Source organism: Hemicordylus capensis, chromosome 12 (assembly GCF_027244095.1).
Source record: "Hemicordylus capensis ecotype Gifberg chromosome 12, rHemCap1.1.pri, whole genome shotgun sequence".
Classification (NCBI taxonomy): domain Eukaryota; kingdom Metazoa; phylum Chordata; class Lepidosauria; order Squamata; family Cordylidae; genus Hemicordylus; species Hemicordylus capensis.
In genome coordinates this window covers 1,196,315-1,302,500 of record NC_069668.1, presented here as the reverse complement: position 1 = coordinate 1,302,500, position 106,186 = coordinate 1,196,315, and the positions used below count along the sequence as shown (strand labels likewise).

At 53.0% G+C, this 106,186-nt stretch overlaps 3 protein-coding genes, 1 non-coding gene and 2 pseudogenes across 5 annotated transcripts; 3 read left to right on the top strand and 3 right to left on the bottom strand.

Moving 5' to 3' along the window:
• Positions 1-34,981: 34,981 nt before the first annotated feature.
• On the bottom strand, positions 34,982-35,052 carry TRNAG-GCC (transfer RNA glycine (anticodon GCC)). The gene has a single exon. It is a non-coding gene; the product is annotated as a tRNA-Gly (tRNA).
• A 4,493-nt stretch (positions 35,053-39,545) lies between these two features.
• Positions 39,546-53,245, top strand: LOC128336048 (argininosuccinate lyase-like). Of its 2 annotated transcripts, none has more exons than XM_053275178.1 (17): positions 39,546-39,630; positions 39,748-39,811; positions 42,520-42,714; positions 43,566-43,649; positions 44,192-44,248; positions 46,568-46,665; positions 47,363-47,440; positions 47,753-47,830; positions 48,510-48,562; positions 49,019-49,081; positions 49,467-49,581; positions 49,989-50,073; positions 50,834-50,893; positions 51,000-51,083; positions 51,556-51,636; positions 51,883-51,989; positions 52,993-53,245. In XM_053275178.1, the coding sequence occupies exons 2-17, from the start codon at positions 39,800-39,802 to the stop codon at positions 53,135-53,137; spliced, it is 1,395 nt and encodes a 464-aa protein (XP_053131153.1). In that variant the 5' UTR covers positions 39,546-39,630; positions 39,748-39,799; the 3' UTR covers positions 53,138-53,245. The 2 variants fall into 2 exon arrangements, with proteins under 2 accessions (XP_053131153.1, XP_053131152.1); XM_053275177.1 differs by having other exon boundaries at positions 42,517-42,714.
• A 4,550-nt stretch (positions 53,246-57,795) lies between these two features.
• Positions 57,796-72,769, top strand: LOC128336104 (beta-glucuronidase-like; annotated as a pseudogene).
• Positions 72,770-74,138: 1,369 nt separating this feature from the next.
• On the bottom strand, positions 74,139-87,626 carry LOC128336209 (vitamin K epoxide reductase complex subunit 1-like protein 1). The gene is made up of 3 exons (XM_053275518.1): positions 87,414-87,626; positions 81,693-81,802; positions 74,139-80,534 (listed from the first exon to the last, which is right to left on the bottom strand). Exons 1-3 carry the CDS (start codon positions 87,605-87,607, stop codon positions 80,308-80,310), a joined length of 531 nt encoding a protein of 176 aa, XP_053131493.1. The 5' UTR covers positions 87,608-87,626; the 3' UTR covers positions 74,139-80,307.
• Positions 87,627-88,521: 895 nt separating this feature from the next.
• NUPR2 (nuclear protein 2, transcriptional regulator) lies at positions 88,522-89,436 on the top strand. The gene has a single exon (XM_053275271.1). It carries the CDS (start codon positions 88,522-88,524, stop codon positions 89,041-89,043), a length of 522 nt encoding a protein of 173 aa, XP_053131246.1. The 3' UTR covers positions 89,044-89,436.
• Positions 89,437-90,488: 1,052 nt separating this feature from the next.
• LOC128336102 (schlafen family member 13-like) lies at positions 90,489-101,905 on the bottom strand (annotated as a pseudogene).
• Between the last annotated feature and the right edge of the window lie 4,281 nt (positions 101,906-106,186).

Sequence of the window (106,186 nt, the reverse complement as noted above, 5' to 3'; positions counted from 1 at the left end):
GCTACTCCATTCTCTCTCCCTCCCACACACCAAGACTGCTCCATTCTCTCTCCCTCCCTCACACCAAGGCTGCTCCATTCTCTCTCCTCCCTCCCACCAGGACTGCTCCATTCTCTCTCTCTCTCTCTCTCTCTCTCTCTCTCCCCTTCCCTCCCACCAAGACTGCTCCATTCGCTCTACCTCCCTCCCACCAAGGGCTGCTACATTGTCTCTCCCTCCCTACCACCAAGACTGCACCATTCTCTCTCCCTCCCTCCCACCATGGCTGCTCCATTCTCTCTCTCTCTCTCCCTATCACCGACTGCTCCATTCTCTTTCTCTCTCTCTCTCCCTACCACCAACTGCTCCATTCTCTATCTCTCTCTCTCTCCCTCCCTCCCTCCCTCCCACCAAGGCTGCTCCTTTCTCTCTCCCTCCCTCCCACCAAGGCTGCTCCATTCTCTCTCTCACACTCTCTCCCTCCCTAAGACTAAGGCTGCTCCATTCTTTCTCCCTCCCTCCCACCAAGACTGCTCCATTCTCTCTCCCTCCCTACCACCAAGGCTGCTCCATTCCCTCTCCCTCCCTCCCACCAATGCTGCTCCATTCTCTCTCTCCTCTCTCTCTCTCTCTCTCTCTCTCTCCCTCCCTCCCTCCCTCCCTACCACCCAAGACTGCTCCATTCTCTCTCCCTCCCACCCACCTTGGCTGTTCCATTCTCTCTCTCTCTCTCTCTCTCTCTCCCTATCACCAACTGCTCCATTCTCTCTCTCTCTCTCTCTCTCTCTCTCTCTCTCTCTCCCTACCACCGACTGCTCCATTCTCTCTCTCTCTCTCTCCCCCTCCCCTCCCACCAAGACTGCTCCATTCTCTCTCTCTCTCTCTCTCTCTCTCTCTCTCTCTCTCTCTCTCCCCATCCCACCAAGACTGCTCCATTCTCTCTCCCTCCCTCCCTCCGACAAAGGCTCCTCCATTCTCTCTCCCTTCCTCCTACCAGGACTGTTCCATTCTCCCTCTCTCCCTCTCCCTCCCTCCCTCCCTCCCTCCCTCGCACCAAGACTGCTCCATTCTCTCTTTCTCTCTCTCCCTACTCCCTCCCACCAAGAGTGCTCCATTCTCTCTCTCTCTCTCTCTCTCTCTCTCTCTCTCTCTCTCTCTCTCCGTTCCCTCCCACCAAGGCTGCTCCATTCGCTCTCCCTCCCTCCCACCAAGACTGCTCCATTCGCTCTCCCTCCCTCCCACCAAGGCTGCTACATTGTCTCTCCCTCGCTCCCACCAAGGCTGCTCCATTCTCTCTCCCTCCCTCGCACCAAGGCTGCTCCATTCGCTCTCCCTCCCTCCCACCAAGACTGCTCCATTCGCTCTCCCTCCCTCCCACCAAGGCTGCTCCATTCTCTCTCCCTCCCTCCCACCAAGGCTGCTCCATTCTCTCTCCCTCCCTCCAACCAAGGCTGCTCCATTCGCTCTCCCTCCCTCCCACACACCAAGACTGCTCCATTCTCTCTCCTCCCTCCCACCAAGGCTGCTCCATTCTCTCTCCCTCCCTCCCAAGACTGCTCCATTCTTTCTCTCTCTCTCTCCTTCCCTCCCACCAAGACTGCTCCATTCTCTCTCCCTCCCTCCCACCAAGACTGCTCCATTCTATCTCACTCACTCCCTCCAAGGCTTCTCCATTCGCTCTCCTCCCTCCCACAACGACTGCTCCATTCCCTCTCCCTCCCTCCCACCAAGGCTGCTCCATTCGCTCTCCCTCCCTCCCACCAAGACTGCTCCATTCTCTCTCCCTCCCTCCCACCAAGGCTGCTACATTGTCTCTCCTCCCTCCCACCCAAGGCTGCTCCATTCGCTCTCCCTCCCTCCCACCAAGACTGCTCCATTCGCTCTCCCTCCCTCCCACCAAGGCTGCTACATTGTCTCTCCCTCCCTCCCACCAATGCTGCTCCATTGTCTCTCCTCCCTCCCACCAAGGCTGCTCCATTCGCTCTCCCTCCCTCCCAACAAGGCTGCTCCATTCTCTCTCTCTCCCTCCCTCCCACCAAAACTGCTCCATTCTCTCTCCCTCCCTCCCACCAAGGCTGCTCCATTCTCTCTCCCTCCCTCCCACCAAGACTGCTCCATTCTCTTTCTCTCTCTCTCTTTCTCTCCTTCCCTCCCACCAAGGCTGCTCCATTCTCTCTCCCTCCCTCCCACCAAGACTGCTCCATTCTCTCTCCCTCCTCCCTCCAAGGCTGCTCCATTCGCTCTCCATCCCTCCCACCAAGACTACTCCATTCTCTCTCCTCCCTCCCACCCACCAGGCTGCTCCATTCACTCTCTCTCCCTCCCACCAAGGCTGCTACATTGTCTCTCCCTCCCTCCCACCAAGGCTGCTCCATTCTCTCTCCCTCCCTCCCACCAAGGCTGCTCCATTCGCTCTCCCTCCCTCCCACCAAGACTGCTCAATTCGCTCTCGCTCCCTCCCAACAAGGCTGCTACATTCTCTCTCCCTCCCTCCCACCAAGTCTGCGCCATTCTCTCTCCCTCCCTCCCACCAAGGCTGCTCCATTCTCTCTCCCTCCCTCCCACCAAGGCTGCTCCATTTTCTCTCCCTCCCTCCCACCAAGACTGCTCCATTCTCTCTCTCTCTCTCTCTCCTTCCCTCCCACCAAGACTGCTCCATTCTCTCTCCCTCCCTCCCACCAAGACTGCTCCATTCTCTCTCCCTCCCTCCCTCCCTCCAAGGCTTCTCCATTCGCTCTCCCTCCCTCCCACAACGACTGCTCCATTCCCTCTCCCTCCCTCCCATCTCCCTCCCTCCCACAATGACTGCTCCATTCCCTCTCCCTCCCTCCCACCAAGGCTGCTCCATTCGCTCTCCCTCCCTCCCACCAAGGCTGCTCCATTCGCTCTCCCTCCCTCCCACCAAGACTGCTCCATTCTCTCTCCCTCCCTCCCACCAAGGCTGCTCCATTGTCTCGCTGCTCCATTCTCTCTCCCTCCCTCCCACCAAGGCTGCTCCATTCGCTCTCCCTCCCTCCCCACCAAGACTGCTCCATTCGATCTCACTCCCTACCACCAAGGCTGCTACATTGTCTCTCCCTCCCTCCCACCAATGCTGCTCCATTCTCTCTCCCTCCCTCCCACCAAGGCTGCTCCATTCGCTATCCCTCCCTCCCAACAAGGCTGCTCCATTCTCTCTCTCTCCCTCCCTCCCCTCCCACCAAGACTGCTCCATTCTCTCTCCCTCCCTCCCACCAAGGCTGCTCCATTCTCTCTCCCTCCCTCCCACCAAGACTGCTCCATTCTCTTTCTCTCTCTCTCTTTCTCTCCTTCCCTCCCACCAAGGCTGCTCCATTCTCTCTCCCTCCCCTCCCACCAAGACTGCTCCATTCTCTCTCCCTCCCTCCCTCCAAGGCTGCTCCATTCGCTCTCCATCCCTCCCACCAAGACTGCTCCATTCTCTCTCCCTACCTCCCACCACGGCTGCTCCATTCGCTCTCCCTCCCTCCCACCAAGACTGCTCCATTCTCTCTCTCTCTCTCCCTCCCACCAAGACTGCTCCATTCTCTCTTCCTCCCTCCCACCAAGGCTGCTCCATTCTCTCTCTCCCTCCCTCCCACCAAGGCTGCTCAATTCTCTCTCCCTCCCTCCCACCAAGACTGCTCCATTCTCTCTCCCTCCCTCCCACCAAGACTGCTCCATTCTCTCTCCCTCCCTCCCACCAAGGCTGCTTCATTCTCTCTCTCTCTCTCTCTCTCTCTCTCTCCCTACCACCGACTGCTCCATTCTCTCTCTCTCTCTCCCTCCATCCCTCCCTCCCACCAAGGCTGCTCCATTCTCTCTCCCCTCACTCCCACCAAGGCTGCTCCATTCTCTCTCTCTCTCTCTCTCTCTCTCTCTCGCTCTCCCTCCCTCCCTAAGACCAAGGCTGCTCCATTCTTTCTCCCTCCCTCCCACCAAGACTGCTCCATTCGCTCTCCCTCCCTCCCACCAAGGCTGCTACATTGTCTCTCCCTCCCTCCCACCAATGCTGCTCCATTGTCTCTCCCTCCCTCCCACCAAGGCTGCTCCATTCGCTCTCCCTCCCTCCCAACAAGGCTGCTCCATTCTCTCTCTCTCCCTCCCTCCCACCAAAACTGCTCCATTCTCTCTCCCTCCCTCCCACCAAGGCTGCTCCATTCTCTCTCCCTCCCTCCCACCAAGACTGCTCCATTCTCTTTCTCTCTCTCTCTTTCTCTCCTTCCCTCCCACCAAGGCTGCTCCATTCTCTCTCCCTCCCTCCCACCAAGACTGCTCCATTCTCTCTCCCTCCCTCCCTCCAAGGCTGCTCCATTCGCTCTCCATCCCTCCCACCAAGACTACTCCATTCTCTCTCCCTCCCTCCCACCAAGGCTGCTCCATTCACTCTCTCTCCCTCCCACCAAGGCTGCTACATTGTCTCTCCCTCCCTCCCACCAAGGCTGCTCCATTCTCTCTCCCTCCCTCCCACCAAGGCTGCTCCATTCGCTCTCCCCTCCCTCCCACCAAGACTGCTCAATTCGCTCTCGCTCCCTCCCAACAAGGCTGCTACATTCTCTCTCCCTCCCTCCCACCAAGTCTGCGCCATTCTCTCTCCCTCCCTCCCACCAAGGCTGCTCCATTCTCTCTCCCCTCCCTCCCACCAAGGCTGCTCCATTTTCTCTCCCTCCCTCCCACCAAGACTGCTCCATTCTCTCTCTCTCTCTCTCTCCTTCCCTCCCACCAAGACTGCTCCATTCTCTCTCCCTCCCTCCCACCAAGACTGCTCCATTCTCTCTCCCTCCCTCCCTCCCTCCAAGGCTTCTCCATTCGCTCTCCCTCCCTCCCACAACGACTGCTCCATTCCCTCTCCCTCCCTCCCATCTCCCTCCCTCCCACAATGACTGCTCCATTCCCTCTCCCTCCCTCCCACCAAGGCTGCTCCATTCGCTCTCCCTCCCTCCCACCAAGGCTGCTCCATTCGCTCTCCCTCCCTCCCACCAAGACTGCTCCATTCTCTCTCCCTCCCTCCCACCAAGGCTGCTCCATTGTCTCTCCCTCCCTCCCACCAAGGCTGCTCCATTCTCTCTCCCTCCCTCCCACCAAGGCTGCTCCATTCGCTCTCCCTCCCTCCCACCAAGACTGCTCCATTCGATCTCACTCCCTACCACCAAAGCTGCTACATTGTCTCTCCCTCCCTCCCACCAATGCTGCTCCATTCTCTCTCCCTCCCTCCCACCAAGGCTGCTCCATTCGCTATCCCTCCCTCCCAACAAGGCTGCTCCATTCTCTCTCTCTCCCTCCCTCCCTCCCACCAAGACTGCTCCATTCTCTCTCCCCTCCCCTCCCACCAAGGCTGCTCCATTCTCTCTCCCTCCCCTCCCACCAAGACTGCTCCATTCTCTTTCTCTCTCTCTCTTTCTCTCCTTCCCTCCCACCAAGGCTGCTCCATTCTCTCTCCCTCCCTCCCACCAAGACTGCTCCATTCTCTCTCCCCTCCCTCCCTCCAAGGCTGCTCCATTCGCTCTCCATCCCTCCCACCAAGACTGCTCCATTCTCTCTCCCTACCTCCCACCACGGCTGCTCCATTCGCTCTCCCCTCCCTCCCCACCAAGACTGCTCCATTCTCTCTCTCTCTCTCCCTCCCACCAAGACTGCTCCATTCTCTCTTCCTCCCTCCCACCAAGGCTGCTCCATTCTCTCTCTCCCTCCCTCCCACCAAGGCTGCTCAATTCTCTCTCCCTCCCTCCCACCAAGACTGCTCCATTCTCTCTCCCTCCCTCCCACCAAGACTGCTCCATTCTCTCTCCCTCCCTCCCACCAAGGCTGCTTCATTCTCTCTCTCTCTCTCTCTCTCTCTCTCTCCTCCCTACCACCGACTGCTCCATTCTCTCTCTCTCTCTCCCTCCATCCCTCCCTCCCACCAAGGCTGCTCCATTCTCTCTCCCCTCACTCCCACCAAGGCTGCTCCATTCTCTCTCTCTCTCTCTCTCTCTCGCTCTCCCTCCCTCCCTAAGACCAAGGCTGCTCCATTCTTTCTCCCTCCCTCCCACCAAGACTGCTCCATTCTCTCTCCCTCCCTACCACCAAGGCTGCTCCATTCTCTCTCCCTCCCTCACACCAAGACTGCTCCCATTCTCTCTCCCTCCCTCCCACCAAGGCTGCTCCATTCTCTCTCCCTCCCTCCCACCAGGACTGCTCCATTCTCTCTCTCTCTCTCTCTCTCTCTCTCTCTCTCTCTCTCTCTCTCTCTCTCCCCTTCCCTCCCACCAGGACTGCTCCATTCTCTCTCTCTCTCTATCTCTCTCTCTCTCTCCCCCTTCCCTCCCACCTAGGCTGCTACATTGTCTCTCCCTCGCTCCCACCAAGGCTGCTCCATTCTCTCTCCCTCCCTCCCACCAGGGCTGCTCCATTCGCTCTCCCTCCCTCCCACCAAGACTGCTCCATTCGCTCTCCCTCCCTCCCACCAAGGCTGCTACATTCTCTCTCCCTCCCTCCCACCAAGGCTGCTCCATTCTCTCTCCCTCCCTCCCACCAAGGCTGCTCCATTCGCTCTCCCTCCCTCCCACCAAGACTGCTCCTCTCTCTCTCTCCCTCCCTCCCTCACACCAAGACTGCTCCATTCTCTCTCCCTCCCTCCCACCAAGGCTGCTCCATTCTCTCTCCCTCCCTCCCAAGACTGCTCCATTCTCTCTCTCTCTCTCTATCTCTCTCTCTCTCTCTCTCCCCTTCCCTCCCACCAAGGCTGCTACATTGTCTCTCCCTCGCTCCCACCAAGGCTGCTCCATTCTCTCTCCCTCCCTCCCACCAAGGCTGCTCCATTCGCTCTCCCTCCCTCCCACCAAGACTGCTCCATTCACTCTCCCTCCCCTCCCACCAAGGCTGCTACATTCTCTCTCCCTCCCTCCCACCAAGGCTGCTCCATTCTCTCTCCCTCCCTCCCACCAAGGCTGCTCCATTCGCTCTCCCTCCCTCCCACCAAGACTGCTCCTCTCTCTCTCTCCCTCCCTCCCTCCCACCAAGACTGCTCCATTCTCTCTCCCTCCCTCCCACCAAGACTGCTCCATTCTATCTCCCTCCCTCCCTCCAAGGCTTCTCCATTCGCTCTCCCTCCCTCCCAAAACGACTGCTCCATTCCCTCTCCCGCCCACCCACTAAGGCTGCTCCATTCGCTCTCCCTCCCTCCCACCAAGACTGCTCCATTCTCTCTACCTCCCTCCCACCAAGGCTGCTACATTGTCTCTCCCTCCCTCCCACCAAGGCTGCTCCATTCTCTCTCCCTCCCTCCCACCAAGGCTGCTCCATTCGCTCTCCCTCCCTCCCACCAAGACCCACCAATGCTGCTCCATTCTCTCTCTCTCCCTCCCACCAAGGCTGCTCCATTCGCTCTCCCTCTCTCCCAACAAGGCTGCTCCATTCTCTCTCTCTCTCCCTCCCCTCCCTCCCTCCCACCAAGACTGCTCCATTCTCTCTCCCTCCCTCCCACCAAGGCTGCTCCATTCTCTCTCCCCTCCCTCCCCACCAAGACTGCTCCATTCTCTTTCTCTCTTCTCTCTCTTTCTCTCCTTCCCTCCCACCAAGGCTGCTCCATTCGCTCTCCCTCCCTCCCACCAAGACTGCTCCTCTCTCTCTCTCCCTCCCTCCCTCACACCAAGACTGCTCCATTCTCTCTCCCTCCCTCCCACCAAGGCTGCTCCATTCTCTCTCCCCTCCCTCCCAAGACTGCTCCATTCTCTCTCTCTCTCTATCTCTCTCTCTCTCTCTCTCCCCCTTCCCTCCCACCAAGGCTGCTACATTGTCTCTCCCCTCGCTCCCACCAAGGCTGCTCCATTCTCTCTCCCTCCCTCCCACCAAGGCTGCTCCATTCGCTCTCCCCTCCCTCCCACCAAGACTGCTCCATTCACTCTCCCTCCCTCCCACCAAGGCTGCTACATTCTCTCTCCCTCCCTCCCACCAAGGCTGCTCCATTCTCTCCTCCCTCCCTCCCACCAAGGCTGCTCCATTCGCTCTCCCTCCCTCCCACCAAGACTGCTCCTCTCTCTCTCTCCCTCCCTCCCTCCCACCAAGACTGCTCCATTCTCTCTCCCTCCCTCCCACCAAGACTGCTCCATTCTATCTCCCTCCCTCCCCTCAAGGCTTCTCCATTCGCTCTCCCTCCCTCCCAAAACGACTGCTCCATTCCCTCTCCCCTCCCACCCACTAAGGCTGCTCCATTCGCTCTCCCTCCCCTCCCACCAAGACTGCTCCATTCTCTCTACCTCCCTCCCACCAAGGCTGCTACATTGTCTCTCCCTCCCTCCCACCAAGGCTGCTCCATTCTCTCTCCCTCCCTCCCACCAAGGCTGCTCCATTCGCTCTCCCTCCCTCCCACCAAGACTGCTCCATTCGCTCTCCCTCCCTCCCACCAAGGCTGCTCCATTGTCTCTCCCTCCCTCCCACCAATGCTGCTCCATTCTCTCTCTCCTCCCTCCCACCAAGGCTGCTCCATTCGCTCTCCCCTCTCTCCCAACAAGGGCTGCTCCATTCTCTCTCTCTCCCTCCCTCCCTCCCCACCAAGACTGCTCCATTCTCTCTCCCTCCCTCCCACCAAGGCTGCTCCATTCTCTCTCCCTCCTCCCCCACCAAGACTGCTCCATTCTCTTTCTCTCTCTCTCTTTCTCTCCTTCCCTCCCACCAAGGCTGCTCCATTCTCTCTCCCTCCCTCCCACCAAGACTGCTCCATTCTCTCTCCCTCCCTCCCTCCGAGGCTGCTCCATTCGCTCTCCCTCCCTCCAACCAAGACTGCTCCATTCGCTCTCCCTCCCTCCCACCAAGGCTGCTACATTGTCCCTCCCTCTCGCTCCCCACCAAGGCTGCTCCATTCGCTCTCCCTCCCTCCCCACCAAGACTGCTCAATTCGCTCTCCTCCCTCCCCCACCAAGGCTGCTACATTCTCTCTCCCTCCCTCCCACCAAGGCTGCGCCATTATCTCTCCCTCCCTCCCACCAAGGCTGCTCCATTCGCTCTCCCCTCCCTCCCACCAAGACTGCTCCTCTCTCTCTCTCTCCCTCCCTCCCTCACACCAAGACTGCTCCATTCTCTCTCCCTCCCTCCCACCAAAGCTGCTCCATTTTCTCTCCCTCCCTCCCACCAAGACTGCTCCATTCTCTCTCTCTCTCTCTCTCCTTCCCTCCCCACCGAGACTGCTCCATTCTCTCTCCCTCCCTCCCACCAAAACTGCTCCATTCTCTCTCCCTCCCTCCCCTCCAAGGCTTCTCCATTCGCTCTCCCTCCCCTCCCACAACGACTGCTCCATTCCCTCTCCCTCCCTCCCATCTCCCTCCCTCCCACAATGACTGCTCCATTCCCTCTCCCTCCCTCCCACCAAGGCTTCTCCATTCGCTCTCCCTCCCTCCCAACAAGGCTGCTCCATTCTCTCTCTCTCCCTCCCTCCCTCCCACCAAGACTGCTCCATTCTCTCTCCCCTCCCTCCCACCAAGGCTGCTCCATTCTTTCTCCCTCCCTCCCACCAAGACTGCTCCATTCTCTTTCTCTCTCTCTCTTTCTCTCCTTCCCTCCCACCAAGGCTGCTCCATTCTCCCTCCCTCCCACCAAGACTGCTCCATTCTCTCTCCCTCCCTCCCTCCAAGGCTGCTCCATTCGCTCTTCATCCCTCCCACCAATACTACTCAATTCTCTCTCCCTCCTTCCCCACCAAGGCTGCTCCATTCGCTCTTCCTCCCTCCAACAAAGACTGCTCCATTCTCTCTCCCTCCCTCCCACCCACGGCTGCTCCATTCGCTCTCCTCCCTCCCACCCAAGACTGCTCCATTCTCTCTCTCTCTCTCCCCTCCCACCAAGACTGCTCCATTCTCTCTTCCTCCCTCCCACCAAGGCTGCTCCATTCTCTCCCTCCCTCCCACCAAGGCTGCTCCATTCTCTCTCCCTCCCTCCCACCAAGACTGCTCCATTCTCTCTCCCTCCCTCCCACCAAGGCTGCTCCATTCTCTCTCTCTCTCTCTCTCTCTCTCTCTCTCTCCATACCACCGACTGATCCATTCCTCTCTCTCTCTCTCTCTCTCTCTCTCTCCCTCCCTCCCTCCCACCAAGGCTGCTCCATTCTCTCTCCCTCACTCCCACCAAGGCTGCTCCATTCTCTCTCTCCCTCCCTCCCACCAAGGCTGCTCCATTCTCTCTCCCCTCCCTCCCACCAAGACTGCTCCATTCTCTCTCCCTCCCTCCCACCAAGACGGCTCCATTCTCTCTCCCTCCCTCCCTCCAAGGCTGCTCCATTGGCTCTCCATCCCTCCCCACCAAGACTGCTCCATTCGCTCTCCCTCCCTCCCACCAAGGCTGCTCCATTCGCTCTTCCTCCCTCCCACAAAGACTGCTCCATTCTCTCTCCCTCCTCTCCACCACGGCTGCTCCATTCGCTCTCCCTCCCTCTCACCAAGACTGCTCCATTCTCTCTCTCTCTTTCTCTCCCCTCCCACCAAGACTGCTCCATTCTCTCTTCCTCCCTCCCACCAAGGCTGCTCCATTCTCTCTCTCCCCTCCCTCCCACCAAGGCTGCTCCATTCTCTCTCCCTCCCTCCCACCAAGACTGCTCCATTCTCTCTCCCTCCCTCCCACCAAGACGGCTTCATTCTCTCTCCCTCCCTACCACCAAGGCTGCTCCATTCTCTCTCCCTCCCTCACATAAAGACTGCTCCATTCCTCTCTGCCTCCATCCCACCAAGGCTGCTACATTCTCTCTCCCTCCCTCCCACCAGCACTGCTCCATTCTCTTTCCCTCTCTCTCTCTCTCTCTCTCTCCCCTCCCTCCCTACCACCAAGACTGCTCCATTCTCTGTCCGTCCCTCCCACCAAGGCTGCTCCATTCTCTCTCCCTCCCTCCCACCAAAGCTGCTCCATTCTCTCTCCCCTCCCCTCCCACCATGGCTGCTCCATTCTCTCTCTCTCTCTTTCTCCCTATCACCGACTGCTCCATTCTCTCTCTCTCTCTCTCTCTCTCTCTCTCTCTCCCTACCACCGACTGCTCCATTCTCTCTCTCTCTCCCTCTCTCTCTCTCTCCCTCCCACCAAGGCTGCTCCATTCTCTCTCCCTCACTCCCACCAAGGCTGCTCCATTCTCTCTCTCTCTCTCTCTCTCTCTCTCTCTCTCTCTCTCTCTCTCTCTCTCTCTCCCTCCCTCCCTAAGACCAAGGCTGCTCCATTCTTTCTCCCTCCCTCCCCACCAAGACTGCTCCATTCTCTCTCCCTCCCTACCACCAAGGCTGCTCCATTCTCTCTCCCTCCCTCACACCAAGGCTGCTCAATTCTCTCTCCCTCCCTCCCACCAAGTCTGCTCCATTCTCTCTCCCTCCCTCCCACCAGGACTGCTCCATTCTCTCTCTCTCTCTCTCTCTCTCTCTCTCTCTCTCTCTCTCTCTCTCTCTCTCTCTTTCCCCCTTCCCTCCCACCAAGGCTGCTCCATTCTCTCTCCCTCCCTCCCACCAAGACGGCTCCATTCGCTCTCCCTCCCTCCCACCAAGATTGCTCCATTCGCTCTCCCTCCCTCCCACCAAGGCTGCTACATTGTCTCTCCCTCGCTCCCATCAAGGCTTCTCCATTCTCTCTCCCTACCTCCCACCAAGGCTGCTCCATTCTCTCTCCCCTCCCTCCCACCAAGATTGCTCCATTTGCTCTCCCTCCCTCCCACCAAGGCTGCTATATTCTCTCTCCCTCCCTCCCACCAAGGCTGCTCCATTCTCGTCTCCCTCCCTCCCACCAAGACTGCTACATTCTCTCTCTCTCTCTCTCCTTCCCTCCCACCAAGACTGCTCCATTTTCTCTCCCTCCCTCCCACCAAGACTGCTCCATTCTATCTCACTCCCTCCTTCCAAGGCTTCTCCATTCGCTCTCCCCTCCCTCCCACAACGACTGCTCCATTCCCTCTCCCTCCCTCCCACCAAGGCTGCTCCATTCGCTCTCCCTCCCTCCCAACAAGGCTGCTCCATTCTCTCTCCTCTCCCTCCCTCCCTCCCACCAAGACTGCTCCATTCTCTCCTCCCCTCCCTCCCACCAAGGCTGCTCCATTCTCTCTCCCTCCCTCCCACCAAGACTGCTCCATTCTCATTCTCTCTCTCTCTTTCTCTCCTTCCCTCCCACCAAGGCTGCTCCATTCTCTCTCCCTCCCCTCCCTCCAAGGCTGCTCCATTCTCTCTCCCTCCCTCACACCAAGGCTGCTCCATTCTCTCTCCCCTCCCTCCCACCAAGGCTGCTCCATTCTCTCTCCCCTCCCTCCCCACCAGGACTGCTCCATTCTCTCTCTCTCTCTCTCTCTCTCTCTCTCTCTCCCTCCCTCCCTAAGACCAAGGCTGCTCCATTCTTTCTCCCTCCCTCCCACCAAGACTGCTCCATTCTCTCTCCCTCCCTACCACCAAGGCTGCTCCATTCTCTCTCCCTCCCTCACACCAAGGCTGCTCCATTCTCTCTCCCTCCCTCACACCAAGGCTGCTCCATTCTCTCTCCCTCCCTCCCACCAGGACTGCTCCATTCTCTCTCTCTCTCTCTCTCTCTCTCTCTCTCTCTCCTTCCCTCGCACCAAGGCTGCTCCATTCTCTCTCCCTCCGCTCCCACCAAGACAGCTCCATTCGCTCTCCCTCCCTCCCACCAAGACTGCTCCATTCGCTCTCCCCTCACTCCAACCAAGGCTGCTACATTGTCTCTCCCCTCGCTCCCATCAAGGCTGCTCCATTCTCTCTCCCTCCCTCCCCACCAAGGCTGCTCCATTCGCTCTCCCTCACTCCCACCAAGATTGCTCCATTCGCTCTCCCTCCCTCCCACAAAGGCTGCTCCATTCTCTCTCCCTCCCTCCCACCAAGGCTGCTCCATTCGCTCTCCCTCCCTCCCACCAAGACTGCTCCTCTCTCTCTCTCCCTCCCTCCCTCACACCAAGACTGCTCCATCTCTCTCCCTCCCTCCCACCAAGGCTGCTCCATTCTCTCTCCTCCCACCCACCAAGACTGCTCCATTCTCTCTCTCTCTCTCTCTCTCCTTCCCTCCCACCAAGACTGCTCCATTCTCTCTCCCTCCCTCCCACCAAGACTGCTCCATTCTCTCTCACTCACTCCCTCCAAGGCTTCTCCATTCGCTCTCCCTCCCTCCCACAACGACTGCTCCATTCCCTCTCACTCCCCTCCCCACCAAGGCTGCTCCATTCGCTCTCCCCTCCCTCCCACCAAGACTGCTCCATTCTCTCTCCCTCCATCCCACCAAGGCTGCTACATTGTCTCTCCCTCCCTCCCACCAAGGCTGCTCCATTCTCTCTCCTTCCCTCCCACCAAAGCTGCTCCATTCGCTCTCCCTCCCTCCCACCAAGACTACTCCATTCGCTCTCCCTCCCTCCCACCAAGGCTGCTACATTGTCTCTCCCTCCCTCCCCACCAATGCTGCTCCATTCTCTCTCCCTCCCCGCCCACCAAGGCTGCTCCATTCGCTCTCCCTCCCTCCCAACAAGGCTGCTCCATTCTCTCTCTCTCCCTCCCTCCCACCAAGACTGCTCCATTCTCTCTCCCTCCCCGCCCACCCAAGGCTGCTCCATTCTCTCCTCCCCTCCCTCCCACCAAGACAGCTCCATTCTCTTTCTCGCTCTCTCTTTCTCTCCTTCCCTCCCACCAAGGCTGCTCCATTCTCTCTACCTCCCTCCCACCAAGACTGCTCCATTCTCTCTCCTCCCTCCCTCCAAGGCTGCTCCATTCTCTCTCCCTTCCTCACACCAAGGCTGCTCCATTCTCTCTCCCTCCCTCCCACCCAAGGCTGCTCCATTCTCTCTCCCTCCCCTCCCCACCAGGACTGCTACATTGTCTCTCCCTCCCTCCCACCAAGGCTGCTCCATTCTCTCTCCCTCCCCTCCCACCAAGACTGCTCCATTCTCTCTCCCTCCCAACCACCAAGGCTGCTCCATTCTCTCTCCCTCCCTACCACCAAGGCTGCTCCATTCTCTCTCCCTCCCTCCCTCCCACCAGGACTGCTCCATTCTCTCTCTCTCTCTCTCTCTCTCTCTCTCTCTCTCTCTCTCTCTCTCTCTCTCCCCTTCCCTCCACCAAGGCTGCTCCATTCGCTCTCCCTCCCTCCCACCAAGACTGCTCCATTCGCTCTCCCTCCCTCCCACCAAGGCTGCTACATTGTCTCTCCCCTCGCTCCCACCAAGGCTGCTCCATTCTCTCTCCCTCCCTCGCACCAAGGCTGCTCCATTCGCTCTCCCTCCCTCCCACCAAGGCTGCTCCATTCGCTCTCTCCCTCCCTCCCACCAAGGCTGCTCCATTCTCTCTCCCTCCCTCCCACCAAGGCTGCTCCATTCTCTCTCCCTCCCTCCCACCAAGGCTGCTCCATTCGCTCTCCATCCCTCCCACCAACACTGCTCCTCTCTCTCTCTCCCTCCCTCCCTCACACCAAGACTGCTCCATTCTCTCTCCCTCCCTCCCACCAAGGCTGCTCCATTCTCTCTCCCTCCCTCCCAAGACTGCTCCATTCTCTCTCTCTCTCTCTCCTTCCCTCCCACCAAGACTGCTCCATTCTCTCTCCCTCCCTCCCACCAAGACTGCTCCATTCTATCTCACTCACTCCCTCCAAGGCTTCTCCATTCGCTCTCCCTCCCTCCCACAACGACTGCTCCATTCCCTCTCCCTCCCTCCCACCAAGGCTGCTCCATTCGCTCTCCCTCCCTCCCACCAAGACTGCTCCATTCTCTCTCCCTCCCTCCCACCAAGGCTGCTACATTGTCTCTCCCTCCCTCCCACCAAGGCTGCTCCATTCGCTCTCCCTCCCTCCCACCAAGACTGCTCCATTCGCTCTCCCTCCCTCCCACCAAGGCTGCTACATTGTCTCTCCCTCCCTCCCACCAATGCTGCTCCATTGTCTCTCCCTCCCTCCCACCAATGCTGCTCCATTCGCTCTCCCTCCCTCCCAACAAGGCTGCTCCATTCTCTCTCTCTCCCTCCCTCCCACCAAAACTGCTCCATTCTCTCTCCCTCCCTCCCACCAAGGCTGCTCCATTCTCTCTCCCTCCCTCCCACCAAGACTGCTCCATTCTCTTTCTCTCTCTCTCTTTCTCTCCTTCCCTCCCACCAAGGCTGCTCCATTCTCTCTCCCTCCCTCCCACCAAGACTGCTCCACTCTCTCTCCCTCCCTCCCTCCAAGGCTGCTCCATTCGCTCTCCATCCCTCCCACCAAGACTACTCCATTCTCTCTCCCTCCCTCCCACCAAGGCTGCTCCATTCACTCTCTCTCCCTCCCACCAAGGCTGCTCCATTGTCTCTCCCTCCCTCCCACCAAGGCTGCTCCATTCTCTCTCCCTCCCTCCCACCAAGGCTGCTCCATTCGCTCTCCCTCCCTCCCACCAAGACTGCTCAATTCGCTCTCGCTCCCTCCCAACAAGGCTGCTACATTCTCTCTCCCTCCCTCCCACCAAGTCTGCGCCATTCTCTCTCCCTCCCTCCCACCAAGGCTGCTCCATTCTCTCTCCCTCCCTCCCACCAAGGCTGCTCCATTTTCTCTCCCTCCCTCCCACCAAGACTGCTCCATTCTCTCTCTCTCTCTCTCTCCTTCCCTCCCACCAAGACTGCTCCATTCTCTCTCCCTCCCTCCCACCAAGACTGCTCCATTCTCTCTCCCTCCCTCCCTCCCTCCAAGGCTTCTCCATTCGCTCTCCCTCCCTCCCACAACGACTGCTCCATTCCCTCTCCCTCCCTCCCATCTCCCTCCCTCCCACAATGACTGCTCCATTCCCTCTCCCTCCCTCCCACCAAGGCTGCTCCATTCGCTCTCCCTCCCTCCCACCAAGGCTGCTCCATTCGCTCTCCCTCCCTCCCACCAAGACTGCTCCATTCTCTCTCCCTCCCTCCCACCAAGGCTGCTCCATTGTCTCTCCCTCCCTCCCACCAAGGCTGCTCCATTCTCTCTCCCTCCCTCCCACCAAGGCTGCTCCATTCGCTCTCCCTCCCTCCCACCAAGACTGCTCCATTCGATCTCACTCCCTCCCACCAAGGCTGCTACATTGTCTCTCCCTCCCTCCCACCAAGGCTGCTCCATTCTCTCTCCCTCCCTCCCACCAAGGCTGCTCCATTCGCTATCCCTCCCTCCCAACAAGGCTGCTCCATTCTCTCTCTCTCCCTCCCTCCCTCCCTCCCACCAAGACTGCTCCATTCTCTCTCCCTCCCTCCCACCAAGGCTGCTCCATTCTCTCTCCCTCCCTCCCACCAAGACTGCTCCATTCTCTTTCTCTCTCTCTCTTTCTCTCCTTCCCTCCCACCAAGGCTGCTCCATTCTCTCTCCCTCCCTCCCACCAAGACTGCTCCATTCTCTCTCCCTCCCTCCCTCCAAGGCTGCTCCATTCGCCTCTCCATCCCTCCCACCAAGACTGCTCCATCTCTCTTCTCTTCCCTCCCTCCACCACGGCTGCTCCATTCGCTCTCCCTCCCTCCCACCAAGACTGCTCCATTCTCTCTCTCTCTCTCCCTCCCACCAAGACTGCTCCATTCTCTCTCCTCCCTCCCACCAAGGCTGCTCCATTCTCTCTCTCCCTCCCTCCCACCAAGGCTGCTCAATTCTCTCTCCCTCCCTCCCACCAAGACTGCTCCATTCTCTCTCCTCCCTCCCACCAAGACTGCTCCATTCTCTCTCCTCCCTCCCACCAAGGCTGCTTCATTCTCTCTCTCTCTCTCTCTTCTCTCTCTCTCTCTCTCTCTCCCTACCACCGACTGCTCCATTCTCTCTCTCTCTCTCCCTCCATCCCTCCCTCCCACCAAGGCTGCTCCATTCTCTCTCCCTCACTCCCACCAAGGCTGCTCCATTCTCTCTCTCTCTCTCTCTCTCTCTCGCTCTCCCTCCATCCCTAAGACAAGGAGCCTCCATTCTTTCTCCCTCCCTCCACCAAGACTGCTCCATTCTCTCTCCCTCCCTACCACCAAGGCTGCTCCATTCTCTCTCCCTCCCTCACACCAAGACTGCTCCATTCTCTCTCCCTCCCTCCCACCAAGGCTGCTCCATTCTCTCTCCCTCCCTCCCACCAGACTGCTCCATTCTCTCTCTCTCTCTCTCCTCTCTCTCTCTCCTCTCTCTCTCTCTCTCTCTCTCTCTCTCTCCCCTTCCCTCCCACCAGGACTGCTCCATTCTCTCTCTCTCTCTATCTCTCTCTCTCTCTCTCTCCCCTTCCCTCCCACCAAGGCTGCTACATTGTCTCTCCCTCGCTCCCACCAAGGCTGCTCCATTCTCTCTCCCTCCCTCCCACCAGGGCTGCTCCATTCGCTCTCCCTCCCTCCCACCAAGACTGCTCCATTCGCTCTCCCTCCCTCCCACCAAGGCTGCTACATTCTCTCTCCCTCCCTCCCACCAAGGCTGCTCCATTCTCTCTCCCTCCCTCCCACCAAGGCTGCTCCATTCGCTGCTCTCCCTCCCTCCCCACCAAGACTGCTCCTCTCTCTCTCTCCCTCCCTCCCTCACACCAAGACTGCTCCATTCTCTCTCCCTCCCTCCCCACCAAGGCTGCTCCATTCTCTCTCCCTCCCTCCCAGACTGCTCCATTCTCTCTCTCTCTCTATCTCTCTCTCTCTCTCTCTCCCCCTTCCCTCCCACCAAGGCTGCTACATTGTCTCTCCCTCGCTCCCACCAAGGCTGCTCCATTCTCTCTCCCTCCCTCCCACCAAGGCTGCTCCATTCGCTCTCCCTCCCTCCCACCAAGACTGCTCCATTCACTCTCCCTCCCTCCCACCAAGGCTGCTACATTCTCTCTCCCTCCCTCCCACCAAGGCTGCTCCATTCTCTCTCCCTCCCTCCCACCAAGGCTGCTCCATTCGCTCTCCCTCCCTCCCAAGACTGCTCCTCTCTCTCTCTCCCTCCCTCCCTCCCACCAAGACTGCTCCATTCTCTCTCCCTCCCTCCCACCAAGACTGCTCCATTCTATCTCCCTCCCTCCCTCCAAGGCTTCTCCATTCGCTCTCCCTCCCTCCCAAAACGACTGCTCCATTCCCTCTCCCTCCCACCCACGAAGGCTGCTCCATTCGCTCTCCCTCCCTCCCACCAAGACTGCTCCATTCTCTCTACCTCCCTCCCACCAAGGCTGCTACATTGTCTCTCCCTCCCTCCCACCAAGGCTGCTCCATTCTCTCTCCCTCCCTCCCACCAAGGCTGCTCCATTCGCTCTCCCTCCCTCCCACCAAGACTGCTCCATTCGCTCTCCCTCCCTCCCACCAAGGCTGCTCCATTGTCTCTCCCTCCCTCCCACCAATGCTGCTCCATTCTCTCTCCCTCCCTCCCACCAAGGCTGCTCCATTCGCTCTCCCTCTCTCCCAACAAGGCTGCTCCATTCTCTCTCTCTCCCTCCCTCCCTCCCACCAAGACTGCTCCATTCTCTCTCCCTCCCTCCCACCAAGGCTGCTCCATTCTCTCTCCCTCCCTCCCACCAAGACTGCTCCATTCTCTTTCTCTCTCTCTCTTTCTCTCCTTCCCTCCCACCAAGGCTGCTCCATTCTCTCTCCCTCCCTCCCACCAAGACTGCTCCATTCTCTCTCCCTCCATCCCTCCGAGGCTGCTCCATTCGCTCTCCATCCCTCCAACCAAGACTGCTCCATTCTCTCTCCCTCCCTCCCACCAAGGCTGCTCCATTCGCTCTCCCTCCCTCCCACCAAGGCTGCTACATTGTCCCTCCCTCGCTCCCACCAAGGCTGCTCCATTCTCTCTCCCTCCCTCCCACCAAGGCTGCTCCATTCGCTCTCCCTCCCTCCCACCAAGACTGCTCAATTCGCTCTCCCTCCCTCCCACCAAGGCTGCTACATTCTCTCTCCCTCCCTCCCACCAAGGCTGCGCCATTATCTCTCCCTCCCTCCCACCAAGGCTGCTCCATTCACTCTCCCTCCCTCCCACCAAGACTGCTCCTCTCTCTCTCTCTCCCTCCCTCCCTCACACCAAGACTGCTCCATTCTCTCTCCCTCCCTCCCACCAAAGCTGCTCCATTTTCTCTCCCTCCCTCCCACCAAGACTGCTCCATTCTCTCTCTCTCTCTCTCTCCTTCCCTCCCACCAAGACTGCTCCATTCTCTCTCCCTCCCTCCCACCAAAACTGCTCCATTCTCTCTCCCTCCCTCCCTCCAAGGCTTCTCCATTCGCTCTCCCTCCCTCCCACAACGACTGCTCCATTCCCTCTCCCTCCCTCCCATCTCCCTCCCTCCCACAATGACTGCTCCATTCCCTCTCCCTCCCTCCCACCAAGGCTGCTCCATTCGCTCTCCCTCCCTCCCACCAAGGCTGCTCCATTCGCTCTCCCTCCCTCCCACCAAGACTGCTCCATTCTCTCTCCCTCCCTCCCACCAAGGCTGCTACATTGTCTCTCCCTCCCTCCCACCAAGGCTGCTCCATTCTCTCTCCCTACCTCCGACCAAGGCTGCTCCATTCGCTTTCCATCCATCCCACCAAGACTGCTCCATTCGCTCTCACTCCCTCCCACCAAGGCTGCTACATTGTCTATCCCTCCCTCCCACCAATGCTGCTCCATTCTCTCTCCCTCCCTCCCACCAAGGCTGCTCCATTCGCTCTCCCTCCCTCCCAACAAGGCTGCTCCATTCTCTCTCTCTCCCTCCCTCCCTCCCACCAAGACTACTCCATTCTCTCTCCCTCCCTCCCACCAAGGCTGCTCCATTCTTTCTCCCTCCCTCCCACCAAGACTGCTCCATTCTCTTTCTCTCTCTCTCTTTCTCTCCTTCCCTCCCACCAAGGCTGCTCCATTCTCTCTCCCTCCCTCCCACCAAGACTGCTCCATTCTCTCTCCCTCCCTCCCTCCAAGGCTGCTCCATTCGCTCTCCATCCCTCCCACCAAGACTGCTCCATTCGCTCTCCCTCCCTCCCACCAAGGCTGCTCCATTCGCTCTTCCTCCCTCCCACCAAGACTGCTCCATTCTCTCTCCCTCCCTCCCACCACGGCTGCTCCATTCGCTCTCCCTCCCTCCCACCAAGACTGCTCCATTCTCTCTCTCTCTCTCCCACCAAGACTGCTCCATTCTCTCTTCCTCCCTCCCACCAAGGCTGCTCCATTCTCTCTCTCCCTCCCTCCCACCAAGGCTGCTCAATTCTCTCTCCCTCCCTCCCACCAAGACCTCTCCATTCTCTCTCCCTCCCTCCCAAGACTACTCCATTCTCTCTCCCTCCCTCCCACCAAGGCTGCTTCATTCTCTCTCTCTCTCTCTCTCTCTCTCTCTCTCTCTCTCTCTCTCTCTCTCCCTCCCTCCCTAAGACCAAGGCTGCTCCATTCTTTCTCCCTCCCTCCCACCAAGACTGCTCCATTCTCTCTCCCTCCCAACCACCAAGGCTGCTCCATTCTCTCTCCCTCCCTTACACCAAGACTGCTCCATTCTCTCTCCCTCCCTCCCACCAAGGCTGCTCCATTCTCTCTCCCTCCCTCCCACCAGGACTGCTCCATTCTCTCTCTCTCTCTCTCTCTCTCTCTCTTTCTCCCCTTCCCTCCCACCAAGGCTGCTCCATTCTCTCTCCCTCCCTCCCACCAAGACTGCTCCATTCGCTCTCCCTCGCTCCCACCAAGACTGCTCCATTCGCTCTCCCTCCCTCCCACCAAGGCTGCTACATTGTCTCTCCCTCCCTCCCACCAAGGCTCCTCCATTCTCTTTCCCTCCCTCCCACCAAGGCTGCTCCATTCGCTCTCCCTCCCTCCCACCAAGGCTGCTACATTCCCTCTCCCTCCCTCCCACCAAGGCTGCTCCATTCTCTCTCCCTCCCTCCCACCAAGGCTGCTCCATTCGCTCTCCCTCCCTCCCACCAAGACTGCTCCTCTCTCTCTCTCTCCCTCCCTCCCTCACACCAAGACTGCTCCATTCTCTCTCCCTCCCTCCCACCAAGACTGCTCCATTCTCTCTCCCTCCCTCCCACCAAGACTGCTCCATTCTCTCTCTCTCTCTCTCTCCTTCCCTCCCACCAAGACTGCTCCATTCTCTCTCCCTCTTTCCCACCAAGACTGCTCCATTCTCTCTCCCTCCCTCCCTCCAAGGCTTCTCCATTCACTCTCCCTCCCTCGCACAACGACTGCTCCATTATCTCTCCCTCCCTCCCACCAAGCCTGCTCCATTCGCTCTTCCTCCCTCCCACCAAGGCTGCTCCATTCGCTCTCCCTCCCTCCCACCAAGACTGCTCCATTCTCTCTCCCTCCCTCCCACCAAGGCTGCTCCATTCTCTCTCCCTCCCTCCCACCAAGGCTGCTCCATTCTCTCTCCCTCCCTCCCACCAAGACTGCTCCATTCGCTCTCCCTCCCTCCCACCAAGGCTGCTACATTGTCTCTCCCTCCCTCCCACCAATGCTGCTCGATTCTCTCTCCCTCCCTCCCACCAAGGATGCTCCATTCGCTCTCCCTCCCTCCCAACAAGGCTGCTCCATTCTCTCTCTCTCCCTCCCTCCCTCCCACCAAGACTGCTCCATTCTCTCTCCCTCCCTCCCACCAAGGCTGCTCCATTCTCTCTCCCTCCCTCCCACCAAGACTGCTCCATTCTCTCTCTCTCTCTCTCTTTCTCTCCTTCCCTCCCACCAAGACTGCTCCATTCTCTCTCCCTCCCTCCCTCCAAGGCTGCTCCATTCGCTCTCCATCCCTCCCACCAAGACTGCTCCATTCTCTCTCCCGCCCTCCCACCAAGGCTGCTCCATTCGCTCTTCCTCCCTCCCACCAAGACTGCTCCATTCTCTCTCCCTCCCTCCCACCACGGCTGCTCCATTCGCTCTCCCTCCCTCCCACCAATACTGCTCCTTTCTCTCTCTCTCTCTCTCTCTTTCTCTCCTTCCCTCCCAGCAAGGCTGCTCCATTCTCTCTCCCTCCCTCCCACCAAGACTGCTCCATTCTCTCTCCCTCCCTCCCTCCAAGGCTGCTCCATTCGCTCTCCATCCCTCCCACCAAGACTGCTCCATTCTCTCTCCCTCCCTCCCACCAAGTCTGCGCCATTCTCTCTCCCTCCCTCCCACCAAGGCTGCTCCATTCTCTCTCCCTCCCTCCCACCAAGGCTGCTCCATTTTCTCTCCCTCCCTCCCACCAAGACTGCTCCATTCTCTCTCTCTCTCTCTCTCCTTCCCTCCCACCAAGACTGCTCCATTCTCTCTCCCTCCCTCCCACCAAGACTGCTCCATTCTCTCTCCCTCCCTCCCTCCCTCCAAGGCTTCTCCATTCGCTCTCCCTCCCTCCCACAACGACTGCTCCATTCCCTCTCCCTCCCTCCCATCTCCCTCCCTCCCACAATGACTGCTCCATTCCCTCTCCCTCCCTCCCACCAAGGCTGCTCCATTCGCTCTCCCTCCCTCCCACCAAGGCTGCTCCATTCGCTCTCCCTCCCTCCCACCAAGACTGCTCCATTCTCTCTCCCTCCCTCCCACCAAGGCTGCTCCATTGTCTCTCCCTCCCTCCCACCAAGGCTGCTCCATTCTCTCTCCCTCCCTCCCACCAAGGCTGCTCCATTCGCTCTCCCTCCCTCCCACCAAGACTGCTCCATTCGATCTCACTCCCTCCCACCAAGGCTGCTACATTGTCTCTCCCTCCCTCCCACCAATGCTGCTCCATTCTCTCTCCCTCCCTCCCACCAAGGCTGCTCCATTCGCTATCCCTCCCTCCCAACAAGGCTGCTCCATTCTCTCTCTCTCCCTCCCTCCCTCCCACCAAGACTGCTCCATTCTCTCTCCCTCCCTCCCACCAAGGCTGCTCCATTCTCTCTCCCTCCCTCCCACCAAGACTGCTCCATTCTCTTTCTCTCTCTCTCTTTCTCTCCTTCCCTCCCACCAAGGCTGCTCCATTCTCTCTCCCTCCCTCCCACCAAGACTGCTCCATTCTCTCTCCCTCCCTCCCTCCAAGGCTGCTCCATTCGCTCTCCATCCCTCCCACCAAGACTGCTCCATTCTCTCTCCCTCCCTCCCACCACGGCTGCTCCATTCGCTCTCCCTCCCTCCCACCAAGAGTGCTCCATTCTCTCTCTCTCTCTCCCTCCCACCAAGACTGCTCCATTCTCTCTTCCTCCCTCCCACCAAGGCTGCTCCATTCTCTCTCTCCCTCCCTCCCACCAAGGCTGCTCAATTCTCTCTCCCTCCCTCCCACCAAGACTGCTCCATTCTCTCTCCCTCCCTCCCACCAAGACTGCTCCATTCTCTCTCCCTCCCTCCGACCAAGGCTGCTTCATTCTCTCTCTCTCTCTCTCTCTCTCTCTCTCTCTCTCTCTCTCTCTCTCTCCCTACCACTGACTGCTCCATTCTCTCTCTCTCTCTCCCTCCATCCCTCCCTCCCACCAAGGCTGCTCCATTCTCTCTCCCTCACTCCCACCAAAGCTGCTCCATTCTCTCTCTCTCTCTCTCTCTCTCGCTCCTCGCTCTCCCTCCATCCCTAAGACCAAGGCTGCTCCATTCTTTCTCCCTCCCTCCCACCAAGACTGCTCCATTCTCTCTCCCTCCCTACCACCAAGGCTGCTCCATTCTCTCTCCCTCCTTCACACCAAGACTGCTCCATTCTCTCTCCCTCCCTCCCACCAAGGCTGCTCCATTCTCTCTCCCTCCCTCCCACCAGGACTGCTCCATTCTCTCTCTCTCTCTCTCTCTCTCTCTCTCTCTCTCTCTCTCTCTCTCTCTCTCTCTCTCCTTCCCTCCCACCAGGACTGCTCCATTCTCTCTCTCTCTCTATCTCTCTCTCTCTCTCTCTCCCCTTCCCTCCCACCAAGGCTGCTACATTGTCTCTCCCTCGCTCCCACCAAGGCTGCTCCATTCTCTCTCCCTCCCTCCCACCAGGGCTGCTCCATTCGCTCTCCCTCCCTCCCACCAAGACTGCTCCATTCGCTCTCCCTCCCTCCCACCAAGGCTGCTACATTCTCTCTCCCTCCCTCCCACCAAGGCTGCTCCATTCTCTCTCCCTCCCTCCCACCAAGGCTGCTCCATTCGCTCTCCCTCCCTCCCACCAAGACTGCTCCTCTCTCTCTCTCCCTCCCTCCCTCACACCAAGACTGCTCCATTCTCTCTCCCTCCCTCCCACCAAGGCTGCTCCATTCTCTCTCCCTCCCTCCCAAGACTGCTCCATTCTCTCTCTCTCTCTATCTCTCTCTCTCTCTCTCTCCCATTCCCTCCCACCAAGGCTGCTACATTGTCTCTCCCTCGCTCCCACCAAGGCTGCTCCATTCTCTCTCCCTCCCTCCCACCAAGGCTGCTCCATTCGCTCTCCCTCCCTCCCACCAAGACTGCTCCATTCACTCTCCCTCCCTCCCACCAAGGCTGCTACATTCTCTCTCCCTCCCTCCCACCAAGGCTGCTCCATTCTCTCTCCCTCCCTCCCACCAAGGCTGCTCCATTCGCTCTCCCTCCCTCCCACCAAGACTGCTCCTCTCTCTCTCTCCCTCCCTCCCTCCCACCAAGACTGCTCCATTCTCTCTCCCTCCCTCCCACCAAGACTGCTCCATTCTATCTCCCTCCCTCCCTCCAAGGCTTCTCCATTCGCTCTCCCTCCCTCCCAAAACGACTGCTCCATTCCCTCTCCCTCCCACCCACCAAGGCTGCTCCATTCGCTCTCCCTCCCTCCCACCAAGACTGCTCCATTCGCTCTCCCTCCCTCCCACCAAGGCTGCTACATTGTCTCTCCCTCCCTCCCACCAAGGCTGCTACATTGTCTCTCCCTCCCTCCCACCAAGGCTGCTCCATTCTCTCTCCCTCCCTCCCACCAAGGCTGCTCCATTCGCTCTCCCTCCCTCCCACCAAGACTGCTCCATTCGCTCTCCCTCCCTCCCACCAAGGCTGCTCCATTGTCTCTCCCTCCCTCCCACCAAGGCTGCTCCATTGTCTCTCCCCTCCCTCCCACCAATGCTGCTCCATTCTCTCTCCCTCCCTCCCACCAAGGCTGCTCCATTCGCTCTCCCTCTCTCTCCCAACAAGGCTGCTCCATTCTCTCTCTCTCCCTCCCTCCCTCCCACCAAGACTGCTCCATTCTCTCTCCCTCCCTCCCCCAAGGCTGCTCCATTCTCTCTCCCCTCCCTCCCACCAAGACTGCTCCATTCTCTTTCTCTCTCTCTCTTTCTCTCCTTCCCTCCCACCAAGGGCTGCTCCATTCTCTCTCCCTCCCTCCCACCAAGACTGCTCCATTCTCTCTCCCTCCCTCCCTCCGAGGCTGCTCCATTCGCTCTCCATCCCTCCAACCAAGACTGCTCCATTCTCTCTCCCTCCCTCCCACCAAGGCTGCTCCATTCGCTCTCCCTCCCTCCCACCAAGGCTGCTACATTGTCCCTCCCTCGCTCCCACCAAGGCTGCTCCATTCTCTCTCCCTCCCTCCCACCAAGGCTGCTCCATTCGCTCTCCCTCCCTCCCACCAAGACTGCTCAATTCGCTCTCCCTCCCTCCCACCAAGGCTGCTACATTCTCTCTCCCTCCCTCCCCACCAAGGCTGCGCCATTATCTCTCCCTCCTCCCACCAAGGCTGCTCCATTCGCTCTCCCTCCCTCCCACCAAGACTGCTCCTCTCTCTCTCTCTCCCTCCCTCCCCTCACACCAAGACTGCTCCATTCTCTCTCCCTCCCTCCCACCAAAGCTGCTCCATTTTCTCTCCCCTCCCTCCCACCAAGACTGCTCCATTCTCTCTCTCTCTCTCTCTCCTTCCCTCCCACCAAGACTGCTCCATTCTCTCTCCCTCCCTCCCACCAAAACTGCTCCATTCTCTCTCCCTCCCTCCCTCCAAGGCTTCTCCATTCGCTCTCCCTCCCTCCCACAACGACTGCTCCATTCCCTCTCCCTCCCTCCCATCTCCCTCCCTCCCACAATGACTGCTCCATTCCCTCTCCCTCCCTCCCACCAAGGCTGCTCCATTCGCTCTCCCTCCCCTCCCACCAAGGCTGCTCCATTCGCTCTCCCTCCCTCCCACCAAGACTGCTCCATTCTCTCTCCCTCCCTCCCACCAAGGCTGCTACATTGTCTCTCCCTCCCTCCCCACCAAGGCTGCTCCATTCTCTCTCCCTACCTCCGACCAAGGCTGCTCCATTCGCTTTCCCTCCATCCCACCAAGACTGCTCCATTCGCTCTCACTCCCTCCCACCAAGGCTGCTACATTGTCTATCCCTCCCTCCCACCAATGCTGCTCCATTCTCTCTCCCTCCCTCCCACCAAGGCTGCTCCATTCGCTCTCCCTCCCTCCCAACAAGGCTGCTCCATTCTCTCTCTCTCCCTCCCTCCCTCCCACCAAGACTACTCCATTCTCTCTCCCTCCCTCCCACCAAGGCTGCTCCATTCTTTCTCCCTCCCTCCCACCAAGACTGCTCCATTCTCTTTCTCTCTCTCTCTTTCTCTCCCTCCCTCCCACCAGGGCTGCTCCATTCTCTCTCCCTCCCTCCCACCAAGACTGCTCCATTCTCTCTCCCTCCCTCCCTCCAAGGCTGCTCCATTCGCTCTCCATCCCTCCCACCAAGACTGCTCCATTCGCTCTCCCTCCCTCCCACCAAGGCTGCTCCATTCGCTCTTCCTCCCTCCCACCAAGACTGCTCCATTCTCTCTCCCTCCCTCCCACCACGGCTGCTCCATTCGCTCTCCCTCCCTCCCACCAAGACTGCTCCATTCTCTCTCTCTCTCTCCCTCCCACCAAGACTGCTCCATTCTCTCTTCCTCCCTCCCACCAAGGCTGCTCCATTCTCTCTCTCCCTCCCTCCCACCAAGGCTGCTCAATTCTCTCTCCCTCCCTCCCACCAAGACCGCTCCATTCTCTCTCCCTCCCTCCCAAGACTACTCCATTCTCTCTCCCTCCCTCCCACCAAGGCTGCTTCATTCTCTCTCTCTCTCTCTCTCTCTCTCTCTCTCTCTCTCTCTCCCTCCCTCCCTAAGACCAAGGCTGCTCCATTCTTTCTCCCCTCCCTCACACCAAGACTGCTCCATTCTCTCTCCCTCCCAACCACCAAGGCTGCTCCATTCTCTCTCCCTCCCTTACACCAAGACTGCTCCATTCTCTCTCCCTCCCTCCCACCAAGGCTGCTCCATTCTCTCTCCCTCCCTCCCACCAGGACTGCTCCATTCTCTCTCTCTCTCTCTCTCTCTCTCTCTCTCTCTCTCTCTCCCCTTCCCTCCCACCAAGGCTGCTCCATTCTCTCTCCCTCCCTCCCACCAAGACTGCTCCATTCGCTCTCCCTCGCTCCCACCAAGACTGCTCCATTCGCTCTCCCTCCCTCCCACCAAGGCTGCTACATTGTCTCTCCCTCCCTCCCACCAAGGCTCCTCCATTCTCTTTCCCTCCCTCCCACCAAGGCTGCTCCATTCGCTCACCCTCCCTCCCACCAAGGCTGCTACATTCCCTCTCCCTCCCTCCCACCAAGGCTGCTCCATTCTCTCTCCCTCCCTCCCACCAAGGCTGCTCCATTCGCTCTCCCTCCCTCCCACCAAGACTGCTCCTCTCTCTCTCTCTCCCTCCCTCCCTCACACCAAGACTGCTCCATTCTCTCTCCCTCCCTCCCACCAAGACTGCTCCATTCTCTCTCCCTCCCTCCCACCAAGACTGCTCCATTCTCTCTCTCTCTCTCTCTCCTTCCCTCCCACCAAGACTGCTCCATTCTCTCTCCCTCTTTCCCACCAAGACTGCTCCATTCTCTCTCCCTCCCTCCCTCCAAGGCTTCTCCATTCACTCTCCCTCCCTCGCACAACGACTGCTCCATTATCTCTCCCTCCCTCCCACCAAGCCTGCTCCATTCGCTCTTCCTCCCTCCCACCAAGGCTGCTCCATTCGCTCTCCCTCCCTCCCACCAAGACTGCTCCATTCTCTCTCCCTCCCTCCCACCAAGGCTGCTCCATTCTCCCTCCCTCCCACCAAGGCTGCTCCATTCGCTCTCCCTCCCTCCCACCAAGACTGCTCCATTCGCTCTCCCTCCCTCCCACCAAGGCTGCTACATTGTCTCTCCCTCCCTCCCACCAATGCTGCTCGATTCTCTCTCCCTCCCTCACACCAAGGATGCTCCATTCGCTCTCCCTCCCTCCCAACAAGGCTGCTCCATTCTCTCTCTCTCCCTCCCTCCCTCCCACCAAGACTGCTCCATTCTCTCTCCCTCCCTCCCACCAAGGCTGCTCCATTCTCTCTCCCTCCCTCCCACCAAGACTGCTCCATTCTCTCTCTCTCTCTCTTTCTCTCCTTCCCTCCCACCAAGACTGCTCCATTCTCTCTCCCTCCCTCCCTCCAAGGCTGCTCCATTCGCTCTCCATCCCTCCCACCAAGACTGCTCCATTCTCTCTCCCGCCCTCCCACCAAGGCTGCTCCATTCGCTCTTCCTCCCCCCCACCAAGACTGCTCCATTCTCTCTCCCTCCCTCCCACCACGGCTGCTCCATTCGCTCTCCCTCCCTCCCACCAATACTGCTCCTTTCTCTCTCTCTCTCTCTCTCTTTCTCTCCTTCCCTCCCACCAAGGCTGCTCCATTCTCTCTCCCTCCCTCCCACCAAGACTGCTCCATTCTCTCTCCCTCCCTCCCTCCAAGGCTGCTCCATTCGCTCTCCATCCCTCCCACCAAGACTGCTCCATTCTCTCTCCCTCCCTCCCACCAAGGCTGCTCCATTCGCTCTTCCTCCCTCCCACCAAGACTGCTCCATTCTCTCTCCCTCCCTCCCACCAAGGCTGCTCCATTCACTCTCCCTCCCTCGCACAACGACTGCTCCATTCTCTCTCCCTCCCTCCCACCAAGCCTGCTCCATTCGCTCTTCCTCCCTCCCACCAAGGCTGCTCCATTCGCTCTCCCTCCCTCCCACCAAGACTGCTCCATTCTCTCTCCCTCCCTCCCACCAAGGCTGCTACATTGTCTCTCCCTCCCTCCCACCAAGGCTGCTCCATTCTCTCTCCCTCCCTCCGACCAAGGCTGCTCCATTCGCTCTCCCTCCCTCCCACCAAGGCTGCTCCATTCGCTCTCACTCCCTCCCACCAAGGCTGCTACATTGTCTCTCCCTACCTCCCACCAATGCTGCTCCATTCTCTCTCCCTCCCTCCCACCAAGGCTGCTCCATTCGCTCTCCCTCCCTCCCAACAAGGCTGCTCCATTCTCTCTCTCTCCCTCCCTCCCTCCCACCAAGACTACTCCATTCTATCTCCCTCCCTCCCACCAAGGCTGCTCCATTCTCTCTCCCTCCCTCCCACCAAGACTGCTCCATTCTCTTTCTCTCTCTCTCTTTCTCTCCTTCCCTCCCACCAAGGCTGCTCCATTCTCTCTCCCTCCCTCCCACCAAGACTGCTCCATTCTCTCTCCCTCCCTCCCTCCAAGGCTGCTCCATTCGCTCTCCATCCCTACCACCAAGACTGCTCCATTCTCTCTCCCTCCCTCCCACCAAGGCTGCTCCATTCGCTCTTCCTCCCTCCCACCAAGGCTGCTCCATTCTCTCTCCCTCCCTCCCACCACGGCTGCTCCATTCGCTCTCCCTCACTCCCACCAAGACTGCTCCATTCTCTCTCTCTCTCTCCCTCCCACCAAGACTGATCCATTCTCTCTTCCTCCCTCCCACCAAGACTGCTCCATTCTCTCTCTCCCTCCCTCCCACCAAGGCTGCTCAATTCTCTCTCCCTCCCTCCCACCAAGACTGCTCCATTCTCTCTCCCTCCCTCCCACCAAGACTGCTCCATTCTCTCTCCCTCCCTCCCACCAAGGCTGCTTCATTCTCTCTCTCTCTCTCTCTCTCTCTCTCTCTCTCTCCCTCCCTCCCTAAGACCAAGGCTGCTCCATTCTTTCTCCCTCCCTCCCACCAAGACTGCTCCATTCTCTCTCCCTCCCTACCACCAAGGCTGCTCCATTCTCTCTCCCTCCCTCACACCAAGACTGCTCCATTCTCTCTCCCTCCCTCCCACCAAGGCTGCTCCATTCTCTCTCCCTCCCTCCCACCAGGACTGCTCCTCTCTCTCTCTCTCTCTCTCTCTCTCTCTCTCTCTCTCTCTCTCTCTCTCCTTCCCTCCCACCAAGGCTGCTCCATTCGCTCTCCCTCCCTCCCACCAAGGCTGCTACATTCTCTCTCCCTCCCTCCCACCAAGGCTGCTCCATTCTCTCTCCCTCCCTCCCACCAAGGCTGCTCCATTCGCTCTCCCTCCCTCCCACCAAGACTGCTCCTCTCTCTCTCTCTCCCTCCCTCCCTCACACCAAGACTGCTCCATTCTCTCTCCCTCCCTCCCACGAAGGCTGCTCCATTCTCTCTCCCTCCCTCCCACCAAGACTGCTCCATTCTCTCTCTCTCTCTCTCTCCTTCCCTCCCACCAAGACTGCTCCATTCTCTCTCCCTCTTTCCCACCAAGACTGCTCCATTCTCTCTCCCTCCCTCCCTCCAAGGCTTCTCCATTCACTCTCCCTCCCTCGCACAACGACTGCTCCATTCTCTCTCCCTCCCTCCCACCAAGCCTGCTCCATTCGCTCTTCCTCCCTCCCACCAAGGCTGCTCCATTCGCTCTCCCTCCCTCCCACCAAGACTGCTCCATTCTCTCTCCCTCCCTCCCACCAAGGCTGCTCCATTCTCTCTCCCTCCCTCCCACCAAGGCTGCTCCATTCGCTCTCCCTCCCTCCCACCAAGACTGCTCCATTCGCTCTCCCTCCCTCCCACCAAGGCTGCTACATTGTCTCTCCCTCCCTCCCACCAATGCTGCTCGATTCTCTCTCCCTCCCTCCCACCAAGGATGCTCCATTCGCTCTCCCTCCCTCCCAACAAGGCTGCTCCATTCTCTCTCTCTCCCTCCCTCCCTCCCACCAAGACTGCTCCATTCTCTCTCCCTCCCTCCCACCAAGGCTGCTCCATTCTCTCTCCCTCCCTCCCACCAAGACTGCTCCATTCTCTCTCTCTCTCTCTCTTTCTCTCCTTCCCTCCCACCAAGGCTGCTCCATTCTCTCTCCCTCCCTCCCACCAAGACTGCTCCATTCTCTCTCCCTCCCTCCCTCCAAGGCTGCTCCATTCGCTCTCCATCCCTCCCACCAAGACTGCTCCATTCTCTCTCCCTCCCTCCCACCAAGGCTGCTCCATTCGCTCTTCCTCCCTCCCACCAAGACTGCTCCATTCTCTCTCCCTCCCTCCCACCACGGCTGCTCCATTCGCTCTCCCTCCCTCCCACCAATACTGCTCCTTTCTCTCTCTCTCTCTCTCTTTCTCTCCTTCCCTCCCACCAAGGCTGCTCCATTCTCTCTCCCTCCCTCCCACCAAGACTGCTCCATTCTCTCTCCCTCCCTCCCTCCAAGGCTGCTCCATTCGCTCTCCATCCCTCCCACCAAGACTGCTCCATTCTCTCTCCCTCCCTCCCACCAAGGCTGCTCCATTCGCTCTTCCTCCCTCCCACCAAGACTGCTCCATTCTCTCTCCCTCCCTCCCACCAAGGCTGCTCCATTCACTCTCCCTCCCTCGCACAACTACTGCTCCATTCTCTCTCCCTCCCTCCCACCAAGCCTGCTCCATTCGCTCTTCCTCCCTCCCACCAAGGCTGCTCCATTCGCTCTCCCTCCCTCCCACCAAGACTGCTCCATTCTCTCTCCCTCCCTCCCACCAAGGCTGCTACATTGTCTCTCCCTCCCTCCCACCAAGGCTGCTCCATTCTCTCTCCCTCCCTCCCACCAAGGCTGCTCCATTCGCTCTCCCTCCCTCCCACCAAGACTGCTCCATTCGCTCTCCCTCCCTCCCACCAAGGCTGCTACATTGTCTTTCCCTCCCTCCCACCATTGCTGCTCCATTCTCTCTCCCTCCCTCCCACCAAGGCTGCTCCATTCGCTCTCCCTCCCTCCCAACAAGGCTGCTCCATTCTCTCTCTCTCCCTCCCTCCCTCCCACCAAGACTGCTCCATTCTCTCTCCCTCCCTCCCACCAAGGCTGCTCCATTCTCTCTCCCTCCCTCCCACCAAGACTGCTCCATTCTCTCTCTCTCTCTCTCTTTCTCTCCTTCCCTCCCACCAAGGCTGCTCCATTCTCTCTCCCTCCCTCCCACCAAGACTGCTCCATTCTCTCTCCCTCCCTCCCTCCAAGGCTGCTCCATTCGCTCTCCATCCCTCCCACCAAGACTGCTCCATTCTCTCTCCCTCCCTCCCACCAAGGCTGCTCCATTCGCTCTTCCTCCCTCCCACCAAGACTGCTCCATTCTCTCTCCCTCCCTCCCACCACGGCTGCTCCATTCGCTCTCCCTCCCTCCCACCAATACTGCTCCATTCTCTCTCTCTCTCTCCCTCCCACCAAGACTGCTCCATTCTCTCTTCCTCCCTCCCACCAAGGCTGCTCCATTCTCTCTCCCTCCCTCCCACCAAGGCTGCTCCATTCTCTCTCCCTCCCTCCCACCAAGACTGCTCCATTCTCTCTCCCTCCCTCCCACCAAGACTGCTCCATTCTCTCTCCCTCCCTCCCACCAAGGCTGCTCCATTCGCTCTCCCTCCCTCCCACCAAGACTGCTCCATTCTCTCTCCCTCCCTCCCACCAAGGCTGCTCCATTCTCTCTCCCTCCCTCCCACCAAGACTGCTCCATTCTCTCTCCCTCCCTCCCACCAAGACTGCTCCATGCTCTCTCCCTCCCTCCCACCAAGGCTGCTCCATTCGCTCTCCCTCCCTCCCACCAAGACTGCTCCATTCTCTCTCCCTCCCTCCCACCAAGGCTGCTCCATTCGCTCTCCCTCCCTCCCACCAAGACTGCTCCATTCTCTCTCTCTCTCTCTCTCTCTCTCTCTCTCTCAGGCCAAGCCTCCTGCTGCATCCTTTCCATCTTTCTTTCCCCTTCTCCCTTCTTTTCCAAAATTATGAGAACAGGTTCTCATTTTTTTTTCCCCTTAATAGTGTTCCATGTTTTGTGTGATGATTTGGCAGAGGTGGAAAGGAAGAACAATGCATTTTATTATGTATTTTGTACAGATTGTATAATATTTATATTATTAGAATGAATTTTAATTCAACTTATTTCATATTAATTTAAATCAATCTTGGCCTGCCAGAACATCAAAAGTTAAATATTGATTAAATTCATTTTTAATTCATTTTTAATTCATTTCACTTTAATTCAGTTTATTGGTTGATTGATTGATTGATATTAAGTGTTACTCTAATAATCAGCACCCTAGGAATTGACCTCGGCCCCCATGAACCAAGTCATGGTTGGTTTCGGCCCGCCAGGTCATTTGAGTTGTGCAGGCCTGGTGTAAAGTGATGGACACTGGGGCAAAAAAAACCCAACTTCACAATATATGCTGATGGGATCTGAGCTGTCGGGGACTGACCAGGAGAGGGATCTTGGGGTCGTGGCGGACAGCTCCTTGAAACAGCTCCTTGAAAGTGTCGACTCAATGTGCGGCAGCTGTGAAAAAGGCCAATTCCATGCTAGAGATCATTAGGAAGGGGATTGAAAGTAAAACGGCTAACATTATAATGCCCTCATACAAAACGATGGTGCGACCACGCTTGGAGTACTGCGTACAATTCTGGTCACCACATCTTAAAAAGGACATTGTTAAACTGGAGAAGGTACAGAAGAGGGCAACCAAGATGATCAGGGGCCTAGCGCACCTTTCTTATGAGGCAAGACTACAACACCTGTGGCTTTTTAGTTTAGAAAAATGACGACTGCGGGGAGACAGGATAGAGGTCTATAAAATCATGCATGGTGTGGAGAAAGTGGAGAGAGAAAAATTCTTCTCCCTCTCACATCACACTAGAACCAGGGGTCACTCCATGAAATTGATTGCCAGGAGGTCTAGGGGACCAACAAACGGAAGTACTTTTTCACACAACGTGTGATCCAATTGTGGAATTCTCTGCCACGAGATGTGGTGACAGCCAACAACCTGGATAGCTTGAAGAGGGGTTTGGATCACTTCATGGAGGAGAGGTCTATCAACGGCTACTAGTCGGAGAGCTATAGGCCACCTCCAGCCTCTGAGGCAGGATGCCTCTGATTCCCAGTTGCAGGGGAGTCACAGCAGGAGGGAGGGCACGCCCCTTTCAACTCCTGCCTGTGGCTCCCCCAAAGAATCTGGTGGTCCACTGTGTGAGGCAGGATGCTGGACTAGATGGGGCTCCTTGGGTCCGATCCAGCAGGGCTGTTCTTATGCCTCTACGTATATACAACATAATGTCTGAATGGCTCTAGAATAACAGAAGTTAGAGCTGGAAGGGACCTTGGAAATGTTCTAGTTCCAGCCACCATGCAGGGCATGGATTCCTATGACTTCACATCGCCTAGAGATTTCTACACGAGGCAGTACAGATATGCAATCAAACAAACAAACAAACAGAGTGCAAACTGGCATCGTTTCTGCACAGAAGGCAAACCAGGAAATTGACAACCTGCAAACTTAGGGAGCTGCATCAGACACCACCGTGCAGTCCTCGTTCCATTTAACCTGCTTTTAAAAAGATAAAATGCCGATGGGAAAAGCCGATCTAGATCTATTAAAAAATCCAGATTTAAGACATCCTCCAGGCGCAAATCCTTCCAGCACGCCCCTGCCCCCCACAACATGCCTTCAACACACACACCCGTAACTGCAAGGGGGGCATCAAAAGGAGTCTCCTCCCTATGCACAGCCCCCAGACCCATTTCCCAGCCAGCAACCCCTCCCCCAGCCCCAATTGGCAAATGAGACCAACTAGCAATGCCTTCCATGCTCTGAGTGAGTGGGGGGGCGCAAGAGGGGGCTCCCTCCCTATGCACAGCCCCCAGCCCCATTTCCAGCGACCCACGCTGCAAAAGGGGCAGAAATACCCATGCAAATCCCAGCCCCGCTCCCCGCGCGCCCCAGAAGCTCCCCCCACCCCCTGCAAGGGGGGGGTCCCTCGTAGCCCCCAGTGGGGGGGGTTTCCCTCTAGGCCCGGCCAGGGCTGCGGAGGTGCCCTCTGCTTACACCTCCATGATGCCTCTCCTCCTCCTGCTTGCTGCTGTTGCTGGGGTGGAGCTCCGCGGCGCGCTGAGGCTTCCTGGTGGGGGGGCGCCCGCCGCTCCCCGCTGCAGCTGCTCCGGACTCTGGGCGCTAATGGAGGCAGCCCTCGGCTTGGCTCATAATTGCATGATTAATGTTGCAAAAAATAAAAAAATTAAAAAAAAAATTAAAAAGGGACTGTTGCATTGGCCGGAAATCGAAACCGGGCCTCCCACGTGGCAGGCAAGAATTCTACCACTGAACCACCAATGCAGCTGCAAGGAAGGAAGGGGCTGGGCTGTCCCTGGCTTAGAAACAGAGGAGGTGGCTTTCTCCTGAGTCAGACACCCTGTGGCTACTTTGAGGTTGCAGGCAAGAGGGTCAGCCCCATCTTAGGAGCAGCACAGGAAGCGGCCATATGCTGAGTCAGGCCCTCGGTCGGGCGAGCTCAGGATTGTCTGCCCAGACTGGCAGCAGCTTCTCCCAGGTTGCAAGAGGTAGGCAGGCTTCTTTCTCAGCCCAGTCTTGGAGATGCTGCCAGGGAGGGGACTTGGGACCTTCTGCTCTTCCCTGTCCCAGAGCGGCCCCATCCCCTAAGGGGGTGGTGGTGGAATATCTTGCAGTGCTCAGACATGTAGTCTCCCATACAAATGCAAACCAGGGCAGACCCTGCTTAGCAAAGGGGACAAGTCATGCTTGCTACCACAAGACCAGCCTCTCCCTTTCAGTTTTGCTGTTGTTTGTTTGTTTGTTTGTTTGTTTGTTTGTTTGTTTGTTTGTTTGTTTGTTTGTTTTTTGGCAAATAATATTCATTTGCTGCCAGTTTCATTTCGGAAGCTGCCATATGCTGAGTCAGGCCCTGGGTTCGTGGAGCTCAGGATCGTCTGCCCAGACTGGCAGCGGCTTTTCCGAGGTTGCAGTAGGCAGGCAGGCGTCTCACTCAGCCCTATCTGGAGATGCCATGGAGATGGCATGGGGTTGGTTGGCCACTTGGAGCTTTGGATATTTTTCCCAGAGAGGAGCAGGATGGAAACACGACATCAGATCAAACCCCGGCCTCTCTCACAGGTCCCGTTTCCTTCCCCTTGGCATGTGTCCTTCAGGAACATAGGAAACTGCCACACGCTGAGTCAGACCCTTGTTCCATCCAGCTCAGTATTGTCTGCACAGACTGGCAGCGACTTCTCCAAGGTTGCAGGCAGGGTCAGTGTCTCTCAGGCAGGCCTATCTGGAGATGCTCACATGGGGATTTCAAGCCTTCTGCACACTAGCAGGCAGGGGCTCTTCCCAGAGCGGATTCTTCATCCCCTCAGGAAGATCTTCCAGTGCTCACACATGTGGCCTCCCATCCAAATGCAAACCAGGGTGGACCCTGCTTAGCCAAGGGGACTCTTCACGCTTGCTACCACAAGACCAGCAATCCTTTGCAGTGTCCAAGGACCAGGCCCACAAATTTCAGCCCATGGAGTTTTGAAGAAGGGGGTCTCAAGAGTCTACGGAATTGCTTTGGCGCATGGCAGGCAACCCTGGCTCTCCAGCGGTGGATGGACTACAGCTCCCATCAACCCCTGCTGCACTTCATTGTGACTGGAGGTGATGGGAGTTGTAGTCCACCAGCAGCTGGCAAGCCAAGGTGGCCTACGCCTGGGCTGCAGTCCATGGGGCAGTCCCACACCAATTCTGGCTGTTGGTCGTACCTCAGCGGCTGAGTGCTTACAGTGATTTTTAGCATAGAAAAGAGGTGACCGGCAAGATTGTTGCCCTTATAGCGTTCTGGGTTATCCCCACCTGCCAAACGATATGGGTCAAATTGCCATACTGAATCTCGGTCCTGAATCTCGGTCGTTTTTGCAGAGAGCAAAGGGTTAGCATGAATGGTCCCCTTTGCTAAGCAGTATCCTCCCTGGTTTGCATTTGAATGGGAGACCACATGTGTGAGCACTGGAGGAGAAGAGATTCCCCCCTTTAGGGGATGGAGCCGCTCTGGGAAGAGCATCTAGGTTCCAAGTTCCCTCCCTGGCAGCATCTCCAAGATAGGGCTGAGAGAGATTCCTGCCTGCGACCTCGGAAAAGCCGCTGCCAATCTGTGCAGACAATCCTGAGCTAGATGGATCAATAGTCTGGCTCAGTATATGGCAGCTGCTGATGTTCTCCATGGAGTCGTCTTTGGAGGACGCTTCGTCCTGCTGATCTTCATTTCCATTCCTCTGGCGGCCTCGGTGACATTTTATAGTGGTTTGTGTTTGTTTTTTTAAAAACTCTTAACAGTTTTCAAAATCGCCATTGTCAATGTGGCCGCTGCAGGCCTGCGGATCAGGGCGATCCCAGCCCGAGATTCAGGACCACACACTGCAAGCCGAACGTCTTGCAATGCCATGGCTTCTTTCCCAATTCTCAGGGGGGAAATCACCAGGAGCATTCGAGCCCCCAGATGGTCCCCCACCCCAAGCTGGCTCAAGGCCGTATGGACACAGTTCCTCATCTGCACATTTGGGGCTCGCCCAGATCTGACTTTCTTGCCGGGACCTAACCCAGCCATGTTGCTAGACAACCCCCCGTGGGACAAAGGCCCCAGTGTCCTCCCCCTCCCCGCTCCCCCAGGAAAAGTGTGCTCAGCATATCAAGGCCACAGAGCCCGCAGGATTGTGCCGACGATGGAGGAGGCCACAGTTCGGGGGCTCCGGGGTCCCTCGGTGTGCCGGTATTCGCTGCTGAGAGCGGAGAGGGCCCCACCGGCCCTATTGTGCCCAGTTCTGCCATGTGTGTGTCTTTTTTGTCATGAAAGATGTTTACTGCGCTTCGCGTTCTGCTGATCACGCCAAAGGGCCTTTTTGAACAACACAAAAATCCCAACATCCTCTATTCGTGAGAGGACTGCTTTGGGAAAGTGCAAACATGTCAACCCCCCTCCATGTATCCAAGTTCAGCTGACCGTGCAGTTAGCTAGCAGTTTCAGGCCATAGGCAGAATCTTTTCTTTCTTTCTTTTTCTTTCTTTCTCTTTCTTTCTTTTCTCCCTGTCTTCATCTTTCTTTTTCTTTCTCTTTCTTTCTTTCTTCTCTTCATTTTCTTTTCTCCCTGTCTTCATCTTCCTTCCTTCCTCTTTTCTCCCTGCCTTCACCTTTTCACCTTCCTTCCTTTCTGTTTTCTCCTTCCTTCCTTCCTTTTCTTCTGTTCTCCCTGTCGTCACCTTCCTTCCTCCCTCCCTTTTCCTTCCTTCCTTCCTTCCTTTCTTTCCCATGTCCATCTAACTTTCTTCCCATCTTCATTCCTTCCAGTTTTTCCTGCCTTTATGTCTTAGTTTTTTTTCTTCCTTCCTTTCTTCAGGTATCCTATTCCTGCCTTTGCATCTTCCATCTTACTTCATTTCAGTCCTTCCTTCCTTCCTTCCTTCCTTCCTTCCTTCCTTCCTTCCTTCCTTCCTTTCATAATCACCCTGAATATATATTTAAAAGGCCCATATTACAGCTCTCATTAGCTAATGCATTATCAACGAAACCTCCCCGAAGCAGCTTTGAACGTTGTGTGTGTGTGTGTGTGTGTGTTTAAAAATAAAAGAAACCATGTTATCAAATAAGCCACGTTTAAACTTTGTTTCTCTTTGCAGAAAAACAAAACTTTCAGTGCTGTTTCACAGGTGTTTAGCTGGTGGTGCATTTCACCACCAGATTCAGGCCCAGTGCAGAATGCCCTCTGCTTTTCTCTCCTTTTCTTTAAAAAAAAAGAAGTTTTAAAGGAACTTTCCTCATATGTTTACACGTCAATGGAAGGATTACCATAACGGCCGAAATGATTGACAAAGCACCAATGTTTCCCAGACAATCTGTAAGTCGATCATGAGGGTCCAGTTACATTGTTGTTCTTGTCCAACCTCACACCATTGGTGTGCCTGGCACTTTGCAGAGTAGCAGAGGTCCCTGCCCCAAAGAGCATACCGTTGAGTAACACAAGATACAATGGAGAAAGAGGCTACAGATGGAGGTGGGGGCGGCGGTGGGGACAGACCTGAGACTGCTTGCTTCCACACCCCGAAGGGGCTGGAAGACAGCAGAGGAGATTGCCTCTGTCCCTTGTTGCAAATTTCCCTGGTGGGCCATGGGCCCCTTTGGCAAAATGGCCCAATGGTTGCAGTGGGCAGAGATCCACTTCAAGGCCGCCGGTCAGCCTGTGGACCAAGGGTGATGCTAAAACTACTAGCCTGGGGGAGCAAAGGGGTGGCAAAGAATATTATTGGGGAGCAGTGATCTTGATGCATATTAAATACAAATACATGTATGGTAATCCAGTTTAAGAAGGCAGCCTTCTTAAAATGTGGGGCAGAGAACTGGACCGGGCCCTTCAAGTGAGGTGTGTGACCACAGAAGAACAGGGTGGAACAATGACTTCTGGTGATCCAGGCACTCTGCTTCTGAACGTCAATGTCCAAAATGTCGAAAAATTAAAATAAAAAATCCAGCCATTGTGAATTTTTTTTTTTTTAATTTCAGTGGGTAGGAACCATGCACGCATGTTAGGAACACACAGGGACTTTTTGCAGAGAGAGAGAGAGAGAGTTTGCAACAGATTTCCCAGACACTGAGACAGCTAAAACCATCTCTGATGTCCAGGCCCCTTTGATTTCCATTTTGATCTCTTCCATCAAGTGGAAATCGATTCTTGGGGGTGCGAAAGACCCAGCTGCTGACGGTGGGTGGGAGGGAGGGGAGAGGGTGGGCGGGGCCGAGCAGACCAGCTGGCAGCAAGCCCCTCCCCTTGGGGGCGGGGCCTATCGGAAGCCTCCCTGTCAAAAGGGGTCCCTCAACAGCCAGAGCAGTGCAGAGATCGGCTGGCTGGTACGTTGGACGCACAGCAGGTGAGCTGGTGGCCTGTGTCTCTGTCTGTCTCCATGGCTGAAGCGCTCTTTGGCAAAAGGTCCATTTTTAAAAAATGATCTTTCCTCTCCCCCTCTCCCTCTCCCTTTTTTTGGCAGGCATTTTGCAAAAGTTTCTTTCTCGACCCGAGAGAAGAGGAAAACTCCAGGCATGGCATCCGAGGTGAGCGATGTGTTTGGGGTTTGTTTTATTTCATAGCTCCCGAGAAAAGGTCCAAATGTCCCGGCTTTAAAAAGCGCTTCATCAGTGTTGCAACAAGCACTAGTTGGGGTTCTAACCTGGAGGTCTCACTGGCTGGGCTTTAGGGGCTGGCCAGGGCCGTTTCGGCAGCTAGGTCCCTGCCCCAAGGGTCTTGCATTAGGATGAGATGTGGATTGGTAGAGAGGTTCTCCTGTTGGCATGGAAGAGTCCAGAGGAGATACAGGAATCAGGGAAAGATCCTATGCAGTATATTTCCAATAATACTCACCAGCGTTAGCAGGTTATTGGAAAGCCATTTTCTGGGATTTAGGATAACCGTATTTACCCACATCCAAAATGAGGCTTTCCCCTCGTTCTTTCCTCTTAAATTGGGTTGGGGAGTGAGGGTCTTAAATTCAGAGTTGCCCTCTATTTGGGACAATCCAAATCAAACCTCCATGGCTTGAGGCAGTGTATCTTACTGCGAAGTAAACTGTTTCCCCAATACACCTTGTGTAAGCTAGCTGAGGCCCGCTGTCAGAGGCAGAGAACTGGGTTAAGTGGACCTTTGGGTCTGATCCAGTTTTTATTATAGGGCTGGAGGGGAGGAAAGGGGGGAAAAGGAGGGGAAATTGCCAAAGATGCTGAATGGAAATTAATCAATCCTTTATCCAATCATTACCTTGTGCGTTCTGAGCTCTTCCTCAGAAGCACCTGCAAAAAACAATGATGCAAAACTTTTTAAAAATATGTTGATATATAGGAATAATCATAAATCAAAACTATCAAAGTAGGGAAATATATCAGAAAGCCCCCTTATATTAAGCCCCCTTATTATATTATATTATATTAATTTACTGCATTATCATGCCATTTTCTGTTTCTTGAAACAATTCCCAAAATACTGAATCGAGAAGCAATCCTCGTATTTTCTTTCTCCCTTCTTTCTTTTCCCTGGGCGGCTGGGAGGCCCACCACCCAAGTTTGTCTGAACTTCTAGAAACTTGGAGCTGTTTATCTAGTTCAAAATGTATCAGCCTCCCGTAGAGCTGATTCGCAGACATTTAAACCAGAGCTGAACAACTTCGGCCTTCCAGATGTTGTTAGACTACAACTCCCATCATCCCTGACTATTTGCCGCTGTGGCTGGGGGCGATGGGAGCTGTAGTCCAATGACAGCTGGGGGGCTGAGACTGTGCATCCCTGATGTATATGATCGTAGCAGGGCATGTGATGCTTTAAAGCAGAATAAAAAATTTAAAAAGGAGAGGGTAAAAGTCCCAATCTCTGCTTTAAAAGGCCCCACAGAAATATAAAAGAGAGAGGCAGAGAGACACAACCAGCCAGTTGAATCCAAGGTGTGTGCCCCAGGATAAGGCAGTCACCAATGTGCCTAAACTTTCAGCCGTCAGAGCGGGAGATGAATTGCAGCGAATACCCCCTTAAATGTATCAGCAGCTTTATTTAGCTAAGGCACAAATGAGTCCTGCTTTTGCATTTCCCACTGCCTGTTTGAAAGTAAAGCCTCCGTTAGCCAGAGCAGTCTACCTTCAATGGGATTTCCCCGTTGTTTGGAAGTAAAACCTCCACCAGCCAGGGCTGCCGATCTTAAATGGGCTGTCTTCTCTTTCCAGTCCATGGAACTGGTGCTCGGCTCAGAAGTCTCCAAGTCAAAACACATTGAGTCAGCGTTATTTGGGGGCCGTCAGGTCAGACAAGTCTCAAAAGTGCTGATTTCAGGATGAACCCAGCTTTGGCCAGTGACCTTTGGCTAGCTCCGGAATTGCCGGAGTGGTCACATGCGGTCTTAATATTTGCTTTGAGAACGCTTGGCCATTGCATCATGGGACAGACAAGGGACTTTTGGAGTCGCTCGGGACTGATCAAACCCATAACCGGGGGTGTGTGTGTGTGTGTCTCAGTTTTGAGTCTCTGATGCTGATGGATGGAAAAGAGGCAAGCTGGCCTTGTGGGTAATGAGCATGAATTGTCCCCTTTGCTAAGCAGGGTCCGGCCCAGTTTGCACGTGAATGGGAGACTCCATGTGTGAGCACAGTAAGAGATTCGCAGTAAGATTGTGCACTGCCAGTCTGGGTAGACAGTACTTAGCTACTCGGACCAAGGGTCTGACTCAGTATTATATCTCCCGTTCTTCCAGCACTGTGCAGAGAGGAGAGCTGGTCTGGTGGGAGCCAGCATGACTTGTCCCCTTAGCTAAGCAGGGTCCACCCTGGTTTGCATATGAATGGGAGACTCGATGTGTCAGCACTGCAAGATATTCCCCTTTAGGGGATGGAGCCGCTCTGGGAAGAGCAGAAGGTTCCCAGTTCCCTCCCTGGCAGCAGCATCTCCAAGATAGGGCGGAGAGAAATTCTCGCCTGAAACCTGGGAAAAAGTGCTGCCAGTCTGAGTAGACAGTCCTGAGCTAAATAGACCAATGGCAGCTTCTTGTCCTCCTATATTAAAAAAGTTTTCAAAACACAAAAACGGCTCTAAAACATGACTAACGCTGCCAGATGGGAAGGGGCAGGCATGTCCTCCAGAGAGGACCCTGTGAAGAGAGGACAACTTGGTCCCCATGGCTGGGATTTGCGAGAGCCGTGGGCTACGTCGAGAAGGCAGCCACGGAAATGTGGGGTCAGTGGGGGCCAGTGTGGCCATGCTTACTGGTGCCTTCTGTCTTGCAGCAGAGTGAAAAACTTTATAGCGGGAGGCTCACGGGCAGCTTGGACCCCATGATGGAGAAGCTGAACTCCTCCATAGAGGTGGACCAACGCCTGTCGGAAGTCGACGTCCGCGGGAGCATAGCTTACGCCAAGGCCTTGGAGAAGGCGGGGATCCTATCCAAAGCCGAGCTGGAGAAGATCATCAGCGGGCTAGAGAAGGTACTGTGCTGATTCGATCCGGCTCGTCCTCCAAGGAGTCCCGACATGGTTAGGTTTGTCCCCACAACCTTCCTGCGAGGTAGGCTAGGTGGAGAGAGGCGTGGCTGGCCCAGAGTCGCCCGGTGGATGTGATGACTGAGTGGAGATTTGAACTCAGGTCTCTCTGGTCCTAGTCCAACCCAGGGCTGTGTGATTTTGGCCCTCTAGCTGGCTTTGGACAACAACTCCCATCATCCCCAGGCCACAGTGGTCTGGGATGATGGGAATTGTAGTCTGCCAACAGCCCAGTGGCTGAAGTTGCACACCCCTGAGCTAAATGGCTGCATACCTTAATTACCTGTGGTTCGCGGAGGAAAAGTCCGAGGGGTTTATTCTGGAGTGGCATCCAGTGGGAGGGAAAATCTAGAAAGAGAACGGATCGTCCTACACTTGATATATGTAAGCGGGAGACTGTTGTCGAAAATAAACCAGAATTTGAGGCTTGTGCGATTGAATTCTGTGCGCCTTCCCTCCACTTAATTCCCAAAACAGGGGAGACAAAATATCCACAGTCCAACTGTGGTTGTGTGAATCAGTGTGAATCGGCTCAACACGGGCCCCAAACCTCAGGAGATCTGGTGGGAACTTCCATTTGGTTTTCCTGGGCCCAACTAAGTATCACAATCACGGATGGCCTGGCCTGTTTCTGCTGTGCTGCTCTTCTGCCCCAGCAAGAGCCAACTCTGGACTCCGACTCAGACGCTGCTCAGATCCCCCATTAGCCACGTGAATGATTCTCTAACTCTTTTTCCTGGGCAGCAAGGCAGGGCAGTTAATGGCTAACGCGGATGGGATCTTTTGCTCTCTCGCAGATCTCTGAAGAGATTTCCAAGGGCACCTTGGTGATCAGCAAGTCGGACGAAGACATCCACACTACCATCGAACGCAGGCTCAAGGTTGGCTTCGCCAGTTCATTCGGACGCTTCGGACCCGTGTCGGTCCGCTTTTAAGAGTTTCTTATTGGCTGTGATGGAGACAGCCAATAAGAAAGAGAACTGAGGGGGAGAAGGAAGCGTTCATTCCAATCAAGTGGCTTCCAGACCCGGCTGGGATTGATGTTCACAAATCGTAAAGTCCTGGTAGGCTTTGGGCTGTGCGGCTTAGAAATCTGGCTCTAGCACAGCCTCCTCCAGCCATTGGCTGAACTTCTGTGATGTCACGAAATGCGTGTGAACGTTCTGTTAGGGAGGAATCAGTAAAGAATGTGGATAATTCAGTAACAGACCTTGAATTTGCATAGCAAATAGAGGCCGGTCAAGGCTGTAGTCCTCATGATCGTTGTTGCTCATAATAAATATGATGGAGTCCGTCTCCCTGCTGCCGGTGAGTGTTCCTGGTTTCAGCGGGCGGCCTCCAGAAATTGAGGCAGCCACGGGACCGTTGGGAGGATCAGCCGTCTTGGGTTGCCCCCCAATTCGAACCCTTCTCTCTCTTTCAGGAGCTGATTGGAGATGTGGCTGGGAAACTTCACACTGGACGGAGCAGGAATGATCAAGTAGGAATACTCTGCCCTGTGGCTTTGCCGTTTGTACTTGTTGAAAAAAGAATCTATTTGGGGCTTCCTGCACGAATGCAATGGGTGGTATCGGGGGTGGCAGTCTAAAAATCCGTACACTCATTTTAAAAAATAATGTTTCTAGACCTTAAGGTGGTGAAAATCTCAGCTGTGTAGAGAGCGGAGGAGGACACTTTCTCCTTTCCCCAGGACTAGCTGAAGAGCGTGATGCAAGAGTTGGGCTGCAGATCGGCCTGGGAGTAAACCCATTGCACCCCACATGGCTTGCTTCAGTGTAAACATGCACAGGGTTGCTGGAGCGTCTCCAAGGCAGAGCAGTCCTTAAACCCCCACGTTCCTGGGTTGAAGGATCGGACTGACCTTCCTGCTCATACCTATTTGCATGAGAACAGCTTCCCAGCTGTGCTTGCACAACTCTTGGTAGCTTTCTGGGACCCCTGACCCCTCCTCCGTCTATTTGCTGAGCTTGTCTTTCCTCCTGACATTCCATCTTCCCAGCTCCAATAGCCGAAACACAGAATACAATGAGCTCTTTGTGTGCAGATGAGTTTCCCTTATCCCTGGCTTTTCTGTGTCCTTGCTCTCTGGACCCCATGCGCGCTGTGGCATGGCCGGGTCCTTTTCTCTTTGGGAAGATGGCCTCCGTCGCTTATTCCTATAGCCCTGTCTCCCTCTAGCTCAGAACTGCAGTTGAGAGGCAGCGTGGCCTGCTGGTTAAAGAGCTGGTCTGCATTTCTGGAGGTGCTGGGTTCAAGTCCTGCTTATTCTCACACTGGACGGCTGCCTCCAGTTCACCCAGCAATGAAGGGGTACCTGATCCTTGCCACGTCGTAACTTATGTCCGCTCGGGTTCAGTCCCCGGCATCTCCAGGCTCCGGAATCCTGGAGAGCTGCTGCTGCCAGTCAGTGTAGGGTAGACTGAGCTAGATGAATCAAGGGCAGGCTCATATCTTCATCAGGGGCACTCTCAGTTGGCTTTGCCTGCAGAAGGCCCCAGGTTCAACCCCTGGCAGCATCTCCAGGTAGGGCTGGGAAAGACCTCTGACTGAAATCCGGAGAACTGCTGCCAGTCAGAGCAGACAATACTCTGACGATACCAGAGTAGATGGACCAAGGGTCTGACTTGGGCAGCTGTGTTCAGCAGGGCTGACCCTGGGGTTTTGGGCACCCTAGGTGAAATTTAACTTTGCCCTTCCCCTCCCCAGCCTAGAAGCACAAAGCCCCGGGTTCAGATGACTGGCTAGCAGGGCAGACCAGCCAATGACTGGCCTGTGCTGGTTTGAGGATCCAGTGGGAGAGAGTTCCCAAGTCTATTAGAGGGGCAAAACCCGAACATTGCAGAGATGGGGAAAATAGGCTGCCGTGAATCTGGAAATCCAGCCTGGAACCATTTCTTTTTGGAAGTGAATGTGGAGGCAGGCGATTCGTCTTCCGGGGAGGGAGTGTGGCTGGCGGGACGAGCTGTTTCTTGGGAGCTGAGGTGCAAGGAGCAGAGAAGGCTGTGTCTTTTGGAGTGGGGGTGGGAGGGGGGAGAAGGGTGCAGGATTATATCTCCCATTCTTCCAGCACTGTGCAGTACTGTGCACTCTGCACTGTGCAAAGAGGAGAGCTGGTCTTGTAGTAGTCAGAATGACTGGTCCCCTCAGCTAAGCAGGGTCCACCCTGGTTTGCATTTGAATCAGAGACTAGAAGTGTGAGCACCGTGAGATCTTCCCCTCAGGGGATGGAGCCGCTCTGGGAAGAGCTGAAGGTTCCAGGTTCCCTCCCTGGCAGCATCTCCAACGACATAGGGCTGAGAGAGACTCCTGCCCGCAACCTAGGAGAAGCCGCTGCCGGTCTGTGAAGACAATACTGAGCAAGATAGACCAAGGGTCAGACTCAGTATAGGGCAGCTTCCTATGGTCCTACTTCAGGGGTGCAATCCAAGAGGGAAAGAAAGAATCACAGGCAGGCTCCCTGCTGGCACTGTTTATATGCCCCCCCCCACCAACTCGTGTCCCAGAGAGACCACCTAGGACTTCCCAGTGGGGCCGGGCATCCAAAGTCATAAAGTACCGTATTTACCCAAATAGAAGATGAGACTGAATATTCACCCCTTTAAAAAATACAGGTCATACCTGTATTTACCTGAAAAGTCAGAATTTAAGATGAAACCCCCACTCCCCATTTCTAACATCAAAGAACTGGGGGAGGGGAAACTAGTCTTGGGTTCAGGTAAATACGGTAACCTGCAGTTCTCTCTCTTTCTCTCTCTCACGCTCTCTGTTCTTTTTTCTTCTTCTTTTTTTTTTTTTGCAGATTGTGACCGACTTGAGGCTGCTCATGAAGAGCTCGATCACGATGCTCTCCTCTCACCTGCAGCAGCTCATCCGCACTCTGGTGGAACGCGCTTCCGCGTAAGTTCAGCGGCCTGCCCCCCCCAACACCTGTGCTTCGAAGGTAGACTGCCCCTGGGTAGGAAGGCTCTGTTTCGACCTGGTGACTAATGGCCCCGGAGCTTCGGTCTCCATAAATGTGTGTTCTCTCCATCCCCTTTTAAGGTCCCCCAACATACAAATACGAATGCGACGAATATTTGTATACTGCTTTTCAACAAAAGTCCCCAAAGCGATCTACAGAGATATAAATAGAAATAAATTTAAAAACAAACAAACAAACAAACACATCCCCAGCCATAGTGGCCCATTGGGATGATGGGAGTTGTAGTCCAGCATCCACAAGGGTGTGTGTGAGTGGGATGGAGTTGTGCATCCCTGTTCTAGTCCGTTGATCTGGTTCTGGAAAAACAGTTAGATCCCTTCCCACCGTGGCCAAGGAAGTCTGTAAGAAGGGCATGAAAGTGGACTAGCTGGGCTCAAGTATCTGGTAGACTGTGTTGGTACATGGAGGTTTCACTGATAGTATTCAAAAAAAATATGGGGGATCGCTGCGAGTAGAACCCTGCGAGTAGAAACCCCTCGTGGGTGGGAACAGAGCCCGTCTTCTTTTGCTTCGGAAGCTTTGTAAAGTCCTTCATGCCCTGATGATGCCATAGGATTGATGAATAGCCCTTGCCCAAAAATGTGAGTTTATTTCCTCTGTTTTTTGCTGCAGCGAAATTGAGGTGATCCTTCCTGGGTACACCCACCTGCAAAGAGCTCAGCCAATCAGATGGAGTCATCTTCTGCTCAGGTAACCAATCCTCTCCCACGCCCTCCAGCCATTTGGCCAAGATCAAGGGTGTGTGTGTGTGTTTGTAGGGCACAGGCTACTGTCTGTAAGGAAAGGCTACCTCTGAGCACACACAGAGTGGCTTTCCCCTCGCCAATTAATCCCAGAAAGAATAGAATGTTGGCTCGAAGGAGAATATGGGTCTGGAGGCTGCAACTTCCAAGCCAAGATGGCCTTAACATCTTCCTCTTGCTAGATATTTGGGTTATTTTATTTTATTTTATTTTTCCCACACTTTCTCTCTCTCTCTCTCTCTCTCTCTTTCTCCAATAGCCATGCAGTGGCTTTGACTCGGGATTTGGAACGTCTCTCAGAAATAAAGAAGAGGATCAGCATCCTGCCTTTGGGAAGGCAAGTGGGGTCATCTTTGGGTTGGCGGGGAGATGTTATGGCTTCCGCTGAAACCAGTAACGTCTGTTGTGGACCAAGTTCCTCCATAAGAACAGCCCTGTGGATCAGACCCAAAGCCCATCTAGTCCAGCCTCCTGTTTCTCACACACTGGCCCACCAGATGCCTCTAGGGAGCCCATGGGCAAGATATGAAGGCAGGCCCTCTCTCCTGCTGTTGCTCCCCTGCAACTGGGATTTGGAGGCATCCTGCCTCTGAGGCTGGAGGTGGCCTCTAGCCATCCACACTAGTAGCCATTGATAGCCCTGCCCTCCGTGAATTTGTCTAAGCCCTGCTAGAGCCATCTGAGCTGGTGGCCGTCACCAAATCCCGTGGCAGAGAGTCCCACAGATTAAGTAACTGCAGTGTGCGTGTATGGAGAAAATACTGGCTATCATAGTCTGACATCCGGAGACCCAAGTCTGAAAAGTGCTGCGTTGGGGTTCTCCTCTCCAGATGTGTCTGGACTACAACTCCCATCATCCACAGAGGCGCTCTCTCTTTGCAGGAAAGAGCTGCGTCGGCCAGTTTGTGACCAAAAGCAGAAACTTCTCTCGCAAACACACACCATGAGACAAAGAGTTTGTGAGTTCTTACTGCTTTGAGGAGGGGGGTCTTTCTAACTTTCTCTCTCCCTCACAGTGGGGCTCTGGCCGGCAACCCCCTGGGCCTGGATCGCGAACTGATCCGTAAAGGTGAGTTGGACGTCTCCGATTTTAAAAATGCAAAAAACCACACAAACACCCCCCCCCCAGATTCCTGCAAAGAAGTGAGGAAAAACTGCAGGCTGCCAGAAGAGGTCTAAATTCCGGCTGCACCATGCACTTACCTGGTGCCTTGTACCGAGTCAGACCCTTCGTCCATCTAGCTCAGTATTGACTACTCTGACTGGCAGCAGCTCTCCAAGGTTTCAGGCAGGAGCCTTTCCGAGCCATTCCTGGAGATGCTGCTAGGGAGGGAACCTGGGACCTAGATGCTGCCCCACTGAGCCCTGGCCCCATTCCCGAAGGGAAATATCTTGAAGCACATGTAGCCACCCATCCAAGTGCAAACCAAGGCAGACCCTGCTTAGCAACGGGGACCATTCATGCTCGCTGCCACGCGGCCAGCTCTCCTCGACACTTTTGCTCTCTTTTCATTTTTAACTACAGAACTGGACTTCATTTCCATCAGCATCAACAGCATCGATGCGGTTAGCGACCGTGACTTTGTGGGTAGGTGCCTCGCTTTGCTGTTTCCTCGGGGCAGAGCCTGGACTGGGAGGGAAGGTCTTCAGAGCAAGCTGGCCATCGCCGAGAAAATGAACAAATACTAGTCCAGGGGGGGTGGCCAAGCGGAGGCATCCTGGCTGTTGGGCTACAAATCCCATCACGCCCTGCAAAAAAAATCCCAAAGTGGCAGTGGGTGATGGGTGTCGTAGTCCAACAGCTAGAGACACTCAGCTTGGCCACCCTGGACTGGAAGCGTGAAGGCTCTGGAGCACGGGCAACCTAGTCTGTATCGTGGGTGTGCAGAGAGGCTGAACAAATTAGTTTGCAAACTTTGGCTAGCAAGAAAATAAGTTCTTTCTCTTGGGGCGGGTGTTTCTCTTCTCTCCAGTGGAGTTCCTTTCCACCTCTTCCCTGATCATGATCCACCTGAGTCGCCTGGCCGAAGATCTGATCCTCTTCGCCACCACGGAGTTTGGCTTCATCACTCTCTCCGATGCGTTCTGGTAGTAACCCATTTATCTCCTCCGTCCCTATCCCTCCCAGGAGCCGAGAGCGGTGAGCACAGTCCTGCTCACCCTCGCGACAACCCTGTGAGGTCGGTCAGGCAGAGAGAGACACTGCAGGCCCAGAGACACCCCCCGTGGATTTCACGGCAGGGTGGGGATTCGAACCCGGGTCTCTCCAGTCCTTAACTGGGAAGCTTGCAGTTCTACTCGCCCCTACGGGGCCTTCCCTGGAGAGGACACGCACAGATCAAGCCGTGCGACGCGGGCGTCGGGGTGGGCGCCTGCCCATCCCGCCCCTCTGCATTAGCAAATCTGTGTGGCCACGCTCTCTCTGGGGCCGGCAATTTTTATGTATTTATTTTTGGAGCCACCCAATCTGACGGCCCTCTGTTTGGATTCCTCAGCACTGGGAGCAGCCTGATGCCCCAGAAGAAGAATCCGGACAGCCTCGAATTGATCCGCAGCAAGGCTGGTCGTGTGGTGGGAAGGGTGAGTCGTGCAAAATAGTGCGGCGTGCAAGGAAGGGGGGGCCGACAGGAGAGGGGCTTTTGGGAACGGGAAAGAACGAGGAAGAAGCTCAGAGAGAGAGGAGAAGTACGGCCGTGGAAGCATGAGGACTAGGAACTTGAAGGCCATCTTGGTAGACTGCGGGAGGAGAGCTGGGCCTTGTGGCAGCAAGTATGAATTGTCCCCTTTGCTAAGCAGGGCCTGCCCTGGTTTGCATTTGAATGGGAGACGACTTGTGAGCACTGTAAGGTTCTCCCCTGAGGGGAAGGGGCCATAGATCAGTGGGACGTCATCTGTGTAGATGGTTCCCTGGCAGCATCTCCAAGACAGGGCTGGGAGAGATTCCTGCCTGCAACGTTGGAGCAGCTGCTGCCAGTCTGGGTAGACAACACCGAGCAAGACGGACTCAGTAGACGGCAGTCCTGTTCCGATGGCTTTGCTGCAGGTGGGAGAGAAAACGAGGTGTCAAACAGTGGTCTTCTGTGTGGGTTGGAGAAAGGGGAATATAATGACCCTGCCACAGAGTTCCTGCAAGGTCCTTGGGCAAGTCACCTGTGTGAATGAAAGGGGACAGGCAATCCCCAGAGGGTGTTTGAAAAAACAACAACAATCAATCCAGTGGATTTAGTTATGCATTCAGCCAAAGGAAACCACAGGTCTCTGGGGCGCCAGGAGTCAAAATCGGCTTGACGGTACACTTCGCCTTCACCTTACTAAATCTTGCTTCTCTCTTCCCCTGCAGACTACTGGAATGCTCATCGTTCTGAAGGGTCTCCCCAGTGCCTATAACAAGGATTTGCAGGTAAATGGACGCTGGGTGGGCCCCAATCCTGGGTTGGGCTGGGTCCCCGTTTCCCACGTCCAGAGCTCCAAATTCCTGATCTTTTGCTGGTCTCCACCCCCGACAGGAGGACAAGGAGGCCGTGATTGATGTCATCGATACCCTGAGTACCGTGCTCCAGGTGACCACCGGTGTGATCTCGACTCTCCAGGTGAGAAATGTGGGAGGCTGGGGGACTTCCAAGGAGCTGGATTTCAGCTGCCCATTGGGATTGCAGGGCTGCCATCTTCGGCCATTTCCAAATCCGGGCGCCTAGTTTGCATATGATGTAAACAGTGATGTAAATACATCTGCATCTGATGTGTATGATGAAAATAATTTTTGAGCCGAAGAGCGGCCGCACGTTTTTGCTCCATAACTCCGCTTCTACAAGGGCTTTTGGGGTTTTTGTTTTGTTTTGATGAAAGCTAAAATCTGGGCAAACCTGGACGGGCTAAGCAATCCAGGTGAGATGCTTAAAATCCGGGCGAAAGCCAAAATTCTGGCGGTCAAGGCAACTCTAATTGGGAAGAATCTCCATCTCTCCCTTTCTAGAGCTTTCCAAAGGCGGGCATGCTAGCAGCCCCAGAGTCCGGCTCTGTGCAGAGATCCAATGCTAACGTTCTCGGCCGCTTCCCTTCCAGATCAACAAGGAAGCCATGGAGAAAGCCCTGAGCCCTGAGATGCTGGCTACGGACCTGGCCAACTACCTGGTCCGCAAAGGGGTGAGTGTCCAGAGATCTGGGGTCCGGTGAGACCCAGCCCCCTTGCTGGAAGGAGAAACCCCACAACGGAACGCCCTTTCTTCGAGTCTGCATGGTGTTCACACGCGCTTGGCACACACAGGCTGTATTTACTCCTGTCTGGGTCTGCCGTACCCTGATCTTTGCCATGTTGCCCGAGAAATGCCAGCTTCGGAGCAGCTGAGGGTTGCTCCTCCCCTCCTGACCACGCGCCTCTCTGCCCCGCAGATGCCGTTCAGACAAGCTCACACTGCCGTCGGGAAGGCAGTCCATTTAGCTGAGAGCAAGGGAGTGACCCTCAACCATCTCTCCGTGGAGGACCTGAAGACCATTACGTACATAGCCTTTTTCTAAATGTGGCTTTCGCCCTTGAAGAGTTTCCCCAGGCCCCTTACAGGACTGGGCCCGGAGGGGACGTCTTGCTGAACTTTCACAGTCCGATCCAAACGTCAAGGTCTTATGGTTTGGGACAGGACGATACGGCACTGCAATTATCACGCAATAGCCGTCTGAGTAAGGTGGTTGGTTCCATTTTGTAGAATTGGGAGGTGGGGTCCATCTAAAACAAAGCCTGTACCCCCAACAAAATTATGAGCTAGGGAAAACAGGGATGGGGGAGTTAGATATGCATCGAAAGCCCTAGCAAAATGTCCATGAAGATGGCGGGAAGGGCAAGCCGGTAGAGTCATGTTTCTGGCATTTGGGAGATGCTTAGCATGGAGAAAGACCCAGGTTTGATTTCTGACAGCATCTCTAGGGATGATTATGGTGGATATTTATATACTGCTTTTCAGCCAAAGTCCCCCAACCAACATAGATATGCTTAAAATGGCTCCCTGTCCCCAAAGGGCTCACGATCTGAAAAAGAAACCTAAGACAGACGCCAGTAATAGCCACTGGAGGGGTGCTGGGGACGGGGACAGGTAGGGCCAGTTGCTCTCCCCCTGCTCAATAAAGAGAATCGCCACTTTGAAAAGGTGCCTCTTTGCTGGGAAAGAGCTGGGAAGGACTCCTGCCTGAAACCTTGGAGAGGCACTGCCAGTCAGTGTAGGCAAAAGTGACCCGGATGGACCGAGGGTCTGACTCAGTAGGAGGCAGCTTCTGATGTTCCTCTGAGAGTGTCTCCTCCAGGTCAAAATCCAGGCGATACTTGGTCACACCAGAGAGTGACCCAGAGGCACAATGCAGTCGTTGGCCTTCTGGACGCAGAAAGCTGCTGCCTACTGAGTCAGACCCTTGGCCCGTCTAGCTCAGTGTCGTCGACACTGACTGGCAGCAGCTCTTCGAGCCTCTCACACCTTAACTGACTCCCTTTCTCCGCCTGCCTCCTTCCTCCAGCCCCATGATCGGAAGCGACGTGGCCCAGGTGTTCAACCACCAGAGCAGCGTGGAGCAGTACACCTCGCCCGGAGGCACGGCCAAGAGCAGCGTGACCACCCAGATCGAGCAGATCAAGGAGCTGCTGAAGAAGCAGAAAGAATAAGCTCAGCGTGTGGGAAGGGAGAGGACCGATCCCATCGCTGCGGGTTTCTGCTGACCCCATTTAATCCTGAGTTAATAAACTGCAGTGGTGCATTGGATTTCACTGAGAGCGCTGGTGTGGCCTGGTTTCTTGTCTCCTCTCTCCTCTCTCTCGGTGGGTTGGGGAGCCATGCGCAGACTCTGAGGGGCACTTGGGTGGTTGACACTGAAGGTGAACAGCTGGGGATGGGGGGGTATAGCTTGATAGCTGCTGCCAGTCAGTGTAGGCAAGGCTAAGCTAGAAGGACCAACGGTCTGACTCAGGAGGCAGCAGCCTCCGAGGGAGCAATTCAGTATAAGGTGCAACCTGAAATAATAGGCTCCTGGAGAGGGATGGGGTTCCCTGGAGGTCATCTATCTGACCCCCGGCTCAGTGCAGGAAACTGCTACAGTGTCCCTGACGGACAGCCATCCAGTCTCTGTTTGAAAAGCTCTAGAAAAGCCCGCCATGTCACGACGCAGGCTGTTCCACTGGCCATAGCCCTTACAGCTAGGAAATTATTCCTACTGTCTAGCCCAAATCTGCTTCCTGAATATTTCAACCCATGGGTTCTAATCCTGTCCTCAGGAGCCACAGAGAACAAATCCACTCCTCTTCCTATGGGGCTGCCCTTCAGATATTTGAAGGCGGTTCTCATATCACCCCCCGAGTCTTCTCTTCCCCAGGCTAAACTTCCCCGACTCCTTCAAATATTCCTCATAGGACCTGTTTTCCAAACCTTTCACCATCCTGGTTGCCTTCCTGCGAACCCCTTCCAGTTTATCAACGCTCTTCTTAAAATATGGGGCCCAGAGCTGGTATTGCTAGTGAGGTCTGACAAGTGCTAAAGCAGCCTAGGATTGTATTAGGTTTTTTTGCTGCTGCATCACGCTGCTGGCTCATCTTCAACTTGCAGTTCATTATGGCCACTTCCAATATGTCACCATTGCTATGTAGGTATCTTACTAAGAAGGCGCCACATGGATTTGACCTGGTCTCAGGCTTGCGAAATATGAAAGGAGTCCCTTCTGAGCATACACAGATTGCCCTTCTCTTGCTGCACAAAAGCAAGACACAGTGACTTAATTCCGACATGATGAGACCCGATGGATGGGAAATTGTTTATAAAGTGAACACTCTGATTATAAATCTACAAGCCATATGGCTTTGTCTAGGCAAAGGAGATGAAACGTGTACAGAAACCGACATGAATAATCAACAGAAGAGCAAAGAGACATAGCCGCAATACTTAAATGTTATTATTCAAGGTGCGATGGGATGTAAAGGCAAACAAAACCCCTAACCCGCCCTTCCAATTAACTGCAACACAATTTAATATACTACAAAATAACCAGACATACGCAATGGAATCTTGAGCCATTGAGGTCTCCAATAAAAGCAAGTGGACTATTATATACACAGTTTGACATAAATCAACCCATGACTACAATAAACAGAGCAGACAAACTGATAGCAAATAAGTCCGAAATTGACATCTCTGTCAACACAATACTGACACTCCAGCCAGAGACCCGAATTTGTGAGGAAGGAAATAAGGAATCTTATCTGCAAAAAGACACACTCGAGTCTTTTCTTTTGCCCCTTTTGCATTTCAAATTTGCAAGCATTCGGCGCACAACTGGGTCCCTAGACCCCCCTGCTCTTTGCCAAAGATGGTGCTGCATCCTGAGCAAGTGCAGAGTGCATTCTCCTTCAGGCAAGAAGTAGCATTTAAAAATTAAGTGGAAGGGCAGAGTGCCTTTAAGCATGCACAGAGGGCTTTCCCTTTCAGCAGGAAAGAGCTCTTTCCTTTGCAGAGGGCCTTATAGTTGGACGGAGTGCCTTTATGCATGTGCAGAAGGCCTCTCTCTTTGAGCAGGACTTATATATGCACAGAGTGCCTTTAAGCATGCACAGAGGGCTTTCCCTTTCTGCAGGAAAGAGCTTCTAAAATATAGATGTGTGTCTTTAAGCATGCACAAAGGGCTTTCCCTTTGAGCAGGAAAGAGCTTTTAAACATATCTAGGGACAGAGTGCCTTTAAGCGACTCCTGGTGTCCACAGAGCCCTGTGGTTGTCTTTGGTAGAATACAGGAGGGGTTGACCATTGCCTCCTCTCGCGCAGCATAAGATGATGATGCCTTTCAGCATCTTCCAATATCGCTGCTGCCCAATATAGGTTTATACACACACACACATATAAAATATTTGTGTGAGTGTGCAGAGAGAGAGAGAGAGAGAGAGAGAGAGAGAGAGAGAGAGAGAGAGAGAGGATGACTGCAAAGGGTTCAAGCACCTGGTGCAACGGCAATTAATTGTACAATCTTACTTTTGACCGCAAATTGAGTGTAGAATTTCACATAGCAAGCAATCCTGGTACACATTGTATACAATGTCCTAAGGCTATAAACACACCTACAAAAAACCAAAACCAGTCCCCAGACACCTTAAAACCATCCCAGTCCTTTCCGTAACCAAACGTTTGAGCAAAAATATCAAGAAGGCAGTGGGCCACTGTGTGAAACAGGATGCTGGACGGAGGCAGCCGCGGAGAACATAAGAACAGCCCTGCTGGATCAGGCCCAAGAAGGCCCATCTACTAGTCCAGCATCCTGTTTCACACAGTGGCCCACCAGATGCCGCTGGAAGCCACAGGCAGGAGTTGAAAGGGGCTTGTCCTCCCTCCTGCTGTTACTCCCCTGCAACTGGTACTGAGAGGCATCCTGCCTTTGAGGCTGGAGGTGGCCTGTAGTCCTCCGACTAGTAGCCGTTGATAGACCTCTCCCCCATGAAGTTATATCCAAACCCCTCTTCAGGCCATCCAGGCTGTCGCCACATCTTGTGGCAGAGAATTCCACAAGTTGATGATGCCTTGTGTGTAAAAGTACCTCCGTTTGCTGGTCCTAGACCTCCTGGCAATCAATTTCATGGAGTGACCCCTGGTTCTAGTGTTGTGTGAGAGGGAGAAGAATTTTTCTCTCTCCACTTTCTCCACACCATTAATGATTTTATAGACCTCTATCCTGTCTCCCCGCAGTCGTCTTTTTTCTGAACTAAATAGCCCCAGGTGTTGTAGTCTTGCCTCATAAGAAAGGTGCTCCAGGCCCCTGATCATCTTGGTTGCCCTCTTCTGCACCTTCTCCAGTTCTACAATGTCTTTTTTCAGATGTGGTGGCCAGAATTGGACGCAGTACTCCAAGTGTGGCCGCACCATAGTTTTGTATAAGGGCATTATAATATTAGCAGTTTTATTTTCAGTCCCCTTCCTAATGATCCCTAGCATGGAATTGGCCTTTTTCACAGCTGCCGCACACTGAGTCGACACTTTCAACGAGCTGTCCACCACAACCCCAAGATCCCTCTCCTGGTCAGTCACCGACAGCTCGGATCCCATCAATTCCAAAGCATACCTTAATTCTGTGAAGATGTTTGCAGCACGTGGTCCCTGGGCTATCTGGAGGGCCCGCGCCAAAGTGATAAGCTCTGCAAACCGTGCTAAAGTACCTGGGGAAAGAGATTCATCTCCAGAACTTCAAGGCCAGTCACTCCTGCCTAGCCAGCTTTACGTTGTCTTTTCTGCATGAAGCTGCTTCCATCTATATGCATCCTGGAGCTTTAAGATCAGGGCGGCTGGCATAGGTGCTGTCCACAGCTTGCAAGCAAACAGGTTCTTGGTCTTATGCAGGCTCAAAAAGGAAGTAAAGCAGCTGGATTGGGAGCAGAGGTAGTAGAGAGAGCCAGCGTGGTGTAGTGGTCAGAGTGTTGAACTAGGGCCGGGGAGACCCAAGTTCAAATCCCCATTCAGCCATGATACTTGCTGGGTGACTCTGGGCCAGTCACTTCTCCCTCAACCTAACCTACTTCACAGGGTTGTTGTGAGGAGAAACTTCACTATGTACTCTGGGCTCCTTGGAGGAAGAGATAACCCTGAGAGCTGCATTATCTGACAGCGTAGTGTAGTGTTTAGAGTGCTGGACTAGGACTCGGGAGACCCGAGTTCAAATCCCCATTCAGCCATGATCCTTGCTGGGTGACTCTGGGCCAGTCACTTCTCTCTCAGCATAGCCTACTTCACAGGGTTGTTGTGAAAGAGAAACTCAAGTATGTAGTGCACCGCTCTGGGCTCCTTGGAGGAAGAGCGGGATAGAAAATGTTAATAATAATAATAATAATAATAATAATAATAATAATAGAGCTATGGTCTCCCCTGGGTTCCCCATCAAAGCCACATGATAACAAAACTGAGTCTAGGGGTATTTTCCAGATCTCAGAGAGAGAGTATATATTTGTATAGACATGCTTCTAAGCATCTGCAGAGGGCCTTTCTCTCTGGGTAGGAAAGAGCGTCTCAATATATAGATAAGGAAGGACAGAGCCCCTTTAGGCATGTGCACAGCGTCCTTCCGGAAAAACAGCACTGAATATCCATCTCTTATAGCCAATAGGAAGAGGTCCAGCCCGTCTCCCCCTCTTCCATCCTGCTTGGCTACCGGACTACTAGCTAGCTAGCCGGGAGCTGCCCTTGCCTGTCTGGCCAGTGGCCTTTTTTAATGCTAGCCCCATCCAGGTCTTGCCTGCGGGCGACCTGTGAGCCACAATGCTTCAGGACCCCTGGAAGGCCGGGTATCGCCCTGATGCAAGATGGCCGCGGCTGCCTCCGGTGGTCGCGCGGGGAGTGGCTGCGGCACGTCAGCTGTCCGCCCGGTCACCTGGCTGTCTCTCCAGGCGCAGAGAAGGCTGCCCTGGGCAGGAAGCAGCATGGTTGGGCGGCTGCTGGGCTCTGTTGCTGCTACCCTCCTGCTGGTGGGGGTGCACGGCTCTGAGAACGTTGTCCTCCATGTTGAAGGTGGCACTGCGTGGCACCAGAGAGTTGAGCCAACCGCCATCACGTTTTTTTAAAGCTCTCGACTGTTTGTTTTAGGCTGTGGGTTGGTGGAAGTCATTTTAAGAAATGCAAGCAGAACTGTGAAGGTAAAGCAGAAAGTTTTTGTCTCTCAATGGCGTGCTAGTGCCCTCTCGTGGGAGCTCGGTATTCTATTTTTGCTTTTGAATGTTTTTGCTTCTTGTGTCTGTAACGGCAACCTGATCCACAGAACTTTAGCCAGAGAAGCATCTCCCGTCCTCCCGGATGCCACCAAAAATTTGGCCTTCTAAATGTGTGTGCACGCCAGGCTGCTGTTAAGAGCAGAGGAGCACAACCACCAACAGACGTTGGCACCCTTTCTGCATGTCGCGACATAAGGCAATTCCCAGTGCTGCTTTCAAAACTCAGTTGGTACAAACTTTGACAGAGGGGGATTCAAGGGGTAACAGAATCAGACATGTTGCCATTTCCCCCCCATGACTGTAGCCATTAGCAAGTTTTCAAACTGTTGTTATGTGCAAGTTGATAATATACCCACTGGCAAGAGAACACCCCCTGCTATAAGGCCATATTTTGTAGAGGGCATTACACTTTATAGGTAATGATTCAAATATGCAAAACACAATGATAATGGAATCAGCATGTGGGAGGGGGTATTGCTTCTGATTCCGTTACCCATCTCTTTTGCATGTTTCAGGCACTATCTATAATATTTAAGGGTTGTGCAAAAATGCGGCCTTATAGGAGGAGATGTTCATATCTATATCTATGCTTATGGCTATAGTCATTGGAAAAGTGGTAATGGGCTGATTCCGTTACCCTTGGCATTGCCTTGGAGCTGGATGACAGCTCTGCCCTAATGTGAGAACTTTGAACCCTTCCAGTCTGGGCCGGTGATGGACATGCCGGTCCCCGCCAGCTTCAAAGAGATCACTCAGGACCCCAACTTGCGGCGATTTGTTGGCTGGGTTTGGTACGAGAAGGAGGTGTTTCCGCCTGCCCGCTGGATCCTGAAGGAAGCTGGGACGCGTGTGGTGCTCCGGATTGGCAGTGCACATTACTATTCCATCGTGGTGAGTATGGCATCCGTGAGCAACTTTTTGACATGTTTAGATGATGATGGTAACTAATGATAAATACAAGCTATGAGTCCAGGGCCTTCCTGTAGAACTTTCTTGCATTCTAGAAGAGTAATATTGTGAGTTTAGAGATCCACTAGCTGCAGTACCACTCTCTCACCATCTGTGGTGGCGGTGACTGAAAGAGCAGGCTGGGCAGCTCTGTCCTCTCGCAAGTTCCCACGATGACCCCGAGAGTCAGGAGCGGTCTTCTGTTTCTAACCGCAAGCGTCTCACATCTTCCCTCCCAGAGCTTTGCTTTCTTCCCTTCCAGTGGGTCAACGGGGTGCAGGTGACCGAGCACGAAGGGGGCCACCTACCGTTTGAAGTGGAGATCAGCCGCCTCCTTCAGGATGCTCCTGGTGAACCCTGCCGGATCACTATTGCTGTCAACAACACCCTGACTCCCCAAACGCTGCCTCCGGGGACCGTTCAGTTTTTCAAGGATGAGTCCATGTGAGTGCACGTGGCACGGTAGTCTCCCACTGGCCAGCTCAGCACCCTTTGGCCAGAGGTTCGGAAACATTCCCCCTCGAGTGGAGGAAGGAAGTTCTCCGGAAGAGTTGCTTACACAGGTTCTTTCGGGTGCTTTGGCTGCGGCCCACTGGTCAGAAAGAGGCTTTCACTGCCTTTTTTGGTACCCAGTCTTGGTTCTGTAAAGAGCTGCATGAATTACATGCCGATCCCTCACCGAAAGCCACATGAGTGGCGGAGGTGCAAGAGTGGAGGTAAGCCCTGATTGATTTACCTTTAAAGGTGCCGCTCGCCGCACCCACTGCTGCTGCACAGCATTCTGTTTCAGCAGGTCAAAGTTCACATTCAGAATTCAAATTCAGGTATTTGACACTTTACCCAATGGTTCAGGCATGCTGGCATTTTCCAATGGTCTGGCAAGGGTCGACTCTTGAACTTTTTCAGATAATCCGCTTCCAAATGCCATTGCATGCCAGCTGTGCGACACTGTCACGTGCTACCAACCGTTGCATGTCAAAAAGAGTCGGCAAGTCAAAAAATGAAGCTGGACTGGGCATGGAGTCACAATAGCAAATGCCTGGTGCATATTCTGTGGACTGGGGTGTTCCAATATGCCCCCTCTTGCCCAACCGCAGGTACCCCAAGGGCTACTTCGTTCAAAACACGCAGTTTGATTTTTTCAACTACGCTGGGATCCACCACCCTGTCCTGCTGTACACCACCCCCTCCGCATATATTGATGATATCACGGTGACCACCAAGGTGGCAGGAAACATCGGTAGGTGACCCAGACCATGCTGGCATGAGAGCAAAATGGCATTGGGCTTGCTGTTAGAAGGTGTGCCACGTCTTTCTCGCATTAGGAACATAGAAAGCTGCCTTATGCTGAGTCGGCCCGTTAATCAAGCTCAGGACTGTCTACTCTGACTGGCAGCAGCTCTCCAAGATTTCAAGCAGGGTTCCTTCCCAGCCCTACCTGGAGATGCTGCCAGGGGTTGAACGTGGGACCTTCTGCCAGCAAAGCAGATGCACTTCCATTGAGCTATGCCCCCCACGCCCCCAGGAAAATGTGCCCACATGTAGTCTCCCATCATAGGAAGCTGCCATATACTGAGTCAGACCCTTGGTCCATCTAGCTCAGTATTGTCTTCACAGACTGGCAGCGGCTCCTCCAAGGTTGCAGACAGGAATCTCTCTCAGTCCTCTCTTGGAGATGCTGCCAGGGAGGGGACTTGGAGCCTAGATGCTCTTCCCAGAGCGGCTCCATCCCCTGCTGAGGGGAATATAATCTTACAGTGCTCACACATCAAGTCTCCCATTCAAATGCAACCAGGGTGGACCCTTCTTAGCAAAGGGGTCAAGTCATGCTTGCTGCCACAAGACCAGCTCTCCTCCTCCTTCTCCCTTGCATACAGACATCTGTTCCCCCATTACCCCCGCAAGGGGGCCTGTGATGGGTGTTGGGGTGCAAACCCCAGAGTTCCCTTCCACTCTGCTTTCCAGAGACTAAACACCCTGTTCTATGATGCTTATAATTCTCGCATTCCCTTCCCACAGACAGGGAAGCAATTGGTTCCATGGGCAGGGACACCCGTTCACCTAAGGCCCGCCATTGCGTTCCCAGCAGAGGCAGGATTCGAATTTGGGACGACCCCTACCTAGATTCCAACCACCCTCTCTGCCACCAGGTTCGACTTCTAACTAGCTTCTTTTGCGCCAGGTTTGGTCCAGTATCTGCTCTCGTTCCGTGGGAGCCCTCGGTACTCCTTGGCCCTGATCCTCCGCAACCGGGACAGTGTCACGGTGGCGACCGGACAGGGGTCAGCTGGAGAGTTGAAGGTGTCAGAGCCTGCCCTTTGGTGGCCCTACCTGATGAATGAGCAGCCTGGATACCTGTACTACTTGGAGGTAACCCAAGCCTGGCTGGGGTCCGATCCTGGGGACAGAAGGCCTGAGTGTTATATGAACTGTTCAGGGATAGGGCCAGCATGGTGTAGTGGTTAGAGTGCTGGACTAGGGCCGGGGAGACCCAAGTTCAAATCCCCATTCAGCCATGAGACTAGCTGGGTGACTCTGGGCCAGTCACTTCTCTCTCAGCCTAGCCTACCTCACAGGGTTGTTGTGAAAGAGAAACTCAAGGATGTAGTACACCGCTCTGGGCTCCTGGGAGGAAGAGCGGGTTATACGATGTAAAAAAAATAAATGACTCCCAAAGGTAGCAAAGAGTCACAGGCACTCCCCCATCCTGAAAAAAAAAAAATTCCTGCTCCCCCATCCAGACCAGAACTTGGCAGCAGAGTGTCAGAGTCACGATAAATGCCCTGGGCCATTTTTGGAGGGGCAGTATAGAAATCAAATAAATAAATAAATAAAGATCTTATGGGCCTGTCACTTGGATTAATTCTACAAAAAGGCCTCTGTGATTTAAAGAAACCTCATTCACCCCCTCCTCTGCCCCACAACAAGCAGCAGAATGCAGTGCAACCAGGGGGTGAGGAGAGCCCTCCAGCACCCCAGGAGCCAGCCCAACCCTCTCTCTTCCTTCCTGGCCAGGAGGTTTGTCAGGATGAGACCATGGTGGGGGGGGTGAGGTGCCGAGTCATATCTCCTGCAGATTTCAGCTGGCCTGTTCCTGATCTTTCACCTTCCAACCCCGAGGACGCGGACGTGAGTTGGGTCGCCTACGGCTGTTTTCAAAGAACGCATTCGGTGCGGATGGCGCGTCGGGTTCAGGAAAGAGCCTGACCGAATTGGTTCCTCCCCACAGATCCCTGGCAAAGGGCTGGACTGGTCCCTGGTGGTGAAGGATTTCAATCTCCTGTGCTGGTTGGGTGCCAACTCCTTCCGCACCAGCCACTACCCCTATGCTGAAGAGATCATGGAGCTCTGCGACACCTACAGCATTGTCGTCATCGATGATTGCCCCGGAGTGGGCATGAGAGACGTGTGAGTGATTGGTGCTTTCCCTGCAAGTCCTCCCTGCAGTGCCCTAAGGGATTTGCTGGGTGGAGATAGTGGTGAAGCCTTTGGAAGTGATTGGATGAGCTGCTCTGAGGTCACGGAAGCGGAGTCGGGGTTGGCAGGTGACCTGCCATTGGCTGTGTGGTTGTGATGCAAGAAGAGGTGGAGGAGACAGAAGGGTGTAAGGAAAGGAGGGTAGGAGAGTTGTGGTATTGAGCATGAGCTCTCCCCTTTGCTAAGCAGGGTCTGCCTTGGTTTGCAGCTGGAAGGGAGACTACATTGGCCCTGCAAGATATTCTCCTGTGGGCAGTAGTGGGCAATGTGCCACTCTCCTGACATTGCTGAACTACAAATCCCATCACCCCCAGCCACAATTTATTGCAGCGTGGGATGGTGGGAGTTGTAGTTGAGCAAACATCTGGAGTATCACATGCTGCCTACCCCAGTAGAAGGGATGGGGCCACAGCTCAAGGGTAAAGCATCTGTGTTGCACGCAGAAGGTCCCCGGTTCTATTCCTGGCAGCATCTGCAGGCCGGGCTGGGAAAGACTCCTGCCTGAAACCGTGGGTAAATCACTGCCGGTCAGTGTAGACAATCCTGAGCTAGATGGACTGGGTATAAAGCAACTTCTGCTGTTCCTTTTGAACGGTCTGAGAAGAAAAATTGGCAGAAATAACAAGCAGGGAAGGGTGGGATATTAGGAGCTGGGGAACTGAGGGATTGATGGCCTTTATTTCTTTTTTTTTTTTAAGTACAAACTTTGGAAACAAATCTCTACAGCACCACCTGGTGGTGATGGAGGAGCTGATCTGCCGGGACAAGAACCGCCCCTCGGTCGTGACAAGAACCGCCCCTCGGCCGGTTCGTTGATGGCCAACAAACCGGCCTCGGAGCTTGCCGTGGCCGCCTACTACTTTAAGTGAGTGATTTGCCCACGCCAGACCCACCAGAGGTATGCCTTGAGATTTGGGAGAGGGCGTGCCCCGAGTTGGAAGAGGAGCTGTGATCACAGGAAGAGAAGACGGAGGGTGTTAGATTCTCCTGTGGGGCCGGGGCCAATAGGGCAGGCTGTAACATGAGAGGTAGGAACCATCTCAGAGAGGGAGCTTCCCTTAATTGTGTAAGAGGCTCCGTTTCAACCACTAGGTAACCGGATTGAGTGTTCACTGTGGGCTAAGGAGCCAGGAAGCAAAAGAAAAGTTGTCCAAGACAAGGTATAGCTTTCAGGACCATGGCCAGCAGCAAGCCTTAGACGTTGCTCCAGCAAAAAAAAGAAGGGGGAAAAAGCAGCGGTTGGTGGCGCTCTTAACAACTGCAGTGTATACATTAATAACTCTATCTCCAACTTTTGGGTGGAAGTCAGTTCACTGAGAAGTGCTCCAGTTTTGAACTGGGTACTCCGATTCCTTTGGAGAAGGAATGCCAAGGAAGACTGCTGGCCTCATAGTAGTGAGCATTATTTGTCTGCTTTGCTATACAGGGTGTGCCTGGGTTGGAATTTGGATGGGAGACTACACGCGAGCTCTGCCATCGCTCAGTGGAAGAGCATCTGCATTCTGGCATGCAGAAAGTCCCAGATTCTCTAGGTAGGGCTGGGAGAGACTCCTGCCTGAAACCTTGGAGAGCCGCTGCCAGTCAGTGTATACCCGACTCAGTATAAGTCAGCTTCTCTCTGGGTGCTGTGTTACATTTATATGTCTGTAAACTACTTTGGGAACATTTGTTGAAAAGCAGTTTATAAATATTTGCCATTGTTGTAGCATGGATGAAATTCCAAGTTTGGTGTGTGTCTGGAGAGGAGTTTCTACTGATGTCAAGGAAGGCGTATTTCTGGAGTTCAGTTATTAACTATTCTGGGATGTCTCATCTCCAGTGGAGGACTCCAAAATCCTTCTCCAGGTCTTCCATCCCAGGAAGCCCGAGAAATAGGATCCTCAAATTGGCTGCTATAAATGGACTTTTGAGGCAGGGAAGGACTAAAGCATTCACTCAGGATACCAAGGAAGTGTGTTTTTAAAACCAAGTTCTTTGCACGTAGGACAGTGATCGCTCACACCAAATCCACAGACCCCACCCGGCCTGTGACATTTGTCTCAAACGCCAACTACGCGCAGGATAAAGGAGTGAGTATGTCTTCTTTTCCGCTCAAATCCTTGGATGTTCTAATTAAAGGCACAGCTTTGGACTCCTCTTTCCTGAGAGGACATTCATTAACACCGAGTACAGGAAAAGCACAACGTAGCATACTGAGCCCAGAATCCAGGTTCTTGAGAATCCCCGCTTTCATTTTTACAAATAAGTTGCATTGAAAAGTTCCCAGTCCTCATGGGTTACAAAGATCTGCTGAAGCACATGCTGGCGACGCCAGCTAAAATGTGAGATTCGAGAGGCAACGTGGGATCAAATGTTCAGTGCTGGGGGCAGACAGGGTCCTCTATAGTTGCCTAACCAATCTAGAATGAAATATGCAAAACTGTTTAAAAAAACACAGCCAGAATAAATGATGCCAAGCAAGAGAGAGGATCAGATGGCATTATTTGTAAGGGGCAAAGGATTCTGCATTTGCGGCTCAGTGTTTTTAAGGGATAGAGGGATAGTCTATCCAGGGGGTGAAACATTACAAATACTTGCGCATTCTCCAGGCTGATAACATCGCACACACTGAAGTGAAAAGAAAAATTGGAAGTGAATACATCAGGAGAGTTCGAAAAATCCTCAAGTCCAAACTCAATGGTGGGAACACCATAAAAGCCATAAACACCTGGGCTATACCTGTTATCAGATACACTGCAGGAATAATAGACTGGACCCAGGCAGAGCTAGAGACGCTGGATCGTAAGACCAGGAAAATCATGACCATCAATCATGCTCTGCACCCCTGCAGTGATGTCGATAGGCTATACCTCCCTCGTAGCTCAGGTGGAAGAGGAATGCTGCAAGTCCATCAAACAGTAGAGGAGTAGAAAAGAGGCCTTGAAGAATATATCAAGGACAGTGAAGAAGATGCACTTCAAATGGTCAAGAACGCGAAACTATTCAACACCAATGAAAGATAGAGTTTTTAAGGGAGGGATAGAGAGAATGGAGCAGTCATCGTGGTTGAGAGAGGGAGAGAGAATGGAACAGTTTTGGCCAGAGAGAGAGGGAATGGAGTAATCTTTGTGGGGTGGGGACAGAGAGAGAGAGAGAGAATGGAGCAATCTTGGTGGGAGGGAGGGAGAGAAAGAGAATGGAGCAGTCAGGGAGGGAGGGAGAGAGAGAATGGAGCAGTCTTGGTGGGAGGGAGGGAGAGAGAATGGAGCAGTCTTGGTGGTATTGAGGGGGGGAGAGTGAGAGAATGGAGCAGTCTTGGTGGGAGGGAGGGAGAGAGAATGGAGCAGTCTTGGTGGTATTGAGGGAGAAAGAGAGAGAGAATGGAGCAGTCTTGGTGGGAGGGAGGGAGAGCGAATGGAGCAGCGTTGGTGGGAGGGAGGGAGAGAGAATGGAGCAGTTTTGGCCAGAGAGAGAGGGAATGGAGTAATCTTTGTGGGGTGGGGACAGAGAGAGAGAGAGAGAATGGAGCAATCTTGGTGGGAGGGAGGGAGAGAAAGAGAATGGAGCAGTCAGGGAGGGAGGGAGAGAGAGAATGGAGCAGTCTTGGTGGGAGGGAGGGAGAGAGAATGGAGCAGTCTTGGTGGTATTGAGGGGGGGAGAGTGAGAGAATGGAGCAGTCTTGGTGGGAGGGAGGGAGAGAGAATGGAGCAGTCTTGGTGGTATTGAGGGAGAAAGAGAGAGAGAATGGAGCAGTCTTGGTGGGAGGGAGGGAGAGCGAATGGAGCAGCGTTGGTGGGAGGGAGGGAGAGAGAATGGAACAGTTTTGGCCAGAGAGAGAGGGAATGGAGTAATCTTTGTGGGGTGGGGACAGAGAGAGAGAGAGAGAATGGAGCAATCTTGGTGGGAGGGAGGGAGAGAAAGAGAATGGAGCAGTCAGGGAGGGAGGGAGAGAGAGAATGGAGCAGTCTTGGTGGGAGGGAGGGAGAGAGAATGGAGCAGTCTTGGTGGTATTGAGGGGGGGAGAGTGAGAGAATGGAGCAGTCTTGGTGGGAGGGAGGGAGAGAGAATGGAGCAGTCTTGGTGGTATTGAGGGAGAAAGAGAGAGAGAATGGAGCAGTCTTGGTGGGAGGGAGGGAGAGCGAATGGAGCAGCGTTGGTGGGAGGGAGGGAGAGAGAATGGAGCAGTTTTGGCCAGAGAGAGAGAGAAAGGAGTAGTCTTGGTGGGAGGGAGGGAGAGAGAATGGAGCAGCCTTGGTGGGAGAGAGAGAGAGAGAGGGAGGGAGGGAGAATGGAGTAATCTTGGTGGGGGAGAGAGAGAGAGAGAGAGAATCGAGCAGTCTTGGTGGGAGGATGGGAGAGAGAATGGAGCAGTTTTGGCCAGAGAGAGAGAGAATGGAGCAGTCTTGGTGATAGGGAGGGAGAGAGAATGGAGCAGCCTTGGTGGGAGGGATGGAGAGAGAGAGAGAGACAGAGAAAGAGAGAGAGAGAGAGAGAGGAGCAGTCTTGGTGGTAGGGAGAGAGAGAGAGAAAGAGAGAGAGAGAGAATGGAGCAGTCTTGGTGGGAGGGAGGGAGAGCGAAGGGAGCAGCCTTGGTGGGAGGGAGAGAGAGAGAGAATTGTGCAGCCTTGGTGGGAGAGAGAGAGAGAGAGAGGGAGGGAGGGAGAATGGAGTAATCTTGGTGGGGGAGAGAGAGAGAGAGAATGGAGCAGTCTTGGTGGGAGGATGGGAGAGAGAATGGAGGAGCCTTGGTGGGAGGGACGGAGAGAGAGAGAGAGAGAGAGAGCGAAGGGAGCAGCCTTGGTGGGAGAGAGAGAGAGGGAGGGAGGGAGGGAGGGAGAATGGAGTAATCTTGGTGGGGGAGAGAGAGAGAGAGAATCGAGCAGTCTTGGTGGGAGGATGGGAGAGAGAATGGAGCAGTTTTGGCCAGAGAGAGAGAGAATGGAGCAGTCTTGGTGATAGGGAGGGAGAGAGAATGGAGCAGTCTTGGTGGTAGGGGGAGAGAGAGAGAGAGAATGGAGCAGTCTTCGTGGGAGGGAGGTAGAGAGAGAGAATGGAGTAGTCTTAGAGGGAGGGAGTTAGGGAGGGAGGGATAGAGAGAATGGAGCAGTCATCGTGGTTGAGAGAGGGAGAGAGAATGGAACAGTTTTGGCCAGAGAGAGAGGGAATGGAGTAATCTTTGTGGGGTGGGGACAGAGAGAGAGAGAGAGAATGGAGCAATCTTGGTGGGAGGGAGGGAGAGAAAGAGAATGGAGCAGTCAGGGAGGGAGGGAGAGAGAGAATGGAGCAGTCTTGGTGGGAGGGAGGGAGAGAGAATGGAGCAGTCTTGGTGGTATTGAGGGGGGGAGAGTGAGAGAATGGAGCAGTCTTGGTGGGAGGGAGGGAGAGAGAATGGAGCAGTCTTGGTGGTATTGAGGGAGAAAGAGAGAGAGAATGGAGCAGTCTTGGTGGGAGGGAGGGAGAGCGAATGGAGCAGCGTTGGTGGGAGGGAGGGAGAGAGAATGGAGCAGTTTTGGCCAGAGAGAGAGAGAAAGGAGTAGTCTTGGTGGGAGGGAGGGAGAGAGAATGGAGCAGCCTTGGTGGGGGAGAGAGAGAGAGAGGGAGGGAGGGAGAATGGAGTAATCTTGGTGGGGGAGAGAGAGAGAGAGAGAGAATCGAGCAGTCTTGGTGGGAGGATGGGAGAGAGAATGGAGCAGTTTTGGCCAGAGAGAGAGAGAATGGAGCAGTCTTGGTGATAGGGAGGGAGAGAGAATGGAGCAGCCTTGGTGGGAGGGATGGAGAGAGAGAGAGAGACAGAGAAAGAGAGAGAGAGAGAGAGAGAGAGGAGCAGTCTTGGTGGTAGGGAGAGAGAGAGAGAAAGAGAGAGAGAGAGAATGGAGCAGTCTTGGTGGGAGGGAGGGAGAGCGAAGGGAGCAGCCTTGGTGGGAGGGAGAGAGAGAGAGAATTGTGCAGCCTTGGTGGGAGAGAGAGAGAGAGGGAGGGAGGGAGGGAGGGAGAATGGAGTAATCTTGGTGGGGGAGAGAGAGAGAGAGAATGGAGCAGTCTTGGTGGGAGGATGGGAGAGAGAATGGAGGAGCCTTGGTGGGAGGGACGGAGAGAGAGAGAGAGAGAGAGAGCGAAGGGAGCAGCCTTGGTGGGAGAGAGAGAGAGAGAGGGAGGGAGGGAGGGAGGGAGGGAGGGAGAATGGAGTAATCTTGGTGGGGGAGAGAGAGAGAGAGAATCGAGCAGTCTTGGTGGGAGGATGGGAGAGAGAATGGAGCAGTTTTGGCCAGAGAGAGAGAGAATGGAGCAGTCTTGGTGATAGGGAGGGAGAGAGAATGGAGCAGTCTTGGTGGTAGGGGGAGAGAGAGAGAGAGAATGGAGCAGTCTTCGTGGGAGGGAGGTAGAGAGAGAGAATGGAGTAGTCTTAGAGGGAGGGAGTTAGGGAGGGAGGGATAGAGAGAATGGAGCAGTCATCGTGGTTGAGAGAGGTAGAGAGAATGGAACAGTTTTGGCCAGAGAGAGAGGGAATGGAGTAATCTTTGTGGGGTGGGGACAGAGAGAGAGAGAGAGAATGGAGCAGTCTTGATGGGAGGGAGGGAGAGAAAGAGAATGGAGCAGTCAGGGAGGGAGGGAGGGAGAGAGAGAATGGAGCAGTCTTGGTGGGAGGGAGGGAGAGAGAATGGAGCAGTCTTGGTGGTATTGAGGGGGAGAGAGAGAGAGAGAATGGAGCAGTCACCGTGGGTGTGAGAGAGATAAAGAATGGAGTAGTCTTGGTGGGAGGGAGGGAGAGAGAATCGAGCAATCTTGGTGTTAGGGAGAGAGCGAGAGAGAGAGAAAGAGAGAGAATGGAGCAGCCTTGGTGGGAGGGAGGGAGAGAGAATGGAGCAGTCTTGGAGGGAGGGAGTTAGGGAGGGAGGGATAGAGAGAATGGAGCAGTCATTGTGGGTGAGAGAGGGAGAGAGAATGGAGCAGTTTTGGCAGGAGAGAGAGGGAATGGAGTAATCTTTGTGGGGGGGGAGAGAGAGAGAGAGAGGAAATGGAGCAGTCTTGATGGGAGGGAGGGAGAGAGAGAGAATGGAGCTGTCAGGGAGGGAGGGAGGGAGAGAGAGAATGGAGCAGTCATCGTGGGTGTGAGAGGGAGAGAGAATGGAGCAGTTTTGGCCAGAGAGAGTGAGAATGGAGTAGTCTTGGTGGGAGGGAGGGAGAGAGAATGGAGCAGTCTTGGGAGGGATGGAGATAGAATGGAGCAGTCTTGGTGGTAGGGAGAGAGCGAGAGAGAGAGAAAGAGAGAGAATGGAGCAGCCTTGGTGGGAGGGAGGGAGAGAGAATGGAGCAGCCTTGGTGGGAGGGAGGAATAGAGAATGGAGCAGCCTTGGTGGGAGGGAGGGAGAGAGAATGGAGCAGTCTTGGTGGGAGGGAGGGAGAGAGAATGGAGCAGTCTTGGTGGTAGAGAGAGAGAGAGACAGAGAGAGAGTTGAACTGTCCTGAAAAATGAAACTCTTATCTAGTTTAGTCTATCCAGCCTTCGCTTCCCAACAGCAGCTGGCCAGATGTTCTTGGAAGGCATGAAAGCAACAGTACTTCTTTTTTTGCTTGCCCCACATTCACTAGAACGGGGATACACTGCCACTGAGTATGGAGGCTCAATCTATCCATCGCAAATCCTATTGGGCAGTCCTCAAATCTCTCAAATTGCCTTTTAAAGTGATTTCAGCTACAGGGAATCCTTGTAATAATAATAATAATAATAATAATAAAATCACCATGGGAATTCATCCTTCCCAGCTGGGTCATGGACAAAGCGAGTTGAGGGGGGAATAAACTTTTCCAAATTCTACTCTCTTGCCAAAAAGGGGAAATCTCACCCTGCTTTCTTTTACTTTCCTTGTTAGGAAGAGAAATCTCACCCTGCTTTCTTTTACTTTCCTTGTTAGGAAGAGAAACATCGGGGATCTTGCTTTAAGAGGGGACAGCGTGGTGTAGCAGTTAGAGTACTGGACTAGGACCAGGGAGACTCGAGTTCAAATCCTCATTCAGCCATGAAACTGACCAGGTGACTCTGGGCCAGTCACTTCTCTCTCAGCCTAGCCTACTTCACAGGGTTGTTGTAAGAAAGAAACCTAAGTATGTCGTACACCGCTCTGGGCTCCTTGGAGGAAGAGCGAGATAGAAAATGTAAATGTGAAAAATAAGATAGATCTGGGTCAGTTCTTCTTCGCTTTGAACTAAGTTTCAGTCCCCATAGGCACCTTATGTGGACGTGATCTGCGTGAACAGCTACTTCTCCTGGTACCACGACCCTGGGCACCTAGAGGTGATCAGGCTTCAGCTGAACTCGCAGTTTGAGAACTGGCATCGGACTCACCAGAAGCCCATTATCCAGAGCGAATACGGAGCAGATGCCATCGCTGGCCTCCACACCGTGAGTCGGGTTGTTCGCAGGGCAGCCGGGGAAATGGCCTGTAGAAACCGGTTTGCAAAAAGCAAATGGCCAATTGGCTGGTGCCTGTGTCATCGCCACCAACTACTGGTGGTGACACAGGCATTAACCAACTGGTGCCTTCCACAGTAATGCTCTAGCGCACGGAGGCACCAGCTACCATCCATTTTAAAAGGATTTGCTCAGGAAACACTTTGGATGGACGGTCCTCCTTGCTGTAGCATCCATCAGCCATTCCTCTTTTCCCGATGTCTGTAGGACCCACCTCTTATGTTCTCTGAGGAGTACCAGACGGCATTGCTGAAGGAGTATCATGCAGTCTTGGATCAAAAGAGGAAGGAGTACATGATTGGGGAGCTCATTTGGAACTTTGCCGATTTTATGACAGAACAAGGTACAGCTAGATTGGCTCACAGTAGCCCTTGATCTCGCTAAAGCTTCAGGGCACAATTTAACCCAAGTGAAGCATTTTTAAATGCCAGTAATTTCAAAAGGGAATTGATGCTTAGCTCTTTCCCTGAAGCTCATATTGGATGTTGGGTCGGATTTGATAGCAGACATGCAATGGCATAATTTAATACTGGACAGATAGCATGCAGTGGTATATAGTATTTGCCAGTTGACAGCTTATGAGATATCTGCCAATATTAAGATCAGTGGCCAACCAGTCTTCAATGGATTCAGGTTTTAAACCAGAAATAAATATTTTTAGTCCAACACTTGAATGTAGAACTGGAAACTTCTAATAAATCTTGAAATATTTACAAATATTCATTTTGCTGATGTCTGTTCATATGTCCTTGCTAGGTTTACCATTCTGTCAAGATCATTTTGGCTTCCATTCCTGTCTTCTGAGCTGTACCTCCCAGTTAGGGTTATCTGCAAGAAAGCTGGTCTTGTGGGAGCAAGCATGACTTGTCCCCTTAGCTAAGCAGGGTCCGCCCTGGCTGCATATGAAAGGGAGACTAGAAGTGTGAGCACTGGAAGATATTCCCCTTAGAGGATGAAGCCGCTCTGGGAAGAGCAGAAGGTTCCAAGTTCCCTCCCTGGCAGCATCTCCAAGAGAGGGTGGAGAGACAAGATTCCTGCCTGCAACCTTGGAGAACCCGCTGCCAGTCTGTGAAGACAGTACTGAGTTAGATGGACCAAGGGTCTGACTCAGTATATGGCAGCTTCCTAAGTGATTGAGCTTTTAAAATAGACTAATAGTCAATTTCTGACCAAATCTCAGATATTGACTACAACTCCCAACATCCCCAGTAGTTAACATCCAGGATTCCCTTTATGGGGATCATGGTTTCCAGTTCCTAAAAAGCTTCAATCTCCCAGAGTTTGGAGACTTCAGCAGGGATTTCCCACACCATTTAAGAGCCCACCCCTCTAATCACAACGCCTAGACACTTAGCTTCCCAAGTAGTAGAGTTCTAGAGCTTTCCTGCACTTGGCTGGATCACACAGAGCTCTGGAATAACGTTATTTGCGATTTGCTTTCAGTTCAGCCTTCATTATGGTCTTTGACCCGCATAATCTTCCTTGCTTTTGTGACTCTCACCTCCAGGAACGATACGCGTCGTGGGGAACAAGAAGGAGATTTTTACCCGCCAACGGCAACCCAAAGCAGCCGCTTTTCTTCTGAAGGAGAGATACTGGAAGCTTGCCAACGAATCCAGATGTTTCACGTCACTGAAATATGATGATGTCTGTTTACTATAAGCACAAGCCTTCAAGAGCCTTAGATCACTTTAAAAATTATAACTTGAGAACTTCAGGAAAGATACATTCAACACATGCTTTGGAGGCAAATCCAGATATGGACTGTAGTTGCTTACAAAAAAGGTTGTTCTGGGGGAAAAGCAAACAGAACGTGTATTTCAGTTGTAAAAGTCAAATCAAGTGGCAAGGTTGATTCCAGTAACTGGACCAAAACTGATTCTTATATTCCAAGGAGCCAAAGAAAATGCATGACAAAGATGGTTTGAAAAGTTTGCAGATCTTGGTGAACCTATTTCTCATATCTCCCAAGAAAATCTGATTAGCCTCCTGAAGTGAATATTGCTTGACACGGTTTATTCTAAGCCTGTGCAACTCCCTCAAATCATATCGGACACGATTATCCCAAAAATATTGGAATTGACACCGATTTTTAATATAGTGTAGTTGAATTGTGCAGCCACCGAATACCACAGCGGGGAAATGATTTGACTAGCAGCCAAGAGGTTGCCGGTTCAAATCCCCGCTGGTATGTTCCCCAGACTATGGGAAACACCTATATCAGGCAGCAGTGATATAGGAAAGTGCTGAAAGGCATTATCTCATACTGCACGGGAGGAGGCAACGGTCAACCCCTCCTGTATTCCACCAGACAACCACAGGGCTCTAGTCACCAGGAGTTGACAGCACACCTTTACCTGAATTGTATTGGAATCTCTAACTGAAATTCTGACTTAAATCAGAATGGGAAATGTAAAAATAAAATGATTCCGATGGCTGGGCAGAAAGCTAAAATGTTTTCACACAGTGGTGTGTTGAATCTGAAGGTGATCATCTTTTTTAAAAAAAACAACATTGTGTTAAAAACAGCTACAAGAAGTACAGTAAGAGAATCCACACTGACAATCCCAACAGATCCGATACGGCAACAAAGGAATCCCAACATGTCCGACTCAGAGCTCAATGAAAATCGTGTCAGAATTAGTTCCAATGGTGGCAGCATCTGATCCAAGAGTACTATCAGAGCTAAAAGTCTGCTCTAGTTTATTCCCAAGTATAATTTCATGCTTATATTTAGCTTGCAAAACTTTACCATGTACTACTATGTCTGTGAGAGAAACCAGTTTACATGGGCCCAAACCTGATCAAAAGCCTAGGGCCAGAAGGGCTGGGAGAGGTGGGTTGGAAGGAAATGTGGAGTGCGATAGGCACTCACTCTTCCTTTGGCCAGCTCAAACCAACCCTCGAGTCAGTTCACATGTGCATCCACAACCATTTCATGTCTGCTTGTGATCAGGAATGGGATGTGTGAACTGTTCCCACTGGATATCGCATTGGAGGCAAGACCTCGCTCTCGTTCTGCTCCCATAAACACTTGCGTGGGCCAATGAAACTGCCAAAGACATCCACAGATCATTTCTACTTTTATTTTTATACCAAAAAAGTTATGTGCAACAAATAAGCATTCTTACAGTATTTACAGGTGGTGTTGGTTTGGAATTCCCCTGTTAGCAAAACTAGATTCTCGACCTCAGAATGTCACGATCTGATGTCCAACGTAAAAATGGGGGCAGGTGGGGAAACTCCGCTTGAGACACAGACAGACTGGAGTTCGAAGAAGGTCATAAAATTGATCAGATCGAACATACGAGACAGAACACACATCAAATATTTAGGCCATGCTTAATACAGTTTTGTGGGTTTTTGTTTTTTTTAAATGGTAACGGAATACTTCACCTTGTTTGCAACTTCAGTTTTGCTAAGTGGGGCTTAAAAGCATGTTGGCAGACCCCGAAGTTTAAACTGGTTTCAGCTTCAAAGTTTTGTTCCACAGAACAGGAGGCATGGTGCTATCCTGATACCGAACCGTTTCTAGACCAGACCCAGATCGGGCTACAAAATAACCCAAATAACTCCCGGAAATTTTTTGCCCCATTCTGGGGTGCATGTCCCCATTGGGAATCACTCTAAAGTCTCTGTATTTCTCTTCCCACTTCACCCCACTGAAATGTGATGCCATCTGAATAGGGCTAGCCAGAGAATTGAGTGAGTTGGAGCCTTCCTGTCTCCAAAGATCACTCCAGTTAACATTTCCTTGCAAACTGCACAATGTGGAGATTATCCACTCTGAGTGATGTTAGAGATCCATCAGGAACACAGGTGGACATCTGACCCACGGCAGCCTTACACCACCACCTCCAAAAACGGCCCAACAGCCCACGGGTGTGCCAAATATATCCCACAGTAGGGGTGCCCCAGATGTTCCTGCACTACAACTCCCATCACCCCCTGCCACAACAAACAGCAGAGGATGGTGGGAGTTGTAGTCTAGACGCATCTGGAGTACCACCGGTTGGGAACCCCTGGTCTACAGGACTTAATGGGGCAGATTCACAGATACCAACAAAAGGGAGTTGTTTTGTAGGGAAGAGGCGGGGGGGGGGATGAGATTAGTCTACAGGAATGACCTGGGTGGTTATCCCTGAAAGAACATGGGAACGCCCTGAGACTAAAAACAGAGATAATCCTGGGACCGTAACACTTTCTGCAGTGCTGCTCTTATTGTGCAGGGGGCTTCCTGCTGCACAGCTGTTGACCCAGTCCGGGAGCCTGAATGCACTCAGCAACCCTAAAGGAAACCATTGGGCAACCTGTGGGGCGAGCAGGCAGGCAGGCAACCACAGCAAGAGGTGCCAAGGCCGTCCCAGCAGCAGTCTTCATATCATGCACCGCCTCAGCTGCTCCCCCATGGCGCTATCCCTCATGAAGGCAGAACGGATACCGCAGTCAGGCAAACGGGGCCACCACCTTTTCGTAGCCTCTCGGCACGGCGACTGGCCTCCTTCACAGGCACTTGCAACCATGGTGGGCGGGGCCTAGCTCAGACTGCTGAAGGGGGTGGAGCCTACTTCTGGAGTGTGTGTGTGTCAGTTTTTGTTTAACTGGGGAGCACCCAGAGAGCAGCCGGTCTGTTCTGACACCTCTGTTAACCGCGGTTTCCTTGGATGGCTTAAGCCAGAGGTTCTCAAACTTGGGTCCCCTCCCCAGCTGCTAAAGGACTACAACTCCCAAGAGCCCCTTGCCAGTGTGGCAGGGGACGATGGGAGTTGCAGTCCACCAACATCTGGGGACCAAAGTTTGAGAACGCCCGGATTACGCTGGCAGTCTCTAAGGCCGGGGTTTTCCATCTTGGGCCTGCAGACGTTGGTGGACCACAACTCCCAAGGGCGTTTGGCCACTGTGGCAGGGAATGATGGGAGTTGTAGTCTGGCAACATCTGGGGACTCCAGATTAACTTGCTGGTCTCTAAGGCAGGGCTTCTCAAATGTGGGTTCACAGATCCTGTTGGCCTACAACTCCCGAGGGCCTTTGGTGACCATGGCCAGGGATGACGGGAGTTGTAATCCAGTAACAGATGTGCTCAACACTTTGATCCACCAGTCTCTAAGGCTGGCATTCCCAAACTTGGGTCCCCGGATGTTGGTGGGTTACAACTCCCACTGTTCCCAGCCACAACAGCCAGCAGGTCCTTGGGAGTTGTAGTCCATCAACATCTGGGGAGCCACGATGGAGAAGCCCTGAAGCCCTTCAGCCCAGATAACCATGGAAGGACGAGGAAGACACCCAACAACATGGGCTGAGCCCGTTGGAGAGCCCGTTGGCTGCCTGCTCACCTAAACTAGATTTCTGAACCAGAGTTCGACAGAAGAGTACAGATTTCCTTCTCGGACCTGTTCTTGAACAGAAAAACACAACAAGGAAATGAAAGCCAGAGGCTCCCCAAGGCAAGACGTTCCAGCAGGCAGGATGAGGGGCTGGGGAAGCAGCAAGACGGGGCAGCCCCCAGCCCCAGAAAGAACCTCTGAATAAAGCCCCGACGAGATCAGAGCCTCCTCTTTTCCCATCGGACCCTTAGATATGTCATCGAAGAAAACACAATAAATACATTTCGCCACTACAGGAATGTTTCAGAGCAGGATTTCTAAGCCGACCGGCATCTTCCCCATGGGGAGGGGGCGCGCGCAAATACTGGACGATCCCCCAGCAAACATTACAGAAGGCTCAACACACACACACACACACACACACACACACACACACACACACCACCTCTAGTTTCAAAAGTTCAAGACAAGCTTTAACTGGTCAACACGAGATGGGTTTTCCCTCCGAGAAACCTTTTGAATGGATCAAGTGGGTCTCTTAGTGTTGGTCTTCTCACGCAAACGGGTACACAGGAAAACGGCTTCACCACCCTTGTGTTCCGCCCTGGCCCTCGTAGGAAAGTTCATTTGGCAGACATTTAAATACTGTCATCCTGGGCAGGCACTGGTTTCACAGAACACAGACTGGACTTCCACAAACACAGGAGAGGATTTCATTAACACCTGAAGGTCGGGTTTTTTACACCCCGCTTGTTTTTAAAAAGGGTACACCAAAAGAAGGATCTCTCACATAGATCTACGAGAAGGAAAGTAGTGAGACACAGATTGGATGGTGGGGTGTTTTGTTTTGGGTCCCCCACCCGCCACGGCCAAGGAGGCTTTTGGAGAAGGTGAATCCTGCCAGACGGGAAGGCAAGAGAAAATCTAGCACCACCAGCAGGGAAACTGCAGAACTCGCACTATGGCATTGGCACGCTCGGAAGAAAGGGACTTCCTTTTTCGCCTGATACGGCAGCGATCAGGCTGGGGTAACTTATTGGTTTTGGACTACAACTCCCAGCATCCCCGTCCACAACAGCAGGGGATGATGGGAACTGTAGCCCCAAACGCCAACATGTGACCCAGCATGAGCAAGTGATTCTTGCCCAGTGCGACACTATGTGACCAAGAAGTGAGCCCCAGAATCCCTTGCAAAGGATGCCAGAGGTCCCCTACAACCGGGACAATTCCAAGAGTAACGGAAGAAGGCATGTTACCTACTACAGTCCGTTTTTAAATGACTGGAGCCATAAGCAAGTTTTCAAACTGATTATCGTTACCCATTGGCAAAAGAACATCTCCTGCATAATTTTTTTTAACAAAACCCTTAAATATTATAGTGGCTGAAAAGCGCAAAACATGTCAGTAACGGAATCAGAAATGAGGCCCGAAAATCCTGATTCTGTTACCAATGTATTTGGCACGTTTCAGACACTATCTGTAATATTCAGGGGTTATATAAAATATGCCCTTATGGTAGGAGATGGTCTCTTGCCAGTGGGTATATAGAGTACCAGCCTGAAAGTCTGCTTATGGCTATAGGCATCGAAAAAGTGGCAACCTGCCTGATTCCGTTACCCTGTAACTGCCCCAAGCTGTACTCCAGCACCATCTGCCCCTAATACTAGCATCTCCAGCAACTGCTAGGATGACTCGTCCAGAAGGACTGGCCCGAAATACAGCAATACTTTCAGCTGATTCGCAAAGGAGTCCTAAGCTGAGCGAGCATGTGGCAGGGCTTAGGTAGCTGCTGATTCCGATGGCTGCTTCCAACTCTAGACCCATGGCAACGTGGCTCTCTTGACTACAGCTCCCATCATTCTCAGCCACCGTGGCCAACAGTCGGGGATGATGGGAGATGTCGGCAGAACCACAGAAGAGGAAGCAGAACCCAGACCCAGGGCAGCAGCGGTCCCGCCCTGATTCCCTGATTCCAACATGCCGGTTAGGGTTCTGATGTACTGGTGCTTCTGACGTGTCCAAAGGTACCACCCAGAATCCGCAGTCCTGCCTCCTGGGCATGTCCTCCGAGAGAGCTGCCTGACTTCGCCTCCCCCCACCCCCGCAGCTGTTGGACTCCAACTCCCATCATCCCTAGTGACAGTGGCCCAAAGTCAGGGAGGATGGGAGTTGTAGTCCAACAGCAGCTGGGGGACTGAAGCCGTCTGGGAGGAGGGGGTGCAGGGACCCTGCCTTCATGGTACTACTAAGCCAGTAGGCATAGAGCCTCGCCAAAAAGTGCTCACCATGCGCAGCAAAGATCCGTTTCGTTTGAAACACTACAGACCTCTCTCTTCCGATTTATACATACTGCAAATAGTTATCGGCGTATGAACACTTCTGCCTCCCAGCTTCAAACAGCCCCAATATTTGGTTTGGTTTTTTTGTTTCGTTTTGTTTTCTCTAAAGACAGAAGGCACTTTTTAAAACAAACACACACTGCATTTCTGGACAACACGGGCGGGAGGAAGAGACAATGCAATAAAAAGCCACAGTGATCTGCAATGGGTTCGAACAGGCCGTCTCCAGTGCAACCGTTTCCCAAGCATCCCGTCCACCCCAAATGGATTCCCTCTGGTTCCCTTCAACATAAGCCCTGCCCCACTCTAGGGGTGTGGAGTAGGAAGGGCGGAGAAGAGCCCATGGCCCCGGGCTGTTACCCCAAGGAACATATCCTGAACTGCTGTGTCTCTAGAGGCATCGCCCATGTCAAAAGTTTCCGGCCCAAATGCCAGTGAAACCAAAGAAACAATGCCCTGGGGCCTCACAGATTCGCCCGCTGTGGGGCTCGCTTGGGAAGCGCTCGCTGCAGGCCCACTGAAACTATGGAGCCTTCTACATCGTCTTCAGTGCATCGGTTTACCAGCTGAGTCACAGCGTTCAGTGTAAAAGCAGCTCCACGCTAGAAACCAAGCCGGTAATACTATTTTGGCTGCCTGACATGAGTTCAAAATGCACGGCCAGCTCTGCCTGCGGAACTGCGTTTCTGGACCCATTTCCCATATGCAGAGCGGTCCCCCCGCCCAGTTAAGAGACACCCCCCCCATCACATCCCTCAGTAGTCTCACAGAAGATCTTTGCCAGCCGCAGCAGAACTTGTACGAGAACAGGAATCCGCTCTGCCGCTTCTGGCACGGGCACACCATTGGCCACCAAACTCCGTTTCCGTGAGACACGCCAGAACAAAGAGCACAGGGGAGCGGAATCTCAGCCGAACGGTCTTCTCCAGAAACAGGCTCATTTCGTCCGCCGCTTCAAAAAGGAAAAGGAAAATCTCCCAAGAAGACAATGAACGATTCTTCAAGTTGCGAAGCTTCTAAATAAAACCGGCCGAGCGTCTCGTTTCGCAAGGATGCAGCCCGTCCTTTCTAGCGTTATGTACAAGGTTGCGGTCAGTGTTCTAATCCTCATAGCACCTTTCAGATCTCCTCGGCCACGGATGCACATCATGTAGACACGGCAATCTTCCCACATGGTACCTCTAAAGTCTAGAAGGGTTCTCATGATCGTGTCTCCCATTTGGACCTCCCAACCGAATCCAGGCAGGGCTTCCTAGCTAGTGTTACCAACCTTAAATCTTCGGGAGCAAAGGATTTGCAGCTAAGAACTCTTTCCAAGCAGAGTCAAAGCTCGCCTCTGATTGGGTCTGAACGTCCTGGGAAGCTTCACTGAATGCAGGATTCACACAGGGGTTATTTCATTCAGGGCCCCGTCTTTCGGTTAACGGGAATCAAACCGGTTATGATTCTCGGGGGAGTAGGGGAAAGCATCTGATATGGAGAATAAAAAATAATAATAATGTATTGTTTTAAACCATGAAATAAGCTCCAGTCAGGTCTTCAGACTGTCTGTCAAGAGTTCACCGGGGAGTTAGTCCTGCTTGGGCGGGAGATGCCGTTTCCACGCCTCGTTCAAGTAAACTAGTCGTTTGTAGTTGATGATAAAAAGAGTGAAGTTCAGCAAGTATGTGACGACACAGATAATGCAGAATTCCTTCAGCACAAAGTACAGAATGTAGGCCAGGTACAAAGACCCGATTACAGAGACTATGGAGGACATCATGAGGACTAGCGCCGCGACGGCGCTCACAGTCATACCTGGAAGAGGCAAAGAAACAATTACTGCGGGTCCATGCCTGTCCCAACAATCAATAAGATGCAGAGGGTGAACCCACGCACCATGGTCACAGAACAGCTGTCCTGAGAGTCTTACCCACAGGTATAAGAACTTCATTAAAATATTCCCAAATGGGGTCTCTCTTGGGCCTGCTGACATGATAGACATTTCCCTTCTACAAAGGAGGATACTCCTCCCAGAAAAGGTTTCCCGGGGACTGCATGAATCTGTCCTGTTCACTTTCGGTTTCATTTTCTATACCCCTCCTCTATCCCTTGCCATAATATTCAGACTTCTCCTCCTTGTTCAGATCTGCTCCATCCCTGAAGATCCTCTATTCATTTTTGGACTCCCTTTTTTCTTTGCACTTTCAGAAAGGGGAGCAAGGCCTTGACACGTACGTGTGTGTGCTGCATGTACACCACCTGCAGAACAGGATTGATCAGGTCTGTTATCTCTCATCCCCCATACCCTGCGGTTAACATGTTCATCAAATACAATTAGAAGTTAGTATTAATATCCATGGTATTTTTGACCTAGGATCTTTTTGATTTTTTTTAAATCAATTTTTTTTTTAAATCCTATTTAAATTTTTAAAAATCCGATCTAAATTTAAAACATCTGATTTTGTTGGGGGGTTTGTGGGGTGGGGGAATAATCAATTTTTATCAGCCCTGGCCTAGAACCCTAAAGGATTTCCTTCCTTCCAAGTCACACTTTCCAGCCGAGTTGCCTGGAGGGAATTTCTCCTTGCCACAGTTGACTGGCTGAGTGGCTCTTTATAAGCTTTAGGGGAAAGGTGGTTGTTGAAGAGGGATCTGCAGGGAAAAGGGGGGCAGATTCCCAGCACAAAGAGTTCTTCCAGAACACAAATATTTCCCCGCCGGCTGCACAAGCCTGACCTCTTTAAGAAGCAGAAATCAACCTTTCCCTAGTGCTGCTTCAGGAGTCACAGAGGTCACCGTGGCTGAGATCCTGGGAACTGCCGGCTCATACACGACATTTCCTGAGCCAGGAGCGAAAGGGGCAACTTGGCGGGACCTTGCACCCTCAGAAATCAAGCTTGCTCCAAGGTCACATAACTCGAAGGATGAGAGAGAGAGGGAGGGGAGGACTGGAAGGAAAAGTTTGGTACTTACCCAGTAACATCTGTAGTACATAGAAGATGAGTCCAAAGACGCTGTTGGGCTGGTTGATTGCACTGTCCCGTCCGAAAATGGAGCCCAGCAGGCCAAAGCCGCGGCCCCATCTGCAAGAGAGGGGAGCGAGAACTAGATATCATAAGGATCTGCTTCGTACCCCTTCCATACACTGGGCAAAGGTTAAAAAGGCGACCAACAGGCTGTTCAGTTACATCTCCCATGCCCTCCCCCTACACCCATCACCTCCCAGAAACAGGGTCAGAAAAAAACACGGCATGAAAATGCCCTCTGCTAACCTGGCAGGCCATGTAGGCAACTGTATGGCACTCTCAACGCTGCCCCATGCTGCAAACACAACGCTATCAGTGCCATCCATGAAAGAGGTGCAAGCAAAGTGCTATCTCCTCCAGTGGCAAACACATTATTCTTGCTAATTGTGCACAAGGTGGAAGCAAAGCACTATCTTCACATTCTGCAAACACAATGTTATCAGTCCCGTTCTTGAAAGTGGTGCAAGCAAAGCGCTATCTCCAGCTGCAGCAAATTGTGCCTTGCCAATTAAGCATGAGGTGCAAACAAAACGCAATCTCCCCCTGCTGCAAACACCAACCTCACCAGTCATGCAAGCAATGCAAACACAGCGCGATCTCCTCTGGCTGCCAACGCAAGACTGTCGGCACCTCCTGAGCAAGCAGTGTGAACACAGCGCTATCTCCGCCGGCTGTGACCAACTGCAAACAAAGAATGATCTCCTCCAAAAGGCCCAAGGCAGGGCAAATTCGCTCCCTCGGCAGGGCTACACAATGCAACACAACACCATCAACACCGCGGGTGAACATTCATGCCCATGAACAGGGAAATTTTGCAAAGCAAGTTTCTGAGGGGTACACGGAGCCGTCTTGGCAGCGTATACATTTTAAAATAAAAACAACCAACTCTGGTCGCAGGGAGCCGCTTTGCCAGTTGGGTGCTTTTCTCGGCTCTGTCGCAACATCTTTCAGACGCAACCCACCTGGGAAAGCTGTCAAGTTTCAATAGCTTGGCTCTGTGGCAATCGTTTCTGTTTGCTTTATGAGTGCACCAGCAACTTCTATGTCAGAAGAAACACCCTGAATTGACCGACAAACTTTCGACAGCTCTGTTCGAGAGGGCACAGATCAGGAGCCGAGCACATGCTTGGGGTGCAGGAGGTCCCAGGTTCGATTCCTGGCATCTCCAGTTGGGTAGCAGCGCTGGGGAAGGCTCTGTCCACTCATGCATCTTGGAGAGCTGCTGCCAGTTGAAGCAGGTAGCACTGGAGGCTTACCCAGGGCTGCACAACTCCGGTCCTCCGGCTTTGTTGGACTACAATTCCCATCCTCCCCCGTTACAGTGGCCAACAGTCAGGGTGATGGGAGTTTCAGTGCAACAACTGCTCGAAGGCCAAAGTTGCGCAGCCCTCACCAAGCCTCCAATTCTACCTACTCTGACTGGCAGCAGCTCTATATGTTCAAACGTCAAATGAATGTTTTTCATTTGTAAGACAGCTAAAGCGCCATTCTGTCATCTGTGTGCACACAGAGGCCTGGACTGACCGTGGCTTTCCAGCTTTCCCAAACAACCGGCTGCTGAATCCTGCCAGCCATTGTCACACCAGTAATCTCCATGCCACTGAGCCCCACCCAAAACTTGTTCTCCAGCGAGGGGTGGCGTCAGGAGAAGAAGAAAAGCTTCTGATGACTAAGTGGTCAGCGCATTCCAGCAAGACTTTGAAGGATCACTTTGAGACACTCCTGCACAGGCAGTGGCAGAACTCGGCCAGCTCCCTTCAGAGTCCGCATTCTCCGAGCACTCAGACATTGAGCTTGCAGCCCAGGACAGAGACAGGCTGCCTGACCCCAACAGGCACTTGCTGTGCCGGCCATGTTTGGGAACACAGGAAGCTGCCTTCTCTCCCAGGCCTATCTGGAGATCCCAGGGAGGGAACTTGGAACCTTCTGCATGCAAGCAGGCAGGTGCTCTTCCCAGAGCGGCCCCATCCCAAGGCGGGTACAGCTCTCCTGTACTCTAGATTTGCTTTGGATTCAGAAGCCAAACTCAAAATTGAAGAGTCACATAATGGACACTTGACCAAATTACCAGACTCAGCGAAAGACGTGGTGCGTGGGTGTGAACAGGAAGGGCAAATGGGCTTGTCTTTGTCCCCTTTACAAGTAGCATAGAACAGAAACAGGACAGCCCGGGACAAACAAAGGTTTCATTCAATCATTATTCAAAAAGTGCCACAGAAAAAATTTCTAGGTGCCCTCCAGTGTCTCCTCTAACCAGGATTCCCAGATATTGTTGACTACAACTCCCAGAATCCACAGCTGCAATGGTGTTTGCTTGAGGATTATGGGAGTTGTAGCCAACAACATCTGGGAATCCCTGTTAGAAGGAACACTGGTGCCATCACTCCCTGGCACCTGGGATTTGTCAAGCCATCTTGTTCGCGTAATTCTGGAACACTAACTCTGGGAACAAATCTCTAATATGACAATAGGACATTCTTTCAAAAATAATACAACCCCCCACAAAAAAAAAAAAAAACAACTATCCAGTTCAAACATTTTCTGCAAACCCCAGGTCTCTGATTAGTCAGCTTGGTTCTACATATGATCAGAGAGAGAGAGAGAAAATATCAAGATTTTGCTCAAAGTGTTGAACAAAAAACCCAAGGGGTGTGCTCTGTTTCTACTTGAAGAAGCCATCTGACAGAGGCAACAGCAAGGTCCCTACCCAGCCTCAACCAGAACTGACTACCAAACCAGATTCCACCAGCCACAAAAATGACGTTGTGCTCGTTTCCAGCAGCGCCAAGCAACTTAAAGAAGAGCGTGACTTTCTTCTGAACTCTTGGAAACAATAGCCTGCAGTCATACCAACACAGCAGAAATATTCTCCTGGTCAGTAAGCCGATGTGACAAACCGACACAGGATTATGACCTTTGACCAAGCTGTCAGCATTCTGACGAGAACTTGTCGCTCAAATAAGTTTCCCTGGGAGATCTTATGATGTTTAGTAAGCCTCACACCCGTTACAAAAGCCTCTTGTTTGCTTAAGATTTTTTATGACTGATCATTGCGGCAGTGTCAGTAATTTCTCAAATATGGCAGCAACTATAGATTCAGGGTCTATAGCAGAGGATACGTTTTGCAACAGCTGAAACATAAAGATAAAATAAATGAACAGCAACAGCACACACACACACACAGGCTGTTCTTGCAACCCTAAGCACCCAGCTAGGGTAGAAAAACCATTCGGCGCTTGCGACCTGTGATTGTGTGTTTGCAAAGATCAAGATAGGAGGAAGGGAAAGTGATTGTGTGGAATATGGGCAGGATGGCTTTCCATCCACCCTCGATAAAACCCTGAGGACAGGACGTGGGTAGACCCAGCGGACTCACTTATCCTTTTCCTTGCAAAACAAAACTTAACAAGTTAATCCTGACTTGCTTTCTGAAAGCACAGCAAGAAGCTTGGAAAGGCCTTTGATAAGGATCTAAGTGCTCCTAAGACAGATTTAAGCAAGCCCATGGTGCAATGTAAAAACCCATCGAAATCTGAGCCAGACTTTTGGCGCAAAACTTTGGAAAGTCACTGCAAGAGAAAATAATGGATGTGTGTGCTCTCTGGAGAACCCATTTAAGAGCTTCCCGCTTCTGCCACACTGCAGAATCCAACAACCCTACTTGAGAGTAAGCCCCAATGAGCCGAAACTTACTTCCCAGCAAACATGGTCTGACTGGGTAGAAGGCAGCTTCCTATGTTCCCAAATGAACTCTTAAGGGATGGGACCGCAGCTCAGTGGCAGAAAATCTCCTTTGCATGCAGAAGGCCCCAGGTTCAATCTGCGAGGCAGCACCTCCAGGCAGGCTGAGAAAGACTCCTGCCTCAAACCTTGGAGAGCCACTGCCAATCCGTGTAGACAATGCTGAGCTAGATGGGCCAAGGGTCAGACTCAGATGACAGCCTCTTATGCAGATCGGATTTTTAAAAAAAACCTACTATGAGAAAAATGTTTTTGATATACTTTTCGCTCCCCTCCCCATAGTCCGATTTTCAGATGAACAAACGGAACTGCTTCAGCCAGTCAGGCTTTGTGAGTCTCACTAGGCTCCCATCCACAAAATCCTCCCGCTGACAGAGCCAAAACTAAGAGAGGCCAAGTCACACCCCCTTGAGTGAGAACCACCCCACCCCATTCCTTTCCTTCTCTGCTCCTGTCTGCAGCCGCACCCTCACCTCCCAGAAAGCCCAGGCTTCATCAACATGGTTACACATGCTCAGATCCACTTTGCTGGCACACACACCCCCTCCACCATCTCCGCCAATGATTTCTCCTCAGGCACAAGCTCTTTGAGGCCAGATGCCTCCGATTCAACAGGAAGGGAATAAGTGGCTGGATTCAGTACCAGGGCAGATATCTGGAGCTCTGTAAGACAGTGCACTGACTGTGCATTACACAAAGGGTCTTTTCTTGTGGTCTGTCCTCCACTCCCAACCTGCTGCTGGCATGATCCTCCACCAAGGACAACGTTTCAGTTTAGCAATTCTATTAGTGCAAATTAAGCCTTCTGCACCTTCACTGTGTTAAAAAAAGGCACCTTGCAGTCTTCTGTGCTAATAATCAACATAGGAAACTGCCAAAAAAGCAGAAGGTTCCAACTTCCTTCCCGGGCAGCAGCTCCAGGATAGCGTTGAGAGACGCTCCTTGGAGAAACCACTGCCAGTCTGTGAAGACAATACTGAGCTAGACAGACCAATGGTCTGACTCAGTATATGGCAGCTTCCTATGTTCCTACACAGACTGGCAGCGGCTTCTCCAAGGTTAGCGGCTTCTCCAAGAAGCCTAAGTGAGTTAGACTGCTCAAAGAAAAGCACAACCTAAAATAAAAATACAAAACAGCTTGATACAGAGTCAGAATCTCGGTCCATCCTGGCCAGTGCTACCCCTGACTGGCAGCAGGCAGGGGTCTGTCCTGGATGTGGTAGGGATCGAAGCTGGGAGCTTCTGTCTGCAAAGCAAGTGCTCTGCAAAGGAGCTACGGATGTCCTTGATGAAGACAGAAAGCTGCCTCGTACTGAACCAGACCTTTGGTAGGTCTCGCTGAGCAATGCCTACTACAGTGACCGGCAGCAGCTCTCTGAGGTTTCAGATTCCACATCTTTCACAGCCATGCTTGGAGATAGGCTAATCTCAGGGCCTTCTGCATGTACAATGAGGGCTCTACCCCAGCACTCAGCACCCAGCCCCACAATATATAAGCCTGCTCCCTCTCATCAGATGTTGGCCCATCTACCCCAGACATGGTCTCTTTGGCCCACAGCTGCTCCCCAGGATGCCAGGCAAAAGGCCTCCCCCATCTCCTGATCCCAAAGATTTAACAGAAGGTGCCAGGGAATGAACCCCGGGGGGCCTTCTGCAAACAACAAAGCATGTCCTCCACCTCTGTGCGGGAGGCTCCTGCCGCTGGAAAGACGTCCTCCACACATGCTCAGGGGCCCTCTATGCTTCGGAGCCCGCAGCCCGCTGCAGACGGGGTGGGGGAGCTGCTCTCTGCACCTGCTCAGAGGCACTCTCGACTCCCACCACCCCGCAGAGCCCCGGGCGCCCCCCAGCCCGGCGAGGGCGGGGCGGCCCGCGCTCTGCACGTGCTCAGGGGCGCCGCTCCCCCCCGCGCGGGCCCCGCCCTGACCTGGAGGCGAGGGCGGCGGAGCAGCGGACGCGCTCGCTGAGGTCGCAGAGGGCCCGGTAGCCCAGGTCGCGGCCCTTCTCGCGCTCCAGGTGGCAGGCGTAAAGCGAGAGGGCGATGCCGGCCAGGCAGACGGCGTAGCGGGCCACCCGCTCCCAGCGCGGCACCGACACTCGCAGCAGGACGGGCGCCGCCATCTTAGCCCAGCCCTCGCCTAGCCGGACCCGGCAGGAGACTGGCCCTCCGCGCGCGCAGCCCGGCGCCCGATTACGTCACGCCGGCACGCGACGTGCCCCCTCACGCGCCCCACGCCCATTGGCTCCCGGCCGGAGAGGGAGGCCACGCCCACCTCTCTTCGCCCGGCGCCCTCCTACGTTCGCCCTTGTCTGGCTTCTCTCCAGCTTCCCTAACGTGGCGCTCCCCGCCCTCTCCGATGACGTGAGCAACGCGCCGGCCAATCAATCCACGGGCGCCTGCGAGTGGCTCGCTACGCACGCCTCTCTCTCCCTCCCCGGACTGAGGTAAGTGAAAGATATCGCGAGATCTTCGCGTGACCCGAGCCGAGGAGGGCCAAGGGGTGTGGCCACCCTTCCAGTCAGTGTAGTTGTAGGTTCGAGTCTCGCTGGGCAACACAGGCCTTCCCCTTTTTCCTAATATTTTATGGCACACTTTATGTGTTATTACATGCAGCGTATATAAAAAAAAATTATAATGTAAAATTATGTTTTATGTATGCACACATTATATATGGAACGTTATGAATATATTGTGTGTCCTAATTTTATGTAGCTCATAATTTCATACTGGAAAATTTATGTTGTGTTTTATATATATACACACACACAAACATATTTTCCAGGACACACGTCATGATGTATTTTTATCCACTAGGAGGCTTTAAAATTTCAGCAATCACAAAGCGCCTCGTTGAGGCCCTGACGCTGATCAGGCCCCGTTGCCGTGGCGACGAGAGGAGGGCAGGGCCACTCAGGGCAGGCTCTGTGATGTCGCGGGGGGGCGTGGCAGGGCGCGAGGGCCTCAGCCAATGGCGCGGCAGGTGAAGAGCCATGGGGGGGGGAGAGAGAGAGGGAGGGAGCTGCGGCGCCGCGCCATGCGGAAGGGCCGCCGGAGCCGCTCCCGGGCGCCCCGCGGCGGTCGGGAGGACCTCTCGGAGCTGGCACTTGCGCAGTCGGCCTCCTCGGAGTCGCCCTGGGAGTGGGAGGCGGAGCGTGTGGAGCAGCTGCGCGAGCGAGCCTGGCGCTGGGGGCCGCGGGGGCCGGACTCGGGCGGGAAGGGCCGGAGCCGCCGCGAGCGGGAGCAGCGCAGCAACTGGGCCGTGCCCGCCGGCCACGAGCGCAAGATTGCCACCAAGCTCCGCGCCAGCCTGGCCAAGAGGCGGCGCCGAGAGCAAAAGAGGGGAGCCGCAGCAGCAGGAGGGGGCCGAGCTCGGTTGGCAGCAGCAGTTGCAGCTGCTGGAAGGGGCGGCAGCGGCAGCGCGGAGGGGGCCGTAACCCCCAACCACATTTTATTGTGGCTGAGGGTGATGGGAGTTGTAGTCCAGCAAATTAAACCTCCTTTATGGCATGGGGTGGGAGGCAAGCTAGGCTACCTGACAGAAAGCATAGATACCTGAGGGGCTTGCCGGTTGTTGGGACTACAACTCCCATCATCCCCAGCTACAACATAGGCCACTGGGAATGGTGAAAGTCGTAGTCAAAGAAGATCTGGGAGCTCCAGGTTGAGAGCCCTTCCCCTCTAATCCTGGGCTTGTAGAATGTCCCAGGGTTTTGTGTCTGGCAGCGTCTGCAGGTAGGACTGGGAGAGACCCCTGCCTAGAACTCTGCTGCTGCTGCCAGTCAGGGTTGGCAATCCTGAGCTGGGTGGCCTGAGGGCTTGACTCAGTGGGCAGCTCCCTGTGGGTTTTTTCTGTGGTTCCCCTTAGACACGGGTCTGCCTCCGAGGTCCCAGAGAGCAGACAGTGCTGAGCACTAGGTGGGCTTGAAAACTAAGGGTGGGTTTTGCTTCTCCCTAGGCTGCAGAAGTGGCCATGGAGTGCCTCCTCCCATCCCCTCGGCTGCTGTGTATCTGAGGAAGCCTCCGGCCGAGCAGCGCTCCTCCTCAGACGCTAAGCATGTGCCAGATTCCCCGGGACGCACGTGGAGACCTTTCTGTTCATCAAAACCGACAGCTTCGGCATCTCACAATCTGCCTCTTTGCCTTCTTGCCTCCCGTTTCTTTATTTCGCTGCGACCCCCCGGCCACCTCTCCAGAGAGGACTCAAGGTGTCATGTCATAGCCCTCAAGCTAGGCACAGCGGGGATTTTGAAAGTGAGGCCTTCAGCTGTTGCCCACTCCCATCATCCCCAGCGTTGCAGCAGGGGGTGATGGGCATTGTGGTCCAACATCTGGACACCCTAGTTTGAGAACCTCTGGGGTACACAGGAGGTGTGGGCTGTCACCCACCCACCCCCGCATTAAAATGGGAGGCCTTCAGAGTAGTGGAAATTACTTGCCTTCAGAGTAGTGTTCCCTCTCATTTTTCCCCCCATCAGAAAGCGGGATGAGGTGTTTTTTTCTGCGCGGCAGTATCAAGGCAGTGTGTGCACATGTGCATGACCATGTGCCGCTATAGATGCAACACACACACACCCCATAAATATGGAAGGAAAGCAGTGCGTCATACAGTTCTATTTACAAAACTGGATTTTTACTTTCACTTTCAAGCCGAATGGAAACATGTCGCTGGCACCTTTCTCCCTAGACTGTTGGAAATGCTTGCTTGGCACGGTGCATTGTGGGATATCCAGGGGTCTAGCCCCCGGACCTGCAGCAATTAAGTGCCCGTCTGGGGGAAAGGTGTGTTTCAACAGCCGGTCATGTGAATAGCCGCATTGTCTTCGAGAATATGGGAAGTCGCCCCAAAAGAAGAAATAAGCTAATAATTTCTAACAAGAAATCACCTTTGTCTTGTTAGACGTTTCCCAGTGGTTTCATAAATCTGCGGTCCTCACTGTATTTAATGCTGCACCTTATTGCAAAGTCAAATAGAATTTATTTATTTTTAACAGAGATTCATGAATGAAAATGAGGTCTTTGGGTTAGGCTAATGGGCTATATAACGAGGAAGGAACATTCAGTTTCGAGGGCAGAGACACACCAGCTTTTATGAGGTGGATTAGAAGTGGCTTATTATAGTACTACATGCAAGCAAGAGGCTGCGGAATGATAAAACAGTATGAGAAACACAGTATACGTAGATGAAGACATGAACCCAGCATGCATTTGAATGCATTACAATGCGCAGAAATCCTTAACCAGTTCTCAGAAGTGTGACTAAATGCCCCTGCAAGTCCTGTTCTATTTCTTCTCTCGCCCTTCTGCCAAAAAGGCTTTCAGGTTTCTGACAGAATGACAAGAGAACTTGGAAATCCAGCAGAGTCACCAGAAAAAGGGGGAACCTGCTGGGTAGATTCACACATCGTGCAGAACCGACTCACAGAGTTGGCAACCTGTGATTTCTCCTGAGCCTCTGTCTGTCTTCTGGGCACAAAGGCACCTTTTGAAAGTGGCGATTCTCTTGATTGAGCAGGTGGAGAGCAGCTGGCCCTCTCCATCCCCAGCACATTGTCCCTCCAGTGACCGTCTCTGGTGTCTGTCTTATGTTGTGAGCCTTTTAGTGGGGGAGGGATGTATTTATTCTTTCTCTATGTAAAGCACTTTGGGAACTTTTGTTGAGAAGGGCTATATAATTTCTAATTTCAGCCTGTTTTAATTACATATATTCAATTATATAACTGTAATCAATTATATAACTGTAATCCCCCCCCCCTTCTGTTTTGGCTTGTGGCTGTAACATTAAAGAACTAAAATATTTGTTGTAGTAGCAGCCCTTAGAGCCTTGCTGGGAAATCTGGCCAGGGTGTGTGATTCTGGCTCAACTCTGCTACTCCCAACAAACCAAGATATGCGATTCGCTAGAGCATTCGCCACCTCCTCCCAAATATTCCAGGCTGGGAGAACCTCAGGTTAAGGACATAGGAAGCTGCCATCTACTGAGTCAGACCCTTGGTCCATCTTGCTCAGTATTGCCTTCACAGACTGGCAGCGGCTTTTCCAAGGTTGCAGGCAGGAGTCTCTCTCTCGGCCCTATCTTGGAAATGCTACCAGGGAGGGAACTTGGGACCTTCTGCTCTTCATGTGAACCCATTGCACAGATTAGGAAAGATCAGCCCAGTTTAGCTAGATTCTGAGAGTGTGCCTTCCTTGAAACGATGGGATAAGGCTGGGGGACAGGGTGGAAAACCTGTTTAAAACTCTGTTTAAAACCCTGACAATTCTGAGCCGGTTAGGGCTCCCGTAGAAGGCTCCAAATGAGGCTCAAAGTGCCTTCGCTCTCCAAATGAGGAATCGTATAGTATATGAAGACGTAGATTCGCTCTTGAGGCCACGCAGAGGAGGAGATTGTCTGAAACTTCCTGCAGGGCCGGGACTGGATGAATCCCAAAGACGATGGGCCTCTCCAGGCCGGAAAAGCAACGGATACTATCGAGGACGATCTCGTCCACCAGGACTTCGTCGGCTTTCACGAGCTCAGAATCCAGGCGGGACCTTCTCATCTCCATCACCAAGAGACCTCTATAACGCTCAGCGGCATTTTCAATGCTACAGAGAATGGCGACATCTTTCCTCGAGTGGCCTTTCTCCAGGTATCGCTTACACTGCCCAGCCACGTAACGTGCCAGTTCTTTACGCTCCAGGCCTGCCTTCATCTCACAGAACCCTGCCATGGAATGGCCACACCTCGTCTTGCTCAGCAGCTCCTTCAATTGATCATGAGGAATTTCCAGTGCTTTGTTTTCTACAACCTTCTCCATCTTTTCATGTATTTCTTTATATATCTCAACAGCATTCCGGACTCCAGTAGTGAGATGATCCCGAGAATCCTTGCTTTCCAGAGGTGGGAGACCAGTCTTAAAAGGATGGCTCAGTTGCCAATAGTCCAGAAAAATCCAAAAAATCCCAGGAGAAGTACGATTTTGGCTAACAATCTGCAAAGCTTTCTCATACCATGGGCCATTCTCCGTTCAGAAATTCTGAGCTTCATCCACAATGATGTGCTTGACTGAACAACGGTACGGCGTGAAATAGTTCCCTATGAAAGTAGCTCTAGTCACAACACTGGTTTGGGGCATTTTCTTCCTAAAACAAAATGTTTTTAAAATATCATCCAAAATTGATTAGGCTTAAGCTGGTGTTTTTTAACAGAAAATAATGCTGTGCCAAGCAGACGCACACTCTTCTAAAATGCTAACCTTTCTTTTGGCGATACCTACTATTTTTGCAATATAACATCTTAGGCAGGGACCCACAAGTTTAGGCTTAGCTCCCTAGCCAGCTGTGATCAACCCCAATCCCCTGCCTGCTCTCAGATCCCCCCTAGAGGGCTGGGGTTACTTGCCACTGGCAACCTGGCGAGTGGATTTGCCAGAGGGAGCATTGGAGGAGGCAGTATCGTTGAAGCTCTAAAACTGACCAGCCCTTGGGATGGGAGAGCTCTGTAAAACCCAGAGATAGTTGTTTTAAAATAGAAGAGATACATGTGACGTTTGTCAAAGCAAAACCTCCACCACACTCACCCCACGAAGTCCCGCAGTGGCGCATTTTCGCAAATGTAGAGGATCTCGTGGGGCTGGCAGTTGAAGACGTTCTTGATTTTCTCCATGATCTTCAAGGTCACAATGGTCTTCCCACTCCCGGGCAGGCCATAGATGAACTGGTGCAGGGTCTTCTTCAGGTTCTCAGAAAGCTTTTCGTACTGCTCAAGGGTCAAGAGGTTCAGAAACGCAACCCCAACCTGGTCGCTTAAGAAAGAGGTGAAACTGAGCAAAACGATGATAAGTGACTTCCGCAAACTGGGGAGGTGCTCTTGCTTTAACTTGTAGGTTTGGGGGTATTCTCTGAGCCGGCATCATCAGACAGACACAGGATCCATGGGATCACACAGATCTTCTCAGAGTATCCCCCAACGTTGACCAGCTTGTGCTTCAACAGCCGGGCTGTGTGTCTTACATGTCCGTATGCTTCCGAGGAGGAGACTCAAGTACAGTGAAAAGATAGGGGTGGCTTCCTGCAGTGATCAGGAGGGTGTCACATATAATCGCCGGGTTCTTGGGCAAGCCAACGTCCACAGTCCAGCTTCTGGAAAACATCAGCGTCCCCTGAGCTGATGAGGGGATTTTGCTTTTTATCAAGTCTTTCAGTTTGGGGTTTTCAGAGAATAACTCGTTGCAAAGAGATTGAGGGATGAATGCCACCTGGTCTGAACTCTCTTTTAAAAATGAGGAGGAAAAGACAGAGCAGAAGACACTGGTTAAGGATCTATTTAAGACTTCAAAGTTAATTACTTCTCCACCAAATCCTCTAGTCCTGAGCAAAAGGGCCCTACATGATGTGAATCTGTTCACCCATTTAGGTCACTGCAGGCAAACTTGTGCAGTTTCCACTCTCGCCATCTGAGGTGGGGAACTGGGACAGAGCCTTCTCAGGCATTCCCAAGAGGCAAAAAATGGGCAATGATTTACTGGGGAGAGAATGCCAAAGATAAAATGATCCTCTCTGGAATATAGGGACAGGGGCAGAGTCCTCTCTGATTTTTTCCATCTGTGTGCGGAATGAGTTTTGTTCTGGGTGGCAGTATCAAAGCAGTGTGCACACACCTGTGCATTCGGAGCGGGGCCCTCCTGCTTCGACCTGAGCAGTATCTAAAATTAACTGAGCAGACATCAAAAAACTTCTGCATGTGCGCACGTGACTGTGGACAGGTGGAGCCTATGCAATGGTCTATAAGTGCTCTACTTGGCAATGAATATCCAATAGAAAGATATTTTAAAAATATCTTTAGAAGTCAAAACCTCATCTCAGGCTCTGCTCACAGTCCTGGCACTGACTGCAATTTGGTAGGCAGGGCCTTCTCAGTTGTGGCCCCTTGGCTCTGAAGTGTTTTGCCATGTTCCCTCCGAGAGAAAGGGAGAGAGAGAGAGTGTGTGTGAAGCCATTAGTTTAGAGTGGCTTTGTAATGCCATTTACTGCAGCTTGTATTTGATGGGTTTTTAATGTTTTAAAATCCAGTTTTGTGGATGCACTTTAGTCAATTGTTTTATACTGTTTATTGTTTTAGCAGTTTCATTGTTAACTTTATAATGTTTTTATTGTCTTATTGACTTGTCTGGTTTGTTTGTTTTTGTTTCTTTGCTTTTGGCGTAAACTGCCCTGAGCAATATGAGGAGAGCTGGTCCTATGGCAGAAAGCATGAATTATACCCTTTGCTAAGCAGGGTCCACCCTGGTTTGCATTTGAATGGGAGACTACATGTGTGAGCAAAACTGTGAGATCTTCCCCTCAGGGGATGGAGCCACTCTGGGAAGAGAAGAAGGCTCCAAGTTCCCTCCCTGGCAACGTCTCCATGATTGGGCTGAGAGAGATTCCTGCCTGCAACCTTGGAGAAGCCGCTGCCAGTCTGTGAAGACAATACTGAGCTAGATAGACCAAGGGTCTGACTCAGTATATGGCAGCTTCCAATATCCATTTATGTGAACTGAATACTGTCTTTCTTTTTAATTCCATTGTTTCTTTCTCCTTCTCCACCTCCTTTCTTGCATTGGTTTTCCTAATTAGCTTCTCCTCCTGCCTTTCACTGCCACCCCCACCACATCAGCACAGCAATCTTACACAGCCCATCTCTTTGCACATGCCACTTGGGTTTAAGGACACAAGACCAGCCCTGCTGGATCAGGCCCAGGGAGGCCCATCTAGTCCAGCATCCTGCTTCACCCAGTGGCCCACCAGATGGTTTGCTTAGGAGCAGGCTGACAGCCTAACTAACGGGGCCACCAGTGCAACATAAGAAGCAGCAGCACTTCTGAAAAGTTCAACTCCCTCAGCTCCACACCTGGCTCAATGGTGGGGGCCTATTTGGGCAGCCTCCTCTTCCCAGGAAGCCCTCTGCGCCACCCAAAGATATGTCCCTGAGGGCTGTGCAGGCGTCGGGGCCATACTGAGGGCTTCCAGGGAAAGGGACAGTTGCTGAAATCCCTCTCCTGCGCTAGCACCGCATACTGCGTTCAGTCTGGAACTCTTCAGAAGCACCCGTGAAAATGCCTGACACTATAAAGCTCAGCATTTTCTAGAAGCAATTAACTGGTGGTAACTGGCAGACTCGAGCCATTTTCATGAGATGAAACTGCAAGAGCAGAAGAAGAGTCCAGCTGGATCAGGTCCAAGGACTATCTAGCCCAGCATCCTGTTTCACACAGTGGCAGCCCCCCAGAGGCCCCTGGGAAGCCAGAGGGGAGGGCATGCCCTCTCTCTGGCTCCCCTGCAACTGCTATTGTTAACATATTTTTTTATTATTGTTAAATTTATATACCGCCTTTCATTAAAAACAATCCCAAGGCAGTTTACAAAAGTTAAAAACATACAATAAAAATGACAATTAAAAATACTAAGCTAAAAATGAAACAAATCTGATTTAAAATATAGAATACAAACATAAAAACTATACGCAGGTAAAAACACACAGAAGAAGCAATATTTGGAGGCATTGTGCCTCTGAGGCTGGAGGTGGCCTATAGCCACCAGACTAGGAGCCTATTGATAGACCCCCGTCCTCCCTGAATTTCTCTAATCCCCTCTTAGGGCCACCCAGGAAGAACGGCCGTGGGGGTTGCTGACCAACCAGAAGCAAAACAGCCCGGCCAGACTACAGAACTCACCCTGAGCCCAGAGGTTTAAAATTAAAATTGTGTTTTAATTCCAACATCAAAATGGGAACCTACCTGGGAACAGAGCATCCTGGAGCCCTTTCAGGTGTGCAAATGTTTTGATAGAGTACACTGTTTTTGTGAGGGGCGGTTTATCAGATATATTCAGTCTGGAAACATCCAGCAAATTCTAATGGAAATAAAAACAAAACAAACCCTCAGATAAGCTGGGAATCCTTCCCCACCACCACACGTACGACAAATATCTACATACCACTTTTCAACATAAGCTTTTCACGTAGGCTTCAGTCTGAAGCAAATCACACGGGCGTATCACAGTGATCCAATAGAGCTGCTTTCGCTTTCATTTTCACCCCTGCCGTCAGAGAATCATGGGAATTGTAGTTTGGCATGGGCACTGAAATGTCTTTGCTAGAGATTCCCTCGCTCATTAGAGTCAGAGAAGCGGACTCCTCTGTCTTGAGGGGCATAGCGACTATGGAGCAAGGGGGGGCGGCCATCCCCCGGCTGCCAGGGACTGGAGGGGGGCACCAAGGCACCCCCTCGCCCTTGGCTAGAGTGCCGCCTTGCCCCCTCCTGCACCCAGCTGGCGAATGAAGATCTCACCAGCTGGGAGCATAAGGTGTGCCCCTCTTTTCCTGATCCAATGTTTTGCTGGAGAGTTAAGCCCAGCCAGCCTTTGGATGAAATGCTGACTGGGGAGGACGAGAGAGGGTCCAAACCTCCTGGGAAGAAGCCCCGCCCCTTGTTTCTAACATCAGACGTAGGGGGTGGGGCCAATGTCGAGGGTGGGACCCATCAGTCTCAACAGAGTCAGTGGTGCGGAGATCCTTTCTCTGCCTTCTTGAGAAGCAGCTCCCAGGTCACAGATTCCACAAACTGCTGACTGGGGAAATCTCTGCTGGGGGGATGGTGGGCCCTGTCCTTAACCCTAGGGATGTACACAAAACCCACTGTCCCGGTTTGGTTTGAGGCCAAACCAGCCTCGAACCCAACCATTGGTCCGGCACCCCCTCGAACCCACCCCTGGGTTTGGTTTAGGTTCAGGGGGTTTCACGGACTGTCCAGGCCAAACCAGGGGGATTTGGTTCGGGGGTCGAACCATTGAACCCCTGAACCAAAACTATGAACCTGTTTGCACATCCCTACTCGGCCCCTTTGTGCCTGACATCAGATGTAGGGGGTGTGACTTGTGTGCACGCTTGCTTCAGGTGCACAACTGTAAAGCCTAGAGGGAGGAGAGCAGTGTCCCCTCTAAGAGGGATCCCCAGATGTTGTAGACTACAACTCTCAGAATCCCTGAGCAAAAGCAATTGCCGCTGGGGATTCTGGGAGTTGTGGTCCACAACATCTGGGTGTCCCTGTTCGAGAGGACACTGGAGGGGAGCAGCCGGAGTTCAAATGTCACCTTAACTGGTGACCTTAGACACATCATGATTTGTCAGTCCACCCCACAAGATAAATATAACAAGCTTTTTCAAAGCACCACAGATACATGGATGTGTTTTAAACACTTTTGTCAAAATGATGTTAATCATCCATTGTCTCCTACTGTCCTGAAGTGGGATGGCCCCCGCTTTAGGTAAAGAACTGGTTTGCTTGACCTAACCCCTTCCATCTTCTGGGGAGGAACTCCCTTGAGGGATTTTGACTAAGAGGGGAATAGAAGCATGAACCACCTTCCGCCCATCATGTTAATGAAATGCAAAGTTAACTCTAAAAGGAAGATCTCACCATCAAGATCTGGGTCTTCTGCTAGCATAAGATCACACCATTCCTCTTTACTTCGCCATCCTCTATGATCCATGAATCTGGCTCATCTATAAAAACAGCGCAGCAGAACAGCTCAATTCTCACAACCAAGATGAAACCGTGGAGTTCATCTTCTTTAAAAACAGGCAGGGTTTTACATTTAAATACAACCTTTTCCTGAGAAGTGCAGAAATGGACGTGTGGCAGATTGTGAATGATGCTTTCTGTTTCTTTTTCTAGTAAGCTTGGCTCGACATTTTTGTTATGCCCCAAAATTATTTTGTTATCATTCACACCAAAGATTAAATACCTGCCTTTTCCACTTGCAAAAGCCGAGACAGCGTGGAAGCATGCGTTTAACAAATCCTTGAATATCATCATCTACTGGGAACTGTTTGAATTCAACTTCTGTTGATTCCACAAATTTTAAGGTTTCGCCATGCTCCAGTCTTTATCGTTTGAAAAACTAACTGCTTCATCAATGTCCTCTTCCGCTGAACTTTGGCTACTTGTCCAAGAATATTTAACTGCTGGGAAGGATTGAACTATGTCCAGTCCAATTCCATGCTCTTTGAAGGAGTACCCTTCATTCTTGATCTCAGCTTTTATCATCCCTCCTCCAGAATTTAGCAAAGCGCAGGCATCCCGGCTCAATGTTTTTATTTCAATGTCCAATTCCACATTCAGCTCCTCTTTAATTCTGCGTATATCGGTGTCAACCTCTTTGTTGGACTTTCCAGGTGTTTCTTTCTTTATCTGTTCCCAAATCTTCCTTTGAACTCCTTCGGCAATCTTCCTCTCTCTTTCGTTCTCACCAAATGTTATTTCCCCCACAGTGACGACTTGCTCAGGGAAGGGGCTTCCTAAGTCCAGGTGCAACTGGCCCATTTCCGCCAGCCATCTTCTGCTGGCCATCTTCCACCTGCAGGAGAGCAGAGGAACAAGGAAACCAGCAGATCAATGTTGGCACATACACCAGGCCTTTCCATTTGGGGGGATGGAGCCAAAACTCAGGGGAAGAGCTTCTGCTTGCCACACAGGAGGTCCCAGGTTCATTCCCTGGCAGCATCCCCAGGTATGGCTGGGAGAGACTCCCACCTGAAACCTTGGAGAGCTGCTGCCAGTCCGTGTAGACAATACAGAGCTAGATGGACCAAGCGTCTGACTCAGTTTCCTATGTTCCACCAAATAACATTTTGAAATAACACATTCATAAGAACATAAGAGCCCTGTTTTATCAGGCCTGGGGCCCATCCAGTCCAACATCCTGTTTCATACAGTGACCTACCAGATTGCCTCTGAGATGCCACAGGCAAGAGGTGAGGGCATGCCCTCTCTCCTGCTGTTGCTCCCCTGCCACTGGTATTTAGAAGCATCCTGCCTCGGACGGAGGTGGCCTGTAGCCCTCAAATTAGTAGCAATGCAGAACAAAACATGCCCACAGGAGGTCACCCTTTTGCCACACAAGGGAAATGCTTTGTCCTTTCCCATTCATGTAGCCTAGCCTAAGCTTGCTTCGTTGCAAAAAGTGTCCTTTTGCCACGCCACAAAGATGCTTGCCCTCTGCAGTTCCTACTGCCTGCTGCTGCCAAAAGTCTGTCGCCCTTGCAACAGAGATACAAATGTTTCCCTTTTTGAAGGAACTAAGAAAGAAAGGAAGGGGGAGGATCAAACAGCCAAGAGCAGGGCATTTGTCTGCCTGGGGGCGGGGGGGGGGGAGGGAAGTTGAATGTAAAAATAAAGACAATCACCATTATTAATTACTTTAAATTATGAAACTATTAGCTATTGCTTAATTACGTAACTGTTTTGTTTGTTTTAAATTTGGCCTCGGCCCCCGCAGGCCAAGTCACAGTTGGTTTCAGCCCAGCGGGGCATTTGAGTTGTGCACCCCTGGAGTAAGACACTCATATCCTTCACTGCGCCCCAATTCACAAGTTTGCATATTAGGGAAAGGTATAAAATTTCTCTCTCTCTCTCTCTCTCTCTCTCTCTCTCTCTCTCACAGAGAAATGGCTCCATCTCAGCGAATTAAAGCTCTGACCATTTTCGTTTGGTTCCATACCTGTCAAGGCCTTGCAGTTCTCCTGGACGGTTCTGATTTCCTCCAGAAAAGCCTCTCAGTCCAGCAGAGATCTCCCAGGAAGTTTGACTGCCCGACTTCTTCTCCGGCTTATATATCCCCAGAGGTGCCACTCCCCCAGTCGTGAGCTAGCCAGGATGAGAGCATCACTTTCATTTTCTCTGGTTCCCTGAGCTGCTATTTTGCAGCCTCATACATATTCAGCTACGGGTTTCCGTGGGATTGACCAGTTTGTAAAGACACATTTTTTCCCCATTTCACAATTCAATACACACACAAAATTCAGGAACTTCACATTTCCTCCACAATAGAGCTCTTCTTTCCCACCATCTGCCTCTTCCAACCTCCTCTGCCATATTCTCCTGCCAATAATTCCAAAATTGGGGTGTTTCTCCTCCCCCCTCCCCCCCCGCCACAGTCCCCAGGTTATTACAAGCTGGATTTCCCAGGTATTTAAATCAAGCCAATCCACAAGAAATAAAGCCAAGATGGATGTTTCTAGCAACTGCTGTCACACTGCAGAGTTAAGCATGTATGGTCTAGCAGCAGATAACAACTCTGCTTTTCTGGAAGTCGCTGGTTTCTCGCAGAAAGTCCATCAAGCTCTTCCCATATGGAATTAGCAGGGAATACACTCTCAGTGGGGAGCGTTCAACAAATCCACTCGCAAACCTGGTCCTATCTTGGGCAATCTAGTGTCTCTTGTTTTCCAAGGAAGTTTGCTTTTATTTTATTTCTTTACATTTAGATACCACCCTTTGTGCTAAGACCCCACGGCAGTTAACAACACAGATAAAACAATGCAATTCAATAAAACAAACAGAAAAACAGGCTGAAACAATAGAACTCGATTTTTTAAAAAACCCATAAAAATAGAAGGTAGCTAAATATTTTAAAAGAGCAGAAGAGTTCATTGACCAAAGGCCTGAATGAAAACGGCAGTCTCCACTTTCCTCCTGAAGGCTGGGAGCCATGCCGGTCTCAGCTGAGAGCAGGTTCTACAGCCTGGGGGCAAGCACCGAGAAGGCCCTGTCCCGTGTGCTTGAGAAACAAGCCCCAGCAGGTGTGGGCACATGGAGGAAAGCCCTCCCAGCCGATGTACTCAGGGGGTAGATAGATTCAGATAGAAGCAGGTGGTCCTTAAGGTACCTGAGGCCCAAGCCACTGAGGGCTTTTAAAGGTAATAACCAGCACCTTGAATTGTACCTGGAAACAGACTGGCGAGAATCATTAATTCTGGAACGTGGTTGGCATAGAGGAGAAATGAACCTAGTGAGGAGAAACCTAAGTATGTAGTACACCGCTCTGGGCTCCTTGGAGGAAGAGCAGGATATAAAATGTAAATAACAACAACAACAACAACAACCTATAATCCCTACCTTTAGGGCACATCAGCCTCAAGATGGCTTTCAAACATAGGTCAGGTATCGTTTTGTGTAGCACTGTCCTGGCAGCGGATTTAGGACCACAAGGTCAGCTTTTGTCCACGAAGAGTTCAATTAAAATCTCCAACAAATATTAGTCAGACGTTGAATAAGCTATCAAGGAAATTTGCATGCAGGAGGTTCCAGCGTGGTGTAGTGGTTAGAGTGTTGGACCAGCACCAGGGAGACCTGAGTTCAAATCCCCATTCAGCCCTGAAACTCACTGGGTGACTCTGGGCAAGTCACAAATCTCTCAGCCTAACCTACCTCACAGGGTTGTTGTAAGGATAAACATAACCATGTACACCGTTTTGAGCTCCTCGGAGGAAGAGCGAGATATAAGTGTAAAAATAAATAAATAGGTTCCTTTCCTGGCAGCATCTCCAAGATAGGGCTGAGAGAGACTCCTGCCTGCCACCCTGGAGAAGCCGCTGCCAGCCTGGGTAGGCAATACTGAGCTGGATGGACCAAGGGTCTGACTCAGTATATGGCAGCTTCCTAGGTTCCTTATCCAATGTCTCAATGAAGATTGCCCGGATTTGTTAGGATCACGCAAAGCGTTTAGATAGGACAGTATATAAATGTAATTAATAAGTATTAAAATAATAAGAGTTCACACATGGAAAACTTTAATTATCTAACCCCCACCCCCACCCCATCCAATGATAAATCTTCTGGGTTGTTGTTGTTTTTTGTCTTGCATTGAGTCATTTAAGGACTGATGTAGCTTAATATATATACAGCTGCTAATATTGTCAGACCTACCCAGTCACAGTTAGTCACACACACACACACACACACACACACACACACACACACACACAATGATCTGCTTTCCTGCGTCTTTCCTCTAATTACTGCAATATCAGTTCTTCCCCTTTTTAGCACTCTTAAGCACATCTACCCATTTTGTGGGTTGTGGCAGACCAGACGTGGGGGGAACGTTAATGATAATGTTCCCCTGGGATCTACCTTCAGTCGAGAGATTGCTCTGATCCCACTTTGGGAGCACGCCACTCCTGCAAGGTAGGCTGCCACCAGTTGAAGGCTGATCTCGAACCCCGAACCAGACACGGCTTCAACACACCCAGGATGAGCGGCACACATGGATCTTCTCTTTCCACCAAGGTTTGCAAAGTTGAGCCTCGATACTGGCAGTTGACCGGGCTTTTGCTCTTTGTTCTTTCTTTCTTGCCAAGGGGCACAGACTGGAAGCGGCTCTGAACCACTCAACCTTGGGCCTGCATGGATCTGCCTGGGCTGGCCCACTCCAGTTTCCCTCTGCCGACCGACCTGGGCTTCCTTTCTCTCTAGCTGCCCAGTGTATAACCCAGGTGCTGATTGGCAAAAGAGCCAGCGTGGTGTAGTAGTTAGAGTACTGGACTAGGACTGGGGAGACCCGAGTTTGAATCCCCATTCAGCCATGATTCCAGCTGGGTGACTCTGGGCCAGTCCCTTCTCTCTCAGCCTAACCTACTTCGCAGGGTAGTTGTGAAAGAGGAACTCAAGTATGTCGTACACCGCTCGGGGCTCCTTGGAGGAAGAGCGGGATATAAAAAATGTTTGTTTGTTTAAATTGCAGCACCCACTGGATGGTGGCTCTATGCCATGCCCAGCAGTGATGATGGAGAGATGCTCTTCCCCCTGGACTTCCATACCAAAGTCTGTGGCCTCCACACCCCCTCGGCCCCTCCAAATCCTCTTTAGCCTGTCCCGTGTGGTGTGGTCCCCTTTGCTGCATGGGACAGAGTGGGGAAAGAAATAGGTGCGATGGGAATATGTTCAGTCGCATGTTGAAATGTTTCTGCTCATGCCTACTTGAAATCGACCTGTTTGACATTCTTAGATTCTTGTGAGTTCAGTTGCTGTTTGTACCCTCAAGCATGGAGATGTCTGTGCTGTAGAAACTAAATAAGATTTATTAGGTTAAGTACATTTGAGATGTCACCTTAAGTCGCGCCGCAGGGAAAATGCTTGACTCACAAGCAGAAGGTTGCCAGTTCGAATCCCCGCTGGTACTATATCGGGCCGCAGTGATCTAGGAAGATGCTGGAAGGCATCATCTCATACTGGGCAGGAGGAGGCAATGGCCAACCCCTCCTGTATTCTGCCAAGACAACCACAGGGCTCTGTGGGTGCCAAGAGTCGAAATGGACTTGCCGGCATGCTTTACTTTACATTTGAGATAGGAAAGACCGATCCTAACGAAGAGCTCCGTAATGAATAGGAGGGGAGAGAGAGATGTCTCCACCTTCTCTCTCAGAGGAAAGGAAGAAGACGGATTCCCCACAGGAAATACTTGAGGGGTCCAGGCAGGGGTCCTGGAGTGGAGGCAAAGCAGGGACAGGTAAGGGGACCCTCACTCACTACCTCGACTCCCAAGGATGCCCCTCGTGGTCATTGGGATCGTTGGTGCAAAAGGTCAATGTACTGGAACTCCATCCCCAACATGCACCTCTGGACCGGGCCAGATCAAACAGAGTCCTCAAACTGCTAATGAGATTTTCAATGAAACACCATGAATCCACTCTAATTTGCTAACATAGAATCCACACTCAGAATACCTCTGAAACAACAGAACCCTGTACCCCATGGGTTAGAAACCCATGGGGGTGGTTGGCACCCTATGTGCACTACACTACCACTCGCTCTGGGCCACCCCAGCACCCCCCAAGTGCACTTATGGGGCTGCCGAAAGCTCAATGCATACCCTATGAGGAAAAACCTTAAAGACGCATAAAATTTAACAATTCCCCAAAAATCAGCCCTCTGCCCAATCACTCTGAAATTGGGGTGGTAGCCTCCACCCATTAGACACTACTACCCCACCCCACTCTTTTTGCCCAGATCCCACGCTATGCCCCTGAACTGCCCCAAAGACACTAAAACTTCAAAAATTCCCCAAAAATCAGCCCTTTGCCCAATCCCCCTGAAATCTGGGTGGTAGCCTCCATCCATTAGGCACTACCACTGCACCCCACTATTTTGCCCCTGAGACCCAAAATTCGAGCTGACGTCACATCAGACCTTTTTGCATTCAAATCAATGGAGGCAAAAAGGTGGGAAATTCAAAGAAACGTCAGCCCGAATCACCCGAATTTTTCGGGCCCGAATCAGCGATGATTCGGTTCGGCCCCGAAAAATATCGGGGGACATCGGGGGTGATTCGGTTCGGACCCAAATCACCCGAAATTGCTCATTTCGGGCACAGATCAATCTGTGCCCGAAATTTTTTGCACATCCCTAGTCCCAAGTTCCCATCCTGGCAGCATCTCCAAGAGAGGGCTGAGAGAGATTCCGGCCTGCAACCTGGGAGAAGCCACTGCCAGTCTGTGAAGACAATACTGAGCTAGATAGACCAAGGGTCTGACTCAGTATATGGCAGCTTCCTATGTGCCTATGATCACCATCATTCCCCAGGCCAGCTGTGAATCACCATCTCCCACAAAACCAAGGAACGGAGGCACATGGAAACTCGTGAGGCCGTGGGCTGTCCTGCTCTTCCGTGAGCCACTCTGCTTTCCTGCATCAGTTCTCGAAGGAGACGGGGACCCAGCTCCACACAGAGTGCAAATTGCAGCCACCACCCCAACGCCTCGGAGGCTGTTAGCTTGGGAGAGGCTTCTGACTGAAGAGGTGTGTCTGACCGGTCACTGTGAGCCACATATTTACCTGACTCAAGGTTTGTTTGGTGTGTGAACCTGGCTTTTTCATATTTATTTCGTTTATTTATGAAAATGTGCTTATATACTGCCTCCTCCAAGGACTCTAGGCGGTGAACAACAACAATACCAATAACTATTAATGAAAATGATAATAATTAAAGGGCAAACACCTGGCAGAACAGGTGGGCCTTCAGAAGGACCTTAAAAGCAGTCAGGCAGGGAGCTAATATTATAAATAAGAATAATAAATCTGAAGTCTTACCCTCTCTAACAGCTTCCCATATGCTGAGGTTCCGCAGAGGAGTGGTGGGGTGGAGATATAGTCACAAGGCTGGCAGGAAGGACAGAGGCTCCCCGCCTTGGAAAGTGAGGCTCAGTCCTTGGGATCTCTCATGGAAAGAACTCGGAGAAGAAATATTGGCCAACGCCCTGCCTGGGAATTCTGGGACTGGCTGTCCCCCAGGGCAGACCATGGGGACCCCTTGCTCCCCCACCCTTTGTTCAAGTGGAGAATGTAAGCTCCTTGGGGCAGGGATCCACCTTGGAGAGACTTATGCGGCGAAACCGCTGGTTTTTCTCCCACTGTCCTTGTGGCAAACTCACCACCACCACCCAGCAGCAGGCCCCAAGGAGGCTCAAGAGGCCTGCAGCCAGAGGGATGTTGCTCGGCCAGAGGCTAGGCTTGAAATGAGGAGCTGAAACTCCCTCCTTGGGGAGCCCCCACTTCGGCCCTCCCCCCTGGCCGATCGGGGACCAGTTCTCCAGGACTGGCACCACTCCTGAGCCTACCAGAGGGCCAGACTCATCTTCAAACCCATCTTCTCGCCCAAGCTTTCTCAGCGGTTGACATGGATATAGACAAAGACACAGGATGGCTCCCCTGTCCCCAAAGGGCTCGCCCTCCAAAAAAGAAACGCAAAACGGGCACCAGCAACAGACACTGGAGGGATGCTGTGCTGGGGATGGAGAGGGCCGGCTGCTCCCCTACTGCCCAATAAAGAGAATCACCACGTTGAAAAGGTGCCTCTTTGCTCAGTCAGCAGCCGGGGGTCACACTCACAAACAGGGGTGA

Excerpts from the sequence above, each read along its gene's own strand:
- LOC128336048 (XM_053275177.1), top strand. Across the intron at positions 46,666-47,362 it reads CTGGTGGAACGCGCTTCCGC|CGAAATTGAGGTGATCCTTC; the intron begins GTAAGTTCAGCG and ends TTTTTGCTGCAG. Across the intron at positions 50,894-50,999 it reads CCTATAACAAGGATTTGCAG|GAGGACAAGGAGGCCGTGAT; the intron begins GTAAATGGACGC and ends CACCCCCGACAG.
- LOC128336209 (XM_053275518.1), bottom strand. The coding sequence starts at position 87,607 with ATGGCGGCGCCCGTCCTGCTGCGAGTGTCGGTGCCGCGCTGGGAGCGG. Across the intron at positions 81,803-87,413 it reads TCCGCCGCCCTCGCCTCCAG|ATGGGGCCGCGGCTTTGGCC; the intron begins GTCAGGGCGGGG and ends CCTCTCTTGCAG. Across the intron at positions 80,535-81,692 it reads TGTACTACAGATGTTACTGG|GTATGACTGTGAGCGCCGTC; the intron begins GTAAGTACCAAA and ends TGCCTCTTCCAG.
- NUPR2 (XM_053275271.1), top strand. The coding sequence starts at position 88,522 with ATGCGGAAGGGCCGCCGGAGCCGCTCCCGGGCGCCCCGCGGCGGTCGG.